This window comes from Athene noctua, chromosome 18, assembly GCF_965140245.1.
Source record: "Athene noctua chromosome 18, bAthNoc1.hap1.1, whole genome shotgun sequence".
Lineage (NCBI taxonomy): Eukaryota > Metazoa > Chordata > Aves > Strigiformes > Strigidae > Athene > Athene noctua.
Genome location: NC_134054.1, coordinates 6,369,559 through 6,475,328, shown reverse-complemented (window position 1 = coordinate 6,475,328; position 105,770 = coordinate 6,369,559). Strand labels below are relative to the sequence as shown.

Genomic DNA, 105,770 nt, shown 5'->3' with positions numbered 1-105,770 from the left:
TGACTATAAGTGAATAAATATATAAATAAATAAAAATTACATATATATATATATATATAAAATTCACAGTCCTTCCTTTAGAAGTAAAAAAATAGTGTTATATTTCTTCATGGGGGAAACTCATGCTGTAGACACTGCTGCTGTGACCATTAAAGTTATAGCAAGCAGTTCTTGCACGGTATTTTTTTCTCTCCCCCGTGTTTCCCCCCTGGTCAGTCATCTGAGGAGGATGCCAAACTGCTCCACTCGCTGCCATCCACTGGCAAAGAGGGAACACGGGGCTCAAACAACTGCTCGATGTTAACACAGTTGTAGAGGTCATCCTCTGTCTCTTCAGACCAGGGATGATGCAGGAGGGAAGTGGCCAACCAGGTTTCACCAAAATGCAGGTTGTTCTCACTGGATTCAGTGAGGACCTGCTCCTGGCTCTGGGCACAGTCCCCGTGCTGCCCGTCTGCCGTCAAGTCCAGGTTGACTCTTGTGGCCTTGTTTGGAGGCGTGAGCTCCAGATCTTCAAAAAGGGACAATTCCCCAGTCAGGCTGGTGTCAAAGATGGCTTCCAAGGCCAAGTCCCCTTCCAGCCATCCCAGCTCAGGCTGCTCCCCCTGGCTCGGCACGGCAGAGTTGGAAAGCCGAGGCACCTTAGCCGAGGCAGGAGCTGGAGCAGCTGGGCTGGCGACACACTGAGCTTCTGCACGGGCTCTTTTGGTGGAGGCCGGCTGGAGCTGCACGGGGGTCATTCGCCGCTTTCTGGAGCCGCCGTTCTTGAGCTGGTCGGAGTACTGGGGGTCCAGCTTCCAAAAGCCACCTTTCCCCGGATCGCTCTTCTCCCGAGGCACCCTGATGAAGCACTTCTGCAGGGACAGGTTGCGCCGGATGGAATTCTGGACCCAAAAGAGAAAAAAACCAAGGCTGAATGCTTGTCTGCTGCTGCAGCCACCACCTGTGTGCAGAGGCTGGTGGAAAAGGCCATTTTCAGCAAGGACCTTTGGGAAAAAGCAAGCAGAAACAGCAATGTCAAGCCAGCCTGGACTGCATGCCCAGCAGAAAGTCCCCTGCCCCGAGTCACTGACAGAGTTTTCTTGCCTCTCGTCTGCTCCAGCCAGAGGTGGCAGGAGCCAAGGGGGTCGAGCGAGGACTTGCCAACCAAGAGGAACTTTGGGGCAACTGTTCTTGGCTGTGACTTTTGACCGTGGGGCCTTGGATCATGGCGAGCACTGGCAGGACCCAGACAGACTTGCTCCAGGCGTGGAGCTAAGCTGGAGGAGGGCAGGTCCTCCTCCATGGCTAAGGAAGGGTCTTTACCCTGCTGTGGCCAGGACCCCATTACAAGTGGCAACACATGGCAGCACCACGGGAGGTGGCACCAGCAGCAGGAGCACAGATAACCCCGCAAACAGTCCAGGCTGTGGTAACTCCAGATTTATCGTTTCACAAAGTTTTACAAGGGTCACAGACTTGCAAGCTGAATTCTCTGCTCCCCATCTGCCCTCCCCATGCCAAACTCGATTCAGCCTGGGCTGCCCTCTATTATCACCCGGTCAGAGAACGTATTTGTCATTCCTGCCTGCAAGAATCCTGTGAATCCCCTTCAGCCCTGCAGAGAGGGATTGGAAACCTTCTTTCTTTCTGGAAGGCACCCCGTTAATTAAAACCGCGATGATCCTCCAGCCACGAGTTTGCAGGAGAAAGTCAACCCGCTGGCACACAGCTCGTCGTCCCTCCTGGCTCCCCTAGGTCCCCCCAGCACAGGGGAGGCCGGGGGACCCGGGTGGTCCTGGAAGGGAAGCGGGGAGTTCCCTTCCCCGTGATGGGCTCCAAGAGCCACCAGAGACCCGCCTGCCCGGGGAGAAGGTGGGCAGCGCCTGGGCAGGGGGTTTGCAGGGCTTTTGCCCAGCCCTGCCTGGGTGAGCCCTGGCTGCTGGGATCACTGGCACACTGCGGATTTGGGCTGGGAATAAGCGGAGCGGAGGGATGAGCCACCTGGGTCCCTCCTGCCCTGCCACACCGCAGAGAGCGTCGCATGCTGAAGATCCCCTTGTGTGATGGAGGAGGGCAGGGAGCCAAGGTGGCTGGGAAAAGCCCCCAAAAGCTGGTGAGCCAGGGGGCTGTCCCCTACCCCCTGGGGACACGTTGGTGCTCAATGGGGACAGCAGCCCTATAGGCCCTCTCTCGGGCTGCCCTCTGAGGCCTCCCCAGCTCGGCACACTGATGGAGCCTCCTTTGCCTGTCCAAGGGGACAGACCTGCCCTCTGGCCTGCCTGGAAAGCGGCAGCACTTCTGCTCGGAACCTGCCCAGCCAGGGCTTTGTCCAACAAGCAGCATCTCCGTGGGGATCCTCTGCTACGCCTGGTCCTCAGCACCCCGAGATGCTGGTGATTTCGTCTGTGCTCGGCGTCGAGGGACTCAGGACCCCATGAGAGTTCCAGGAAGGTGGAGCTGGGGACAGTTTCCCATTACAGCCCTTCCCCACCGGCTGCCAGTGCTGCTCTGCTCCCAGTGGGATGCAGTATCCCCACAGGAGTTCGCCTTGCCCGCCGGAGGCTGTGGAAAGCCCTCCCCAGCCCTGCGGGGAGAGAGAACAAGCAAGGGGGTCTCCACATCTCCTACCTGCCAGGTGGGATCGGCGTGTCGGAAATAGCAGAAGTTGTTGCTAATCCACTGGCAGATGGCGGAGAGGGTGATGGGCTTGTCGCTGGCTTCCATCGCCATGCAGATGAGGGTGGCGTAGGAGTAGGGGGGCTTGACGTGCGGGTTGGTCTTGTAGTCCACGTCATCCGTGAGCTGGGGGTGCGTGGCCATGGCGTGTTGTGCTGCCCTTGAGGTGGAGGAGGAGACGGGCTTGCAGAGAGCCTGGGACGTGGGCACGCACAGCGGCTCAGCGGCCAGGGGCGAGCATGGGGCGGCAAAGCTGGGGATGCTGGGACCGTCGATGGGACCGGCTATGCCGATGTCCTTGAGGGAGAAGTCCCGCAGCCACATGAGGCTGGTCACACTGTCTACCCGGCGGCCCGAGTGCCCCATGCGAGCCGCCGGCCTTCTGGTCTCTCCTGCCCGCTGGCAGCTCAGCCGCCCCTCAGCCATGGCTCAGCACCTCTTGCGTTGATGGGACTGCCGCACGTCAAGGGGAGGCAGGGAGGGATGGAGGGAAGGGGACAGGGAGGGAGGCAGGAAGGCAGGGAGGGGATGGGGGCAGATCCTGCAAGAAAAACAGGGAGAGGCTTGAGGCCCCCTGCGGTGCAGCCGCTCTCTGGCAGCCGGGCAGGGCTGGGCACGGCTGCTCCCGCTGCCGCTGCCTCAGCCCCGTCCCCGGGCGGCCGCGCTCGGGAGCTGCAACGCCGCCCCCGGGGGTGCTTTAGCGGCCCTGACCCTCGGGGAATGCCCTCAGCCCGCCGTGCCCCGGGCTCACCCACACCCCGCGCGGGTGCCGCTGCCCAGCAAAGCCTTCGGCCGAAGCAAAATGCAAAACCAAAGAGCAACACCCGCCGCCCCCCCAATCCCCCAAACAACCCCCCACAGTCCGAGCGCAGCCCTGCCGTCCCACAAAGGGAGGATCTTTCTCCTCCCCGCCGCTAGCAGGACAAAATCTCAGCACCCGGCCGGCCCCTCCGCTCCCGACCCCGCCGCTTTCCGGCTCTTTCTGCTCCTCCCTTCACCCGCTCCCCCCAAAGCAGCCCGGCCCGGGGGGGCGCGGGCCCTCCCCGAGCGCACCCTCACTCCGAGCGAGCCGGCAGACTGAGGCTTCGCTTAGTGCCGGGGCCCTGGGATGTGGCTCTGGCTGTTGTGCCGGGCTGGAAAGCCGCAATCCCGGCTCTCGGGGCGAGGACAGCGACCGCCCGGGGCCCAGGAGTCGCGCGCCGGCTGCGCCGCGGCCGTTGGGGCGGGGATTCCCCGCTTCGAAAAATGCCGGGATCAACCGCCGCGGGGGGGCGGGCGGGGAACTCCCGGCCCCGCTCCCAGCAACGGCCTTTGCCCCTTTGAATGAAGGCTCAGGGCAGCGGCAGTTTGGTCCCCAGTGTCACCCCCCCCTCCCCGGCAAACTCCTGTGCCCTCAGTAAGGGAGGCCCCAGCAACGCTCGCGGGAGAGGGCGGGGGGCGAGGAAAAAGAGTAAAAAGCGTAAAAAGCGTAAAAAGCACAGAACATGCGCCCCCCCGCGCAAGCCTCCGGCCCCTGACAGCCGGCATCGATGGCCCGAGCTGCCCGGCCGAGCCCCCGGCAGAGCTGTCCCGCTGTCCCACCGCCCTCCCCAGCCAGCCCACCGCTCCCCGCCGCTTTCGGCCACCGCTGCCGGCCCTTACCCCGTCCCGGCGATGGCCCCCAACTTCCAAACTTCAAGCCCGAGCACGGAGACGTAAAAAAAAAACACGAGGGGGGGGGGAAAAAAAAATAAAAAATGAAAAGAGGCCAAAAATGAAAAGCGGCCGCAAGTGCGGAGCGGGGGGTGGCGGGAGGTGGTCGGTGCTGCTCCCGGCGCCGGGCCCAGCCGCCGAGTCCCCGGGATGTCCCGGCCGCTCAGGGGCTGCCGTTAAGTAGCGGCTCCGAAAGGCTTCCCGCGTTGCCACGGCGACGCTCCGCCCCGTCGCCAGCTCCCGGCCCTGCCATTGGCCCCGGCGTTGCCATGGGGAGCTGGAGGGCACCTGCCAATCTGGCTGGGACGGGGCCATCTGGGGACCGATCCCGGGCTGGGGGAGCCCCTGGAGGGGTCGGACGGGCAGGGCTGGGGCAAAAGAATCATTATCCTCATTTTTCTGCCCTTCTCAGAAGTCATGTTCCTCTGGATCAGGACCTTCTCCTGCAATAACGTACCTGAAGGCAGTGAGAGCTCGAGGCCTTTCCTTGAGCAGCATGGGGTAAAGCACTTCAGGCCTCAACTCTCCCATTGCCATCCTCTCCCTTTTCAGGATTTATCCATCTGCAAGCCTTCCCCCTGCACCTGCAAGGTGCTTCCCACCTCCCCCCCCCCCCCCTTTGTATCAGCCCTCTCCATTAAATCTAAATTATAACTGCCCCTTACAGCCCTCCTCACCTTCAAGGCCTCAGCTCCCAGCATGAGTTTCTTCCCTAGCACTGGAGGGATTTATCTAGCACCAGCACAGAGCTCCTTAGTGTTCCTCATCCTCTCCAGGAAAAGTCCCCTCGGGGTGTCCTCATCTGTCCTAGCAGTGCCAGGGGCCACGGAGTCTGTGCCATCTGCTTGGCCACCTGCACCCCACACCAGGAAGATGCTGCTACCCCAGGCCAGACTCTTCCTGCTGAGGTTTTGTTTGTATTTGCACCTTCTCCATCCCAATAGGGGTTGGAGGAGGCAGGATTTGGGGTGGTTGGGTGATGTGGCTTGGAAGGACCCTGGGAAGTGTTTTAGGAGATTTGAAGTATCTGGGCTGTTTTTTGGGGAGGTCCCTCGGTGATGGGTGGGTGGATACTCCCAGCCAAAAAGGGTGTCCAGCCACTGACCCCTCAGACCCCGACTGTCTTTGCCTTGTAACCACGAAACAGCTCTGGACTCTTTGTCAACAGAAGATACCCTTTATTAAACATACTCTTAAAATCCAAAACATGCTCAAAACAAAGTCATAAGCAGCAATCTGTTTTCCTTCCTTAAAGCCCTGACACGTGGATTGCTGGAACAAGGGGCTGCCCCATGAGACAAGGGGCTGTTTGCCTTTCACCTCACGCTGCCAGCACTGGAGGCTTCTGCCTGCCCCTCATGCCTTCTGGGTGGGCAGGGACAGTTCTGGTGTCACCCAACCCAAATCCCATCTCTCCTGTGCCATGGCAGAGGATGCTTATTTGGATTCACCATGGCAGCAGCACACAGCTTGGCTGCAGTGTCCCCCCAGCTCCTCTCCGTTGTCATGCACTCACCGGCAGCCACGGTCCCTCTGAGCGAGCAGTAGATGCCTGCATGCAGCTGCCCCGGTCTGCAGCCCCCCCATGAGCTTGCTCGGCTGCTCCTGCAGCCTTGGGGACACTCAGCTTGGAGCAGCCAGGAAGCCCTCCTGCTCACCCTCCCGGGACCCTCCTGAGCAAGGACCTGCCTGTTCTGCCAGCAGCCACAAGTGCCGTTGCAGCCCTACACCATGGTGCCTGGCCAGGCCTGGAGAGCTCTTGTTGTCCCCTTTGAAACCACGACAAAAGCTGGGCTTTGGTAAACAAGCCACCCCTGGAGCATCAGCCTGATTTTCCCTCCCCTGCCCATGCTGGAGGGCTGGGGAACAGCTGGTCTCCTGCAGCCCCCCTGGTTTTCTCAGCTCAGCGTGACAGTGAACCCCAAAGCTCTCCCCGTGCTCGGCGTGGTGCTGCTGGTCCCTCGGGGCTGGGACACCCAAACCTGTGGGTCACCTCAGCACAGCAGAGGGCAGCACGTCCCCACGGGCGTGTCCCCAAATGGGGTGCAAGGCTTGTTCCCATCACTCCAGCCCTCTCTGCTGTCAGAAGCTCCCATCCCACAGGATGACAGTTTGGAGGTGTCACTCCTCATCAAGCACCCAGCCCTGGTGAGCTTACAGGAGACATGGCGGGGGTGTCAGCCCAGAGGAAGGACCAGAGGGGTGGCCGACACTGACCCCACCTCCAGCAGGACCCACACCAGGGCCACAGAGCAAGCAGCTACCGCAGCCCTGGCTGGAAACCAGACAGAGAAACCACCACCCCACAAAGTCCCAAAAAGGGCTTTCTATCCCTCTTTAGGAGCCACAGCCATCAGCAGAGCCTGTGCTCCTTCGTGGGGATGGGGAGCAGGGACCTGCTCTCCACACACACCCCGCGGCCACTGCGGGCTGTTGCTTTCACTGGATGAACACCTCTGTACTAAGGTAGCAGTTTCCTCCTGCAAAGTGGAGGTGACCTTTGCTATCGCATCTGTGTGATAAAACCAGGTGGGGAAAGGGGAGCTCAGCGTCTCACCCTGGGGTGGCCCAAACAGCTCCAAGAGCTCACTAGATTGGGATGCTGGGTCTGGTGCTCCTCAAAATGGCTTCTGACTGTCCCTGATGCTTTCTAGGGTGGATCTTGGCCTCTGACGACAAGCCCATCAGGTCCCCGAGGGCTGTGGCTGCGTTTCTACCCCATTGATGTCCCTGTGTGTGTGTCCCGTGGAGCTAAATCCGCTTACGCTGTCAGCCCAGTGCTGGCCAGAGGGATGGGGACCGAGGAGTGGGGACGGATGGGTGGGGGGCAGCTCTCGCGCCCTTACCCACCCCCTGCTACAAAGTGCAATGGAGAGGGCAGGACGGGTGGGACAAGGAGTGACACTTTTGGCACTTATTTCAGAGAGAGGGCACAGCCCCGAGCCCCGAGCTCACAGTGGGGCGGAAGACAATGAGGATAAATTAGCGATGCCACAGGGGCTGGTGACTGGGGAGGGGGTACCAGGTCCCCTGCCCACCCCTGCCACCCTGCTCTGTCCCCTGGGGAAAAGCAACCTCGTGGGCCTGGCCCAAAAGCCCACGAGCTGCCCAGGAGAAGAGTGGAGGGAGGGGGAGCAGGGGGGGGACCATCACCACCAGTGCATTAATGGGAACATCCTACAGCATGACAGGGGCACGGGCCATCAAACCTGGGGGGGCCAGCCCCCCCATGAAGGTCACAGGCTCATGCACTGAGGATGTCAATGCCAACACTCCTCCTCAACCCGCACCCCTGGGCACCCTCCTCCCGTTGTCCCCCTCAGCCACATCCCAGGACCCCCTTTGTGGGGTGACCCCATCCCACCTGCTCCACACGCTGGAGGAGAGGAGCCTGGGGTGTGAGAGGAGCCTGGGGGCAGGAGGGGACCCCAGCCTGTACCCATCGGGGCTGGAGGATGGGAAGGTGCTGCTGGGGGGGCCCCAACATGACGTGTCTCTTGGCCCCTCTCTGCACAGGGGGGCCAGGGAGGAAAAGTCAAGGTTACCGTCGTTTCTTTCAAAAACCAGTCCTGTTACAGCCGAGGGGTGGTGGTGATGCCCACAGCGCCTGGGCACCAGGGTCCCTCTGGTGGGCAGGGGGGCTAGTGCCCCGCCAAGGCTGAGCCTTCACACAGGCAGGGTGGCCGCTGCCTGCTCCAGGTCTCGGGTGCCAGGGGGGCGGCGGGGCCGGGGCGTCTGCTGCAGCCGCACGTTGCTGTTGGCTGCCTCTGGGCCTGGGGGGAGAAAATGAGGGGTTAGGGGCTCCTAAAGCCCACCACTGCGCTCAGCTCATCTTTCCACAGGGCATGCAATTTAGTCTCCCCAAATAACCCCCACATCCCCAGCCCCTCTTGGGGTTTTGGCTGCAGTGAGGGCTGGTGAGCACCTGCACTTACCTCTCCAGGCTGGGGGAGCCCCTTAAACCCCTAATTTCTCAGGAATGCCAAGGGGCAAATGGGAAGCACTGCACACCATGGCCAGGTTTTAATAACCCAAAGGGAAGGGGGCTGCCTCTGCCCACCGTGCCCAGCAAGAGGACACATGCAGATGCCCGGTGGGGGCTGTGGGTTAGGCACTAAGGGGTGTCACCCTGCCCAGGACAGTGAGGGGACTGCCAGCAATGCCAGGGTGAGGGGTTCCAACCCTCCCCGGGTGATGGAGCGTGAGGCGGGCGCAGGCTCTGGGAGTCTCATACCTATTCCTCCATGTTAATGGGGCAGGAGTCCGGCACGGCGGCTGCGTGGCAGGAGAGACCAGAAAGCACATGGTGAAGGGGGGAGCGGAGGCAGCGCAGGGGCATGCACATGAGCGAGCAAACGGGGCAACCACGGGGGGACGGGGGGATCTTGCCGCCTAGAATGAGTCTGGGATGAGGACGGGGAGCTGTGGTGTGAGGAGGCTGTCATGCATGCTGGCCCCCGGGTTTTGTGCCAAGGAGAACCGAGGGGTGGGCATGCTTGTGGCATGGGGGACACAGGTCCCTGCACATCTCCTCTCTGGCAGCAGGCTCCCGGTTCAGGCAGCACCCTCCAGCTGGAGCAGGGCGACAGGCAGAGCCTGGGACCTGCCTGCATACGGCTGGCATCCCGCCACCCAAACCATCAGAGACTACGTGGTGCCCTTAGGAAGTGGGTGCACCCCTAAAGCAGGACTTAACCACCAAAGAGATTAAGCCCTGTGCCCAGGTGTGGGGACAGCTCTGAGCCCAGGGGGTCACATGCAAGGGCACCCCAAGGCCAAGGGCAAGCAGTGAGGCTTCCTCAGAGAGGGAGCAACAAAAACCCTCTGCCTGCTGATTTATGGGAGGTGACAGCTGCTGTTTGGTCTGGCTTTTCATGGCAAGCTCAGGCTGGAGAGCAAGGCACGTTAAGTGTGTGGATCCCGGAGGGAACGGAGAATTAAACAGGAGCACCCATACACACACCCATACACACACACACACAGACACAGACACAGACACACACACACAGACACACAGACACACACAGACACACACACAGACACACACAGACACACACACACAGACACACACACACACACACCCCCCCCCCCCCCACACACACACACCCCCCAAAATCCCATTAAGAGCTTGATGTTGCATAAGTCCCTGCAGTGCTCTGCTGCAGAGACCCAGCTCAGCTCAGCACACCCTTTGTAGGCTGCCGAGGAGCGGGGCTGGGGGCAGCAGGACACAGTCTGGCTCTGCAGCAGAGACCCAGGCCTATGCCCACCTGCCTCTTCTCCCCTTGGGCTGCAGGAGGGGGCTCCCCCCCCCGTTAGCAGCCGTCAGACCTGCCCTGCACGGACCAGCTCCCAAAGAGCATCGCGGCGAAACCCAACCGGCTCGCCCGGCCCGCTGTTGGTATCGCTTACAGCTCGGATCATCTGCGGGTTGAAACCAGCAAAAACCCTCGGGGGATTTCAGGTCTTCTGCTGCCTCCCATGCAGCAGCTCCCCAACCCTCCCCACCTTGCTACCAGCCTTTTTGTCAGGCGCCTTCCCCCAGTTTCTCTTTCCAACGCCACCCTGTCCCTGGTAGAGGATCTGGCCGCGGCCAGAGGATGCTCTGAGCCCTGGGGACAGCCCCTGCCACCTGCTGCACGCCCCAGGGCTGGGCCAGACCCCCTTGAGGACACAGGTCTGCGGGTTTTATTTAAACCTCGTGTCCTAAAATGTCTGGGATGTGGCCTTTCAACTCCTCCCAAAGCCCTCTCCCCCCAGATTGAAATCTGCAGAGATTTCACAACAGTCCTGGGGATGAGCAAACCTTTCTGTTGAGAGGAATCACATCCCGTGCCTTTATCTGTTACAGAGACAGAAAAAAACAACCCACGGGACTGATCACATCAAAATCTCCCCAAAGTGAAATTGGGGGAGGAATAATAATAATATAATCACTGGTCAAGGTGATTTTCTTTTTAAGCTTTCAAGAAAACAAAATGGCCCCAAAGTAAAAGTCCACCCTGTTCTTGCTGGCCCCATGGATACAGTTACATCCAGACCTGCAAGAAACCTCTGCCAAAAAAGGACTTTTTCAGTGCATGCAAACCAGCCCTGCAATTGCAGTCCAGCACCACAGGTATTAAATTGTGCCTCAAATCATCTCCATTGCAAAGCAGCTGAGTCCTGACAGCGGGTGGCTGCTGATGGGGAGCAGACGGGGTTGGGAAGGAAGGAGCTGCCCTGAATCTAATGAATAAAACCAATGTTGCAAAACACCAATTGCAAACAGAAAATGACCAACCAGCCATTACAGCCCATGGGCAGCTGCTCTCCTTCACTGCCCTGGCCCCCTCGGGCTCTGCTGAGCACCCGGGGACACCCCAGGGCAATCCTCCTCCAACTCATCCTCCCGAAGCCCCCACTATGCACCTCCTCTGCCCCCAGTGCAAGCGGCAGCCCCCCCACTTTTCCCAGCGAATGCCGAGGCCGGATCCATCACCCCTCTCATGCGGGCGGCAGCGCAGCGCCTGCCGAGGGCTCCCTGCTGAGGGCTCCAAGCAGCACAGCCACCGGACACACGGACAGCCGTGGTGGCCAAAGGATGGCGAGTGCATCCTTGGCTGGTCTCGGCCCAGGGGCCAGATTCTGTACCCCAGCCCAGGTGGGGGATGAGGCCACTGCAGGCCTCATGGCAGAGCATGAATTTGCCCCCGTGCTGGGGCCTTTTGGGCTGCAAAGCTCTCCCTTCCTCATCCTCCCCCCGGCACAACCAAGGGGGACGTGGTCAGGGATGGCTTTGGCTGGTGCCACAGCCAGGGGATGCTTTGCCAGGACCCCCAGCAAAGGCAGGGGCATTGCTGGCCCCCCCCCCAGCCCCTGCCCCAGTCCCCCCAGGCCAGCAGGGCTCAGCCAGTTGCTGTCAGAGGGTGATGGAGGGGACATGGGGCATTTGTGGCAGGCACCTGTCTCTCCCCAAGAGCCTCAGTTCAATTTCTCCAGTGCAGAAACCACCAGGAACAGGCAAGGCAGCAGAAGAGGAAGCTTTCCCAGAGGAGAAGGGGGGAAGAAAGAATTTCCCCTCCCTCCAGTGGGTTTCACCCTCCCTCTTGGCTCTCCAGCAGCCACTGTGGGTCTGGGACCTGCCACAAATTTAACCAAGGTGCAAGGCAGGGGCAGAGTTGCTTTCAGCTTGTCCACAAATGTATTGATGGAGACTTAGACCCTCAGGGGGCTTCATCGTGGCTTTTTGCCCCATTTTCCCCCAACACAGGCTGACAAAGAGGACCCTGCAGCGCTGCGCAGGGTCTCCAGCCCACTCCCTCCTTGGTCTAATGGGGACCAGGGGCCACCAATACATTTGTCACCTTTGGGCAACTCTGGGCAGGGAGGGGACACAAGCATGGGTTGAGAAAACCGTGTTGGCACAGAGCGAACATGAACTTTCATGCGGACGGAGAAGCCTGGGAGGGAGGAAGAAGAGAAAAAAGGGATGGAGATATGGTGGGAGGAAACAGAATTGGAAGGAGGGTGGAAGAGAAAGCGTGAAGAAATGGGAAAGAGGGATGAACTCTGGGGCTCGGCATAACAACGTGACCTGATGTGCCCCATCTCCCTGGCCTTGGAGGAAGAGGAGGGGGAGGCAGGCAGCCCCTGCAGTGAGGCTGGACTGGCTGCAGATCACATCCCAACCCAAAATACTGCTGGGAGTCTGGACCAGGCTGGAGTGGTGCCACACAACTGTCTTCACAGGAAGGGCTGGTGCCCCCCAGGATCACCTCAGCGAAGCAAGACTGCAACCCCCCGAGGACAGGTCACCCTGACCTGCAGCTGCGGGGTGGTGACACGCCTGGTGCTCAGCCCACGGTGGGGTTGGGGGGGAGGTGGTGCATCGAGGACAAACTGGTGGGGATGCAGTGGTGGGGATGGTGGTGGGAGAGAAGGAATGGATGCAAAGGGCTGGGGTGATGCGGGGAAGAGTGGAAGTGTCCCCCCGACCCCAAGTTCATGTTCAGCAGACGGCCACTCACCAGGTAAGCAGGCCTCAGAGCACAGTTTATTGTCCAGCGCTTTCACGTGTGCGATGCCCAAGTCATTGTTATTGTCACACCTCAGACCGAGGAAAGCGCCTGTCCTCGGGCCTGGAAGGGAGTTAAGGCAGTTAATGCCGCGGCTCAGCGCTGGGGCTTGCCGTTGCCTTTTTAGCAGTGGGGTGTGGGATTTCTGGGTCTTTTCCCTTTCCCCTCCCCACCCTCTTTCAAAAAAAATAGATTAAAATGATGCATCTAGATGGGAGCGGGTGAAGAGTGGACAATAACACCTGGGCACAGTCCGAGCTGCTCCTTTCCTTGCACCGGCCGCATCGGAGGGCAGCGAAACAGCAACGATGCGGTGATGGGCACCGGCACGCGTGAATCTGCGCCCCCATCGCCTGCCTGGGGTTCAACCAAACCTTCCCCCCGGCACAGGGTGGCACCCGTCGCCTCCTGCCGGAGCCTCTCCGGCACCATCAGCATGTGTGTGAGAGCTGGGGGGATGCCGGGGGGAGGCAGCAACTGGATGCGTGGGGCAAAAGAAGCCATAGCCAAGCTTTGCAGAGGGGCTGGAGGCTTTCGAGGCTGAGGGAGGTAACTCTGCTTCTTAGCATCACCTGTACAAGAGATCAGCCCCCAGGTTCTTACCTGCATCCAACAGATGCAGGCAACTAAACCTCAGGAGGGATGTTCCCAAATAAGCCAGTAACCCCATTGAGAATGGGCACAGGACCATGTCCTAAGGAGAAAGGCTGTCCTGCTCCTGGAGCTTTTGGGGTGCCCATAGATATCCACCACAGCCCCCAGTTGCTCCCCAGTTGACATATCTGAGTTTCTTCAACAGCAAGAGCCTCCCCACAGGGCGGAGACCAAGTTTGAGGGATGGGTGTTCCTGTTTCCCAGCTCAGATGAGTGTCCGGGTCAGATAGGGGAAGAGTTTTGGTACGTTTTTTGCTAACCAGACTTGCAAACATGGGAGGGGGCACACTGAGGGCCTCCCTGTTGCCCAAAAGAAATTCAAGGTGGCTGGAGCCCAATGGCATGGGGGTGACTGTGCCTTTCCTTGGCTATTTGAGTGCAAGGGAGGAGGTGAGAGGAGCTCTCAACGTGCCTGTGTGGACTTGCGAAAGCACATTGAGGATAGGCCAAAAAAAATTAGGAGAGCATCCCACAGGGAAGATTTTTAGAGCCCCTTCCTATGGGAACCAGCCCAGACAGGGGTCCCTAAGCAGGACACTTTCAGAGATGTGAGGAAACACCTTCTTGGCAAGGGGAAAAGCACAGAGAAGCTTCTTTCCCACTTGGCCTGTTGGAAACACCATCGGATCCTGCATGCCAACCGTCACCCCGCACCACGCTCACCAAGGTCCCTGTGGCCATCTGGCTTCCCCCCACCCACTGGTGTTCAACCCCGCCGTGGGTGGCCCCGCTGTGACAGATGCTTGCCCAGCCCCAGTGCCCACAGAGTCAGGCAGGGCTCTCCCCGATGGCAGCCAGCAGGCAGGGGAGCTGGGGGCAGCACAGCATCTGCCATTGGCTCAGCTGCCCGGCGGTGACAGCGAACTGAAAGTGAGGGGACAACAACGACCTGGGACTTTTTACCGTCTTCCTGCGTGGGAGAGGCATCCTCATCCTCCAGCATGTCGTTGCCCTGCGGCACAGGCGAGAGGCAGCCAGCGTTAGCAGCCCCGCAGCGTCCCGGCACCGTGCCGGGTGCTGTCCCCAGGTCCCTTTGGGGGAATGTCCCTGGCCCCGGGGGTTTCCATGGAACAGAAGGATGGTCCTGGATAGGGGACAGCCCCACTGCCCCATCCGTCCCCAGGGCAGCCCCACAGGGACATGGATGTGTGGGCAGCCCCTTCCCTAGCCCAGTCCTGGTGGAATGTGGTGACAGCCACCCAGCTTCCCCCTCCGTTGGCACCCAGAGCTGGGCACAGCCGGGGTCCCCCTGCCATGCCAGGGTGCAGGGGGGTTAAGGTTACCTCGGCGTCGCACTCCTCAGCTGAGATGCTGACAAAGTTTATATCCAGGGACTCCACAGGTGTTGACTGTTGGGAGAAGGTGGAAAAGACGGGAAAAAAAAAATAGTCTGCTGCTGGGTGGTTTGGAGAAGTTACATCCCATGGGGAAGCTCTTGAACCCAGGGCCTATGGGCAACATCAACAACCCCCAGCCCCTACCTCTCCATCAGAGGCTGTGGCGCTGGCAGCTGCGGGTGAGGGGAGCATGTCCCCTTCCTCCTCCTCCTCCTCCTCCTCCTCCTCCTCCTCCTCCTCCGTGCCAGGAGCGACGTAGGAGCCAGACATGGAGGACACGGTGTCGGTGCTGAGCTGGGAGTGCTGGCTCTGGGAGGAGGCCATGGACATGACGGACTGAGCCAGGCTACTGCTGACGGGCTCTGGGGGAGAGCAGGGGCTGAGCGGGGCTGACAGACCCCCCCAGCCCACTGGTGCGAGTTGCAGCACAGCATCAGCTAATTAAACACAAGGCTAACGAGGATGAGCAGGACAAGGAGCAAGGACCTGCTGCACGCCACAGGGGTGTGATGAGGGGAAAGCTGCCAGCAGTGAGTCCCTGGAACTTGCAGCCCCCCATATCTGGGTCTGTGGGGTGATGAGGCAGGGGCAGTCAATGCCCCCATGCCCCCCATCTTCAGGTCTGTGGGTGACAAAGCAGAAGTGACACCCTGGGGCTTCACACAATGTCCATAGCAGGGTAGAGAGGGGCCGTGCAAACCCCCTCCGCATCCCCCCGCAGCGGGACGGACCTGAGACCACGATGCCACTCTCCTGCCTTGCCAGCACCCGCGAGCCCCGCCGTGCTGTACCTTCTGGGGACGAGATGGTGGAGGAGAGGGGGGTCCCAGTGCAGGAGGACTGGTCGATGGCTCCTGACGATGACAGGGTGAGGTTTTCACTCTCTGGTGTCGCACCGCATTCCTGGAAGAAGGGCCCGTGGGGAGGATGGGATGAGGGATACTTGGCACAGAATGGATCCATCTCCTCCAGGCATCCTTAAGGATGGAGGAAGAGCCAGGAGGGGCAAACCCCAGGCAGACCCTCTGGTCCTAGGCCTCCCCAAAACCTGCCACCCTCCACCCCGTCCCTCGGCTCATCACCAGCACATTTTGGAGAGTGCTCACCTCCTCATGCCGGGCAGGGGATCTTCTCCTGGAGACCCTCAGCTCCGATTCAGTGCATGACTTCTCGTCCTCCTCTTCGGGCAGGATGGAGGAGTTCTGCGAGATGGACCTGCCCAGGGCAGGGCAAGGGAAAAGCAGAGGGCTTCACCCCTGCCCACAGCCCCCAGATGCCCCTGAACCCCCCAGACCCCTGCGCTCATTCGGGTACTCACTTGGAGAGGCTCTTCTTCAGCTTGAGCCCCGGGGGGCCGCAGTCGGGGAGACGCTCAAGGGGCGAGAGGGCCCGCAGGGGGGGCAGGGGGCCGTCGCTGCCATAGGAGGGGAGAGTCCCCGCGCCCGGGGGGTCCCCCAGCGTGCGCAGCGGCCCGGCGGCCGGCGACGGCGTCAGCGGCCCGTTGAGGGCCTCCAGCAGCGACACCACCTCGTAGCCTGGGGGGATGTTCTCTGAGGACTGGGGAGAGAGGGGAAAGGGAATGAGGGTCCCCTCCAGGCCATTTTGCTGCCCCCACCTCTGTTCTCCACAGGATCGGAATGCCCCAGGGAGAAGCCAAAACCCAGAGAATGCATAAACTACCTGCACAAATGAAAGCCCAAATCCACCATCTTTATACCCAGTCAAAAGCCCTTTTTTTGCAATATCAAACTTGCGTTTTTTTTCAAGATCAATTTGCATTCAAGATCGATTTGCAAATAAACCCTGGCCCCTGGAAGCATGTGCATCCCCAAACCTCCCTGGCTTGGCCCCAGCTGGGCACTTACCGAGTGTTCCTCGGAGTCAGAGGTCTGCGAGGCGATGATGGGGTTGAAGCTGGTGGGCGAGAGGGGGCCCAGCTTTTTCCTCATGGCTCGGATTTGAAGCAAGGCTCGGAAAGCTGCGACAGCAGGGATGAAAGGTGAGGTGAAAACTGGGCGCTAAAAGGAGACATGCCCAGCAAAACGCCACTCCATTTCCCAGGAGGGGCATCCCCGTACTGTACAGCCTGGCTGCACGTGGGGCTGGAGGAACCCAAAAGCTCAAGGATGGGAGATGCCAGCTGCCCCCCAGAGATGCCGACCCCCACCCTGAGATGCCAATCCCCCCCCAGCCCTTACGCAGCCTGCAGATGGGGCAGTTGTTGGCCTGGTAGCGCAGGGTGTCGGCGCAGGTGTTGCAGAGGCAGAGGTGGCGGCAGGGCAGGATGAGGGTGTCGCGGACGTCCGAGAGGCAGACGACGCACTCGGCGCTGTTATCGCTCACCTCATCCTCGGCCACCTGCCCCGAGGGAGAAACAGGAACCGCTTGGCCTCAGTGTCTTCAGTCCATGTGGCATGAGGGCGGGTGCCCTAAAATACCGGCTAGGTGCCCTGAGAGCTCACTGCGGGGTCCCACTTGTGTCCTTGGGCTGCCTGCTCTTGAAACACAACCCTGGGATTTTATCCCTCCCCTCCTGGAGGCTGAGAGATGGGGCCAGAGGCATCAGGCACCCCACAGAGGGATGCATCCTTCACCCCAACTTTCACATATATAGAGCAGAGCATGAGGCACATCCCATGCTTTGAGCCCCACACTCCCCGCCTAAACCAGCAAGATCCGTCCTCCACCTTCCCAAAGGACCACAAAGGATGGGGGGAAAAAGCTCAGTCCTTCAGCTTTGACATCAATACAGTGTCTCCAAACACCTGCACATCCCTGGCAGCTCCATGCTGTGCTGCAAACTCTTGCCCCGAGCGTGTCTTAGTGGCCAGACCTGTGCTAGGGGAAGGGAAGAGGGGATGTGAGAAGACCCACAGGATGCAGGCACGTACCTTGGAGTCCTGTGTGTTGTACTTGTTCTCGATGCCATAGATCTCCTGCAGCAGGTAGCTCACACCATCCACCTGCAAGCCCATGGGGAAGGGGTGAGGAGCAGAGACATGCCCTCCCCAGCCACCACGGCTCCTGCTCCTCAGGCCAGCCCTCCTCACCCCAACATCTGTGGCTTCTCTTTGCATTGATGCACTCAAAATTGCACTCAAAAAGTGGGAGGCAGGAGCGGGGCAGGGGCAGGCTGCTACCCACACCGGGGTTTGCTACTCCCCAGAAGCCCCTCGTCACCTTCCCCACAGGGATGTATGAGGCAGGGGCAGTAGCTGCCACCACCTCAGGGACACCCAGACACTCACCACTTGCTTCTGCTTGAGGGGCTTCACACAGAAGGTGCCGTCGCTGTGCTGGAGGGAGGAGAGCACATGGGTGGGCACCAGGGCTGAGCACCCCAGGGACCGTTGTGCTCAAACACCCACCCGCTCCGTTGCTGTTGCAGCTCCCTCCTCACTCCCAACCAGCCCATTTGGCAACAATTCTGTTTTTTCCCTGACACCCTAGTACCAGGAAGGTGTGGGATGTCACACACATTGGAAGGTTGGAAACTTGTTGGAGCAAGGAAGATGGAGTTGAGACCAAATGCCTCAAAAGTGGGTGCTTAAAATCAAGGATTTGGGGGAAAAATCAAGGATTGAGGGATATTCACAGAATCCTAGAATAGTTTGGATTGGAAGGGACCTTAAAGATCTAGTTCCACCCCCCCTGCCACAGGCAGGGACATCTTCCACTAGCCCAGGTTGCCCCAAGCCCCGTCCAACCTGGCCTTGAACCCTTCCAGGGAGGGGGCAGCCACAGCTTCTCTGGGCAACCTGTGCCAGGGCCTCACCACCCTCATAGTGAATTTCTTCCTAATATCTAATCTAAATCTCCCCTCTTTCAGTTTAAAAACACCTCATCCTATCCCTACACACTCCCCATCTTTCCTGTAGCCCCTTTAACTACTGGGAAGCCACTCTAAGATCTCCCCAGAGCCTTCACTTCTCCAGCTAAACCCCCCCAACTCTCTCAGCCTGTCCTCACAGGGGGGTGCTCCAGCCCCCTGATCATCTTCATGGCCTCCTCTGGACCCACTCGAGAATTTCCAGAATTTCAGGAGTAGCCCCAGACTAGTCCCAACCCAGCAGCACTATTCTGAGCCCTGCAGGGTTTCTCCAGGCTCTCACACCTGGTGGGCAAGGGGGCAGGAGACGGAGGACAGCCCCAGGTTGGCACTTACCTTCTCAAAGGTGGCCAGCAGCACGTGGCAGTGCCCGGTGTGCTCTGCAAGACACAAAGGGACAGGCAGGGCTCAGGGGACATGCAGGGCTCAGGGGATGGGCAGAGCCACTCTGGCGATGAGGAGAATTAGAAGGCTCTGCCCAGTTGGTGCAAGGATTGACATCACAATGTCAGCAACTCAGAAAGCCCAAGCCAGCAAGGAACCCCCTCCTCACCCTCTCCTTCATCCACCACCGCATGCACCACCATGGGATACACCTCCCGATCCAGGTCGAAGCCCAGCTGGAGAGAGACAAGGGAAGAGGCTTGGTGAGATGGAGCAGTGATGGAGGCTTCATCCCACGTCCATAACTGTACCCGACCCCGTGGGTGATGCCACGGGCTGGTGGGACCCACCTCCTCCTCGCTCCACTCAGAGGGGTCGACGGTGTGGGAGGGCACGCAGAACTGCTGGCACACCCCCCGCTTGTAGTGCACTGTCTCTGACTGCAGGCTGTTGTCCCTGGGGATGTAGCTGTCCCATGGAGAGAGGACAGAGTCAGGGGCACCATGAGTGTCCCCATGCTCCTCCTGGTCCCCCAGCTCACAGGGATGCGGGGAGGATGGGACAGAGGGGTGTGACTCCTCCCCTTCCCTCCTGGATGCCTCTTGGGGACAAGGCAAGAAGTCCTAAAAAGAACTAAAATAATCCACAGGGCTAAAATAACCCCAACGCAGCCAACACAGGACAGGGATAAACCTGCAGCCAACCAGGTGGGGACCAGGAGAGGCAATGATTTATCCTGATCTCAGCTCTGGCCTGGAGGTAACAAGAGGAGCAGGATGGGACAGGGAAGGAGGCGGTGGGGGCTGGCAGGGACCTGGCAGTGGTGCTTGGAGGAGACAAGGACCCCCCTCCAGCTGCGGCACCATGGGGAGCTGCCTCATGCCCTGAGGAGGGGACATGCTCCAGGGAGGAGAGAGCATCTCCATCTCCATCAGCAGAGACCCACACCCTGGTCAGGAGGACACATGCCAGGCTGGGGCTCCTCACCTCGCCACCCCATTGTGAAACTCCTCGCTCGCCTGGTAGTAGATGGTTATGGCCACGCGGGCATCCGTGTCGAAGGTGAACTCCACGTTGTAGTGCACCTTGGCTTTGCTGACTTCTTCCCCCGGGGTCTTCACCTCTTCCGAGCACCTGGGGAACACAGAGGGTCCAGGAGACAGGCACCCCTCGGGGAGGGCTCGGGGTGCCCCAGGACTGATTCTCTGGCAGAGACGGCTCCCCCGGTGCAAGGTTCCCTTCAGCAACAATGGCCCTAAAAAGGGCTGCTCCCTCCATCGGGGGAAACTGAGGCACACCAGGAGGGACCAGCAGGCCCAAGGTCAAGCCTGCAGACTGGAAAGCACCGCAGGCAGATTCCAGCCATAATCCTGAATCTCCCAGGCTGGCTGCAATCCCCAGCCTCCCTCCAACAAAATCTTTGGAAGGTGGAGGAGAAAGAAAAAACAAAGCACTTCAAAGGCAGCACTAAACTCCTTTAATCCTGCAGTGGAGCCAGCGCAGCCAGTGCCTGCCAGGAACCTCACCCGTGCCAGAAGGGGAATGGGCACATGTGGACACCAAGGGCTCATCCCCTCTGTCCGCCCGTGCTGAGATGAGAGCATCCTCATAGTCAGCATCCCCGGGAGCATCCAGCTGGACCCTTCCCTCTCCATGGCTCACAGCCATGTGGGGCTCAGCCCTGTCCTCCCCCGCCACCAGGACTCACTTGACAAGGCGCAGGGTGTCCTTGCGGATGTTGATTAAGCTCCTGAGGGTCTTCACGGGTTCCTGAGGAGGTGGAGCAGCGTAAGGGAACTAGGATGAGAGAGACACCGGTGAAGGCAGACACACACAGAGGGTGTTATAGCAGCCGTGGACCATGTCCCAGGACCCCCCAGTGACCCAGCCCCAACCTGGCACCCCATGTAACACAGGGACTGGGGGGGTGTGTGTGCATCTGCTGGCACTTGGGTACCAGGCAGCATGATGACAGGGACACCCCTCCACAAAGAGCAAACCCGAAGGCTTTTGCAGGGGACAGTTTCACTGGGGGAGGGCACGCAGGAAGGGGCTGTTCCTTGTCCCTTTGGCTGGAGGGTGAGGGGGACATGGGGCACAGGGCAGGTGGTTGGCTGCTGATGTATTTTGAGGCTGCTGATGCAGCATGGAGCTGCTGGATAAGGCTGGGCAGAGGGAGGCTGAAGCTCCCTCCCTGCCTGGCAGCCAGGGAACCTGTCCTGTTTTCTCCCAAGGATGGATGGGATTCGGGTGGTGGGGCCTCCGCCAGCCCCATGCCCACAGCGGGGAGCTGATGGGGCAGCTGGGCAGGACCAGGTGGGCAGCAACGCTATGAGGAAGAGATGTCAAGCCATCCTCCAAGGTGACCTTGTCCTTCCTGGTCCTTCCTGTCCACCTGCAGACACCATGGGGGCTACAGAGCTTGCTGAGGAGAGGGGACACCCTCTCCTTGGCACTGCAGCCACCCAAGGGAGACCAAGAGCACAGGGGAAGGGATGTGGGACCCATCTCCCCTCTCTCCATCTTCCAGGCATGTTGAGCCCCAGGAAGGGATCAGCCCCCCCAGGGGACGACACAAACACATGCTGGAGAGACACAGGCTTAGGCTGGGATTAACACCTGGCTCGTTGGTGAGCTGTCACCATGTGCCAGGGGACAGCCAGAGCTAGGAGGGTGTCAGGTGCCATCGGGGATGGCAGATGCTCACAAGAACCAAAGAGCTGAAGCGCTGCCTTGGGAAAGGGAAAAGGGAACCAAGCCAGGCTGCCTTCATCTCCCCGTGCTGCCCCCAGCCTGGGTAGGGGAGACTTGGGGATGGTGAGGCACCTGCTGCACCCCGATAGCGAGGGGACAAGACTGAATTGCAGATGGCACCTGGGGATGCCCCGCGGGGAGCCAGGTGCCCATTTCCCATGTCCCTGGCGCCCTCGTGTGGGAAAGCCATGGTCATCTTCCCTGTTCCCAAAGCCAGCATCATCTTCCCTGTTCCCAAAGCCAGTGTCATCTTCCCCATCCCCAAAGCCAGTGTCACCTGTCACCTTCCCCATTCCCAAAGCCCCGCAGAGCAGGATGGATAGGGCTGGGGGACCCGTGCTGGGCTCAGCAGGATGGGACAGTCCAAGCAGCTCACGGGACCAGGCAGCACAAGCAGAGGCCTGCCCCATCCCTGTTCCACCATCCAGGCATCACCTCCCATGTCCCACCATCCCACGGCTCTGGTCCCACCAGCGACAGCAAAAGGCAGGTTAAAACCTGGGCTGGACCCAGCCTGGCCGATGGCACAGGGCACTATGAAGATGTGCTTGGAGTTGCTGCCCCCTCCCTCCCCTCCAGGAGGGGCAAAGAGCAGCTGAGTCATTAATCTGGTGTTAATAAGCTTTTTAACGAGTCACTAAAGGTGCACCTGCAGAATTACCAGGTTGCAGCTGGAAAGGAGCAAGTGTAAAAAGGCCTCCAGGCTGGAGCTGAGCCATGTTGTGACATGCCCTGCCATATCACAATACATCCTCTGCTATTCAAATTAATGAAGCAATTCAATCTTGCTCATTTGCACCTTGGCCAGTTGAGATGTACCCAAACCAGCCCGCAGTAAGTGGCAGAGCTTGCCCTGGCAGGGAGAGCACCCATGGGTGTGTAAGCCCCCTCCCACCGCAGCACCCAGGGGTGGGTGATGGAGCAGTAAAGGGGCAGCTGGGTCCCCTGGGTGCAGCCCTGCAGGGGCTGTTGGGCTGAGCAGGATGGGGAAGCACCACAGGCAAATTTCTTGCTGCAGAAACCACTTTGCTGTTGCGGTTGAGCTCTTCCACACCCACATCTGGGCTCTTTCTTGGGGGGTTGGGGCTTTTTTTTGAATGAAATTTTGCAGGCCAGAATTGCACATCAGAAAGGGGTAGTTTAAAGGACTTTTTGCATCTACTCAATTTAAATCAAACTGAAAAACAACAGAAAAATCCTCACGTCAAATGTTACCCATTTAAAACCACCATCCATGCATCTATAGTGACATTTGGTCCAAACTGGCTTCTGTTAAAGTGAAAAAAGAATCTATTCAAAAATATCTCTTGGATTTTTCCTACAAGCAGACCCAGGCTGGTTTGCATGGGCAGGGAAACCCAGAAGCATGTTTCAACAGTCCCTGGTTTCCCTGGAACACCCCATGATCTCCGAGTGCCACAAACAGCTTCTCTGCTCCTCAGCCCCTGCAGAAGTGTCCCAGCACGGTGGCAGCTACTAAACCTGCAACGCCCTTCCCAGCCCCTTAGGAACCAGTCCCGAGCTGGAAAATCCAGATTATCCCGTATCCGGGGTGGGGAGGGTCTGCACAGCCTCTGGGTGCTCGGCACATCCCTGCAGCAGCAGCACTGTTACTAGCTCAGCCAAGGTGCTCAGAGAGGACTTGGGACACAATTTTTCCAAGGCTTCCTAGCCCTCTACACCCAAAGAACCCAAAATAAATCCTCCACCAAAAAGCACTGGACATCTCCAATGTTTCCAGCTCAGCCAGGGCTCTCACAGCACGCCAGACAGTGAGAGCATCACAGCCAAGAAGCATTAGGACAAGTTTTGGAGGCGGCATAAGAGATGCCCAAACGGTGTCTGGACACAGGCTTGGACCAGAAACAACACGGGTCCTCCCCGACCTCTCCCTGAGCCCCCAAAACTGGCCTGGCCCAAAGCCCAGCCCAAAAACGCCCACTGCTCCCCAGGGAGATGGGACCTTGGTAACAGCTCAGGGCCATCAGTAATTAAGCTGGAGCAGTGCAATTTAGCTTGCGATGCTATATTAATTATTTCTGCTGTTTCCAAGCTGTTCCTTTACCTTTCCTACTTCTGCTGTGGGCGCCTGACTCGGAACTGCTCACTGGGCAGTTTAGAGGCTTTTACTGTCATCAAGGGGATTTCTCAGCGCTTGATGCTGGAGGGAGAACCCCAGTGCTGACTTTTCATTTTCCAGGGAAGCACAGAGGATGGAAAGGTGCTGGCTTTGCCCACACAATGCCCATGGGTTTTGAGGAATGCTCCTGCCCTTGGCTTTACTGGGATCCCTGCCCCGGCACAGCCCAGGGCCGGGTGCTCCCCGTGGAAGGGCCATACGATGCTGCCAAAATGCCGCTGAAGATGATTTCAAGGAGGAAACACAAACTGGGATGGCAGCAGCCTTGCCAGCCCAACACAGAGCAGGCAGCATTTGAGAGATGGGCCAATAGAGCAGGTAAATTTATCTCAACTCAACAGAAAAGCTTTAATGCCTTTTAAGTCGTCACTTTGATTTTTTTTTTTTAATACTTGAACCTCCTACTAATCCAGCTGATGCTGGAGAGCCACCCTGCTGAGATGCACCTAGAAGAGCAAGGGACATTTGGCCCTACAGCCAAAACCTGCTGTGGGGACAGCCCCACTCTCATTTCCTCCCCTTTCAAAGGCAGAAGATACATCCCCAGGACCGTGGGGTCCAGGGATGTCCCCTGCAGCCTGGTTTCCCTGTGCCCTGAGGCCAGCTGGAGCTGGCAGCACCCAGCACCGCAAAACCCATCAGTGCTGCCCACAGGCCCCACCAACCCTTTTTTTTTTTTTTTATTTTCCTATTTGCTAGAGCTTGGGGAATACTTTCATCTGCTCCTGTCCATGCTACTCTACCCCACAGCACACCAGCACCACTCTCAGTATGTTCCCCACCCTGTGCCGCCTGGGCTGGGAAAGGCAAGAGAGAGTGAGAAAGGAGGAGTCGGGCTAAATCAGCCCATTGCCCCTCACCACCTTCACCAGCTGATGTTTTTAAGCTGGTGGGTTTGTGTGTGTAAGCAGCCCTTTGCAGGTCCGAAAATACGTGCAGGTCTGATGAGCCACAACACGGGTACTGCAGAGAGTGGCATCCAAAGGCAGATGTCACACCATCGCCCCGTCCATCCCCAACCACCTGCAAACCTATTCAACCCTTGCAACTCAAGTTTGGCACCGAGGTGAGAGATATAGCAATAACATTATGTTGCTGTGGAGCGTGTAGATGCAGGCAGACAGGCTGAGAGGAGACCTGGGTTAGTCCCTGATGGAGGATAGGCTGCAGCAAGTAACCAACCCTTACATTAGACATCAGAGAATCCAGTCAGGCCACCCCAGGAGTTCTTGGCTGGCTCTGCCCTTGGGAGGTGACAGCCAGCAGCCTTATACCACACACCCCCATGACACACACAGACACTGTCATTTTGGAAACCCAGACCCCGTGCCCCCCCCAGCCCCGCATCCCCCCCGGTGCCCACCACCACCGGCCGGTTCCCCAGGAAGTTGAGGTCGCTGTTCTCGCCGAAGAGGTAACCCTCAGGGTGCGTGGAGTCAAACTTCTCACCGCCCATGATGAAGTGGTTGGCAAAGTAGCTCCCTGGAAAGAAAACACAGAGGCTGCCTGAGCAGAGGGGGAGGACGGGGCTTCAACCAGGCGATGGAGCGGCACGAAGCCACCGAATCGATGGCTCAGAGGTGGCTTTGTCCCCAGGGTCACCTTGCTGGGAGCCTTTCAGATTGAGCTCATGCGCTGTCAGTCTCCAAGCAGGCAGAGCTGAAGGGGGAGCTGGCCAAGAAGTGACCCTGCCTGGCTGCCTTCTGCCTGCCTGTCCTGCCCTCCCCTCTCCCTGCCTGCATCCCCCAGCCATCATCCCTCCCCGCCGTGATGGCCGAAGCGTGGGCAGAGAGACCTGGGATGGGGAGAGGCCAGTGCTGGGGTCCAGCCCCACAGCAGCGCCTGGCCTGGGGGCTGCTCCATCCATCGGGATTGAACAGGAGCAGAATCACACCCCAGGGCTTTGGCTGTGTCCCTCCCTGAGCACAGTGCCTGGTCCCCTTTCCCTGCTCGGGAAATCCCTGTGAGCCCCAGCCCAGCCTGAGCTGCCCAAGGTCACCCCGACCTTCAGCCATCCCCGCGCTGGCAGGGGCGGCCAAATCCTGGTCGGTGAACAGAAACAGGAGATGGGTCCCAGACGGCAGAGCAAGAGAGCAGCACTAATCCTCCACATAAACACCAGCTAATTTCCCGAGGAGGCAGGAGAGGCAGCAGTCACAGCCTGTCCTGCCAGAGCACCAGTCTCCAGAAGCCCTGGGAGCCCCGGGGCAGCCGGGTTGGCTCCTTCACCCCCACAGACGCTGCCAGGAAGGGGCAGCACGGACCAGGCACAGAGCCCTCAGAACGGGCAGGGATGGTCCTGCCCAAAGCCCGGCATCACAGGCCTCGTGTGCCATCCAAGGCAGCATGTCTGCAGCCAGACATCTGCCCGGGTTTGCCATGGCCCCCACCGGGAAGGTGGGCAAAGCACAACTGAACTGAGTTCTGTCAGTTCTCAGCTTGAAGCCTTCCCTAGGAAGGACCCGCCTGCAGGAGGGAGGATTCTGGGAGGATGCAGACTCTCCAGGAGGTCAGCAAGCCCCCTGCAAAGTGTCCCACATTGCCCTGATGAACACCAGGCAATGACCAGTGTCCCTTCTTCCCTTGCAGGGTAAAGCACGGAGCCAAAACACCAGCACTGTCCTGTCTCCCAAGCTCAGAGCAGCCCCCAGGCCAGGCACTTCTCAACTACAGGAGGTATTTTCCTCCCACCTCAACCAGGAGATGACTGGTGCCTGCTCCTTGTCCGTGAGATCCGGGAGCAGGAAGGTCGGGACTTCTCCTTGAGGTGGGAAAAGGAAGGGGAAAAGGGAGGTGAACACGGATGGCGAGGAGCGAGCAGAAGCACCAGGAGCCATGAGAGGCAACGGATGGAGGATGGACACGGCACCCTGCATCCTGCCAGCCATGGGGACAGGATCTAGTTTGCAAAAACTCCAAACCCAACAGCACAGAGCCATCCACAGCCCCACTGGGGACACCCCGAAACCAAACCTTAGATGTCCGCAGATAAAGGAGCTCAAGCCTGGGCTGCAGCTCTGCTTGTGGGGACTGAAGTCAGAGCTGGCAGTTACCTCCCAGAAGATGCAACGACTGCCCAGGGCTGGATCAGGCCTTAATACTGCATTTAAAAACCAAAACTGAGCCCAAAGCTCGCAGGGGAGGAGGACAGGGGATCTAACACCAGGGCAGGAGGGACGAGTGGGGCCGTGCAGCTTCATCCAAAGGCCCCGCCACACAGGGATGCCCGGATGCAGCGCACCCATTAGCAAACGTCGACCATCAATTATTGATGCCTGCTGCTTTCTGGGCCCATTTTCCATGTACATAATTTATAGGCAGCTCCCCAGGGAAGGACACAGCCATGTAAAAAAAAAAAAAAAAACAACAAAAACACAAGAGCAAAGTGCCTTCCGAGCTGCCTGCTGGGGGAGAACAGGGCAGTCAGGAGCTTTTCCTGGCACCAACTTGGGGTGAGAGCAGGAGATGGAAAAAAAGGATATTTAAACCTGCAGAAAACCTACCCCCGCACTAGGGAAAAGCTTGAAAGTGGAGCACAGGCTCTCTGCGATGGCCCCAGTCATTGTTTGGTGGGTGCTGGGAACTCCCATAAAATGGGCAAAGCAGATGAGGACCACACTGCTGTCACATAGTCTCTCTGCCAGGAGTTGGGAGCACCCCTGGGTGCTGCAGGCTCCTGGTGTACCCCATGCATGGCCCAGGGGCTTCAGCTTCCCCTTTGCAGCAGACAGCACTGGCCCTGTGCTCCCTCCCGGGAAGGTCCTCCAAAAACCTTGCCATTAAATAAGAACCCTGAGCTGTGCCAGGCTCTGCCAGGGAAGCACCAGCACGGAAAAGCCCGGGGCATCAGCAAAGCCAAGAGCATCCGTCAGCAGAGCCCAGGAGCCTGCCAGAGCCACCAGGTGCCAGTGACGCTGTAGGCACAGCCCGGTGGCAGAGGAGTGAAGCACCTTTCCAGCCACAGCCACCTTATTATCGGCTAATTATAAATCCTTAACCAAAGCCTACCCCTAGGGAAGGAAAGCCCGTCAAGGACGGTCACATTGCAAAGGGAAAGCTGGGCTTTAATGAGATCTTAAACTTCAGAGACTCAGTGAGCAAGCGTGTGGGAAGGGCTGAACAGAGTGGCTGCTGGAAAGGAGTAATAAACAAAAATTCCCCAAGGTTCTTGTCAAACAGAGTGTGTCCTGCACGCCTACCGGCACCAGCACATGGGACATATCTGGCACCAGCCGGTGCCAATGACACTGTCAGCCCCTTTTCTCCATGAGTGCCAGGGGTGCCACTTTGCCCAGATGCCCCGAGATGGGTGAGGACCCCGTGGGCGCAGACCCTGGTGCGTGCTGTGGCCATGCCCATGGCTCTGGCACATGGTGGCACACGTCCTGCACCATCCCCTCCATCCCCTGAGCCATCGCTGCCCTGCTGGGGTCTGTCTCAGCTCTGGTAATGCAGCCTCTGGCTCTCAAATGTCAGAGCCTGGATGTTTCAGCTAGGTCACAGCCTGGCTCTTCAAAACAGCTAAAATACAAAAGCTCATTTTCAGCCCATCCACATGCACCCAGAGAGGCAATCGCCGAGTTTCACACAGGCTGAGGTCAGCCCAGTGGCCGTGGCACGGTGCTGGCACAGGGCACAGGAACACCCTGCGGCAGCGAGCGCTGGCACAGGGTGCTGCCACAGGCACAGCACCGCCTGGGCGAAATCCCGGCTGGTTAAAAGGTGCAGGGTGCTTCTGCCCCAAGGCACCCCATCGCCACCCGGTGAGCTGGCACACTGCAGCTTATTTAATTCAGTGCTCTAAAGCAGGCAGCCAGAGCCAGCAGCAGCCCGAGGCAAAGCCAAACCCTGGCCACAGCACTGCTGTGTCAGCCCTCACCCACTGCGGCCCTGGGAGCCCCTCGGGCTGCTCCCTGTGCCTTGGCAGTGCCACCACCGTGGGGTTGTGCCCCCCAGATTGGGGTGTCTCTGCCTGGGCAACCCCTTCGCTCCTGTTTCCAGCCAGGACCCTGCTCCCGTGTGCCTCAGGGGAGCTCAGTGATGTCCTCAGCCAGGGACAGGGGCTGAAAGCAAGGGACTTGCCCCAACAGGCATCCCACTAGCCAGGCAGTGGGCTCCATAAACAGCCCCTGCTTGCTCTCCCTCCTATCGCCTCTGCTTCAAAATACTGGCTTAACTAATCCCATCTGTACCCTGCCTGGAGGGGATGGGACCCCCAGGATGGGAAAGGGAGATGCTTGACTGGGACAAGAGATGGCTGCCCTACTCCCAGGGGCTGCACTGGCCATTCCAAGCGAGCCTGCAGCAGACCAGCCAAAGTCATGTCTGAAGAGAGGGAGATGCCTCAGGGTCCCACAAGAGCCCCCCTGAGGGCCACGTTTCAAAAGCCAGTGGCTGTGTCCAAGCAGCATTGGAGGCGAGAGAAGTGCTGCTGCCACAGTCAGCTCCGCTGCCCGGCATGTCCTCCCCTGCCTCCCCCTCGGCTGCCGGCAGCACTGAAGGCAAATCCCCTCTCAGATTAAAAGCAAACCAGCCATAATCTCCCCCGGTCACCAGCCTGTCTTTGTCCCAGTGCAGACGGCCATGTCACCTGGGCACCTCCTGCCCCTCTCCCCAAGGACCCTGGGCAGCCCCAAGACCATTCCCCACCCCCGGGCTCTGCTCAGGCCCCATCGCTGGGACCAACCCAGCTGAGCACACGTGAAAGCCCCAGGTTCTCCCTGAAAAACAGAATTAAGCCTCAACCTGGTGTCTTCTGCTACCCGAGATGAGTTGGAAGTGCTCAGCTGGGTGCACTTGCTCCCCCAGAGCAGGGCACAGGACTGACACCCTCCACCCCAGATATTTCAAGAGCCCCTAAATAAGAAGCAGCCCCAAGATAAAAGCCTGTAACGCACAGCCGCTGCAGAGAGCAAACCCACAGATGGGGTGGTCCAGCTTCAGCTGGCATCAAGGTGACAAAAGCCTTGAAACGGCGTAAAAATGGGGAGCTGGGGGAGCCCCGCGGGAGGACAGGCTGCCCAGGATTGGCCACCTCCACCCCGCAGTGCCCCAGTTAACCCCCACCACTGCAGATGTGCCAGCCAGCTGTGCAACTGATTTTAGATTAAATTTTTTTTTAAAAAGCACCAAGCACAGCTTTTCAGGACAAGAGAAGGGTTTGTGTTGGCTGTAATTCTTCCTAAGGAGGTCTTTATTTGTAATTAGCAAGTAATTTGTCACGGCACTAATGATCCAAGCGTTTACCTTATCCTATTAACTACCAGAATAGTTACCTATTAATAATATTCAGTGCCGCAAGGATCCTGTGGCAATCCCCGTGCACGCACACCGTGCTCCCGGGCATCATCCACTGATATCGGCATTTTTGCGGCTCTGAAGCGCTGCCAACCCACGGAGCAGACTCCATCACCTCTCCCCACAGTGACCCCCTCATGGCTCCCCCGGACACCCGCTTAGCCTGGCCCTTTGCAGGGAAAACCAAGGCACAGAGGGGAGGGACGGATTTTCCAAGGTCACGCACAAGGTTTGAGACAGGGCCGGCTTCGGGAGCGGGAGGGACATCACGGCTGAGCCGCAAGGCAGGTGAAGTCTCCCCATGGCAGAGGTTGGGGTGCCTCTATGGGGCAGGGCCCTGGGAAGGAGGGATCCCCTCCAATCCCTCCCACCCCAGCTTCTCTCATCCTCCCGGGAATTTAAACCCAGGCTTTTCCCAAGCAGCCAGCACTGGAGCGACCGGCTATAAAAAGAGCTCCAGCCTTCCCAACCCTGTGCCGCAGACCACGGGTATTAAAAAAATCATCATCATTATGATTAAAGTCGCATCAACTCAGACAAGTTTGGGAGCCGGGTTGTGCTGGCAAAGATGCACCCGGAGAGGGGGCACCCCGCGAGCAGAGCCAGGGGTGCCCCCATCCCTGCCGCGCCGCACGGACCCAGGGCGCCCAGCAGCACATCTGTATTTTTTAGGGTGCCCCCCCCTCCCAGCTGTGTGCGCTCAGGCTTTGTTTTGGGGTGCGCAGGGGCATCCCCGGCCGGAGCAAGGTCGTGCCCGGTCCCCGCCCTGCTCGCTTGCTGCCCCCTCCGCCCCCCCTCCCCGCCCAGCGGCGGCACCGGGATGCGGGACCCCCCCGGCGGCTCACCGGATTTCGGGGGGTATCTGTAGACGGAATTAGCGGGGATATCCACTTCCTCCACCCCTGCGTTTTGCCGGCTGGTCAGAGCCCCCATGGCCGGGCCGGGGCTCAGCGGGCGGGATGTGGCGGGGTGCCCCCCCGCCCGGGACCGGCACCGGGGCTGGCGGCGGCGGCCCCCGCCCGCAGCATCCTCCGCTCTGCGCCGCGCCCGGCACCGCCTCCGCGCTAGCGCCGGGGCTGCGCCAATGCGGGGCCGGGCCGGGCCGGGCCTCCCCCGCCCCGCACCGCCCCGCACCGCCCCGCCACGGCTCGGGGATGCCGCGGGGCTGGGGGACAAGGCGCTGCCCCTGTGCCCAGGATCACCGTGTCCCCCACCCGCGCAGCAGGGGCCCCCCCTCAGGTGTCACTTACCTGGCACCCCCCTCCTCCCCCCGCGGCACACGCGTGACCCCAGTGCCACCCCCGCTGGCACCCAGTTGCCTCCAGTAGTGGTCACTGGTGCCCTTTGCCATCACCTGCCCCCCATACCATTCATCTACACCACCACCCCCAAGTCACACACCCCAGTGACCCCTGCGCACTCCAGTGTCACCCTCCTCCCACCCCCACCAGCTGGGTGACACTGAGCAGCATCCCCACCCCAGGGACCGCCAGGGACAGCCTGCCCCCCCCGGCTGGCTCAGAGCACGGCCCCTCTGTCCCTGTACCCCCCCCAGCTGCTGGGGTGAGCCCTGGGAGAAGGCCAAGCCCCCTCACTTTCCCCAACCAGTTGCCCGGCGCAGGGGAAGGAGAGGGACCTGCCGTTGGCACAGGGGTTGAGCCTCTACAGCAGCTGCCTAGCGCTGGGGGGGGGGGGGGGCCGCAGATTAAAAGACTCCCCAGCACACACCTCCATCTTCTCTGTCCTGCCCTCCTAGTTCTGCTCCACACCAGGAGCAGCTGCATTTGCCAGGCACAGCCTGTGGAGGCAAGGAGCTGGTTCTCTGCTCCGGTGCACCTCAACACACCCCCAGATTCTCCCAGTTCCCCCAGCATTAAACTACTGGGAAGCACTGGGCACCTTCACATCTTCCCCTTGGGGATGAAGGTGAAGGATGGACCCTTCGACCACTCGCTTAAAAACCCTGGTGATGGATTAGTCCTGCAGTGCAAGTTAGTGGAGCATCACATGATTTTGATTTGAGTTGATAACACGAGTGCTATAAATATCAAATGGGAGATGTGCAGAGAGGCGGATCAGCTGCCCTGATGTCCTCGGCTACTCGGCGGTGACGAGCAAAGGCCATCCCCGAGGCTCCCCCCTTCACACCCTCCCTGCAGAGGGGACGCACACATCTCCCTCCCTGATTGCTTTCTACCAGCACAGCCCCAAGGGTGGTTGAGGAAAGCCAAACCAAAGAGCAGCCACCACCATGGCAAGCCCAGGGGCAGCTTTGTACCCTGTTCTGTCAGCCTGATGCCACCACACCAGGACCCACGGCCCTGGCAGTGACACCACGTCCGCGCCGCTGGATGTCACACCTGGGCTGGGTCCCAATGGGAGCGTTGGCCCAAGAGGAGCCGAGGGCGACATCAAGGCTGGGAGCCTGCCCCGGCTCTGGGTGCTGGCACCCAGCCGGGAGCCCTGAGAGCCCAGGGGCTGATCCCCGCTCACCCCAACACACATTTTGGGGAGCCTGTTCTGCAGATTACAATTTACATTTACAAATCTAGCACAGCCCAGAACTGCTGAGCTGCCAGCACGGCCCCGCTCCTCTGCCTCACTTCAGCCAGCGACGACAACGAGAAACACGACCCTGGAAGAGGGAGCCAGCACATTTCATTACCGGCACACAACAGACTGCAGGGTTTTAGTGCAGATAATAATTCAAAGTTATCCCTGTGCAGATCCATAACCCAGCAGTCATTACACACAGAGCTGCTGTGTGCATGCATGGCTTGTGGGGTGTTTTTTTTTTTTTTTTCCAGCAGTGTATTACTGCAGCAAAGGATTTTGTAGGACAGTGCCGCAGTGGAGCGCGGGAGTGCAGGCAGGAGCTGGGTGACGATACAGCTTCGAGGGCAGGTTCCCTCCCAAGCCTGCTCGGCCACGTACGCACCTGACCCCAACACATGTAAAGCCAGAACGAACCCCACGGGGGCTGACCAAGCAGGGCTGTGGGGAGGGTGAATCCAGAGCACAAAGAAAAAGCAACATTTAACCCCAAAACACACCTGCTGCTGGGCAAGATGCAAGGCTGAAGCGCTTGTGCTGCCCAGCTGTGGGATTTAGTGTGTGTATTTGGCAGGGAAAGGGGATCCTGCTCTGGCCTCCCTGTGCTGAGAGGGAAACTGAGGCACAGGAGGGCCCAGCAGTTTGCTCGAAGGTTAAACAGGAGAGCAAGCAGCTCACCCATGGCAGTAAATGTTTGTCCGTATTCCCAGTCCACTCCCAGTCCCTCCAGCAACCCCCGGCACATGCTGCAGAGCCAACCACCCTCCCCTGGGCTGTCTCAGACCCAGCTCTGTGCAGCCCAGCACAGAGGCTGCCCCAGCCCTGTACCGTGGGAAAGGCTGGAGAGGGGATGGGCCCTTCGTTAGCAGGTGCTGAGCCCCTAATGAGGGCTGCCACATCATCAGCCCCCCAGGGTGGTTCCCAGACCAGCTCCTGGCCCAGAGGGCACAGCAGGGTGCTGGGAACCCACAGCCTGCCTGGAGGGGTGACCCCACACCCCCTGCAGGTCCCAGGGGGTGGCAGGGCAGCATGCCTGATGGGAGGATGGAAGAGCATCTCAGGCAGGATCACGCCAAGGGAGTGCTGATGGCGAATCCTGCCCTCACTGCAAATCCTGCCTCAAAAAGGGGGTTTTCCACCAGCTGGTTGGTGTGGCGGGAAAATCCGAGGTGTTTGCAGTGGTCTTGTGGCTCCACAGCCAGGCTAGGCACAGAGTTTCATTTAGAAGGACTGAAGGTCCTGCCTGCTTTTCCAAGTGTCACTAATGCTGCATTTTATCACAGCCTTGCACACCCGCTGCCTGCGTGAGCCCCGCTAGGTTGTGAGTGAGGGCTCACAACAGCATTTTCCTGGGTTTCAGAGCAGGCACTACCTGAGGCTGGTTGCTCACAGCTTTGCTAACTCAGCTAACGCCGTGCTGCGCACACAAGTGGGTGTTGCTGGCAAGCGGGAGAGGTCCTGAGCGCTCTCCAGGGCTGTGCGGGGAGGTGGCAGGCCGGTTTGGGATCCCAGCCTCTGGAATTGCTCCTCTCACACCTCCACCTGCCTCAGGGCTGGTTTTGCCCCAGGAGGATGAAGCTGCCAAAATCTCAGCAGGGTGAGCAGGACCCTCTGTACCCACTGCTGCATCCTGGTGAGTGGGATCCCCCCAAACACCCAAGGGTGATACCCAGCCTGGGGAAAACACGTGGTGGCATCGCTTCGCAGTTGTGCTGCTTCCTGCCAGAGCCCACCTCCACGGGCCCACTGGGACTTCACAGAAGTCCCACATGGGCCCTCACGCATGCGCTGATGGGGGCAACCAGCCGCAGATGGTGCTTCAAGTCTCCATCCCTCCACCTCTTCGTTTCCTCTCCCAGCTGGTCACCACTGCCACATCCAACGCCCCAATGGCTCTTTCGAGCTTAAGTCTATTTTTGCACCATCCACATGCAAAGTTCCCAGTTTACTCAACTGGTTTTCAAATATTAATTGTCCCTTTTTTATTAAAGGCTTTTGGGTGTGCATTGCACTAGTCCCACTCAGTCCCTGAACCCCACGGGGGGACACGCACTGGGGGGAAGCTCACTCACCCTTGCAGGCTGTGGCTGAAGCTTGGAGTCACCAGGATTTTAAACGTTATGTTACAAAAAAACCCCACAAACAACCAAAACCCTCGAATTTGGGAGCTCAGCCTGAGCTCCTGCCACCGAGACCTTCCACCGGGAGGGGAATGAGGGTGAATTCAGGCCGGGGGCAGGGTCTCCCCTCCCGCCCTCAGGCTGGGCCCCTGCCCCAAGGGCAACTGGGCCCCCCAAAAAAGGGAAAGGGGGGCTAAGGAGAGGAGAGCGGGGAGGGGGTAAGGGGGGAGCCCCCCCTGGAGCGCCCTCCAGCCCCGGGGGGCCGCAGGGTGGCAGAGCCCCCCCCGCGCCTCTCAATGAACCTCCTCAATGAACGTGACGTCACCAACGCCTCCGGGAAAAAAACCCCTCACGACTCACCCAATCAGCGATCTTCTACCGTCCGCCCCGCCCCGCCTCGGGTTCAACAGCCAATAGCGACGCCTCCTACAGCCAAAACACAAGCACCGGCCAATGGGGAGGCGGCAGGGCGTGGCGTGGCGCCGGGGCAGCTGGAAGATTCGAACCGAACGCCCGTCGGGGCGGGCGGCGCGGCGGCAGCCAATCAGGGCGCGGGGGCGGGGCCTGCCGGTGTGTGTGTGTCTGTGTGTGTCGGTGCGCGCCCCCCCCCGCCCCGGCCCCCCCTCCGCCGCCCCCCGGTGTCGGCGCGGCGCGGGGCGGCGGGCGCGCTCCGGGCAGCCCAGGGCTGCGCTCGGCGGGGCCGCCCCGGCCATGTCGGTGAACATGGAGGAGCTGCGGCACCAGGTGATGATCAACCAGTTCGTGCTGGCGGCCGGCTGCGCCGCCGACCAGGCCAAGCAGCTGCTGCAGGCGGCCCACTGGCAGTTCGAGGTACGGGACGGGCCCCCCGCCCAAACCGGGGCACAGCCCCACCCCCCTCCCCGTCTCTCCGTCAAACCGGGAGCCCCCGACACCCCCCTGCCCGCGGAGCCGCGGGGCGGAAGGGATGGGGGGGGAAGGCCGGCCCAGCTGCGGCCCACCGACACGCGTGGCTGGGCCGCTGCGCCCCCCACCCCGCCAGCACCCACGCGGAGTTGGGGGGGGGGGAGAACCGGCTCCCAGCTCCCCCCGGATCTATTTATACCCGGGCCGTAACCCGAGCTGCGGCCCAGCGCCCTCCGCCGCGGGGGCGCCCCCCCGCCTCCGCCGAGCTGGGAGCGGGGGGGCCGTGGTGGGCCCGCTGGGGAGGGGGGGCACGGTGTAAACAACGGGTGGGCTGTACACCCCCCCACACCCACCCCCCCGCGTGGGGAGCCCCTACACAGTGGGGGGACACGACTTCGAGTGGGTCGGGTGAAGGGCAGCACCAGGCTCCGCTGCCTTAGACCTGGCGGAGGGGGGGGTATGGGGGGCGCCCATGGATGCGCCCCGGGGTGGTCCCACGGGGCGAGGGCGAGCAGGGGCGCTGCGGGGTGGGCCGGGGCGGGGGCGTGTTTTCCTTCCCCCTTTGTCTCGGGTGGGCCGGGGCTGACAGCTTGTCCCCACAGACGGCCCTGAGCGCCTTCTTCCAGGAGACCAACATTCCCAGCAGCCACCACCCCCCCCAGATGGTAAGTGGGACCCGCACTCCCCCCCCGATCCTTCCCCAACCCTCCCCCCATCCCAAACCCACATTTAAACCCACCCCAGCAACTACCAACCCCCTCCCCACCCCCACCTACAAACACCACCCAGCTCAGGACCCCCCAGACCCCCCCCGGACCCCTCAGGCCCCCCGGGCCGCGGAGCTGTCAGCTCCCCTGCCAGCCATATTGCTCTGCGCCCGGAGGAACACGCAGCCGGCGAATGTAAACACGAGCTAAAATGTCTGCCAGGAAATAGTTTGTCTCCGCAAGCATCGCGCTGGAAGTTGGGCTCTCCGGGCTGGGGGGCCACTGCAAGCCCCCCCCTTTCCCCAAACGCCACTTGACCTTGGCCGAGGGCACGTCCCCTTGGCCAAGGGGAGGAAGTTATTCCCTCCCCGGGTGGTTTTTGTTGTGTTTTTTTTGTTTTGTTGGGGGTTTTTTTACTCTTTTTTTTTTTTTTTCCTGTTGAGGGAACTAAACGGTGCTGCACGCAGGGGAAGAAGTGGATCTGGGCTAAGCCGATTTTTTTTCTCCTGCCGTCAGGAAATCACCAGCCAGCCCGGCATCGCCGGCAGCTCTCAGAGCAAGTCATTTTGCCGGTTAGCTCCCACTTAAACCCCTTTTATTTTAATTCCTCCTCCCCCTGGACGTTTCCTCGCTGCCTCAGGCAGCTTGCCAAGGGTCATCTCTCGGAAAACCCTCTTTCCCGGTGGGAGAGGGGACGGCAGAGCTGGTGGGAGCTGCTGGCCGGATCTGGGCCTTGCCGTGTTTTCACACCAAAAGCCTTGTCAGGGCAATTCCTGCCGGGCGGCTGCCGGAAGCGGGATGCAAAGCAGCTCTGATGAAACCCGTCCCCGCACTCCCCATCCCCGCGCTCCCTGGAGCGGGACCCACCTCCCACCCCCCCATCACCCCCAGCCAGCCCACAGCTGGGCGGCTCTCCCCTTCCCCACGTTGTTTTCCCAACACTGTGTTCCACGTGGTGACAAAACACCTTTTACCCTCTCCCCAAATACTCCCACCTCGCATTTTTGGCATTTTTTTTGCTGCTATCACCCGCCCTGCCCAGCATCCTGATTTCTGCAGCTGAAAATGCCCTGCACGGCGCGGGGCAGGGGGTGAGGCCAGGGGCTTTATGCTTGCGGTTTCTATTTTTCAAGCAGCAGAGAACAAAGCTGTGAGTGCAGCAGTGTTACGGTGCGGGGTGCAACGTCACCTCCGTGCCCCCCCACGCCTGGCAAAGCCCCCCACGGGTCTGGGCTGTGGGGAAAAGACTGTGGAGTGTCGGCATGGCAGCTCATAGTGGGACTGACACTGACAGTGGAGCAGCTCCTTAACAGAGAGTGTTGGAGGGGGAAGGCAATAATTACATGGCAATTCTTTTTTTTTTTTTTTTTTTTTTAAATTGATGTTTTTAATCTGGCAAACACCACCCCAGAAGCTCAGAGCTGTGTCCCCCCTCCAGCATTGTGTCCAACCTCAGTCCAGGGCTGGTGGTTGGCACGTGTGTGGCTGTGGTGTTTGTTTTTTCAAAACACAGTCACTTCAAGGTTGTTTTTTCTCTTTTTTGGGGTGCTGGGGTTTTTTTTTTTCAACAATTATCTTTTCAGATACTGCCAAATTTATAGGTGATTTTTAAAAGGAAGGTGGCTTACTACTGTGTTGAGGTGAGCTCTGAAATGAGCTCTCCCAAACCCTGTGTGTGGTCAGGAAGAAACACCCCAGCTCGCCACGAGCCCGTTGGATGCCAGCCTGGCCGTGATTACATTTTTGGGGTGCACCAGCTCTGCACGCTGATGGGAGCTCATCCATCCCTCTGCCAGCACAGGTCTGCCGGCTGCTGCTTCCCCGAGGCAGGGGGAGCACCCCATCTTTGAGGGGGGAGCAGGGAGCACCTTGCAGCATTCCCGGCTGCTCCTCTGATCCTGGTGATCACCAAGGGTGGCCAGGATGGGGCTGAGGGGGAATCGGTAAGAGGGACTCGGTGCTTGTATGTGCTGGGGAGCAGCTGCGGCTGCCGAGTGCCAGCCAGGGCAAATCCCAGGAAGGGGGAGATGCAGCAGCTATTCCCCATCAGAAGCGTCTCCCCAATTTGCTGTTGCTAAAGGAACAAAAGCTGGAGGCAGCAGATGCTGCCCTGGCCCCTCGGCACCGCTCGGCATCCCCACAAGCAGCACAACAGCGAGACGGGCTGCTCGGCTGTGCCCGGGGCTCCATGAGCATGTGGGATGGATTTAACCCAGTGGGGTGAACCCCTCCCCATGCACACACCCCCTCCGTGTCCACGTGTCCCCTCCCAGTACACCCCCCTGCCCACATGTGTGCCCCATACACGTACCCCCACGCGTGTGCCCCGTGCAGCCTCAGGGGGATTATGCTCTGTGGGTCCAGCGGGGGGAAAGTGCTCTCCCAGACCGTTCCCCCCCCCAAGGGTCAGAGCAGCCTGTGACACAGCGACCCCCCTCTGGAGATAAAAAAGGGGGGGTCATTAGGGCAGGCACCTACCCAATTTTGCATTGCTGGGGTGAAGCTTCCCCCCCCGCATATCCCCTCTGGGGGGCTTTAGCACCCCCCCATACTCAAGAGTGTAGCAACTGCTTTGCTGAATTGAGGCCCTGGGCACTGCCGGCCCCTGGGCCCCAGCACGGGGCCGGGTCCCCCCCTCACCAGATTTTCTTCTGCCAGTGAGATCGGCTGCAAAAAGGGCTGGATCCGGCACTGGCTGGGGCGGGGGGGGAAGGTGCTAAATTTAGCTGGGTACGCAGAAGGCAGGGGCCGTACGGGGAACCACACGGGGCCCAGCCGCTGCCTCGCATCCCGGGGGGGGCCCTGCCTGCCTTCCGCTCTCTGCCTTGCCAGGGTGCGCAGGGGAGGGAGGGTGTCAGGGAACTGGGTGAAGGGGGGGTCCTGTGGGACCCCAACAGCCTCCCCACCCATCATGCTGGACCCCATTACATCAGCCCTGTCCCTGCTGCTCCCTTCCATGGGGCAGCTGGCATCAGAACAGTGTCACCCTCCCCAAACCTGCCTCTCCCTGGGGCTTTGAGCACCCAGACTGGGTGGAGACTCCCCAGGCAGCCCCCACACCTTTGGGGGAGCCACCCAGACCCTTGAGGGCTGCACAGCAGCGCTGGGGACCCCCAGTACCAGCCAGACCTGGGCTCCAAGAGTCCCCTGGAGCCGGGGGGGTCCTGGGTGATAAAAACAGGATCCCCAGTGATGTGTCTGGCTCCTGCGGGCAGGTTGGGACTCCAAAAGTATCTGTGCGCCATCTGATGCCCGCCCTCTCCTTTCCCCTGCAGATGTGCACCCCCAGCAACACGCCAGCCACGCCACCCAACTTCCCGGACGCTCTGGCCATGTTCTCCAAGCTGCGGACCTCTGAGAGCCTGCAGAGCAGCAACAGCCCCATCACCTCCATGGCCTGCTCCCCCCCCGGGAGCTTCAGCCCCTTCTGGGCCTCCTCACCCCCCAGCCACCAGCCTGCCTGGTTGCCCCCCTCCTCACCCACTGCCCACGGCCTCCACCACCACCTGCACCACCCGCAGCCTGCCTGGCCCCCTGCCCCCCCACCCACTGCCCCCCCACAGAAAGCCGTGGCCACCATAGATGGCCAGAGATAAGAGTGGGTTGGTGGAGGGGGGGGGGGGAGGGGGGGGAATCGCAGGGTGAGGGTGTGGGGGGGTTGTCTGGGCCAGGGCGTTGGGAGCAGGGGCTCCCCCAGAAACGCACTGGAATAATTTTCTAGGTTTTATTATTATTTTTAAGGGGGGGGGGGGGAATGACACACGCTGCCGGGGAGGGCACCAGCCCACGAGAGCCTCTGCAAGAGTCACTAGCTGGTCTTTCCTCCCCCCATTTTTTAAAAAAATATATAACTATAATATATAAATATATCTAATGTATATAAATCCAGAGAGAAGGAGCAGCAGCACGGAGGTGGCTGCTGGGTGGGGTGGGGGGGGGTTTCCCTGTGGCTCCCCGTCCCAGCATCCCTGCAGCAGGGCAGGAGAAGGAAGAGGGCGGGGCAGGGGGGGAGGAAATAAAAAAATAAACGGATGGAGGCAGCTGTAGGCACCCCAGATCATGGCCACGGGCACGGAGCCGCTGGTCCCCCCATCCCTGGCTCTGGATTTCCTGGACACTTGTTGCAGCGCCCAGAGCAAACATGCCTCTTCTCTGGCTTCTGAAATTCAGCCCAGCTTCTTTCACAGACCCCCCCGGACCGCCCCCCAACCCCATCCTCCCTCCCTTGGCACCCCCAGGGCATAGGGGGATTTATCAAGGTGATGCCCCCACCCTCTCCCTGCAACTGCCATTCATGGCCCTTCCCCAGAGAGGGGGGAAGCTGGGGGGAGGATTTTTTAGTTTTCAAATCAATCTTGCTAAAAAAAAAAAAAAAAAAAAAAAAAAAAAGAAAAACAACAAAAAACAGGTTGAAGGTTTTTTTATTAATTTAAAAATAATTAAAAACAAAAAAATCACTTTTTTAACACCAGCTGTCCCTGCCTTTTCTCTTTGCTGGGAGAACATCCCTGGGACTGAGAATGGGCTTGAGCACCCCCCCAGGAGGCTGCGCCAAGTCCCACGTGCTGCCCGCACCCTGCCCGCACCCTGCCCGCACCCTGCCCGCACCCTGCCCGCAACGCCACCGCTGCCATCCCCAAAGAGGGGGCGGAGGGAAGGGGAGACCCCGGAGCCATGGGGGGGCCATGTGAGCACAGCAAGGACCCCCATGTCCTGGGCTGCAGCGCAGCCCCCATCCTGCACCCTCACAAAACACTGCGGTTTGCAACCCACCCCCCTCCCCAGCCCCATCACCCAGCCATGTGATGAGCCCCCCAGGCCTCAGCCCTGCAGGGACCCCTGCCATAGGAGGGCTGCCAGGCCTTTAGGCAAACCCTGCTTGGGGGGAGGGAGGTGAGCATGATCTTTTTTCAGTGTCCCCCACGGCCCGAGGACATGGGTGGGGGCTCGCTGGCCACCAACTCCTTCCCCCCCTCCCCGGGCCCAGGCGCTGCTCAGCCCCAGGCCCCGACCTCCACCCCCCTTCTAACGGCTCCAAACAACACAGCAGCCCCGGGTTTGTGCTGAAGTATCCAAACGGGATTAAAATTGAGTCAGAACACGGCACCTCCCCCATCGCCACACCGCACACACACCAAGCGACTGGGGTAAAAAACCCCAAAAACCAGAAGGGGAATGCAGCAGCTCCGGAGATGGCAGCAAGGGCTGGGGGGGGGCTCAAGGCACAGCAGCAAATCATCCCCCAGGGAAAGGGGAGACCCCCAACACGGCCCAACCTCAGAAGAAAAAAGGAAAAAAAATGCCCCAGCTGGGGCTACTCTCCTGCTCCAGCAGCGCAGGCAGCACCCAAAAAGGGACATGGGGCTGGGTGCTCATGTGGGGGGGTGGGGGGTGTTTATAGGGCACAGCGGGGTCCCAGCAGCAGCGAATGGGACAGTGGGTGGGAGAGGGGCTGAGCTGGGGGACACACAGACACACACACGTGCACGCAGCAAAGGGCTCAGCCCCAGCTGGGCCAAATCCTGCAAATGCGTTTTTAAGCCCATCAGTGCCTGACCCCCCCTCCTGGGGTGCGGGATGGTCCTTTGCTGGCTCTACTCCAGTGCCCACCAGTTTGCTCTGAGTGCTCCCAGTTATCCCACTGGAGGTGGCACTGAGGGAATCCCAGATCCTGATGGAACCACCTGGGCACCCAAAGCAGGTATTCAGCACCTAGTTTTCCCCTGAAAAACCAAACCCACCAGGGGAAACATCCCCGGCCGGGGGGGGGGGCCTCAGGTGCCTGGAGACTGCAGTGGGGTGGGCAGGGATGGGGTCTGCCATTGTTGGGGGGAGGTTTGGGTGCTTCCTCGCCCCAATTTAGGGAGACGTAGGGGAGCAGTTTTTCCACAGGGCAGCCCCCAGCACACACCATGGCGGGGTGAGGGGATGCTCCCCGGGTGCCTGGGTCCCCCCAGGCTGCCTCTGGGGTTCCCCTCAGGGTTTCCCACCCTCTCACTCACTTGAGAGGTGCCACCCGCTTGGTGTCTGTCCCCCCCCCCTCCATGTCACTGCGTGTGTGCATGGGGGAGTTGGGGCTGTCCCCGGCACTTGACACTTTGTGCTGGGACAGCCCCGGCTCCCCCATACACGCAGCCACATGTCCCCAGCTGTGACACCCCCAGGTCCCCCCACCATGTTGCTTCCAGGGACTGCAGTTTCCCTGCCCGGTACCTCTCCATTTGTGACATGACTTATGCCAGGTCTCAGCATGCCATGGGCCTTTCTCCCATCTGATGGTGAGGGGTGGCAGAAAGGGGCTGGGGAAAAGTAGCCCCCAGCAATGGGGGTGGCATGAGAGAAAGGAGGGGATGTGTGTCCCCAGGGCTGGGGGCACAGAGGGGTTATGGTGCTTCACTCCGGAGGTGGGAATCATCAGCTGCCCCGAGCCCGGCAGCAGTGGGGTCAGTGCCTTCCTCCTTCCATCAATGGCAGCATTGGAAGAGGGACGAGGGGGTGACAATCCACGAGCAGATAAGGAAACCTGCTCAGTGATGCTCATCGCGCAGGATAAGAATAGCAAACCAGCGGGCTTGGGGTGGGATTGGCTTTTGGCGTGAAGCCCTGTCCTGCTGCCACCCTTCCCACCGCGGTCCCCATCTCCCACTGTGGTCACCGTATCCAACCACAGTCCCCATCTCCCACCACCTTCAGCAGCAACGGAGCGTAATCCTCCTCCTGCTTTAGTGTGGGCTCCCCCAGACCCTTTTGGGGGCCACGAGCTCCCTGCCAGGGGCTATCAGGGCCAGAAAGGGGTTCATGGAGGCCAGGGGGTGTCAGGGGGAGTGTGGCAGCACGGGGCTGGCACAGACGCCGGGATGGGGGTTGGACAGGGGCTGGTTTCGGCTCCTCTGGCCTCCTGTGGCTGCAGGACAAGGGATGCTGCGACCCCTCCTTATGCATGAAGGGAAGATCCCGGCCCAGGGCCACCCCACTCAGGCCACGCAGGTGCTTGGCTGCCCATCGCCCTTTATTGCTGCTGGCCAGAGATGCCTGCTCTCCTGCTTGGTGGCGGAGGTGGTGGGGGTTCGGTCGGGGACCCCCAGTCCTGCCTGGCTTCCGAGGTGCTGGATCTGTCCCACAAGGGCCGGAGGGGCGGGAGGAGCCCCCGTGCCTGGGAGAGGTGGCCGTGGGAGGAGGCTGTCCTGGTCTCTGGCGAGGCGGGGGTGCCTGGGGGCGAGGGGTAGGGGTTAGCCCCCCTGCAGCCCCTGGGGCAGGCACCACCCATGCGCACCTGCCCGGCCAGAGACACCCAGAAACAGGGTCCTGGTCCCCACCCTGAAGCAAACAGGCTGTTGTCCCAGAGCGGCCAGGACCACCCTGCCACATCCCCCCACCTTGCTCTGGCTCCAACATGGGGATCTGGTGACCCGTCTCCCAGTCCTCCCCCTCCAGCCTCCTTCCACCCCACCCCAAACCCCCATCCCACCCTGCTTTCCCCCACCCACTGGGACACAGCAGGGTGTCCTCTCCCCCCACCCCGGTGCCCTGGCAGGGCTGTACCTGGCTGGCTGAGCGAGGACACAGCACTCTGGGGCCGGGAGAGCAGGCGGCCGGTGTCCCTGGCGTCCCGCTGCCTCGGGGACAGGTTGGGCTTGGCCCTGGGGAAGTTCGGCAGGAGGGAGCAGAGGGAGCTGGGCTGGGGGGAGCCAGGGGGAACATGTGGGGGGGGAAAACTGGGCACCCTGCCCACTCCACTGCCCCCTTCACCCCCGCTGGATCCTCTCCCTGAGGGTGGCCCAGCCGTACCCTCCTTGCCCACGAGCACAGACAGCTGCCTGCCCCGCCGGCCCCTGTAGACGTGGCCATCCTGGCCCAACAGCTCCATCTCGTCGTGCTGGGAAGGAGAGAGGGGGCTGGCTGAAACACAGCGCCCAAATCAGCATCCCCAGGCAAACCCCCCCCCCAGCTCTCCCTGAGGAAAATGAATCACAGATCATTCCCCGGCCCACCCCACCCCCCCACCCCCCCCCCCCCCGGATGCTCAGCATCACCCTCCCAGCCGCGCTCGCCCCGCCGTATCCCTACCTTCGTCATCCCTACCTTGGTGGGGAGCAGGGTTTGGGGCTGGAGCGGCCGCAGGGCGCCGGGCGGGAGGGGCGGGGGGCACGGGCAGCGCTGCAGCGGGTGGGTGAGGGTGTGCCGGCCCCCGCAGCGCCGTGGCACGCTGGGGTACCCACACTCAGCCGCCAGCTCCCTGTGGGACAGAGCACAGGGATGCTGAGTGCCCAGCACTGTGGCACCCCGTGCGTCACCCTACTACGCCGGGGAGGGGGCCGCGGGTGCTCCCCAGTGGGGTATGTCCCTCCCGGGTCCCCTCCGACTGCTGAAGGAGGCCCACACCCATCCAGCCGTGCTGGATCTGCTCTTTCCCCATGGCCCTGGTAAGCTGGTCATGGCCATGGCAGGTCCCTGCACCCTACGCAAGGGACATCAGGAGGCAGGAGCTGGGCTGTCCCAGCTGCAGTGCTTAATTTCGGCGACTTGTTTCACAGGAGGCAGCTGACTCCGCCCGCAAGCCTGAAGTCAGGCTGAGACCAGACACAACTCATCACATGTGGCTTCAGCACCACTGAGACACAGACCTGGGCTAGACAGGGCAGCGCCGGAAGGGCTGTAAAACCCCACAGACCTGGGACAAGCACAGCTGACCCCCCTGCAGCACTCCCCTGCCCTGCCCAGGCCCCCCCTGCATCCCTTCACACCCACCCTGGGAAGAGCTCTCCCTCGCCAGGGCAGGGCCAACCTGCACCCCAGGGGCCGGGTGCCCACATCCCCTACCTGTGGCTGTGCTGTGGTGTTTGCTCCACCTCAGGGACAGCATGGGAGCGCCCGGCAAAGTTGGGGGGCAGCGGTGGCATGTATGGGTTGGCCACGATGTGCCTGGGGAGGGCAGGAGATGTGCGTGAGTGACAGGGGACACACAACCCAGCCCAGCTCGGGGCAGTGCCCCAAAACCCACAGGCTTGTACCCCATTCCCATCCCGCTGCCCTCAGGGAGGGGCTCAGGAGGGCTGCACCCCCCAGGCAGACACCCTAACCCCCGTGCCGGGCACAGCGGGGCACCACCAGCACCCATCTCTCCTCCAAATCGCCGGGCGCTACTCACGGGGCAGGCACCAGCACGCTGAGGGGCCGGTCGCAGGACAAGCAGTGGAAATGGGCCAGCACCTGCCTGGGGGGGGAAGAAAAGGGCTGGGTGAGTTCCTGGGGGGGGATTCAGCCCTGCCTGCACACAGGCAGGCAGCTGGCAGGCAGCAGCAAGGTGCTGGGCACTTTATGGTAATGAGTTATGGTATTTGAGGGTGGAACCGCAGGGGTTTGAGCCTGGTTTACTCACCCCCCCCCACCCCCAACAAGGTCACAACCCACCGGCTGGCTACAAAATCAAGGGGGTACAATGTGGGACAGCGGTTGGTTGTGGGCTCCTGCTTGGGAAAAATCTCCACCTCATCTTAGGCACTGGAGAATCCACTGAGGGGAGCACCCAAAAACCACCATTATGGGAACTACTCCCACGGGCACCCACATGGGAACTGGGGGTGCCGGCAAGGACAAAACGGCGGTGTTGCTGTACCTCTTGCTGGGGTGCAAATGCCGGGCCTGGGGGATGCAGGATTACCACGTTTTTCGGGATGAGTTTTGTCACAGCTGCCCCGAGGACAGGGACACGCTCGCCTTGGCCCTGCGGCCGCCTCCGAAACCTGGCAGCTGCCTGTGGCTGCCCAGGGCGAGCAGGGATGGGAGGTGAAGGGCACAGGCGCCCATAGCTGCCATCCCAACCAGCCCTCACACTGGTTTCATCACTTTGTCGGTGCTAATAACCCCCCTGCACCTTGCCAGGGGGGCAGGTCAAAACGCAGCTCTGTGATGCCGCGTGTCACACCCCTGCCCAGGGGGACGAGTCGCCGTCCCTCACCCTTGCTCCAGAAAACGTTTGCACCCACATCCCAGTTGTGGTTCGGGAGGGCTCCATCCTGCAGGTCCCCCTCCTCGTGCCTTCTTTAACTTCAGGAACCTACTACTGGTGGGAGGAGAAGCCACCGCCACCCCCATCACACTCACTTCTTCGTCCCAGCTGCATCGTCAGCCTCCGTCAGCGGCGCCTTCTCCTCGAGCTGCTCCAGGATGCTCCTGCAGTGCTCCTCCAGCTGCTGCCGGAAAGGGCCCAGCTCCAGGCGGTCCAGCTACGGACAGACACACACCCTCAGCCACTGCCCCGGGTGGGACATCGTGTTCCCCATGAAAAGCCAGGAGGGGGGATCCTCAGAGAGATGCTGCCTCAGGCTGCCAAGCCCCGAAGGCGCCAGTTTGGCGCAGCAGGGACGTGCCACCCCTCACCTTGGAGTCCATCTCTTCACTGAGCTGCTGCTGGACCTGGTGCCAGCCCTGCTCCTGCCCCGTCACCCGGCTCAGCATCTCCTGGATCATCTCACGCTGCCGCTCCATGCTTGCCTCAAACTGGGCGCGACTCACTTTGCCGGCCAGGGCGGTTTTGACTGCCTTCTAGCAGCAGGGAAAGGCAGGAGAAAGGTGAGGAAAGGATGGAGGTATGATGGGCAGGGCCAGCTCGTGGCGGGAGGAGAGGGAGAAGTGGCTACATGGCCCCACTCGCCCCATCACACCCGTGGGGTTGGTCACAGTAGCTGAAGGGACCCGGGAGGAGACAGAGGGACCTGGGGAAGGAGCCACAGCCAGTCTGGAAATCCTCCCTCCCTCCCCCAGGCCAGTTCTGCCACCGAGCCCCCAAGAGACAAGGGGTGTTTGCCACCCTGCCCAGCACCCCCTTGGCTGGTGCCAGGACCCCCCACGGCCATACCACGTCAGTTCCCAGCACAAGGTCTTCCTTGTCGGCTTTCTCCTTCTCCAGCCTCTCCAGGGACCGGAACAGAGCCTTCCAACACAGAGAAGCATCCCGTGACACCACGGCAGGGTTGGAGCTGCTTCCTGGCCAGCCGAGCAACCCCCACTCCCCCCACCTCACCCAAACTTCCAGGAAAGGTACACTGAACTTCCACAGGGCTGCAAGGTTTGGGGGGGTGCAGACAAATCCCTTGTGGTTCCCAGCCTGGGGTCTGCCTGGAGGATGCTCTGACCCCGGGGGGGTTTCTGTCACCTACCTCGATATCTTTCTGCTTCTGGTGCCGGTCATTCAGGAGGTTCTCGGTGACAGAGCTGAGCTTCTCGTAGTCCCCTTGCACCTGCGTGATGGTGGCCTGGATGCGCTTCAGCAGCTCCTCGTCCTGCTTCAGGGAGGAAGATGACAAGGTGGTGCCGTGCAAGGGGGGGCTGGCTGCCCCCGTGGGGACAGACCCAGGTTACTCGCCCGGTGACCATGGGCTCAGTGCCAGCAGGACATTTGCATCAAGGCTTTAATTTCCTTCCACGCTGCTCACTTGTATGAACCAATCTGGGGGGCAGCGAGGGGCTCCCCCACATTACAGTAAGTGAGGCACAACCAGCTGTGGGGGTGCTGGCAACCCCCTCCCAAGCCCCCCATGCCGGTATCTCCCTACCTGGCTCCTCCCTGGCAGCTGCCTCACCACCTTGCCCACCGCCTGCCGCGACATGAAGTCGTCCACCAGGTCCTGGAGCTTCTCGTAGCGCTGGAGGAGCTGCCCCACCTGCTTGCTGAGGTCTGTGCTGCAGACGGGGCACGCTGCCTGCACCTCTGCCTGCTCCTGCCCCGTGCTTGATACGGTCGCCCTCAGCTCACCCAGCTGCAGGAAGGGGAGAAGGAATCAGCTCTGAGATGAGGTGGATGCAGTCAACAAGTCTGGGTGCCGTGGAGGCTTGATGGCCCCAGCCAGCCAGGGGATGTGGCTGGGAACCCCTCCAGAACCACCCCACCGAGCTGCAGCGGTGGGAGCGCTGCCCCCAGACCTCACCTGCTCCTGCGGCTTGTCAGCTGTCTTGGCCACCAACTGCTCCAGCGTGGCCTTGGTCATCTGCTGCTGTTCTTCCAGCTCCTTCAGCTTATACTTTATCTCCTGCAGTGTGGACCTGGTCAGTGAGACAGAGGCACAGGCAGGCTTAGCCTCCACAGGGACACTCAGGGGGTGTCCCTTGTCCCCCCAAGCTCCTCCTGCAGGGTAGGAAACCCTGTCCCATCCTTTTACCCCAGTTGCAGGGTGATCTGGTTGCTGACGTCCCCTTTCCAGGTGGCTCCAGCTACCTCCAGCTTTCCAAGGGCATCTTCCAGCTGCCTGATCTGGGAAAGGCAGTGGTGGATGAGTCAGGGCACAGCTCCTTGTGTTGTCCCAGCCCAGGGGCCCTTCAGCTGCCTCCTCCCTGCCCAACTCCCCCGCTGGCAACCCCGCAGCCCCCCAGGGACTCACCTTCCCTTTCTCGCCCTGCAGGTCGCTGGTCAGGCCCTGAAGCGAGGACACCCGGCCCTGGAGGTCGGCCAGGATGCTGGCGATGCTCTCCTTGTCTAGATGTGGTCCAAGGGGACACGCTGTCAGTGAGGGGGTCTCACCTTTGAGGCCAGGCTCTGAGTACAACGAGCCTCCAGCCCAGGGTGTCCCCATGCCTACCCCCCGCCCCGGCCGTCCCCCCACGGGGTCCCACCTCCCCCTGAGAAGAGTAGGCGCAGCTTCTCAAGCTCAGCGTGGTCTGACTTGGTGGCTTCCAGCTGGGCCACCTGCTGCTTCAGGGTGGCACAGAGGTGGCTGAGCTGCCCGATCTGGCGGAGAGCCTCCACCGTCTCTGCGTAGCGGTCGGGGACACTGCTGGAGCCCGAGGACCCGCAGGGCACGGGAGGCTCTTGTGAAGGGGACGTGGCCCTGGGATCAGCGTCAAGGGGGATCTCTAGCCCCTGGGATGTGGGCAAGGTCCCCACCGCCGGGTGGCCTGTCCAGGCAAGCTGTGTGGTGGATAAAGCCTTGCCTTCCTCCCTGGGACTTGTATCATCCATCTGTGTCCCCAGAGCATCAAGGATCGCTTCACCAGGGATTTTCTCAGCACCAGAAAGGCTGGAGTCCATGCAGAAGGGGCTTGGCTGAACCCCTGCTCCTCCTCCTTGGGTCCCTGGAGGTGTTGGCTGCACCCCTGGGATGGTGGTTTGGGTGCTGGGGGCCCCTGGCTGCACCCCTGAGATGGTGGTTTGGGTGCTGGGGGCCCCTGGCTGCACCCCTGGGGTGGTGGTTTGGGTGCTGTGGGTCCCTGGCTGCACCCCTGGCGTGGTGGTTTGGGTGCTGGGGGCCCCTGGCTGCACCCCTGGAGTGGAGATCTGGGTGTCAGGGGCCCCTGACTCTGTCCCCAGTTTGGTGGTCTTGATGCCAGGGGATTCTATCTGTGTCCCCAGGGTGGTGGCACGGGTATCAGAAGTCTTTTTCTCGTCTGAGGAAGTGCCTGCCCCCTTCTCAGTGGCCACTGGTGCTCTCTGTGTCCCCAGGGAGCCAGGCTGTGTCTCTGGAGTCCCCTTGCTTGTCCCTTTGCTGGTCCTGGGTACAGGCTGTGTCCCTGGTCCCTTCAGTCCCAGCACTGAGCTTGCCCCATGCGGGGTGTCCATGTCTGCAGTGGGAGGCTCGGCGGGGACAGCCTGACCTGCACTGCCATCCTGGGAAGAGGAGGCAAAGGGCAGCAGGTTTATGGGCAGAAGTGCAGCAGCAAGGGCCACCCGCCCTGTCCCCAAACCCCCCAGCTCATGGAGCCAAACTCAAGTACCCCAAAGGCAGAGACTGCCCAGCCCACAGAGACCCCAGAGCACCCACAGCCACCCGGCCCCTCCCCAGCCTCCTTATAGTCCTTTGGCCACATCTGTGCCTGCAGAGTCATTTTAGCAGCCGATCCAGAGGATCCGCAAAGCCCCTGCTGATGCCACCTGACACAACAGCAAGGCATTTTCCTCTCCAGCCATGGGATTCTGTACTCCAGAGCTGCTAGACTAGACCCACTTCCCAGTCTAATGGGCTGCATCTTCCTTTCAGGAGCAGCAGCCCCAGGTAGGATTTGGAAACCATCTCATGGTGGGGTTCACCCCAGAATGTCCCTCCGCTGTCCCCAGCTCCCACCCACCAGCTCCAGAGAGACTATGAGGGCAGGGAGCCATGGTCCTGCCCAACGTTGAGCAAGGACAGGGGGCTGTGCGGCCACTCCAAGGGTTTCGGGTACTCGCTTGCCCCACAGAGGGGCTGTTGGGGGCTGTCAGTGGCATAGACGATGAGGAGGTCTCTGTTGGGGCAGCCGAAGAGCTGCCCTGGCTCTGCCAGTGCCAGGTCCTGCCTCCCGGCGGGATGCACAAGGAAGACAAGTGCTGAGTAAACCTCCGCTGAGGGCCCGGGGTGCGCAGCAGCTGGAGGCACTGGGGGCTGCGGTCCTGCTCAGTCCTGCTCCCACAGCTGGGATGCCCCAGCACTCACCACCGACAGACCTCGACCTTCTCCTTCTCCTTCTCCTCCTTCTTCTCCTCCTCCTGCTTTGCTGCCCACCAGGCAATCCTCCAGCACCTCCCAGCGCACCATGTTGCTCACCTCCTCCAGGGCCGGGTAGAGGCTCAGCCTTTCCTTCAGATTTTGCTGGGGAAAAAAGGGATCAGAGGGTCAACCCTGGCCACGTAGCCAGGTGGGGTGGGACCCACAGGAGCACTGACCCCCCCCGGGCCCATGACCTGACACGGAGGGACTGCGTGCACTGGTGCCTCGGGGATGCAGCTGCCTCCATCCTGGAGCAGGATCCGGGTGTGCGTGGGGCCGTACCACGTCACTGTCCAACGCTGTCTGGTCACGGAGGGCCGGCAGCTGGCCGGCAGCATCCTGGAGATTCCCCTGGAGTGGGACAAGGAGAGGGATGGCAGCCCGGACACAGGAGCGGGATTTAAAAGGAGCATCCAGGAATCAACTTGGGCACAGGACAGAGGGATGCCAGGCAGGGCTGTGGCTGTGTTGCATCAGTAGATCTTTATCTCCACTCCTTCTCAGCACCCATGTTTCTTTTTTTACAGCTGTTCAAAAATGTCTTAGCTTCTCTTTGGTTGGTGCATGCAGTCACCTCTTCAGTCTTGGGACACCCTTCTTGCTCTTCCCTCCTGGCACCCTTGACACCCAGGGCCGCGGGGCAGGGGCAGCAGGGTGACACAGGGGCAGGGAGGGGGGTGAGGGCCCAGCTGCCTCCCGGGGACAGTGGCAGCAGCTCACCATGCCAAGCGTCTCCTGGATCGTCCGGATGTCCTCTTCCATGCGGGACTGCGCCGCCTTCATCCTGCCGATCTCCTCGAGGAGATCCTGGGAAAGAGCTACGGCCTGAGAGAGGAGGGTGGCAGGGGTGAGTCCTGGGGGCACTGCGGGCAGCACTTACCATTCATCACGCCTTCAGCAGCTCCCCAGAGACCCCCCCACCCCTGCCCCAGGGGCGCCCACTGTACAGCCCGAGTCAGCAGGGACGGATCCATCCCCGCCTGTCCACGTCGGCCGATTCAAAGGGCAAAGAGCTGCTGCCACCCTGTCAACCGCAGCCTGGCCTGGGAGGGCACCGGCAATCGCCGCTAACAAAGCGAGGAGTGATCAAGCAGGGGCCTGCCCCGGGGAGGGTGAGCTCACCCGGCCGGGAAACTCTCCCTGCTGCCTTCTTCCTACGTGTCCCAGCCTCAGCAGGATCCAGCCCTGCAGTGCTGAAGGTGGCCATTTCCTTGAACCTGAGCTTATTTCTTCCCACTGGGGATGTGCGGCTGCAAGTGGCTCAGCACTGTGCAGGATGAGGCCCCTCTCCATCCCCACCAGTGCTGGGTTTAGTGCTTGGGCGAGCCAAGGGGATTTAGGGTGGGAGATGAGGCCCAGGAGATGCTGATGGAGCCTCTCAGCTGCCTGAGGAGCAGAGGCGGTACCCAGCTGTGGGTCAGGAGTAGGGAAGGAAGGGATGGATAGTGGTGGGGCAGGACCTCCACAGGTGCTGAGCTTCTGACTGGTGGAGCTGAGGGCACCGGGTGCTGTATTGGACCAACAACTTGATGGAAACTTGGGGAGAACCCAGAGCAACTGGAGCAGCATTTCAGCCCCAGCTCTTTCTCCCCAAAACTCCATCCCTTTCCCACAGTGAAGCTCCACACACCACCTCGAGCTTAGGCTTAAACCAGACCTAAGGGCAGACAATGGTGGTGCAGACCCCAGAGGAGGGGGTGTCTCGGGGGGGCACCCAGGGAACTGGGAGTAGCCTCTACCTTGGAGATGCTGCTCTTGTTCTCTTCAATCTTTGTTTTCATCTGTCCCATGTCGGCAGCCGTGGAGGCATCACATGGGGTGCTCACGGTCCCCTGCAGCGGGTCCCTCGAGGGGGTCAGCAGCTCTGTGCCTGGGCCTCTGCCCTGTGCCCCTTCTGCTCTGAGGGGTGCCTCGCGGGGCTGATCGCACCCCAGGGCAGGCAGGTCCTCCAGGCCCAGGTGCCCCAGCACAGCCTGCAGCAGGCTGTACAGCGCCGTGAAGTCGACGGCCCCGACCTCGGGCGTCCCGATGGCGACGTCCAGCAGCTGGGACAGGCTGAGCGGGGCCATGGCTGCTGCCCTGCCCAAAAACACGAAGCCTCACCTAGGGGGGACACACAGCACTCCTTTTGCCTGGAGGGGACCTGGGCAGGTGGGAGGGATGGGCAGCCGGCAGCCGCCCGCCTCCTCCTCACCACAGAAAGTGGCCGAAGCAGCGGGTGACCCGGTGACCCCCCGAGGGCAGGGCTGTCTGGGGGAGAGGGGGGGTGTCTCCTTCCTCGGCCACCCCCAGCCCCATACCCGGCTCTGCCTCACCCCCAGCGCCCCGAACCGCCCGGGCCCCCCGCCCCGCCAACCTCTGCCCCCCGCCAACCTCTGCGCTCTGCCGCCAAGCTGCGCTCCCCTAGCCCCTACCCTCACCCTGAGCCCGCCCCTCCCCTCTTCTTATTGGCCAGCAGCCGCCGCTGCCCACCGCCCATTGGCCGAGCCCGCTGCCCACGTGCCCGTGTTTCCATGGCAGGACACAGCAGCGCCTCCCGTTGCTAGGCGACGCGGCGGCCCCGGCGGCGGGCAGGGCCCAGGCTCCCCGCTGCCTTCTCCGCGGCAATAACCCAAAATGCAAACGATGACGGCTGATTTTGACGCAGCTCCCTGCAGCCCGTGGCTGCGCCATGCACAGAGACCGTCCTGCCCGTCCGGCACCCTGCTCCCCCCGGAAAATCTCCCAGACAAGCCCAGTCCCGGCAAGGAAGCACCTCCGTTTATTTATTGGTTATCAAAAGCATGACAGATTTCACCCTCTCCCTCAGACGCGGGAATGGTGGAAGGCTGCTGCTGATTGCATCGACACCGCCCCTTGCAGCAAAGTAAAGGGCCGTGTAAGCGGGAAAAAAGAAACGCAGCTAAACACAGGCACCCAGACAGCCCCAGCAAGTGTTCAAACACTGGGAAAAATCTTCGAGCCTGAGGGATCCATCGAAGGACTTACAAAAATAATCAACAAGAATTTCTTTTCCCTTAGAAACCTCCGGCTCAGACCATCACAGGGTCAGAGCACCCCCTTGGCTGAGGCACTCAAAGACCATTTCCAAGAAAGGATGAGGGTGGGCAGGCAGGAAGCGGAACAGACACCTCGTGTTTTTAAATGACACCCGATACCTGTTTTCAGACATTAAAATCAAAGCATCTAGATCTGCTCTGTATTCTTCTTTTTTCAGACTGGGAGGACTAAATTCCAAGAGGGAGTAGAAAGATTAACAGATGGGAACAAGATGCACAGAGGCAAGAAGCAAACCCTCCTCTGAGTGCCCCTCTTACCTCCAAGTCAGCGTCAGACCTGCAGGCTCAGGAGTGCGAAAGCTACACCCAGGGGCTGCTCAAGCTGTCTAGACAGCACTCGGGACTGGCAGGAAAAGATGTAAGACCCCCTAAAAGAGCACAGGCTCCATCAGCACAGCGGCGCAGCAACAGCAAGGGGAGGATCTTGGGGCTGGAGAGAAAATGCTGGTTTGATGCTGATGGGACAGCAGCCTAGGTCTGGGCTGGTCAGGTCGGGCAGATGCTGTGTCCCCAACCCATATCCCGCTGCCACCCTTATGGGCCCAGGGAATACAGGGTACCAGTTTTCCTAAAGCAGTTAAGGATTTTGAGATGTGAACATCTCCTGGCTTCAGTTTAGCCAACTGCTTTTTTGGCTTCTAGTCAGGGTTATAAGGTTTGAAGCAAAGCCTGAGAATAATTCAAGTTGTGGTCCCAAGCATAACTCTCTGCACGCCTGTGCTGTGGTTTCAGTTTCCACACAAATACAGCCCAGTACAAGCAAGCCTGACTGGGGCAAGAGCACTCAGCAAGCCCTGACCGTGCTTCTGGCCGGTCTGACAAGCAGTTTGAGGGGAGAAAAGAGCAACACTGCTCACAGTGTAAGCCAACGTTAAAAGTGTGAAGAGTATGATCCAGTACTGGCTCAGAACAAGGGGACATGCAGACACCTGCAAGGGCTTCACACACTTCAGCACAGAACTGTGTTCCTCCACCCAGCTGAGGACCCACGCTGTGGTCACAAAGTACAGCTGTGATTTGTTCACAGTGCTTTGAAAACGCAGGAAAACAATCAACAGCATCAAGAGCTCATTCAGCCCCAAGCATCCCTCATGGGATCAGGCTCGGAGGTTTAACCCATGCTGGATACTGGAGATGATCCAAGAGCTCTGGGCTTTTGTGTACCCTCACCAGCTACGAGACAAGGCGCTATGCTGCAGAACCAGCTCCCCCAGGCCGAGGCACGCTTGTGTGCCCAGTGTTCAAGGCTTGTCCTTCTCCCAGAGTCGCTGCCTGCTCCTTGGCACTGCGCACACTTTAGATGCTGGAGTGGAAGAGAAGGATGTAGGCAGAAGTTGAAGGATAAGCAAAAAGAAAACAACTGCCTGCTAGAGACAGCCCGTTAGCAGCAGTGCTCTTTTAAAGCTACTGCCTCCAAGCAGGATTTGTTCCACACATCAGCAGGCTACAAAGTGGCATACATTTTACTGAAGTGTGTTTGTCAGCCTCATCAAGGGGGAAGATCACAGTTTGGGAATTTATCCTTGTTTCATCCTGGAGATGAAAGCTTTCACAAGCACCTTGTGCAACTTTCTCAAGTGCCCCTCCAGCCAAGGATTAGTGTCACTCAAGAAAGGAGCAAGCAGCGAGTCCTGCTTCCCCATGGAAGCTCCAAGTGAGCCTGGTGACAGCAACAGCCCCACGGTACAGACAGAGCAGCTGTTCAGGGGGTACAAGGTTCAGGGCAACCACCAAAACCGAAAAATTCTATGCTTTTTATTGCAGGTTCAGTGTTAGTGTTTTGTAGAGCACAGCTGCATTAGAGGCAGATATTGTTCCAACTCCCCTTCCCCGTGAGCGTGCCACAATTCATCAGCTCCATGCTACTCCAGAAACTGCGCCTTGTTTTGCAGTGCAGACAAGTTTCAAGTGAGGACTTAAGACTCTCATGTGACTTGCCACTGAAGAACAATAATGATCCAAGGCTCGTAAAATGAAAAGGCCAGCACATTAACTAGCACCCCTTGCCCTGCTGGGAGACACATGTGAGCTTGTTCCCAGAGCCCCGACACAAGGATGTGAGCAGCCCTGCGAATGGGTTGCCCTAAGCTGCCCTGTCTGGATATTCCGCTAACTTAGTTCTGATGAAAGTCCTTGCTATGCTGTGCAGGAGATGAGAGGCCACTCGGTTGGCAAGGAGCTGCTCTGCTGATCAGCCCTGCCAGCAGCGAGCAGTCCTGCCCAGCTGTCTGAATAAAGCACTCCCTTCTGCGCTCTCTCAGGCGAGTCACAGTCAGAAACAGAAACCCAAAGGCTGTCTCCTCTTGCTGCCCACACACAGCAATGAGCAGTCTCTATTCCCTTCTCATAAGCTGACAGCTACTTCTTTTTGCTTTGCTTTCCACCCCTATAGGGCAAGAGATAACAACTAAAAAAGAAAAAAAAAGAGGAACTTAAAAATTCAACACCACCTCATTTCTCCATCTCTCTCACGATATAATCCTCCCCACTGCCAGTGGCCTCTTCTATTCACCTGTAAAGTGCTGGCCAGGTTGATGTTTTCTATTAGATCTCATGGCTCAAGACTCTGAAAACCTTCACGCTCCTACAAGAATAAACAGTTGTGTTATGCCTATAATTTATGGTATTGCCGTTTCATGCATATTTCCTTCTCTTGTGGAAGCCGGGACGGGGGCAGCGCCAGGTCTAGTCATCGACAGTGATGTTGCGAAAGAGATAGGCCATGGACTCGCCATTGTGGATTCGTCGGATGGCTTCAGAGAGAATCAAACTGATATCCACCGTCTTTATCTTGGGGCACTGCAGCTTCTGTACCTCGTGAGGAACTGTGTTGGTCACTACCACCTATGGAGTGACAAAAAGAAAAGATGGTTAGCTGTGCTGCTGATACGCTTGCTCTCACTGAACAGCCACCCTAGATTAACTCCACGAGAGGTGTGTACCTGCTGTTTCCCAGTTCAGGGGGAGAAATCCTTGTACGTTAGGAACAAAAGATGAAAATAAATGGTCTCCCCCACATGACAGTCAATCTGTTGAGGGGCCCGGCGTAACCAGCACTCTACAACAGCCACCTCCACACAGGCTGACGGGTGCGTTTAGAGCGCAGGATCTGACATGTTCATTCCTAAGGGCGAGGTTTGAAATCTTATCCTCTTAAGGCATCCAACAGCTCGTCATCAGCTGGGGGAGAGGGGCAGGTAGAAGGTCTGTGCAGTGAGAAAGCGATCACATGCACTCAGCTGTGGGAAGGGAAGTGTCCAGGCAGGGATGACTAATATCTGTGCATTAAGGAGAAAATATACACAGAGAAGCATGATCTGAACACGTATTAATCACACACGCTTTTTTTTTTTTTTTTCTCAGTGAAGAACCAGCTAACTGAAAGCATCTGATGAAACCAGTCGTTTCAGAGATGAGCTACGTGGCAGGGGAAGAACATCAGTTTGTGGGTTTTGGTGCCTTAAATCAACCCAGTTACCAGAGCCAGCCCTTCCCCAGCAGCCCAGAAAGCAGATGCACCTCATCGATGGAGGATTCCTCTATGAGACGGGGGGCATCTGCTGACAGGAGCCCGTGAGTAGCCATCACAAAAATCTTGTAGGCTCCACGCTCTTTCAGGATCTCTGCAGCAGCTACAAAGCTTTCCACATCATCGATGATGTCATCCTGAGAAGAGACAGAAATAACATCAAAACCAGAAGTTTATTGTGCCTGCAGGGCAGGAGTGGATCCGCAAGGTACTGCAGCTTTGGCCACAAACACAGCCAAAAAGAATATAATCTCTGGCTACTTCAGCTGCTGTTGAGATTCAAGCACAGCCACGTGCACAACTTAAATCTGTGGACACCATTTCCCTAATTTACACACCATTTGCTAGTGTGCAGAACAAATATTGTGTCTTGGAAACAAATTAGTCCCTGCACATGCTCACAGGCAAACAGAGCTTATCTTCAGCAAGCGTTTTTGGTTTTTTTTTCCACAGTGATAGTAGCTGCATGTTGATTACTTATACTGCAGCATGGCACAGCATGTAAGAAAAGCTCAGCGAGTACTTTGGTTGGTTGGCGGTTTTTTTAAATACTTCAGGAGATTTCTCTGCATGCCCTGGATTTGTTGAGTATTTGCACACATCTGGTATTTGTAGATTCAAGGGAGCAAGGAGATTTCAGGGCTTAAAGCACTGAAATACAAAGGATTTTCAGTGAAAGCTGAAGTAACCAAAGCCACCAGCAAAACTGGAAAAAACAGTGGTGACAATCCTGTTACCACCCCTACATGAGCAGTCCCTCCTACCCTCTGGGATAAAGCAGCTCAAGGAAAGATGCTGGGAGGAAGCCACCCCCCCTCCTCTCCATCACACTCATACCACAATGATGGCAATTCTTCCTCCAACGTCTCCAACCACAGTTATTGGCGGTTTCTCCTTGGCCATCATCACTAAAGAAGAAAAAAAAAAAAGCCCAGGTCAGTTAGCCTTGAGTCAAACCACAACAGCTTCACCACACAAGAGGCCCTTAACTGTGTCTTACTGGTGCACAGATACAGGCACGTGCTTTCCATTATCCTGACACCCACCTAAGTGGGGAACCACTCGTTTAACCATTGTTTTCCTCCTTAAATGAATAGCACTGCTGCATGAAAGATGAAACTCAGTTTCTGTGGGGACCTTGTACTGACCTCAGAGACAGTAAGCAAATCCAAATAGTTCACAGATACCTGTGCAAGGAGAGCTACAAAGCAGCACCTAGTTTATGGGAAACATCAGTGACTTTTTATGCTCCAGAACAGGACTTGGAATTTAAAAAAAGAGGGTATTTCATGGCTGGGAACAACAAAGGGACTTCTCTGAGCAGCACCTCTCAAAGGGCATATGCTTTACCAGGTGCAGTTTTTCACCTGCTGGACTCACTAATTCATCTGAAGGATCTGAGACTCACACTGCAGCTTGCTTGCTTTCTCTCACATCACCAAACACACAAGGCTCTTTCGGAGGGCATAAGCACCTTCATAATATCTGCTCAGGCAAAGAAAGCTTAAGGAAGCTTACAGGAGCAAATTTGCTAATTTTTTAATTTTATTTTTTTTTTTTTTTTTTAAAGTGGATTAATGGAAAGAGCAGGACAAAATCCAGTTCAAACTCAGTTCTACAAGCTCAGGGCAATCAGCAATTTGAAGCAAAAGGATACCTGGATGAGCTGTGCTATCTGACACACAGTGATGTACTGCGAAATAAGGTTCCACTCCCTCCTGACTCTACTTTTGCACTGACACGGTTCATAGAAAAACTACATGTGTAGCAGCCTTTGTCCTTTATCCTGAAAAACTTCCAGCAGCACTATAAAAAGTAACAGAGAGATGAACTAGGATGCACTGAGAGTGTCCAGACATAACAGAGTCTTCAGGCTTGAACCAAACAGCAACCAGCCTCTGATATGGGCCAGGGACTTGCTGTCCATAAGCCAAACCTCTCGCCTGCCAGAGGTGCTGGTTTATACAGGGAATGCAGTACAAAAACTCCAGCATGGAAATGACACAGTGAAGGGCATGCCCGCATCATGAGGTGATAATCTGCGCTGATCTAACCACTGAAGCAAAGAGGAACATCCAGCATTTTGGAACACTTACCTGGCCTACCTGCACCCCCCCCCCCCCCCCGCCCTGATTTTATATTCTCTACAGGGAGTGCAGCAGTGTCCTACCAATGCACTTTGTGCCTCTCCATAAACTCAGGTCTTGCCACGATTCTATCCACAGAGGCTTCTCAAACGCCAAGTTTTGGGCACCCTGGCTAGCAAGACTTTTCTCCTTTAAGATAACCTACTTCAATATAATACTTGAGCAGCACAAGAACACAAGCCATCGCCCATCAAAAAGCCTGTCTGAATATTGATTTCTGCCCTCCTGGGTCAGAGAAGTCCTACACGCAACTCCCCATCCTGCACAGCAGGCTGATCCAGTAGCATTCCCACAGCTCAGTGCCCGGGAATGCCTGGAGTGCAAGCACAGCTGGGTGAGCAAGTCAGGCTGAGGGACGTGATGAAAGCAATTATAAGGACCACAGCTCCAAAGATTTGTGTGTAGAGCTGTTCTTCATATACACAGCCTACTCCGCAGACTGGTTTTCCGTAAGCCTACCAAAACTGTATAAAAGGTGTCCAACAGTTCTGTTTTGACCAAAGTAACATTACTCATTGCTAGGTTTTGCAGTTGAAGTCACAGCTACCTTGGACTTAAGAGTTAATTGCTCTTTGGAGCACAGATTCCCCAGCCTCCCTTGCATTGTTATTCCTGAGTCTCCTGTGAAATGCAAAGTCACGTCTAAATCCTGAAGGGAAACTATTCTTATGAGAAGGAAGAATATTTGTAATAAACCAAGATTAATTATCACAAGAGATAAGCAGACCATAAATTTCAATTACAGGCACTACCTACCTGATTCGATTAGTTATTAGTTTATTATCTGGTTTGGACAGTAACAAAACTCCTGGCAGGAGCTGTGAAAATACCTGTGAAATGGGCTGCCATCCCACCCTTCTGTGCCTCAGAGTGCCATTTCTGTTTGCAACAGCCAGGCTAGGGAAAATTCTTTGCTAAGCAAATGGTGAACAGGCCTAGGGAGCTGAAATTCAGTACTATTTTACTTACAAACACATGAAGTTTCAGCAAATCAGTATCCTTCTATTCCATAAAGGAAGCAGACACATTCCTTGCTATGCTTAAAAGCTAACACAGCAGCTAGCAACATCAGCAGTGCTTCACATCTCTTTTTTAAATGCTGTACTTAAATTGTGCTTTATTTTTAAAGTATGGTAGGCAACACGTCGACCTACCCGGATCCTAAAGAGATGTTCTCCCTTTTTCTTGTTCAATTTTCTCTGCAAAGAAAAGAAAAAAATTGCAAGCCAAAGATCTACCCACAACCACATGAAATCTCAAGAGAATTGCTCCAATGTGATAAGACCTTATGCAAGGGTTACTGCAGCCAGGTTCTTTTTCTTCAAAATATTTGGCCACATCAAGATGTGCAAGTCAGAACTGCTACAAGAAGGTAGCTTGAAAAAAATTACTCAAATAACGAAGAATATTTTCCTCCCAGACACAAATCTTCTATTTGTATGTAGACAAAAGAGGGCAACAGAAGTAAACCACAGCTGCACTTCTGCCTGGTGTAACCCCTTCGATTACGTAAGAGTTTAGGTTAAAAGAATTGCTGGGGTTTTTTTCTGAAGAGAAAGAAGAGTTTGTAGTATCTGTAGCTTCAGGGGGGAAGAGGAGAATAAAGTAAAAAGAGAAAAAACCAGAGCAACCACAATTTTTATAAAACAAGCCTATCAAAGAACACTGAGGAGTGGCGGGGAAATAAGTTAATCAGCCAAACAGTCTATCTTGCCCTTTTATTTCGATGCGAGTACCACATGTTAAAGGTGAGATTATCACTGGCAGGAAGAAACAGCATTCCCAGGTGCATAAACCTGTTGCTTTAATTAAGCGGTCAAAACTCGGTTAAGAAATGCTAAAACAAACTCTGTCTGGAGCTGACAGCTGCATTAAAGTGATAATCACCAAGAAAAATAGTGTTACATTTACAACAGTCTATTGAGCTCAAGAACGAACTGTTTTGTGAAGAGATAGTACTGGAATGACAGATAATATCTCTGTGCCCAGCCCAAACACAGGAAAGAGATGGGGACAGGGAAGGAGGAACAGACCTAGTCGCTCCTGGTTTTCACCCAAACTCTCTTCCTTCATGGCAGTTTGCTGGGCTCTGGGTTTGAAGCAGACCATTAGCTATCTGTATAAAGTACTGAATTTCAAAGCACTGAAATGATTTAACAGATGGTGCTCCACCCCTTTTCTCAAGGACAGAGTCCACACGCATTTGTTAAAGCACAGCCCCAGGCCAGCTGCAAGCTTTGAGACACAAAGAGCACACAATCAAACAGAATAACCCCGGAGTAACGGCCTGGCTCAGAAACTCAGATTTCTGGGTTTTGAGTGAGCTGAGCTGTTGCTGCGGCTCTAGCACCACACTTGGTGCAATTGGAAGCACCTTCAGCATTTTTCTGTTACAGCTCCATATGACGCTAAATCAGAGTATCACATCAAGCTACACTCTCAGGACAAAAAATAAGCCATTACACTGCATAAGACTCGTTAATTAAAGGCACATGACCTCTACTAGAATAAGGAGAAAAGGCATATGCCAGGACACAGGAGCCCAGCCAATTCACTAGGAAGCCCATGAAGAATGGCATAAAGCACAAGCCATTGCTGTAGGGCTCTGAGGCTGCTCCCAAACAGGGGTTTTGCCTCTCTTCTGGCTGCAGCACAACCGTCAGGGACCCTGAACTGCGGAGTGCAGAGAGGGAGGAGAGGATGCTCCACACCGACTGGGTTGTAGCCCAGAGCAGGATCCTCCACAGTCAGTCTCAGCCACCCTCCAGGAGTGCCCCCACCTTCCAACTGCCCAGACCCAGGCAGACTGGGAGACCGGTTCCGTTTCAACAACCGGAGATTTTTCTGGCCAGTGTTGGTGTAAGGAAGCACCAGCTCTGGGTGAGCAGCACACATCCCACCTTTCACAAACAACAATACAGGGACGTAGCTGAACCCTGCTTCGCTGCCATCAGACCCGACACCACCAGGATTGCTGGTGATGGTACACAGAGCAGGAAGAGTTGATCAAGGGTTTTGTTTGATGTGCCAGTTGAGGTGGGAACACCAAATCAGACAAAAAAAGGAGGCGCAGCAGAGAGGGTAAGTACAGACAGTCACAGTGTTGCCATCCCTGACCCTAGCTGCATTTTCACCTCCCTCTGGCAGAGTGCAGCTCCCCAGCAGAGGCTGTGACACAGCCAGGATGCACTAGAAGCTTACAGACTGCTTTTACACAGCTCTCACCTCACTACTGTGCACCACCAGCACCAGAGCCCAGCTCACTCCAAACCAGGTTTCTATTAGATTAGAAAACTGGAGAGAAAAGCAGCTTCCTACTGAGAGTTTTAGACAAGACTGCCCCATAATCCACCCCACGTTTCCCTGACAAGACAGCTACCAAGCCACAGCTTGATTATTTTACATTTGTGCCTTAGGCACCAAGGAATGTAAGGTCGTTAGTCAAGTGCTGAGTTTCTGCAGAAGATAAAATAAGAAAGTGGTGATACACAGCAAATTAGTTTGTGTTTGGATAGCTGAGGACCGAAAACAATTTTCCAGTGGAATCATAACTAAACTAGACAAGGGCACATTTCTGTACAAGCTACCATCTACAAGGCTCTCCAGCAGCACAAGCCCCCACAGCTGAGCTTCCTTAAACTGACATGGTTGGAAATGAAAATACAGTTGCATCAATGCCCCAGTAGCAAACAAATGTCAGCTACTGATATTTCGGAGGACAGCATCCTCTTCAGAGCAGGAGTGGAAGAAAAAGGCCAAGAGGAACCACACAAATTCCTGTTTTGTTAGAAGGGCATGGAAAAAAAACCCCTTGCCTGAAGGGGAATGATTGAGATGAAGTCCCAAACTTCAATGCCAAACCCCACGTGTCCTCCAAGGCCCAAGAGTAGTTTCACCAGCAACAGAAGCACTGTTTAACTGATTGTATTATAGTGAGCAATGACTGGGGTGATGTAAAATGCCTGCAGTCTTACTTGCCTTCCCTCCATGACTTGCTCACAAACTGGTTGGATGTTCTCCCTAAACTTCAAGAAGATGAGAGGAGACACTTATCAGTAGCTCTCACCACTGCTGGTATAATTAAGTTTGGCTGCACGAGGGATAGCTCCTTACCACACAGCACAGCATGCATCCTTTCCCACAGTCACTTCTCAGCCGCATTCCCTGCACTCAATTTCTGCTCTACCACCATCTACCCAGAAAGCAAAAATCCTTCCAAAACAGAGCTGGATTTTGATTGTACTGTTGTTACATGGCTGCTGCCGTTGGAGGAATACAAGCAATCCTAAGAGGACAGCACTTCCCAGAACACAGGTTTCCTCCTTTTTCCTTTGCTCTGTGCTCCAAAATCAGTGCTTATCCATCAATGCCAAGAGCACAGGAAGAAGCTCAGCAACGCTCTCGGAGGACCTATTCATCCTAGCCACATAAACCTCAGAACCTTATCAAAACAGACACTGGAACATGATCACCTCACTGCCAAAACGAAGAAAATTTCCAGCGGTAACAATGGCTGCAGCAGGAGGGGAAGACAAAGGCCAGCCGTCCCCGGCACGCTGGGGACAGCAGCCTGTCTCAGTGGCTGTTCCCATGGTAGTTACACTTTTGAATTTCTTTTCTGTTCCATTAGCTCAGTGAGTTTTGTTGCTGAGCACTGTAAAAGCACCGCCTTTATCAGAGGTTTGTCAGTCTGACACTGTTGAGTGGGCACAGCCAAGGAGAACAATACTGATGCTCTGCATGGCCAGAAAGAGTTAAATAAAAACCTTCCCCTGTACCACCTTCTACAACTTGATGATATCAACCTTTCCATGAGAAAAATTCCACCCGTCCAACTGCCATTAGACTGGATATACCTATACAGCTAAACCAACAGTTATTTCCCACCAAACTTTTCTTTTTTTGTTTTCCCTCCCCAAAGGTAAGCAGAGAAGCTTAATCTTACATGGTAGCTCCAGGCCAGGATGCACAGTTGCATTTTTGACCATTGGAGGGGAGTGACGTCCATCATCCATGTCCTGCTCAGTACACTGAGCCTCTCCGTGGATCACTGCTAGTCCCAGCCGTAGCCTCTCAGCGTAAGACTGAGCCCTGCAGGAGACAACCACAGCATGTCAGGAACATGTTGGGCTGATGCAGCTCCACAGCCCAGTGCAGCAGGCCTCTCCCAAGCCCAGCAGGGCAAGCAAAGGCTGCATCTCTGTGGCTGTTTCCCAGCAAGAAGCTTCACTAGAAATGACTTTTCATTCCTCCTTAATATCCCAAAGCCCACTCTACCCCTTGGCTCCACCGCGGGGGTCTCCTGGCATTCCTCCATATGCTAAATACTTTCTGAGATGGTCAGGCACTACTGAAACTCAGCTAGTCTGATCCTGGCCCCAGGTGAACCACCCAGCTCTGCAGCAGCAGAGATCTCAAGCATTTACTCCCACAGGGTTGGGACTGCAAAATCCAGCTGCCCATCTGCACCACAAGAGACTTCCATCCCAAAGGACTTATGGACCAGACTGCTGATCTATTTGCAACCCTCCCATACTTTTCCTGGTGTATTTCCCATCAGCCCAGATCTTTTCCAAGTTTCTTAACCCACTAGTAAAGCATCCATTTACCTTTTAGCTGCATCAGGAGATTTGGCTACAATAACTGCATTTCTGTAGTCTGGAATCTGGATGTGATAAAAAATTATTTAAGTAAAGACCTTTTAGCCGGTAACTGATTTGATACATAGCTGAATAATCATGCCCACTCTCCTTCCCCAGACCCAACTCTTCATTCTGTGGCAAGAAACTAGAGAGGCAATTGCACTCATTTTCAACACCAGTATTTGTGTATTCTGCCCTAAATGCAACACAAATAAGTTTAGTACAGCAAGACTGCAGGTCCTACTCTGGATGTAACTGCAGCTCCATGCCTCCTTCCCTGCTGGTGCCCGCAAGTTACAGCCTGGTCTGCAGTGCTGAGCACAGCTGCCCGAGGAACAGGGAAGGAAGGGGAAGGGGTTGTGACGGGCCCTGGGGGCCAGAGGCAGCGCACCTCTGCAGAGATCAGCATGTGGAGACCCAGAGCCTGCGAAGAACAGGCGCCGGCCTTGTGTTCAGAATGGGCAAAGGTGGGAACGTTCACCATGTTCAACCTACGCTATGGGGACTGACAGCAGCTAATTCTGTCTGCAGGAGGAGGTCTGCCCGTATGGGGAAGCCTTGTCCTTGCTGTGTAGGCATAAACCATCGTCTTCTGCACACAGAAAATAAAACCTCCGTGCCCTGCCCCCAGCCCTGCTGTGCTCAGCATTCCTACACTCAGCCCAAGACAAAGTCTATCAATAATTCAGAGCAGTCAGACATCCACTGCAGAACAAAGGGTGAGGGGAGACAGTTTAACAGGATTTAAAAGGTGATTAAAGGCAGGAGCATAAATGGCATCTATCAAATGGCACTAACCCTACAGAAAACAAGCTCATCTTCTGCTTATTGTCAAGAGCTCAATTTCTATCCAGGTACAATCACACAACGTAACATTTCCCCACTTCCCTAAGAAACATGCAACAGGTGCCCCCTAAGAAAGAATTCATTAACAGAACGATTGACCTAGCCCGATAACACCACCTCTGCATGAGCTGAGGCCCAACACTGCTGTCACATTAAGATGAGTTAAGACAAGATCATATATATAGAATCACAGAATCATTCAGGTTGGAAAAGACGCTTGGGGTCATTGAGTCCAACCATCAGCCCGACTCTGCATAGTTCTCCCCTACACCATACCCCCCCAGCATCTCATCTAAACAACCCTTAAATATAGAACTAGAGTAACCTCACTTCTTCCTGTATATACTGAAGCAAGAAAGGGGATGCTCTCAGGTTGTCTACTGGGAAGCTGAAGAAGCCTTGAATTTCTTTTTGATGAAGGTCCATAGTGATAATGTGTGTTAAACCTAAGGGGGAAAAAAAAAAAAAGGTAACAATTCATTGAGAAGACTCTCACATGGCTAGAGTTCCTCGAATATCTCCATTTTCCAGACTATTTTAGCTATTACTCAGACTGTTAAGCCATGTGATAAAATAAGCATGAACAGGTTAATGTAAAAGGTTCCAAAGACATAATGAGAAACAGGCATGCGGTAAGTCACAGCACTAGGCTGACACTGTATTTCAGTATGACACTTCTAGGCCACTTCCCCAGGTGCAAGTTACAAAGAAATAAAATTAAGCTGAAGCAAAGGAATTCCCCCAGAGTGGCACAAGGGCTCAGCAGCACATCCCCACACTGAGTGGGAGAAGAATGGAAGGACAGACGCCCTCTGGGATGCCCGGCAGCCACATGCAATGCAGCGTCCAAGCCTGCAACACTCACCTGCCTTGGCGAGCATCGAAGCCAGCAGCTTGCAGACTATAGAGCCCCTTTTCCTCATCTTGCTCTGTTTGCTGTAGGGAAAGTAAGGGATGACCCCAATGATGTTCCTGGCACAGGATGTCTTCAGTGCATACGCCATTATCAGCAGCTCCATGACAGCAGTATTCACATCCCTAGGAGATTTGAAAACCATTCCAAGTATCAGTAGGTGGTTTTCCAATGCAACTCCTTTTCCTTTTATACCCATACCTCTCCTCACCGAACTTCCAAGCAAATAATGCTACATCTTATGCTAATGTATGCAAGACCCAGATTGTAATTGTATAGCTCCTTCCATCGTGCCACAGCACATTACAATCAACCGTTGTATGTACAGGACATGACTCCAGCACTCAAGAGCTGTGGACTAGAATTCGATTTTGTATTCTAACATGAGGTGTATAATGATTCCCCTCCTATCATCACAACAAAAAAGGGCATTTTTTTCATTTATGTTGTAACAAATGTCACCTCATACAGTGTATTTTGAAATAAAATAGTCTTTTAAAGAAGCAGAACACATGTAGCCAACACAACTTCATCCACATTGGATTTATTAGGGTATTTTCATTTTTAACAGTATAAGGCAGGGTATTTTTCCTGTCATAAGAAATACTGCACTTTGGAGCAGTACAAAGTTCAGGCACAACACTTTGGTGGAGATCGGCATCTCCATGCTATCTTGCTTATCAGAGATGGGAGGAACAACAGCACAGTAAATGCTAAACAACTCCTTCTTGAAAGAAAAAACAAAAATGCAACACAGGCAGAACTTATCTGTAGACCACAGCAAGGTATACTCGTAAAACCCCATTTTCAGCTCGCTTCAACGTGATGACTGACATGGCCCAGCAAGGGATGTATTAGTCTGTACTTTAAATCATTTTGGGAAGGGGAAAAAAAAGCCAAGCCCTTTTACTTCCTTAAAACCTCCAAGACACACCGTCTGCATCGTCCCAAACTGACTTGAGGTCACTTGGGAACTGAAGAACATGCATTTCAGAGAAGACAGGGACTGGCAATCCTCTGACAGCACAGACACCCGCAATTGCCTGGGGGGGGGGGGGGGGGGTTCAGCACAGATGGCCTCAACTGACACACCACTTGCACAGACTGGTCCCCGGGAGGACAACACCGGCAGTGGAGCCCATGGTGACAGAGCAGGGGCTGAGCAGACCATCCTTCCACACAGCAGCAGAGGAACAAACAGCACAGAGCAGCTTAAAGCTCTGCAGAGCTTTCTGGATGTTACCCAGACATTGCTCGAGGACCCATTTTCCTCCTGACCACCAGGGAGGGCTTCCCCAAGAGCTCAGAGAGATGGTTTATCCCAGCCTCTGCCCATGTGACCCGTGACAAACCCCTAACCATTTCCATTCCTCCATCACTCCCCCTTCCTTCAGAAATTAACCTCTGTTTGTGCCTCTTCATTTGGGAGCGCTCTGGGTCTCTGTTCTCCTGCTGGCCCCGCCAGCCCTCGCACACAATGCCGTTTATACACAAGAAAGCTTTGTTAGCTCTGAAGAACCCAGCCAAGAATTACATAAAACATAGCCCCCTGCCACATAGGACAACGAGCAAACAAAGAACTGTTTCTTCCCTCTGGTGTTTTAGCTGTGCCAGTGGGGCCATGAGAGGAGAAAAAGATGCTACTATCAGTGTTGTATGAAAACAAAGTGGCCAAGTTCAAGCCTATCTAAAGTTCATCCCAGAAATACAATATTTTCCATCATTATTTTTCAAATTACTCTTTAAAAATACATATATTCATGTGAAAAGCAGATAGAGAACAAAACTTCTGGCAGAAATGGTTGCCACTGATTTCAAATGGCACCAGCAGTCCTGGTGCTGCTGTGGGACACTGGCAGCCATGTCCATGGAGAAATTACTCGAGGAGGAGCCCTTCTCTCCATACTCAAGCAGGACCCCACGCTGGGCTCTGGGAAGCTCCTGCAGACCAGCCAGCACAGCACCAGGCAGAGGCGGATGCGTCTGTTCCTCCAGCAGGACCCGGGGGGCCGCTGGGGGGTTCGTAGAGGCGAGGAGCACCCTCCTGGAGGCTTCACGCTGAGCCAGCCATCACACTGACCCACTCCTCTGCAAGGGGCACGGACCCCAGCCAAGGGCCTGGCTTGGGGTGGGGACTAATTGGGGGAAATAACATCTGCAGTGGAACCCCGGCCACAGCACTTCCAAAATGGGTACCCAGGAGAGCACCCCAGCACCCTTGCTGCACTCCCCACCTCCTGCCTTGAAGCTGTGCTCGTGGTTACTGCTGGAAAACCTGAGCCAAGACCTCACACAGGGACTGTCAGCTCATTACCAGGACATTCAGAGCCAGCTCAGCTATCCCTCACACCCCACTTACCACCCCTCTCCAGCCAGCCTCCCACACTGCTCCCAGCCCTGTTCTTGGGGCTAAGCAAATGGCTTATGTGAAGCTGCCAATCAACTTTGCAACAACCAGCACCAACACTCAGCACTAAAAGACTCCTTTTGCTCTTAGTGTATCACTAAAGCACCAATTCTTCCATTTTTCTACAGTCTAAACATGAGCTATTTGGTTTTCCCTCATACAAATGCTAGTCCACACACCAACAGTCTTGGATGATACTGGTCTCGCTAACATTTTTAGTTCTGCTGTATGCTTTTTGGACAGGGAGCTGGTATCAAATATTCAGGTATTTTCATTCTCTCTGTGCATTTAAGATGCAGACTGCAAATTCACATTGCAGCATAACAAGGTTGTTTCCCTCTCTACTCCCTTCCTACTGAGTCCTAACATTTTCTTTGATTTTCAAACCGCTACTGAACATGGAAGAGCTATTCTTAGAATATTCAACACAGTTGTTGTTTTTACTCTCCTGAAAAGCTCCCTGAAACTCACTGCAAAATTGAGATGCCCTTGAACCTGTCCTCTCAAGCAATGCAGCAAAGCACAGCTGCATTTTAAGAATAAAAGATGACTTGGCTGCACAACGGCAGCTCCTCACCTGGAGAGCCTTGAACATTTTGGCTAAAAAGGACCCTTTTCTTGGCCCACAACACTGAATTCAGTTTATGGAAAAACAAGGAGATCAGCAAGTTAAAAGCAGAGGAGGTTTTCCCCTCCCCAAACTATTCCTGCCCCTAACGCTCTGAGTTATCTCTTTCTCAACACCTTGTCTGTTCCATGTTTACACAGCTCTCAGTTACAAGTTATTTCAGAGAACTCTCTCACGAGGCACAGGAGAATGGCACTATTCACTCGAAACATAATCCTGCATCACTGGACTTTCTTCTCGCAGAGATTTAGTTGCTCCCTGAGGAAAAAAATACTTTGAGCATCTGTCCAGAGAGAGATGAGCTCTAGGAAAATGTCTCAGCCTGCAAGAGGAACTCCAGAAGGGAGCAAGCTGATCTTGTAGTCCTACTGATTTCTTTAACAACAGGCCAAGCACTAGAAGAGAAAATGAATCTGAATTGTCACGGGGCTCTATTTCTTTGGCAAGCAAGAAAAAGTTCTGTTTCAATGGTATTCTGCTACCTGCTTGAGCTCTGGTACTTATCTGTTCTTGTGATTTCCCAAATCTGAGCAGAATTTGCTAACTTGGAAAAAGCTATCAGAGCAGGAATATCCTTGTTTTGCTAACTGTGCAAAAGGCATCCTACCAAAATCTCATCTCTGAAAACAGCACCTCCCCTACTCACAGTTGGTCATTTTGCAGTTACTGTTTGTTTGTAGGCTCCCTTCCCACTATACTAGTGCTATCTTGCTACACTCTTCCTCAGTCAGAAAAGCAGCAAGATTCCTGAGGTTAGCAGCTGGTTTTCTAGTCTCCTAGTTACTTGCAGCACTTCTTGTTCCTCTTATTCCAAGGCTAGAACAGATCAAAATAAAAACCAGAAAGGCTCACTTAAGAAAAGGCCCAACATCATCAAGAATACAGGAGGGAAGGTACAGACTTCCACCTCACCACAGCAAAAGGGGAAGAATAATCCAGCCTGCAATGAAATCAATAGCTGCTGTTTGTTGCTGGCTCTGCTGCTTGGTAATTGGGAGGCAGAGGAAATTACACATTTCAAAATGGAAATGGCAGTCAGAAATCATCAAACAACTGAGCCGGCAAGGACACCAACCCACAGACCAGGGATATTCCACTTGAAGCCATCAGTCACACCTGTTCTTGCCTCAAGTGACACACTTAAGTTATTTGATGGGACGCTTCTCAGTTTGCTGTGGCACAAGCGATCCTCTGGGAATTTTAACAGCTTAACACTACGTGGTGTCTTAAATGTAAGTCAAAGCAATGACAACACTGGGAGGATACTGGTTATCATGCTGGCTATCGAACAATCTTCTGAACCAGAAATTCAAAGCATATCACAGCTCTAAAACTGAGCCACAGGTCCCTTACCTGGGGATTGTCTGTATAATGAAGATATCCTGTCCCCGGACAGATTCTTTTATTTCAACTCTTGTTTCTGAAGAGGATTGAAAACACAGTCAGTTTTGTCTCCAAACATCAGATTAACAGTGATAACAAACTATGTTTTAGCAGCAACTTTGCCCACTGCTCAGGGCAGATGAGGACCTGCTCCTTTGCCCCTCATGCACATACACCCACTATACAAATGGCAGATGAGTCAAGGGGATTTTCCAAAGGCTGGTCCTGGAAAGTAAAGAGCTGGCACGACATATCAGTGAGTTAGTTGGATTTACAGCACAAAATCAGGCTGGATAGCTGTTCTCTTACACGTATAAGACAATTAACTAACTCTCAATGAGAGATCCATTTCACTTCTCCATGCTGAGTGCTGAAAGCTGTCAATACCACCTGCATTAGCGACCAACCAACCACCCAAAGCAGTGTAACCTTCAGTACTTACCAAGAAAGTAACTTGGCTCTTTTGCAGCTTACCATGGGGTCAGCTCCATACAGACTGGAGAGCCCAAGGCAACACCAGCAGCACAGAGTTCAGAAGGAGATCTCCCCAAACTCACTACCAAGGTCAAGACATTTCAAGACTGACACTAGCTGGAAACCCAGGTCCTTGCTGAACACAATTTCTACGGTCCCAGACTCAAATGCAAAGGCCAAGGCCCAAAGCAGAGCAGCAGGCTCTGCAGAGACAAAGCAGTGACACGAGGTTTCCCGAGGTGCCTGTCTTAGCCACTCATTTCCCACACAGTTGTGAATTAAGAGGGCAGGGATAATAAGTGAAAGGAGAGAAACATCTACCCAGCTACAGAATTCAAAGTCTAATTGCCTGGGCACTGGCAGTAACCTTAAGGGACTCTGCTGAAAGCAGACGGACTTGCTGTGCAGTGATGAAGAACGACTTCAGACCTTGTAGCAAGTAACCTGATTTAACGCTAACCCCACAGGGCAGAGAGCTCTCACTAGCACAAACACAACAGCCAACCCAACCATAACCACGGCAGCTTACACACTGCGTGGCCCATTCTGGCTGTAAGAGCAGCAGCACTATCCTAAATCCTCCCGCCGAGCCAGCCAGCACCGCTTCCTCTTGCCTGTATCAGCTCTTTGGTTCCAGTCTCTCTTGCAATAAGGTCTTCAAACAGTAAGTGACTCTCAGCCACTGAACTCTGTTAGCCAATATCCTTGTTTTAGCCCAGCGTTGGAAAACAGACACTTGCCACATTAGAGAGAGGAAAGCAAGCTCCAAGAGGCACGCTCCCTGGCACAGCCCTGAATTTGCACTCTCTAAAGCAAGAGGACAGGTCCTTGCTAGGGCAGCTGTAAACTGTGGCGGGGAGGGCTGGAAGAAAGCGATAATTTACAAGTTTGCAAGGCAGACACTTAGAAAGCAGGCCATTACTTTTAAACCTGGGAGATGTTTTGCTAAGCACAAGAGCATGGTAAGATTTTGTAGCAGCTAACACCCAAGGTAGGACTCTCCCTTAGACAAGCATTAGCTGATGGGCAGACGAACGAGATAACAGGGGAAAACAAGGAACACATTTAATTGCTTTGTCCAAGGTCAGCCACGGGGGTTTAGCACTGCCAGGAGCAGCAGCAACTTCACAGCTGAATCACTGCACTTACTAGACAGGTTTCACTGATAGAGTTACCCAGCATTTCTGAGATTACCTCAAAATAGTTGCAAATAGTGAAGATTTCTCTCACCTCCATTGGTTTCCTGGTACACCACAGATTTCCCCAGCTCAGCACCGAGACGCCTGGAGAGAAAAAGGAGATTAAAAATGGAAGAACCCAGCAGTTCGTGATCCAAAGCAGAGACTGGACCAAACATTACACACCAAAACACAGCATTGTCTAACTGGGAGCCAAATGCACCAGCCAGGCTGCAGAACTACACATCCTCCCCTTCCTCGGGAGGCTCCTTCCCCCCGACATCCCTGGGGCATGCTGCCCTGCAGCAGGTCAGCGCCGCACTCGAAGAGCCAGTCCTTGCACTGACCACAGGCTGTGCCTCCTGATGGCACAGGATATTTTGCCAGCCTATGCAATGCCACCTTAGGCAGATCTGTTGTGATTTACTCAGATTTGATTAATGGCAACTAACTCGGTTTATTTGGTTTTGGGTTTTTTTTTTTTGACTCCCACGTCTTTTTCTTTTTTCTTCCCCCCATACTTTCCTTCTGAAATAACTCAGCTGACTGAAGAGATTTTAACTTCAGAAAATACTTTTCTGATTTTTTCAAATTACTCCTTCCTCTTCTCAAATGTCAAACCTACAACATTCATCACAACAAAGATTAACAATTGCACCTCCCTTTTTTTTATTTCTTATATAAGAACAACTAATTTTGAAAAGCATTTTAAAAGGCTCCGAAAGGCAGATTATTCCCTCAGATGACACTTCTGTATTTAGCTGTATGACAAGTAACCCATCAGTGAGTATTTAGAGGCACATGTGCTTTAACCATGAGCCTCAACTGAGAGACCCCACACCAGCGAGACACTTGGGATAGACATGTTGCTGCAACTGAGCTGGCTGGAGCAGACGGCAAGTCCCTCCTCTCTTCTAGGGTCTGCTTGGTGGCCGTGCCCACACGCTGGATTAGCAAACAGTTTATGCCTAAAAAATACCTTGTTCAATGCGTGGATTATGGCAGTGGTTTCCTGTCTGCACAAATAGTGTATTTACCTGGACACATGCCAAAATTATGTGAATTGAAACTATCCCCAAATAAAAGGCCCACACCCGTTGCTAGTTTTCCTCCAGTCTACCTCCTTCAGCAACTGATCTCTCTCCATTTCCTTAGCCACAGACTCAGCCTTGTATTTCAATTGTCCCAAAGATTTGTTTTTTCGGAAGTCAATGAGCAAGACAGCCTGACACAGGCACACTGCTGGCCCACCAGCAACTGCTGGACTCAGCTACGAGCCCACAAGCTGGAGGTCTCAGCTAGAAGCTGACCTGGAAAGCGTGCCCGTGACAGCTGCGATAACAGATACTCGAATGCAACGGGATATAGTTGCTTAGCTGGCTACGAAGCACGTATTTGGCACGCACACGTTTGCGATCATGTGTCTGGCAGCACGTTTTGCCATGGCTAGGGCTGATGAGTAAACTCCTGCAACAAGAATAAGTGTGTGGTTGTCACCAGCTGACTGCAGCATCACCCGGGCACTGTGCCATCCAGAGCAGGCAAGTCACCCAAATCTCCAATTCAGCTTCTCTCATCAGCCCTGTTGACTTAAAACGTGCAGCTGCGATACAAAGGCATCCTCAGTACCTTCAGTATCTTCAAAAAACAACTGGCAGCTGGACAAGCAAAGGCATGCCCAGGGATGGAAGGACAGTAAAGGCGAGTTTTGCAGATAGGCTCCAGCAAGCTCTTTCAGCCCGCTGGGATCCTGCTGTCTTTCCCATGACAGTCAGGCATTTGCAACCACTAAGCTTTGGCCTAATCGCTGCCAAGGCATCCAAGTTGAAACTAACTCAAGAATCACATGCAAAACAAACCAGTGTGGGGGGGTAAACATTTAATGACTCACACTTATTCCTCCACCACTGCATGGTAAGTCTTGCAGCTCCCTTTGGAGGCACGTGCACCCTGACTTTACTGCAGACAGCACGCTCCTACCTCCCTACTGGAAAAAAACCTCCATCAACAACATTGTGCAAGTGCCCTTAGTCACCCCTGCATCTCGTGGAAGGTGGGGAAGCTTCAAAAACAGTCCAGCTGGACACATCTCAGAAAACACCTCTTAGAGGGTGGCACTTTGAATGTTAAGAGGTGGCAAACGCACACAGTGGAGGTTGTAAGGCAGTTGTAAAGTTATCTCCAGTACAAACATTCAATTTGAAGAGAAACCTGCATACAGACAAAGCCCTTGACTATGACACGATTTTATTTTGCCATTAGCTTCATTACAAACACTTTCACTGGTCTCAGCTCTGGAAATATCCGACTCTCCCCACACCTAGAGACTCCACAAACCGCTGCAGACTCCAGAAGGAGCTGGAGCTGACAGCAGAGGGATCTGCTCCATGCTTGACCACAGCCAAAGCAAGCCACAGCCTGAGTTTGAATTGCTTTTCAAACTCAAGCAAACTTTTATTTAAAGATCAGCTAGCACAGTAGCAGCTCCACAGTGTATTTCCTAATCTCCCACTACAAGAACCTGCCAAGAATGGGAAAGGAAACAGCAGCTTCCTGGATACAAGACGATCTGTTCAAATATCCTGTAACTATCTGAGCTGGCCTTTACCTCCCTCCATCCACCCGGCACAAATGGATACTTGAAGAAGAGTCCCTGCTGCTCATCTGCCACTTACTGCTTACTCATCTGCCTCTGTACCCAGAGCTATCTAGCACTTGCATCACTCGTTCCAGCCATGCCAAAGCTGTGCAGCTGAACTACCAGCAAATACTGCACAGATTTTCCTCTACTCCTACCAGTCCACTCCTCAGGAAGGAACTTCCCCTAAACCTGGCACTGGCCGGCACAGAAAGCTACCACGCAAAGCCAATCTGCTCAGCCACATTACATGCTTCATCTAAGCTGCACAGAAAATCTTAAAGCCCAACTGCTCCATACTCACCCTACTCCAGCACTGTCCCCCACCTGTAACCCTTTTCACCTCTACTGTTTTTTAAATTATTTTCCTTTTTCAAAATCCTCTGATGCAGTTTCACCCTGTAGTATCTGTTAGGCCCCTGCCACAGTGCTGCATCTTCCGAGCTGGAAAAGGGTTGGTGCTACCTCCTCTCCTCCCACAGCACCACTCAAGAGCTCTTTCAAGAAGGCAAGAACAGGGTTTGAAGAGGGAGAGCAGCATCCCAAGGTCACCGTGATCTGACTCCCCTCTGCCATCCTCTCACAGGCCGGCAAGATGACCTAATGAGGAAGGCTGACATTACTCTTCTTCCCATCCCATCAGAAATTCTCCTTCAGCTGAGAGAGGTTGCTGCGAGTCCTCCTAACATACTGTCTCTTCCAAAAGCGGGGCTCACCTCCCACTCATTCACAGAAAACACCACCCTGGTTTTAGTGTTGTGTACCCGGCTCCCTGCAACCAGAGATCAGAACACGAGGAGCACTGGGGAGGCATTAGCAAGCTTCAATCAGCAATCCCCTCCAACCCAAACACACAAGGAAGGAGTGGAATGTAACATTTGTACCCTCTGTGCCAAACACTGCAGTCAGAGGGAGATCTAAATACATCTGTTGGATTCCAGAGATTAAAAAGACTTGCTAGACTTCCCTCCCCCTTGCAGCACACAAGGCCCATTAGGGATCAGCACTGGTCACAGAAATTATCTTTCTCCCCTGCAATTGCAGCTTGTAATCAGGTGCCCAGTGTCTCCTAATTAGAGCAGGAATTTTCTTTCCATCTGGGAAAGAATTTTTAAAAAAACCCACATCCCTCTCAATTTATAAGATACAAATAAACATATTATTTTACTCATATTTCAGTGGTCCTGAGTCTAAGGAGCATCTTAAAGTTTCACAAGGTATTTGGTCCACATAAGCCAGCATCATCTCCTCTCCCTGGCAGACACTAACATAAACAAAAACTCTGAAAACTCAAAGTTAGACTAACCATCTAGTCACTCATCCTATAGACAGACAAGAATGCATAATGGGAAATTGTAAAGATGGGAAGGGTGCCAGAATGCCATGCTCAGAGCCTGAATCGAAAGGAACTCTGGAAGTTTTGCATTAAATGAAGTCAGGAGACTGAAGAGCTTTCAGATGTCTGGTTTATGTCACACTGCTCCTCCCCAGACTTGAGATTTTACAAAAGGATAAGCCAGGACTCCTCAAATATTGATTTTAACATCATACCTACAGGCAAAGAGCAATGGAGCCTGGATAGACAAGTGTCTCAAGGGGCCCTACTCCTAATATTGCGTGTTGTTTTAAAGTTCTTTTACTACTTATACTAAAGGTCATAAAAAAACTTTAAAGAACGCACAATATTAGAGGACAGACTCACCCTTATAAGACTGCTCCAACTCTATTAAAAGGTGCAACTGACCTCCCCAGCAAAGTACTGGCTGGGATGTGACACAGTGGGAAAGCCAGCAGTCACGAATCTTTTGCAACCTGAAAAAACAAGGGATGTATTACAAACGTGTTGAAACAGCCCCTGAGCTCCTAAGGGAAGTCAGTGCAAAGCCACCACACAAGATACTGAAAATACCTCTTGGGATTTTTTGGAGACATTTTACTGTGAACAAATCTGTTCTATTAACGGTTCCAGATTTTGCACCCCTTCCAACAAAACAGCACTCATGTATAATGCTTTACACCTTTCAGAGTGGTCACTACTCCCATCCTACAGAAACTAAAGCTACGCGTCCTCAAGTCTCAGTTGAAGCAGTAGCTGTGTATCTCACTGTTGTGCTCATAGCGCCACAGAGCATCCAACTTCCTCGCTGACATTAGAGCCAAGGCAAAAAGCCCACACTGCCTCTATTAAAGGTTTACTTTGTGAAGAACAGCCAGGAGGTCTCTCTGGATCCTGCTGTCATTCACCCTCAGAGCATCACTGGGAACCCTGCAGAGGGTTACAGCAGCACGGTGCCACGACCCAGGGAAGCCTGCTCCATGTCTCTTCTCATTACATCTTTAAAAAAGTGAGTTATTTTTAAGACAAAGAACAGAGAATAAAGACTGCCCGTTTTCTCTTTTAGTCCTGAGAACTTGGAGCTCGTCCCCAGGGGACTTCTGTTATGGTCTCTGTTGACGCAACAGGACAAGCCTTGTAAAACCATGTCCCATCTGTTGCAGTAAAACTTACTTTTTTATATAGAGAAACACTATTTTCAGAGTTGTACCTGTGAAGGGGAAGTGATACGGAACTGACCAAATATAGCAAAAATACATGAACCAAAAAAAAAAAAGCTTTCCACTGCCAAACACTGGGATTTCCCTTTCCAACTCACATCCAAAGAAGTCCATCACTATTACCCAACACCAGTGCTCCCAGCCCAACAGCCAAGTCAGCTTCAAAGAGATAATCTGTGCTAAGGATTGAACACACTGTTTATTAAGCTAGCTGGACAAACAGCAAAATATGCTTGCAGTTTAAGGTAGCAGCACACCTCTATTTGGTAATGTGTCCAATTTAAGCATGCCCTTGGAGACAGGAACAGACCAGCAGCTGCTTAAGGGGTAGCAAGGACACTATCTGCTGCAGGAGACAAACAAGCACTGAGCCCCCTCGATTCTGCGAGCAGCTTCCATGAACTGTAGCCAAGAAGAAAGGAAATCCAAATCCTGCTTTAGGATGACAGCTCCCCAATGCACAGATGCCTGTCTCAGAAAAGCCCCTTCGGCTGGGAGCGCCCTGATGTGAACCAAACTAATTCTAAACAAAAGATCAAGTGTCAGGGTAAACTCAGTGCCCCTCTGTGCTGCAAAAGCCCCATTCTGGAGTCAGCTGCTACACACCTCCTTCAGCAGGACCCCACACATCCATCCCTGCCAAGCCAAGGTCAAACTCTGCCCAAATCAGTGGGCTGAAAAGAAAAAAAAAAAAAAAAAAAAGGAAAAAGGGGGGGGGGGGGGCACAATTCTATCTCTAAACTCTCTTTTGTTAGCATGTGCTGCCCACCTCTCCTACCCCACCGAAACTCAGATTCACTAATCCACTTTGGTTAGTGCAAATGCTGGTGTTACACCGAGGTCTGCGCAGGTAATGCTCCCCTTGCCCCAAGCAGTAAAGCTGTTGAGCACACAAGGTTGCTAAGCTGTCCCCATGAAAAGCAGGAGAGAAAGTTTTGAGCATCTCCCAAAACAGTTAAAAGACTTTCTGAGGTTTGCTCAGCCAAGTTTTACCTTCTCCCTCCCCAAAAGGAACAGCTTTTACTGCAACCCGGGCTCTCCAGCATTGAAATGGATGTCAGAGATGCAGGAGACAGAAAACAGCCGGTCCATCTTCGTCGCTGGGTCAAACCGAGTCATCGGGAGGGATAAGCCGGCACCGAGGAGGAAAAGCGCAGAGCTGCTGAACGCTCTCAGTGCAAAACCTCCACAGCAAAGGATCTCACAGCAAACACCTTTGGCTTGGGAAGGCAGGAGGACGCCAAAAGCCTCTCCAGCCGCTTTGAAGAAAGGCTGCCTGCACAGAGGAGCTCGGGGGAGGAGGGGAGGAAGAAACTTGAAAGAGAAGGAACTTACTCCGTGATCCTCTTCGCCAGCTCGGTGCAGGCTGCCGTGGAGTTGGCCGAGAAGACCCGGTAGCCACTTCTGGCTGCGTTCATCGCCAAAGAGTCATGCAACCCCCGTGGAGCTCGAAAGTGAGAAAAAACAGATTTGTAAGGCAACAACAGCTTCCGTGGCATCCTTTTCTTCCTCTCCGCCACGATCACCGCCCCTTAAGGGGTGGAGAGGAGGAGGAGGAAGGGAACCCTTCCGCTACCTACGGTCTTACTGGTCCACTCCTGTAACAAAGTATAAAAGGGGGTGGGGGTGTGTAGAAAATAGGAAAATATGGCTATTAAAATAAAATGCACCTGCCGGGCGGGGGGGCTGCGTGCTGCTTGCAGAGCAACCTCCAGCCCTCAGGAGCCAGGCCTTGGGTAACCCCAACCCAAACCCGCCTCACGCTCGCCCAGAGGCACCTCATGCACCGGGGGGGGGGTAAGACCCCCCCCAAACGGGGAAGAGCAGATGGGAGAGGGGATCCCTCGGCTGGGGAGGGTGGGGGTGAGCTGAGGGGAGCGTGGGGGGCTAGGGGGGTTCTCTGTGAGGCAGCAAGGCTAGACGGGGGTCCCTGTGGTGATGGTGGGGGTGCCTACGAAGCCGGGTGGGGGGGGACGCCCTCCCGCTCCCCTCACCCAACCAAGCGATTTCCGCCACCCGGCTAGAGCGCCGCTTCCCCCGGCGGCCATCTTAGGTGAGGGCACAGCGGCCGCGCTCTCCCCTCACTGGGGCAGAGAGGTATCAGCTACTGCCCGAAGAGCGCCGGTACCTGAGGAGGAAGCGTGAGAATGGCGTAAACTCTCCCTCCTCGGGCGGGACACTCCTCCCGCTTCCCGGGTGCTGTTGACAGCGGAGCCCACTCTCCCTTCCGCCCGGCTGTGCCGGGCACGGCCTCAATGCGGCGGCTTCACTGCCCGCGCCTAAGATGGCGGCGGCGCCGGCGGAAGCGCTGCGGCGGCGCTCTAGCCTCGCTCCATGGCGGGCGGGGCGGGAGGCCTCGGGCCTGAACCCGGTGGGGCGGGCGGGAACCACAGCCCTCCCCGCCCCGCCGCCCTCAGGCCCGAGGCCTCCCGCCCCATAGGACTTAAAGCGGAGCCCTCCCGGAGCCGCGCAGTGTGCGGGAGGGGCTCTGCCAGCCGGTCGCTGGTCCCACGCTCTGGGCCTGGGGCTCACCTTAGCACCCCAGGGCTGTGACAGCAGTGTGATGGCGGCCCTGAGGAGGTGCTGCTGGAGCTAAACCTGGTCTCTGCACCATTTCTCCAAGGTGCTCTGTGCTCCTTGGATGTGAGGACAAAGTCCCTCTCGGGTACAGGCACTAAACGACTTACCTAAGCAGAAAACTTCTGCCCCAACCCATCTGGCAGAGCTCTGTGCTGACCTTTCCAGGCCCAAAGAGCATACTTTATATGGCAGGGAGGGCAAACAGCATTAATTTCATCACTAGGATCGCCCTGCAGCTCACTCTGGAGGGAGAGGTTTTTCCTGACAGTTTTCTAAGCTGCTGCACAAGGTTGTTATGCCTTCTCCCAGCTGAGAGTGGGGAAGGAGGAGGAAGTCATGCCGGCCTGCGTTCAGGACGTGGAGGACGTACGCATCTGTTATTCAGGAGTGACTCTCCCCACTGCTGGGCTGCTCTGTGCATGGGATCAGGTGTGTGATGGGATCAGGTGTGTGATGGCAGTGGTGCCTCTGGCAACAATTCCTGTCATAAAGCATTTCATGCTTAGCTGGGAACTTCAGCATCGCTATCAGTCCTCTTCCACTGAACACTTCATTAAAAGCTGTCTTTCTCCAGCCTACATTAAGATTCAGCATCCTCAATGTAAACAAGACAGAAATGCATCAGTGTCACCTCTGCCACTGCTGCGCCTCCTGAGCACCAGGATGGTAAGTTTTGTCCCCCTTCGCCATGCCTGGTGACGTGGATCTGTCCCTGCAGTGTGGTTCCATCCCATCTCCCTCTGTGATGGTTCAAGACCACCCCACAGTTATTTACCTGGTGTAAGAGCCAGGACAGTCCCCCTTTTGCCTCACCAGCCACCTGGGTTTGCTCCTGCAGCAGGATCAGGCCGCCGGGCTCAGCACAGATCCCCCATCACAGCCGCAGCCCTGCTGGGACCAGCCATGAGCACAGCAACAGGGGCTTCAGGCTCGTGTCCTGCAGTCAGACGAGGTCAAGATTTACATCCCTGTCCCCGCAGTGCCTGTGCTGGCAGGGCGAGGGGAGCCACGGCACAGCCCTCACCCCCTTCGCTTGGCACCAGACGCATCTGCCCTAGTTTTCTGCCACCAAAGCTGCGTGTGGTCCAAGCTGGGTCGCTGGTGCCTCTCCAGGTCCCCTCTGTCCCCTGCAGGTCCTTCATCCGTGCCTTGTCCTGGCAGGGGCTATTCCAGCTCCACTCCCATGTCCCCACTTGTTCCCTGAGGTGAGGCGAGAGCTAACAGCATCAGCTGCCTGCATTCATTCCGTGCCTCTGAGGAGAAACCCAGCCATCAGGCTGGTGGTAACCCTGCAGCTTGGGATAAAACAGGAGCATCCATCTGAGCACCCCCAGCCCCAGTCTGCTTCAGCCACGCATGCCACTGCGCGTTTAGTGATGGCGGCTGCTGCCCTGCAAGGCATGTTTGTCTGACAGTGGTCACAGCATCCATGCTACAGCCCTGCACTTGTCACAAGTTGCTGGCTTTGTATTTCAAAAGCAAGAAGCTCGACAAAAAGTTGGGGGGGCAGACTATTTTTGGGATGTAGGAAGTTGGCTGCTTCCTGAGATCATTTCTGCACCCACCAGAGAAATGGCAGTTCCTGGAGGAGCAGGGACACCCTAAGGAACAGGGACAGGCTCCTGTGGGACACCCCAGTGAGGGCAGCAGAGTTACAGGGAGAAACCCCAGAGCAGCACCCAGGCAGGGGGAGTGAGGGAGACCCAGCGCTGAGGGGCCATGGCACAGCACCTCTGCAGGGTGCTCAGCCTCCCACCAACTCCTTCCTGGGCCCCTGGGGAAGGGATTTGCTGCTCCCCTCCTCTTTTAAAGCCCTTCCCTCCTGGCTTGCCATGCAATTCAGGTGTGCGAGAGAAAGAAGGGCTGTTTAACCCCTTCCTAGTGCTCCTTGCTTGGCAGCCTGGACAACACCGGCCCAGGGCTGATGCTGTGGCCTCTTTGAGTGTGCTCAGCCTCTGCTTTGCCCTCTGAGTCCTCCAGCATCATCCTTCTGTCCTCATTCCTCCTGCCTCGTGGGGTGCTCAGAGCCATTCCAGCCATAGGGAATGGATCCTGCCTGTGTTGTCACCACGCCTCACGTTCTCAGCCACTGAAGCTGAGATGCAACAAGTTTGTGCATTCTGCTGCAGGGCAGCCACCGGCACGGCAGACCCCAGGTGGCACCTCTGCGGTCACCTCGGAGGGGCTTGACAACACGTCCTGCCCCAAAACCACCCTGCTCTTGTTTTTCGGAGATCTCCCTCAGTGCCACCAGCTTCATCCCTGTGGGGAGAGGACCAACTGCCTTGCAGGGACGGCCCTGTGCATCCCACCAGGATGGCTGGTGGAGCTTGTGGGGTTGGGATCTGCACCCGAGAAGCCTGGGCAGGGCAGCGGGCAGAGATCACGGCTCTTATCGCTGCAACAACCAACCTTTCTCCTGGGAAAGGGAGCGACTTTGCTCTGCGGGCTGATGGTCACACCTGGTTTTACAGCCAGGCAAAGGAGAAGGAAGAAGCAATTCTGTTTACTTAGGGAGTAATTAATATCGCAGCTCCTGGCATGTACAGAGGCAGCAGTAACCTCCCCCACAGAGCAGTGGAGAGCAAGGCTTTGCAGCCCTTTATTATTTCATTATCAACCGTGCAGGATTAGGAGGGCGGTCAGGAACAGCACGGGCTTTAAGCAGGTTTAGCTCCTTTGAAAAGGCTTATCCTGGCTCAGTCTCACTCGCTGGCTGTCATGCAGTTATTTGCTGAGCAGAGGGGTTTGAGTAATGTTGGGGGGACGGGCAGAGGGTCATGCATTTTTAATAGCAAAAAATAGTAAAGCCCAGCAGGGAAATCTTGGGAGGTTCCTTTAGCAGGAACTGGCTTTATTTGCTGAATTTCAACAAGGAGGGAGGGCAGTTTCTCAGCTCTGCCAAGATCTACACCTCTCCCCAGAGAAAGCAAGGGCCTCGGTGCTGCTTTGGGGTGGTTTCTTGCACAGGGCTGACATGGCACCGGGTGGAACAACCATTGCAGGCAGCTTCCTGCAGAGCTGGACCAGGTTTTGCCATTTCTCCTTTACCAAGTTTCTCCCTGGAGCCCGGGTGGGGTGGCTGCAGCGTGCCGATCCCAGCTCGGCGAGGAAAGATGAGCTGTGGGAACCGCAGCAGTAAATTCCTCTTCTTCTTACCCAGGCCAGAACCGGGGGGCTGTGGTGGGATGCTGTGTCCCCCATAAGTAATTCTGCCCCGGGAATGCTGCCCGGAGGCGCCGAGCATGGCGGCGGGGATCACCCCAGGATCCAGCCTCCCAGCGGGGCCTGGCCAGGTGGTTTTCATTGCAGCCTCTGACTCACCTCCCAAAAATGTCTGTGTGCACATCACAGCAGGAAACCGCTACCGGGAAGTGGTGAAAACCTTGCAACAGCCTGAAATGTGGCTTTCCCCAGCAAAGGGGGAGATCAAAGAGCAGCACTTTGGCCTCAATCCCACCGACGCCAGGGCTAGTCATAGGGGTGACTTTTTGGCTGAGTGAGCGGTGCGTGTGGTTACTCCAGACTCAGCAGCTTCTTGCGGGGCGTTTGGGAGTGTTTCTCCCAAGGAGGCCTGACCTCAGAAATACTTCGGAGTAAATCATCAGCTGGGAGGAATGAGCTCAGCTTGCAGGCATTACTGAGGGCATCCTGGTGAGCCCTGTGGTCCTGGGCTGTGCTGGCGGCTGCCGAGAGCTCGGCGGAGGGAGGGTCAGGGCTGGTAGCAGCCCCAAGCAGGTTGCAGAGCCTGGCTGTGATTTAGGAGCTGTCATAACACTCAGCTCTTTGGAGGCTGAGAAACCTCCTGGGTCAAGTCCTGGCCCTCGTGTGAAGCTGGGATTGTGGGTGATACCTGCTGCCTGCCCACAGGTCACGGAGGCAGAGACCAGGGGTGCAGTTACTTGCCAGAGTTCCACAGCAAGTCAGTGGCAGACCCAAAACCTGCATCCCAGCTCGTGCATCTCAGGTGGGATGTGATCCCAATTGCTCTCCTCCAGGAGATACCTCTGTTATTTCTGTCCCCTCCCACTCCATGCTGGTCCTCTGCGTCAGCACCAGCATCTCCCCGGGGACCCCTGTGGCTAGGGGCTGAGAGGGGCTGAGCTGCAGTCCCCAGGCTGGGTCTGCCCCGAAACATCTCCGACTCTGCACCGGCCGCTCCCGCAGGCGCTGGCTGGAAAGTTCCCACTGCTGCAGTCGGTGCCTGTCCCCCTGCCAAACCCTGCAGCCCTGCCAGCCCCGACGCAGCGCGGAGCCGCGCTATTTCTGGCTCCACCTTGAGAGATGTACCTTCAGCATGGGAACAACGATGCAAGAGTCGGATCCGGGATAAGTGCATCCCCCTCCCGTTCCCATTCCCCGAGCGGCTGGACGCGGCAGAGCGAGCAGGGATCTGGAGGAGCTGCCTGCCTCGAAGTGAAACGCTGCAGTTCATCTTGCAGCAGAGCCATGTCCTCTGCACGCCTCCTCCGGGGCTGCCTGCTGTGGAGGCAGCAGGAGCCCGAAATCCGGGCCTGCCCTGGTGCAGAGAGCCTCGAGTCCACGCTGCAGCCGGGATGCATCAGCCGGGGGGACACAGGGTTATGGCAGGACTGGGAAGCCCCCAGTCTCTCTGCTTTCTTCCCCCAGGACAAGCTCCCTGTGGGGACCAGCTCCTCTAGTACTGGGGGCAGGAGCAGGAAGAGTAGGGGCAGGAGGGAGCTGAGGGGGTCTTAAATTGCCATATTTAACCCTTGGCTTCTTACACAACTCAAGGCAAACCTTGTCTGCTGCTTCTACCTCAGTTTCCCCAAACACATCTTCTCCAGCGAGCCCAGGGCACGACGCTCCAGACATACAAGCCTTTTTCCCCAAAAATTATGTCAGTGGGGTCTGGGATACCCCACAGGCCCTCCCAGGACAGGATTTTGAGGGGTGTTTGCTCTTGGAGGGAGACTGGTGGCCCCCGTGGTCACAGCTGGACTGGACACTCTGCAGCTTTGCGATGAGAAAGGAGGTGGGGGGGGGATTCACCACCAGCTGTCCCCACCGGCACGCCGGGTCCCTGCCATGTCCCTGCGCCACGTCCCTGCGCTGCCCTCCCACACACACGGCCTCTGCGGCACCGCCGGGCGGGAATGGAGCCAACCAGGACAAACCCGACGGGCAGACACCTGCCCACGGCACGAGAGCCCCGGCTGCAGAGCACCCTTTGGGCCGCCAGTCGGGTCAAGGGAGCTCGTTAAGGCTCTCGTAATTAAGATAGCGCTGAACGACTGTTTATCAGCACTAAGCGGTGACGGAAGCGATCCCACTTCCGCATTAGACCTCGCGTCTGGAGGCAAACTAGTGGTGGCTGTGCGGGGCTGGGTTGAATCAGCTGGTGGCTGTGGCGAGCAAAGGAACCCACATGGGCTGGTGGTGGGCACTGGGCTGGCCGTGGCATGAAGCGGGCATCTGCCAAGGGTGGCACGGCATCGGGACAGGCCCACGTGAAGTCCTCATAGACCAGTACTAAGATGGAACAGCTCTGTCCCTTGCTGTCACAGAGGCTGAGACTGTGCCATTCCCCATCTGAGCAAAACCTGGCTGCAGCCCCCTCATCTCCCTGCCCTGGGCACCCCCCCCACCAGTATCCCTGCACTAACCCTTCCCGTGTCCGAGCGTGGTGGCATTGCCGCCTTCAATGGCTCGTGAGGGAGCTGCTCTCAGCCCTTCTCCCCAGCCCACAGCATGGCTGTGGCAAGCAGAGCCCAGCTGGGCATCTGACTCCTATTTAAAGCACAGGCAGCCAGGGCAAGAGGATCCCTGCGGCATGGGGCCACCGACGGATGTAGCACGGGAGGACAGAGCCCAGAGCAGCCCCGTCAGCCCAAGGCACCTGCCAGGAGTGGCTTGACAGCTGCTCTCGCATCCTCCCACCACATCTCGTGCCTTCCTGAGCGGAAATCGGGAGTGGATTAGTCACCGAGAAGGGTGAGGGGTAGGTCAGGGTGCTGCACTCCTCAGCAGCCAGCTATTTCCTCCGGTGACACCTTGCTGAGGACCGCAGGGATGTTTACAAATGCTGGACCCGTGGCAGGGCAGCAGCCGGGGAAGTGCCCGTGCCCAAATCTCACCCAGAAACAGATGTGGGGGCTCCGGTTCTCCAGTCGAAAGCATCAGCCAGCAAATGGGTGGAAGTGGGTTTTGGGTTTTGCCCCCCCTGCCCAAGCATCAGTTTGAACCCATAGCCCCCAGGGGAGTCTTTCTGGAAAGCGCAATGCTCCAAATCATGGCACCTCGGCTCTTGTTTTAGGTCACTCTGGGAAAGCAAGGCTTAACCACATTATGTGCCCATCCTGTGCCCTCCCTGCAATTTTTGGCCAGTTTCAGTGGGTTTAACTGGGGACAGAGGGCCAAGGGCTCACCGCTAATTAAACTGCTGTGAGTGTGAAGAGCGATGCCTCCCCGAGGTGCGAGCTCAAGGTTACGGGGTGTCAGGCTGCTGCCAGCCCAGCAGCACCCGGCGTGCGCAACCTGCATGAACACTGCCACGAAGGGTGGTCTGAGGGATGAGGAAGGGGCAAGGCCCAGGAGAGCGGAGGGAGGGACTGGGGCATCTCTCCATCTGCCTTACCATTCCCCCAGCTCTTGTCCGAGTGCTTATCACCCGCTTGCCGGCGCAGCTCTGCTTTAGATGGGGCCTCAGGAGAGCAAAGGGCCAGCTGGAGAGTGTGGAGCAGAGCTACATCCATGGGGCTGGCAAAAAAAAAAATCATTGTTGGGCTGAGCCATACCCCCTGGAGCCCAGCAGCCCCTCGGGAGGGAAGGTCAGTCCCGTCACAAGCTGTACGTGGGCCAGCCGCAATAGCAGTAGTACACCTAAAAGGACACCAGAGGGGGCCAAGTCCTCTCATAAGAGGAAATAACCTTGCTGATCAAGAGGCAAAAAGAGCCGCTTTGTTAACATTACATTTAGACGACCCCATAGAAGCTAGAAAGCAGTGCATTAATTGTGGAGATGATTACCTCCCCTGCTACGATTGCTGGAAAGATTTCGGAGCAGATGGCATAGAATGCGTATGCGAAAGGCCAGGCATTGGGTGGTGTTTCTTACATGGGGAAACCTTTCAGGTCCTAAGCTTTACTATACAAGAAGAAGGAAAATTGAAACAAATGGGAATTGAACAAAAACCTAATGGGAAGTGGGAACTCCTGGATGGCCGAGAGGTCCGTCCAAAACCTGTAGCTACTGAAATAATACAACAATTTCACCAAAAGACTCACTGGGGAACCCAAGCGTTAGTAGATCAATTTGCAAGTAAATATATGTGTATCGGGATATATGATATAGCCAAACGAGTGGTGGGAGAATGTCGCATTTGTCAAAAAGTAAATAAACACCAGATAAGAAAACAAGTGCATGGAGGAAGAAATTTGGCTCAAAGGCCTTTTGCGAGAATACAAATAGATTTTACTGAATTACCAAAAGTAGGAAAATATAAATATCTATTAGTAATAATAGATCACCTGACCCATTTTGTAGAGGCCTTTCCCACGGCACGAACCACAGCTCATACGGTAACAAAAATATTACTTGAAGAAATTCTACCTCGGTATGGAAGAACAGAAGTAATAGATTCAGATAGAGGCCCACACTTTGTATCCAAGGTGGCCAAAGAAACTTTGGCTGCCCTGGGTACACGGTGGCAGTATCACACCCCGTGGCACCCTCAAAGTTCAGGAAGGGTTGAACGCATGAATGGAGAAATAAAGAAACAACTTACCAAATTAATATTAGAAACAAAAATGTCCTGGGTAAAATGTCTCCCATTAGCTCTATTAAATATTAGAACCCAGCCCGAACTGATGTAGGGATCTCTCCCTTTGAAATGTTATATGGAATGCCTTATGATTTGGAAATGCCCCCTGATCACCCTCAAATTAAAGATGCAAGAATAATATCCTACCTAATACAACTAATGGCAAGGAGAAAACAGCTGCAAGCCCAAGGGATGGTGGTACAAAGGCCTCCTTTGGACATAACAATGCATCGAATTCAACCAGGAGATAAAGTATTGATTAAATCGTGGAAAGAATCTTCCTTAACCCCCCATTGGGAAGGACCCTATGTTGTTCTTATCACTACAGAAACTGCTATTCGAACTGCTGAGAAGGGGTGGACACATGCCAGTCGTGTGAAAGGACCTATACGAGATTCATCCTGGCAGGTGACCAGCTCTCCCGGAGATCTACGAGTCACCCTGCGAAAGACCTAAACGAACACTGTGAAAATCAAGGTACAAGACACCACAAAAGGACTCAATAAGTGAGATGTTAATATTTTGTTAATCGAAACCCATAGTTGTTTCCCTTTCGTGTATATAGAATACAATATATGTAAAGAAGGCTGGTGGATTCATAATACATTCGAGGCGAACCTCCGATCTGGTCGTAATCAAGGTTACTGACTAGAACGGTGACTAACTAACTGGGTCTTAAAATTAGAATAACAACGGAGAAGGCAATTGAAAAACTCTAAAACTTGGTGGGAAATAGGTATTACAAAAAAACAAAAACAAAAACATACACACACTCACCCTAACTGGCCTACAAAGTACCAACGTCAAAATCCTTGTCAAGGGCCTGAGATTGAAGCTAAAACTGGGAGGCCTATGCAGACCAGAGTAGAGGTAAAACATACCCCTGAAGAATACGACTGCTGCCGAGAAGATGAAACACACTGCTGCTCTACGCAACAGAGGAGGCAGAGGAGGCAGAGACGTACACCAGTGGGGAAAAACTTCAAGCCCTACTCTGAGAGAAAAAAGCCCCCCAAAAAGCGAAGGCCAGGAAGGGGTGCAAATCACCTTGACTCTACAGGAGCAATGCCCTCCTTCTATAGAAGTTGTAAAAACTTTCAGAATCCTACCAACCTTCTATTGGATCTATTGGACTATCTGGATAACAAAGAAATGGAATTTCCACCCTTCTCAATACATTCTGAGCATACTACTCATAACACACATGCCACAAGCACGGGCTGGACTGAACCACCAGCCCCATCAACCTTTTGAATGGACCCTAACTGCTGAAAGGGGTAACCAAAAGCAAATACAGACTGTAATAACATCAGGGGCACCATCATTTGTAAGTTCCCTGTGTACACTTGTGCCCGTAATGCCTTGCACACAGGACTCAGGATTTTATATTTGCCCCAGTTCCAACCCAGGAAAAAGCTACTGCAATTACCCTGACCAATTCTATTGTAAGTATTGGGGATGTGAAACTATAGCCTCAGATTGGGTACCAGAAGCAGGGCCGGATAGATATTTAAAAGTACAATGGGGACCTGACAAATGCATCATTCCTCCCAAGGATTCCCTGAGACCAGGTTTCACAGCAACTCGTGAGGGTCCTGTGCAGGTTTAACCCCTGCCGGGATCGGAGAGCACGTTGCTGTTGCCCCTCCCCCACCCGCGGCCGGTCGGGCTGGAAGTTAGGCACAGACCCAGGCTAAAATAACAAGAAATTTAATACAACAGAGTGGTAGAACAATCTGAACAACAACAGTAGCAATGATAATAACAATAAACAGCAATAACAGTGAGTAAGGCAAAAAATATACAGAGAAATACCGCTAAATGGTCAAGGAGCAAGCCCGCCGCGTGTATGGCAAAACCCAAAACCAGAAGCGAAAGTAAAAAGGCTCCGCCCCTGGACCTGACGTCAGCATGGTATGAATAACCCGGCTGAAGATCCCTTCCCCCTCTCTCTCTGCTGGGGAAAAACTTGACTCTATCCTAGCTGAACCAGGACAGTCCAAAAAACTGGTGTCAGTATCTCATGTTAAATGTAACTGAACCCCAAGATTCTAGTTGGCTCGTAGGAAAAAGTTGGGGAATCCGGCTTTATGAGTCAGGAAAGGATAGGGACAATTGTATTCAAATAAGAAAGAAACCAGTCCCAAATGATCCAATACTAGTAGGGCCCAATCTGATACTGACTGATGAACTGGTTGAAGAAACCAAGGAAAGCATAACAACAATTCCAAGGATCAATAGCAATCAAACCACCCAAATATCTGATGAAACCACTGGGGATAACCCCCTTTGGAAAATGATACAAATCAGTTACCAATTACTAAACAAAACAAATCCAAACCTTACTGAACATTGTTGGCTGTGTTATGGAATCAAACCACCTTTCTATGAAGCCGTAGGAGTAAATAAGAGACCCAAACGGGTAAATGGCACTAACCCTGCACAGTGTATATGGAGCACAGAGAAACAAGGAATTACATTGACCCAAGTAACAGGAAGAGGTTTGTGTATAGGCAAAGTCCCAGTGCACAAGAAACAACTGTGTGCCAAGAATAATAGAAAGGAGCTGCAGAAACCAGAGAGACCTGCAAAGTGGTTAATACCTGCTAAGAACACTAAGTGGGTTTGTTCCACTATAGGAGTGACACCCTGCCTGTCATTGCAACACTTCAATGAATCCTCAGACTATTGTATTCAGGTAGCAATTGTTCCTAAAATCTTTTACCACTCTGAAGAATTTGTTTTTAATTCACAAATTACCCAAAACCACCACCTGTCTAAACGAGAACCTTTCACAGCATTAACAATAGCCACCCTAATGATTTTAGGAGGAACGGGTGAAGGCACGGGAGTGGCTTCACTGGTACAACAAAGCAAAGAGTTTAAAACGTTGAGAATGGCTGTAGATGAGAACCTGGTAAGAACTGAACAATCAATTACTGCTTTAGAAAAGTCTGTCAGGTCCTTATCAGAAGTAGTACTACAAAACCGAAGGGGGTTAGACTTAATGTTTTTACAACAAGGAGGATTATGCATAGCACTTCGAGAAGAATGTTGTGTATATGCAGATCACACCGGAATAGTAAGAGATACCATGACTAAACTACGGGAAGGACTGGAAAAGAGAAAAAAGGAACGGGAAGAGCAACCGAGTTGGTATCAATATTGGTTTAGTCACTCCTCATGGCTATGTATCCTACTGTCAACCTTAGCAGGGCCACTTATACTCTTAATTTTAACCTTAACTTTTGGCCCTTGTATATTTGACAGGGTAGTAACGATCATTAAGAATAGATTGGAAACAGCTCATTCAATGATCATGGGAACTAAGCGTGAACCTTTGGGGGGAACACCGAAATTGGAAGAAACTTTCATCCCGAGCCAACAGGCACTCGAAAGATTTGATGAACAACATGGTGAAAAGAAAAAGGGGGGATTGTAATAGGTAGTAAATCGTCTGTTCATCAAATCCAGTAAGAAGACAATAGAAAAGCAAACTGTCATATGAACTATTGTATGTTGTGTAATACTAACAGCAAATGTTTAATTGAATTAACATGATAGTGTGAATTGTGACAGGAAGAAAGTGTGAATTGTGACAGGAAGAAAGTGTGAATTGTGACAGGAAGAAAGGGGGAGGAACAACAAGAGAAGCAGCATCTGCACTTCAAAAGGTGTGAAGAGTTGCAGATGCCCAATTAAGCAAACAAGAGAGTGTTCATGACCATAAATCTCCTTATTCAAAGAGACTGCTGGGCCTAGGCTGATAAGGAGCTGCAGACTTAGTGGATCATCACATTCCAGGCGAAAGGTGAAAAGTACACTGTGAGGAGGACCTACGGCCTTCATCCCAGACACCACCACCCATAATTTGGAGACCCTTACCCATATTTTTAACAGCTTCTGTGCAAGCGTAAAAGACTGATAAGCTAATTACCATACGAAGAAGGAGTAGGTGGGTTCAAGTAATGTATATGCATAAGGGTAAAATGACTATGTAACACTTTGTAGTATAAGATTGAAATAAAATGCCCTGGGGTTGGGGGCCGTTGTTGGAGCAGGAGACTCCCCAGCCGCCCAGCGCTGTTTTGCTTGTTGCCGCTTGCTAAATAAAATTCTGACTAAGCCAAATTTAAGAAGTCAGTCTGTAACAGTTTTCCCCGGAAAAACCAAACCTACCAGGGAAAACATCCCCGGCCGGGGGTGGGGGGCTCAGGTGCCTGGAGACTGCAGTGGGGTGGGCAGGGATGGGGTCTGCCATTGTTGGGGGGAGGTTTGGGTGCTTCCTCGCCCCAATCTAGGGAGACATAGGGGAGCAGTTTTTCCACAGGGCAGCCCCCAGCACACACCATGGCGGGGTGAGGGGATGCGCCCCGGGTGCCTGGGTGCCCCCAGGCTGCCTCTGGGGTTCCCCTCAGGGTTTCCCACCCTCCCACTTGTAATAAACCTATATGATATTTGTTATTCAAATCTCAAGTTATGGTTAAATCTATTATTCAGTAAATTAAATATAAATTGAAATTGTGTTAATATCAGACTGTATTGTAACCGAACTTTGTTATGGTCAGACAGTGTTATGGTTCTAAATGTTTGTTTGAAAGAAATAAGAAATAAGGCATTATGTATACAGTGTTTATGGTTAAAATCAGTTCTTAAAAGGAAGCTGAAATGGCCGCCGTCTTCAGGCCAAATGGTGTTATGTCCAGACATGTCTGGACTATGGATACATGCACACCTGTGCTGAGCCATCCCCACCTCCCCCACGGTGGAAAGCCGGCGAACATACCCTGGCAACAAAAAGCCCGCGAAAGAAAAGCCCGCGAAAAGTTGTTGACGACTTGCAAACCCCTCAGGGAGCACCCCCACCCTCATGAATATCCATGAAGGCTGCACTTTAAAAGGACTCCTTTTCGGGATGTAGTGTGTGTGTCTTGGTGGAGCAGAGGCTCCCTGGCACACCCGGCGCTGTTTTGCTTACTTTCGCTTGCTAATAAATTTTGTTGGCCACTAAAACAAATTCGAATGTGGTGATTTCATTTTAATTTATGATTAATCCATAACACCACTCACCTGAGAGGTGCCACCCGCTTGGTGTCTGTCCCCCCCCTCCATGTCACTGCGTGTGTGCATGGGGGAGTTGGGGCTGTCCCCGGCACTTGACACTTTGTGCTGGGACAGCCCCGGCTCCCCCATACACGCAGCCACATGTCCCCAGCTGTGACACCCCCAGGTCCCCCCACCATGTTGCTTCCAGGGACTGCAGTTTCCCTGCCCGGTACCTCTCCATTTGTGACATGACTTATGCCAGGTCTCAGCATGCCATGGGCCTTTCTCCCATCTGATGGTGAGGGGTGGCAGAAAGGGGCTGGGGAAAAGTAGCCCCCAGCAATGGGGGTGGCATGAGAGAAAGGAGGGGATGTGTGTCCCCAGGGCTGGGGGCACAGAGGGGTTATGGTGCTTCACTCCGGAGGTGGGAATCATCAGCTGCCCCGAGCCCGGCAGCAGTGGGGTCAGTGCCTTCCTCCTTCCATCAATGGCAGCATTGGAAGAGGGACGAGGGGGTGACAATCCACGAGCAGATAAGGAAACCTGCTCAGTGATGCTCATCGCGCAGGATAAGAATAGCAAACCAGCGGGCTTGGGGTGGGATTGGCTTTTGGCGTGAAGCCCTGTCCTGCTGCCACCCTTCCCACCGCGGTCCCCATCTCCCACTGTGGTCACCGTATCCAACCACAGTCCCCATCTCCCACCACCTTCAGCAGCAACGGAGCGTAACCCTCCTCCTGCTTTAGTGTGGGCTCCCCCAGACCCTTTTGGGGGCCACGAGCTCCCTGCCAGGGGCTATCAGGGCCAGAAAGGGGTTCATGGAGGCCAGGGGGTGTCAGGGGGAGTGTGGCAGCACGGGGCTGGCACAGACGCCGGGATGGGGGTTGGACAGGGGCTGGTTTCGGCTCCTCTGGCCTCCTGTGGCTGCAGGACAAGGGATGCTGCGACCCCTCCTTATGCATGAAGGGAAGATCCCGGCCCAGGGCCACCCCACTCAGGCCACACAGGTGCTTGGCTGCCCATCGCCCTTTATTGCTGCTGGCCAGAGATGCCTGCTCTCCTGCTTGGTGGCGGAGGTGGTGGGGGTTCGGTCGGGGACCCCCAGTCCTGCCTGGCTTCCGAGGTGCTGGATCTGTCCCACAAGGGCCGGAGGGGCGGGAGGAGCCCCCGTGCCTGGGAGAGGTGGCCGTGGGAGGAGGCTGTCCTGGTCTCTGGCGAGGCGGGGGTGCCTGGGGGCGAGGGGTAGGGGTTAGCCCCCCTGCAGCCCCTGGGGCAGGCACCACCCATGCGCACCTGCCCGGCCAGAGACACCCAGAAACAGGGTCCTGGTCCCCACCCTGAAGCAAACAGGCTGTTGTCCCAGAGCGGCCAGGACCACCCTGCCACATCCCCCCACCTTGCACTGGCTCCAACATGGGGATCTGGTGACCCGTCTCCCAGTCCTCCCCCTCCAGCCTCCTTCCACCCCACCCCAAACCCCCATCCCACCCTGCTTTCCCCCACCCACTGGGACACAGCAGGGTGTCCTCTCCCCCCACCCCGGTGCCCTGGCAGGGCTGTACCTGGCTGGCTGAGCGAGGACACAGCACTCTGGGGCCGGGAGAGCAGGCGGCCGGTGTCCCTGGCGTCCCGCTGCCTCGGGGACAGGTTGGGCTTGGCCCTGGGGAAGTTCGGCAGGAGGGAGCAGAGGGAGCTGGGCTGGGGGGAGCCAGGGGGAACATGTGTGGGGGGAAAAATGGGCACCCTGCCCACTCCACTGCCCCCTTCACCCCCGCTGGATCCTCTCCTTGAGGGTGGCCCAGCCGTACCCTCCTTGCCCGCGAGCACAGACAGCTGCCTGCCCCGCCGGCCCCTGTAGACGTGGCCATCCTGGCCCAACAGCTCCATCTCGTCGTGCTGGGAAGGAGAGAGGGGGCTGGCTGAAACACAGCGCCCAAATCAGCATCCCCAGGCAAACCCCCCCCCAGCTCTCCCTGAGGAAAATGAATCACAGATCATTCCCTGCCCCACCCCACCCCCCCCACCCGGATGCTCAGCATCACCCTCCCAGCCGCGCTCGCCCCGCCGTATCCCTACCTTCGTCATCCCTACCTTGGTGGGGAGCAGGGTTTGGGGCTGGAGCGGCCGCAGGGCGCCGGGCGGGAGGGGCTGGGGGCACGGGCAGCGCTGCAGCGGGTGGGTGAGGGTGTGCCGGCCCCCGCAGCGCCGTGGCACGCTGGGGTACCCACACTCAGCCGCCCGCTCCCTGTGGGACAGAGCACAGGGATGCTGAGTGCCCAGCACTGTGGCACCCCGTGCGTCACCCTACTACGCCGGGGAGGGGGCCGCGGGTGCTCCCCAGTGGCGTATGTCCCTCCCGGGTCCCCTCCGACTGCTGAAGGAGGCCCACACCCATCCAGCCGTGCTGGATCTGCTCTTTCCCCATGGCCCTGGTAAGCTGGTCATGGCCATGGCAGGTCCCTGCACCCTACGCAAGGGACATCAGGAGGCAGGAGCTGGGCTGTCCCAGCTGCAGTGCTTAATTTCGGCGACTTGTTTCACAGGAGGCAGCTGACTCCCCCCCCAAGCCTGAAGTCAGGCTGAGACCAGACACAACTCATCACATGTGGCTTCAGCACCACTGAGACACAGACCTGGGCTAGACAGGGCAGCGCCGGAAGGGCTGCAAAACCCCACAGACCTGGGACAAGCACAGCTGACCCCCCTGCAGCACTCCCCTGCCCTGCCCAGGCCCCCCCTGCATCCCTTCACACCCACCCTGGGAAGAGCTCTCCCTCGCCAGGGCAGGGCCAACCTGCACCCCAGGGGCCGGGTGCCCACGTCCCCTACCTGTGGCTGTGCTGTGGTGTTTGCTCCACCTCAGGGACAGCATGGGAGCGCCCGGCAAAGTTGGGGGGCAGCGGTGGCATGTATGGGTTGGCCACGATGTGCCTGGGGAGGGCAGGAGATGTGCGTGAGTGACAGGGGACACACAACCCAGCCCAGCTCGGGGCAGTGCCCCAAAACCCACAGGCTTGTACCCCATTCCCATCCCGCTGCCCTCAGGGAGGGGCTCAGGAGGGCTGCACCCCCCAGGCAGACACCCTAACCCCCGTGCCGGGCACAGCGGGGCACCACCAGCACCCATCTCTCCTCCAAATCGCCGGGCGCTACTCACGGGGCAGGCACCAGCACGCTGAGGGGCCGGTCGCAGGACACGCAGTGGAAATGGGCCAGCACCTGCCTGGGGGGGGAAGAAAAGGGCTGGGTGAGTTCCTGGGGGGGGATTCAGCCCTGCCTGCACACAGGCAGGCAGCTGGCAGGCAGCAGCAAGGTGCTGGGCACTTTATGGTAATGAGTTATGGTATTTGAGGGTGGAACCGCAGGGGTTTGAGCCTGGTTTACTCACCCCCCCCCCACCCCCAACAAGGTCACAACCCACCGGCTGGCTACAAAATCAAGGGGGTACAATGTGGGACAGCGGTTGGTTGTGGGCTCCTGCTTGGGAAAAATCTCCACCTCATCTTAGGCACTGGAGAATCCACTGAGGGGAGCACCCAAAAACCACCATTATGGGAACTACTCCCACGGGCACCCACATGGGAACTGGGGGTGCCGGCAAGGACAAAACGGCGGTGTTGCTGTACCTCTTGCTGGGGTGCAAATGCCGGGCCTGGGGGATGCAGGATTACCACGTTTTTCGGGATGAGTTTTGTCACAGCTGCCCCGAGGACAGGGACACGCTCGCCTTGGCCCTGCGGCCGCCTCCGAAACCTGGCAGCTGCCTGTGGCTGCCCAGGGCGAGCAGGGATGGGAGGTGAAGGGCACAGGCGCCCATAGCTGCCATCCCAACCAGCCCTCACACTGGTTTCATCACTTTGTCGGTGCTAATAACCCCCCTGCACCTTGCCAGGGGGGCAGGTCAAAACGCAGCTCTGTGATGCCGCGTGTCACACCCCTGCCCAGGGGGACGAGTCGCCGTCCCTCACCCTTGCTCCAGAAAACCTTTGCACCCACATCCCAGTTGTGGTTCGGGAGGGCTCCATCCTGCAGGTCCCCCTCCTCGTGCCTTCTTTAACTTCAGGAACCTACTACTGGTGGGAGGAGAAGCCACCGCCACCCCCATCACACTCACTTCTTCGTCCCAGCTGCATCGTCAGCCTCCGTCAGCGGCGCCTTCTCCTCGAGCTGCTCCAGGATGCTCCTGCAGTGCTCCTCCAGCTGCTGCCGGAAAGGGCCCAGCTCCAGGCGGTCCAGCTACGGACAGACACACACCCTCAGCCACTGCCCCGGGTGGGACATCGTGTTCCCCATGAAAAGCCAGGAGGGGGGATCCTCAGAGAGATGCTGCCTCAGGCTGCCAAGCCCCGAAGGCGCCAGTTTGGCGCAGCAGGGACGTGCCACCCCTCACCTTGGAGTCCATCTCTTCACTGAGCTGCTGCTGGACCTGGTGCCAGCCCTGCTCCTGCCCCGTCACCCGGCTCAGCATCTCCTGGATCATCTCACGCTGCCGCTCCATGCTTGCCTCAAACTGGGCGCGACTCACTTTGCCGGCCAGGGCGGTTTTGACTGCCTTCTAGCAGCAGGGAAAGGCAGGAGAAAGGTGAGGAAAGGATGGAGGTATGATGGGCAGGGCCAGCTCGTGGCGGGAGGAGAGGGAGAAGTGGCTACATGGCCCCACTCGCCCCATCACACCCGTGGGGTTGGTCACAGTAGCTGAAGGGACCCGGGAGGAGACAGAGGGACCTGGGGAAGGAGCCACAGCCAGTCTGGAAATCCTCCCTCCCTCCCCCAGGCCAGTTCTGCCACCGAGCCCCCAAGAGACAAGGGGTGTTTGCCACCCTGCCCAGCACCCCCTTGGCTGGTGCCAGGACCCCCCACGGCCATACCACGTCAATTCCCAGCACAAGGTCTTCCTTGTCGGCTTTCTCCTTCTCCAGCCTCTCCAGGGACCGGAACAGAGCCTTCCAACACAGAAAAGCATCCCGTGACACCACGGCAGGGTTGGAGCTGCTTCCTGGCCAGCCGAGCAACCCCCACTCCCCCCACCTCACCCAAACTTCCAGGAAAGGTACACTGAACTTCCACAGGGCTGCAAGGTTTGGGGGGGTGCAGACAAATCCCTTGTGGTTCCCAGCCTGGGGTCTGCCTGGAGGATGCTCTGACCCCGGGGGGGTTTCTGTCACCTACCTCGATATCTTTCTGCTTCTGGTGCCGGTCATTCAGGAGGTTCTTGGTGACAGAGCTGAGCTTCTCGTAGTCCCCTTGCACCTGCGTGATGGTGGCCTGGATGCGCTTCAGCAGCTCCTCGTCCTGCTTCAGGGAGGAAGATGACAAGGTGGTGCCGTGCAAGGGGGGGCTGGCTGCCCCCGTGGGGACAGACCCAGGTTACTCGCCCGGTGACCATGGGCTCAGTGCCAGCAGAACATTTGCATCAAGGCTTTAATTTCCTTCCACGCTGCTCACTTGTATGAACCAATCTGGGGGGCAGCGAGGGGCTCCCCCACATTACAGTAAGTGAGGCACAACCAGCTGTGGGGGTGCTGGCAACCCCCTCCCAAGCCCCCCATGCCGGTATCTCCCTACCTGGCTCCTCCCTGGCAGCTGCCTCACCACCTTGCCCACCGCCTGCCGCGACATGAAGTCGTCCACCAGGTCCTGGAGCTTCTCGTAGCGCTGGAGGAGCTGCCCCACCTGCTTGCTGAGGTCTGTGCTGCAGACGGGGCACGCTGCCTGCACCTCTGCCTGCTCCTGCCCCGTGCTTGACACGGTCGCCCTCAGCTCACCCAGCTGCAGGAAGGGGAGAAGGAATCAGCTCTGAGATGAGGTGGATGCAGTCAACAAGTCTGGGTGCCGTGGAGGCTTGATGGCCCCAGCCAGCCAGGGGATGTGGCTGGGAACCCCTCCAGAACCACCCCACCGAGCTGCAGCGGTGGGAGCGCTGCCCCCAGACCTCACCTGCTCCTGCGGCTTGTCAGCTGTCTTGGCCACCAACTGCTCCAGCGTGGCCTTGGTCATCTGCTGCTGTTCTTCCAGCTCCTTCAGCTTATACTTTATCTCCTGCAGTGTGGACCTGGTCAGTGAGACAGAGGCACAGGCAGGCTTAGCCTCCACAGGGACACTCAGGGGGTGTCCCTTGTCCCCCCAAGCTCCTCCTGCAGGGTAGGAAACCCTGTCCCATCCTTTTACCCCAGTTGCAGGGTGATCTGGTTGCTGACGTCCCCTTTCCAGGTGGCTCCAGCTACCTCCAGCTTTCCAAGGGCATCTTCCAGCTGCCTGATCTGGGAAAGGCAGTGGTGGATGAGTCAGGGCACAGCTCCTTGTGTTGTCCCAGCCCAGGGGCCCTTCAGCTGCCTCCTCCCTGCCCAACTCCCCCGCTGGCAACCCCGCAGCCCCCCAGGGACTCACCTTCCCTTTCTCGCCCTGCAGGTCGCTGGTCAGGCCCTGAAGCGAGGACACCCGGCCCTGGAGGTCGGCCAGGATGCTGGCGATGCTCTCCTTGTCTAGATGTGGTCCAAGGGGACACGCTGTCAGTGAGGGGGTCTCACCTTTGAGGCCAGGCTCTGAGTACAACGAGCCTCCAGCCCAGGGTGTCCCCATGCCTACCCCCCGCCCCGGCCGTCCCCCCACGGGGTCCCACCTCCCCCTGAGAAGAGTAGGCGCAGCTTCTCAAGCTCAGCGTGGTCTGACTTGGTGGCTTCCAGCTGGGCCACCTGCTGCTTCAGGGTGGCACAGAGGTGGCTGAGCTGCCCGATCTGGCGGAGAGCCTCCACCGTCTCTGCGTAGCGGTCGGGGACACTGCTGGAGCCCGAGGACCCGCAGGGCACGGGAGGCTCTTGTGAAGGGGACGTGGCCCTGGGATCAGCGTCAAGGGGGATCTCTAGCCCCTGGGATGTGGGCAAGGTCCCCACCGCTGGGTGGCCTGTCCAGGCAAGCTGTGTGGTGGATAAAGCCTTGCCTTCCTCCCTGGGACTTGTATCATCCATCTGTGTCCCCAGAGCATCAAGGATCGCTTCACCAGGGATTTTCTCAGCACCAGAAAGGCTGGAGTCCATGCAGAAGGAGCTTGGCTGAACCACTGCTCCTCCTCCTTGGGTCCCTGGAGGTGTTGGCTGCACCCCTGGGATGGTGGTTTGGGTGCTGGGGGCCCCTCTCTGCACCCCTGCGGTGGTGGTTTGGGTACTGGGGATCCCTGGCTGCACCCCTGGGGTGGTGGTTTGGGTACTGGGGGCCCCTGACTGCACCCCTGGGGTGGTCCTTTGGGTGCTGGGGGCCGCTGACTGCACCCCTGGGGTGGTCGTTTGGGTGCTGGGGGCCCCTGGCTGCACCCCTGGCGTGGTGGTTTGGGTGCTGGGGGCCCCTGGCTGCACCCCTGGCGTGGTGGTTTGGGTGCTGGGGGCCCCTGGCTGCACCCCTGGCGCGGTGGTTTGGGTGCTGGGGGCCCCTGGCTGCACCCCTGGCGTGGTGGTTTGGGTGCTGGGGGCCCCTGGCTGCACCCCTGGCGTGGTGGTTTGGGTGCTGGGGGCCCCTGGCTGCACCCCTGGAGTGGAGATCTGGGTGTCAGGGGCCCCTGACTCTGTCCCCAGTTTGGTCGTCTTGATGCCAGGGGATTCTGTCTGTGTCCCCAGGGTGGTGGCACGGGCATCAGAAGTCTTTTTCTTGTCTGAGGAAGTGCCTGCCCCCTTCTCAGTGGCCACTGGTGCTCTCTGTGTCCCCAGGGAGCCAGGCTGTGTCTCTGGAGTCCCCTTGCTTGTCCCTTTGCTGGTCCTGGGTACAGGCTGTGTCCCTGGTCCCTTCAGTCCCAGCACTGAGCTTGCCCCATGCGGGGTGTCCATGTCTGCAGTGGGAGGCTCGGCGGGGACAGCCTGACCTGCACTGCCATCCTGGGAAGAGGAGGCAAAGGGGAGCAGGTTTATGGGCAGAAGTGCAGCAGCAAGGGCCACCCGCCCTGTCCCCAAACCCCCCAGCTCATGGAGCCAAACTCAAGTACCCCAAAGGCAGAGACTGCCCAGCCCACAGAGATCCCAGAGCACCCACAGCCACCCGGCCCCTCCCCAGCCTCCTTATAGTCCTTTGGCCACATCTGTGCCTGCAGAGTCATTTTAGCAGCCGATCCAGAGGATCAGCAAAGCCCCTGCTGATGCCACCTGACACAACAGCAAGGCATTTTCCTCTCCAGCCATGGGATTCTGTACTCCAGAGCTGCTAGACTAGACCCACTTCCCAGTCTAATGGGCTGCATCTTCCTTTCAGGAGCAGCAGCCCCAGGCAGGATTTGGAAACCATCTCATGGTGGGGTTCACCCCAGAATGTCCCTCCGCTGTCCCCAGCTCCCACCCACCAGCTCCAGAGAGACTATGAGGGCAGGGAGCCATGGTCCTGCCCAACGTTGAGCAAGGACAGGGGGCTGTGCGGCCACTCCAGGGTTTCGGGTACTCGCTTGCCCCACAGAGGGGCTGTTGGGGGCTGTCAGTGGCATAGACGATGAGGAGGTCTCTGTTGGGGCAGCCGAAGAGCTGCCCTGGCTCTGCCAGTGCCAGGTCCTGCCTCCCGGCGGGATGCACAAGGAAGACAAGTGCTGAGTAAACCTCCGCTGAGGGCCCGGGGTGCGCAGCAGCTGGAGGCCCTGGGGGCTGCGGTCCTGCTCAGTCCTGCTCCCACAGCTGGGATGCCCCAGCACTCACCACCGACAGACCTCGACCTTCTCCTTCTCCTCCTCCTTCTCCTACTCCTCCTGCTTTGCTGCCCACCAGGCAATCCTCCAGCACCTCCCAGCGCACCATGTTGCTCACCTCCTCCGGGGCCGGGTAGAGGCTCAGCCTTTCCTTCAGATTTCGCTGGGGAAAAAAGGGATCAGAGGGTCAACCCTGGCCACGTAGCCAGGTGGGGTGGGACCCACAGGAGCACTGACCCCCCCCGGGCCCATGACCTGACACGGAGGGACTGCGTGCACTGGTGCCTCGGGGATGCAGCTGCCTCCATCCTGGAGCAGGATCCGGGTGTGCGTGGGGCCGTACCACGTCACTGTCCAACGCTGTCTGGTCACGGAGGGCCGGCAGCTGGCCGGCAGCATCCTGGAGATTCCCCTGGAGTGGGACAAGGAGAGGGATGGCAGCCCGGACACAGGAGCGGGATTTAAAAGGAGCATCCAGGAATCAACTTGGGCACAGGACAGAGGGATGCCAGGCAGGGCTGTGGCTGTGTTGCATCAGTAGATCTTTATCTCCACTCCTTCTCAGCACCCATGTTTCTTTTTTTACAGCTGTTCAAAAAATATCTTAGCTTCTCTTTGGTTGGTGCATGCAGTCACCTCTTCAGCCTTGGGACACCCTTCTTGCTCTTCCCTCCTGGCACCCTTGACACCCAGGGCCGCGGGGCAGGGGCAGCAGGGTGACACAGGGGCAGGGAGGGGGGTGAGGGCCCAGCTGCCTCCCGGGGACAGTGGCAGCAGCTCACCATGCCAAGCGCCTCCTGGATCGTCCGGATGTCCTCTTCCATGCGGGACTGCGCCGCCTTCATCCTGCCGATCTCCTCGAGGAGATCCTGGGAAAGAGCTACGGCCTGAGAGAGGAGGGTGGCAGGGGTGAGTCCTGGGGGCACTGCGGGCAGCACTTACCATTCATCATGCCTTCAGCAGCTCCCCAGAGACCCCCCCACCCCTGCCCCAGGGGCGCCCACTGTACAGCCCGAGTTAGCAGGGACGGATCCATCCCCGCCTGTCCACGTCGGCCGATTCAAAGGGCAAAGAGCTGCTGCCACCCTGTCAACCGCAGCCTGGCCTGGGAGGGCACCGGCAATCGCCGCTAACAAAGCGAGGAGTGATCAAGCAGGGGCCTGCCCCGGGGAGGGTGAGCTCACCCGGCCGGGAATCTCTCCCTGCTGCCTTCTTCCTACGTGTCCCAGCCTCAGCAGGATCCAGCCCTGCAGTGCTGAAGGTGGCCATTTCCTTGAACCTGAGCTTATTTCTTCCCACTGGGGATGTGCGCGGCTGCAAGTGGCTCAGCACTGTGCAGGATGAGGCCCCTCTCCATCCCCACCAGTGCTGGGTTTAGTGCTTGGGCGAGCCAAGGGGATTTAGGGTGGGAGATGAGGCCCAGGAGATGCTGATGGAGCCTCTCAGCTGCCTGAGGAGCAGAGGCGGTACCCAGCTGTGGGTTAGGAGTAGGGAAGGAAGGGATGGATAGTGGTGGGGCAGGACCTCCACAGGTGCTGAGCTTCTGACTGGTGGAGCTGAGGGCACCGGGTGCTGTATTGGACCAACAACTTGATGGAAACTTGGGGAGAACCCAGAGCAACTGGAGCAGCATTTCAGCCCCAGCTCTTTCTCCCCAAAACTCCATCCCTTTCCCACAGTGAAGCTCCAAACACCACCTCGAGCTTAGGCTTAAACGAGACCTAAGATCAGACAATGCACCAGTGGTGCAGACCCCAGAGGAGGGGGTGTCTCAGGGGGGCACCCAGGGAACTGGGAGTAGCCTCTACCTCAGAGATGCTGCTCTTGTTCTCTTCAATCTTTGTTTTCATCTGTCCCATGTCGGCAGCCGTGGAGGCATCACATGCGGTGCTCACGGTCCCCTGCAGCGGGTCCTTCGAGGGGGTCAGCAGCTCTGTGCCTGGGCCTCTGCCCTGTGCCCCTTCTGCTCTGAGGGGTGCCTCGGGGGGCTGATCGCACCCCAGGGCAGGCAGGTCCTCCAGGCCCAGGTGCCCCAGCACAGCCTGCAGCAGGCTGTACAGCGCCGTGAAGTCGACGGCCCCGACCTCGGGCGTCCCGATGGCAACGTCCAGCAGCTGGGACAGGCTGAGCGGGGCCATGGCTGCTGCCCTGCCCAAAACCACGAAGACTCACCTAGGGGGGACACACAGCACTCCTTTTGCCTGGAGGGGACCTGGGCAGGTGGGAGGGATGGGCAGCCGGCAGCCGCCCGCCTCCTCCTCACCACAGAAAGTGGCCGAAGCAGCGGGTGACCCGGTGACCCCCCGAGGGCAGGGCTGTCTGGGGGAGAGGGGGGGTGTCTCCTTCCTCGGCCACCCCCAGCCCCATACCCGGCTCTGCCTCACCCCCAGCGCCCCGAACCGCCCGGGCCCCCCGCCCCGCCAACCTCTGCCCCCCGCCAACCTCTGCCCCCCGCCAACCTCTGCCCCCCGCCAACCTCTGCGCTCTGCCGCCAAGCTGCGCTCCCCTAGCCCCTACCCTCACCCTGAGCCCGCCCCTCCCCTCTTCTTATTGGCCAGCAGCCGCCGCTGCCCACCGCCCATTGGCCGAGCCCGCTGCCCACGTGCCCGTGTTTCCATGGCAGGACACAGCAGCGCCTCCCGTTGCTAGGCGACGCGGCGGCCCCGGCGGCGGGCAGGGCCCAGGCTCCCCGCTGCCTTCTCCGCGGCAATAACCCAAAATGCAAACGATGACGGCTAATTTTGACGCAGCTCCCTGCAGCCCGTGGCTGCGCCATGCACAGAGACCGTCCTGCCCGTCCAGCACCCTGCTCCCCCCGGAAAATCTCCCAGACAAGCCCAGTCCCGGCAAGGAAGCACCTCCGTTTATTTATTGGTTATCAAAAGCATGACAGATTTCACCCTCTCCCTCAGACGCGGGAATGGTGGAAGGCTGCTGCTGATTGCATCGACACCGCCCCTTGCAGCAAAGTAAAGGGCCGTGTAAGCGGGAAAAAAGAAACGCAGCTAAACACAGGCACCCAGACAGCCCCAGCAAGTGTTCAAACACTGGGAAAAATCTTCGAGCCTGAGGGATCCATCGAAGGACTTACAAAAATAATCAACAAGAATTTCTTTTCCCTTAGAAACCTCCGGCTCAGACCATCACAGGGTCAGAGCACCCCCTTGGCTGAGGCACTCAAAGACCATTTCCAAGAAAGGATGAGGGTGGGCAGGCAGGAAGCGGAACAGACACCTCGTGTTTTTAAATGACACCCGATACCTGTTTTCAGACATTAAAATCAAAGCATCTAGATCTGCTCTGTATTCTTCTTTTTTCAGACTGGGAGGACTAAATTCCAAGAGGGAGTAGAAAGATTAACAGATGGGAACAAGATGCACAGAGGCAAGAAGCAAACCCTCCTCTGAGTGCCCCTCTTACCTCCAAGTCAGCGTCAGACCTGCAGGCTCAGGAGTGCGAAAGCTACACCCAGGGGCTGCTCAAGCTGTCTAGACAGCACTCGGGACTGGCAGGAAAAGATGTAAGACCCCCTAAAAGAGCACAGGCTCCATCAGCACAGCGGCGCAGCAACAGCAAGGGGAGGATCTTGGGGCTGGAGAGAAAATGCTGGTTTGATGCTGATGGGACAGCAGCCTAGGTCTGGGCTGGTCAGGTCGGGCAGATGCTGTGTCCCCAACGCATATCCCGCTGCCACCCTTATGGGCCCAGGGAATACAGGGTACCAGTTTTCCTAAAGCAGTTAAGGATTTTGAGATGCGAACATCTCCTGGCTTCAGTTTAGCCA

At 56.6% G+C, this 105,770-nt stretch overlaps 9 protein-coding genes across 29 annotated transcripts; 1 reads left to right on the top strand and 8 right to left on the bottom strand.

Annotated features, from left to right (window-relative positions):
- Positions 1-212: 212 nt before the first annotated feature.
- LOC141968060 (forkhead box protein J1-like) lies at positions 213-3,084 on the bottom strand. Its single transcript, XM_074922394.1, has 2 exons — positions 2,611-3,084; positions 213-884 (listed from the first exon to the last, which is right to left on the bottom strand). Exons 1-2 carry the CDS (start codon positions 3,082-3,084, stop codon positions 213-215), a joined length of 1,146 nt encoding a protein of 381 aa, XP_074778495.1.
- A 4,927-nt stretch (positions 3,085-8,011) lies between these two features.
- On the bottom strand, positions 8,012-30,850 carry RNF157 (ring finger protein 157). Of its 8 annotated transcripts, XM_074921762.1 has the most exons (20): positions 30,648-30,850; positions 24,869-24,987; positions 20,320-20,408; positions 19,599-19,745; positions 18,962-19,079; positions 18,781-18,847; positions 18,564-18,607; positions 17,647-17,694; positions 17,290-17,361; positions 16,597-16,756; positions 16,264-16,376; positions 15,717-15,955; positions 15,505-15,613; positions 15,190-15,301; positions 14,543-14,760; positions 14,345-14,410; positions 13,965-14,013; positions 12,360-12,470; positions 8,585-8,625; positions 8,015-8,123 (listed from the first exon to the last, which is right to left on the bottom strand). In XM_074921762.1, exons 1-19 carry the CDS (start codon positions 30,733-30,735, stop codon positions 8,585-8,587), a joined length of 2,010 nt encoding a protein of 669 aa, XP_074777863.1. In that variant the 5' UTR covers positions 30,736-30,850; the 3' UTR covers positions 8,015-8,123. The 8 variants fall into 8 exon arrangements, 6 of the variants coding, with proteins under 6 accessions (XP_074777863.1, XP_074777864.1, XP_074777861.1 ...); XM_074921763.1 differs by lacking the exon at positions 12,360-12,470; XR_012634738.1 differs by lacking the exons at positions 8,585-8,625; positions 13,965-14,013 and having other exon boundaries at positions 8,012-8,123.
- A 4,179-nt stretch (positions 30,851-35,029) lies between these two features.
- On the top strand, positions 35,030-40,533 carry UBALD2 (UBA like domain containing 2). The gene is made up of 3 exons (XM_074922218.1): positions 35,030-35,306; positions 35,963-36,025; positions 39,343-40,533. The coding sequence occupies exons 1-3, from the start codon at positions 35,187-35,189 to the stop codon at positions 39,661-39,663; spliced, it is 504 nt and encodes a 167-aa protein (XP_074778319.1). The 5' UTR covers positions 35,030-35,186; the 3' UTR covers positions 39,664-40,533.
- A 1,688-nt stretch (positions 40,534-42,221) lies between these two features.
- LOC141967872 (glutamine-rich protein 2-like) lies at positions 42,222-46,607 on the bottom strand. The gene is made up of 7 exons (XM_074922073.1): positions 46,448-46,607; positions 46,172-46,293; positions 45,216-45,281; positions 44,888-44,989; positions 44,150-44,303; positions 43,610-43,943; positions 42,222-43,276 (listed from the first exon to the last, which is right to left on the bottom strand). Exons 1-7 carry the CDS (start codon positions 46,553-46,555, stop codon positions 43,077-43,079), a joined length of 1,086 nt encoding a protein of 361 aa, XP_074778174.1. The 5' UTR covers positions 46,556-46,607; the 3' UTR covers positions 42,222-43,076.
- A 1,240-nt stretch (positions 46,608-47,847) lies between these two features.
- On the bottom strand, positions 47,848-49,938 carry LOC141968058 (uncharacterized). Its single transcript, XM_074922393.1, has 4 exons — positions 48,677-49,938; positions 48,445-48,539; positions 48,226-48,317; positions 47,848-48,109 (listed from the first exon to the last, which is right to left on the bottom strand). Exons 1-4 carry the CDS (start codon positions 49,617-49,619, stop codon positions 47,848-47,850), a joined length of 1,392 nt encoding a protein of 463 aa, XP_074778494.1. The 5' UTR covers positions 49,620-49,938.
- A 695-nt stretch (positions 49,939-50,633) lies between these two features.
- Positions 50,634-52,806, bottom strand: LOC141967982 (uncharacterized). Its single transcript, XM_074922278.1, has 3 exons — positions 52,263-52,806; positions 51,244-51,348; positions 50,634-50,874 (listed from the first exon to the last, which is right to left on the bottom strand). Exons 1-3 carry the CDS (start codon positions 52,590-52,592, stop codon positions 50,650-50,652), a joined length of 660 nt encoding a protein of 219 aa, XP_074778379.1. The 5' UTR covers positions 52,593-52,806; the 3' UTR covers positions 50,634-50,649.
- A 455-nt stretch (positions 52,807-53,261) lies between these two features.
- LOC141968090 (phosphoribosyl pyrophosphate synthase-associated protein 1) lies at positions 53,262-80,168 on the bottom strand. 14 transcript variants are annotated; one of them, XM_074922433.1, is made up of 11 exons: positions 80,052-80,168; positions 79,259-79,370; positions 77,070-77,179; positions 72,782-72,834; positions 66,612-66,784; positions 66,072-66,192; positions 64,868-64,923; positions 64,204-64,349; positions 57,949-58,019; positions 57,102-57,248; positions 53,262-56,426 (listed from the first exon to the last, which is right to left on the bottom strand). In XM_074922433.1, exons 2-11 carry the CDS (start codon positions 79,339-79,341, stop codon positions 56,268-56,270), a joined length of 1,119 nt encoding a protein of 372 aa, XP_074778534.1. In that variant the 5' UTR covers positions 79,342-79,370; positions 80,052-80,168; the 3' UTR covers positions 53,262-56,267. The 14 variants fall into 14 exon arrangements, 13 of the variants coding, with proteins under 13 accessions (XP_074778534.1, XP_074778536.1, XP_074778535.1 ...); XM_074922435.1 differs by lacking the exon at positions 80,052-80,168 and adding an exon at positions 79,918-79,971; XM_074922434.1 differs by lacking the exon at positions 80,052-80,168 and adding an exon at positions 79,594-79,821.
- A 13,974-nt stretch (positions 80,169-94,142) lies between these two features.
- LOC141968057 (uncharacterized) lies at positions 94,143-101,318 on the bottom strand. Its single transcript, XM_074922392.1, has 14 exons — positions 99,953-101,318; positions 99,721-99,815; positions 99,502-99,593; positions 99,271-99,385; positions 98,899-99,102; positions 98,503-98,628; positions 98,202-98,276; positions 97,724-97,888; positions 97,448-97,569; positions 96,491-96,556; positions 96,163-96,264; positions 95,425-95,578; positions 94,896-95,229; positions 94,143-94,562 (listed from the first exon to the last, which is right to left on the bottom strand). The coding sequence occupies exons 1-14, from the start codon at positions 101,145-101,147 to the stop codon at positions 94,363-94,365; spliced, it is 3,045 nt and encodes a 1,014-aa protein (XP_074778493.1). The 5' UTR covers positions 101,148-101,318; the 3' UTR covers positions 94,143-94,362.
- A 694-nt stretch (positions 101,319-102,012) lies between these two features.
- LOC141967989 (uncharacterized) lies at positions 102,013-104,148 on the bottom strand. Its single transcript, XM_074922288.1, has 3 exons — positions 103,795-104,148; positions 102,769-102,873; positions 102,013-102,398 (listed from the first exon to the last, which is right to left on the bottom strand). The coding sequence occupies exons 1-3, from the start codon at positions 104,122-104,124 to the stop codon at positions 102,174-102,176; spliced, it is 660 nt and encodes a 219-aa protein (XP_074778389.1). The 5' UTR covers positions 104,125-104,148; the 3' UTR covers positions 102,013-102,173.
- Between the last annotated feature and the right edge of the window lie 1,622 nt (positions 104,149-105,770).

Excerpts from the sequence above, each read along its gene's own strand:
- LOC141968090 (XM_074922429.1), bottom strand. The coding sequence starts at position 79,422 with ATGCCACGGAAGCTGTTGTTGCCTTACAAATCTGTTTTTTCTCACTTT. Across the intron at positions 77,180-79,258 it reads CTGGCGAAGAGGATCACGGA|GTTGCAAAAGATTCGTGACT; the intron begins GTAAGTTCCTTC and ends TTGTTTTTTCAG. Across the intron at positions 72,835-77,069 it reads GTTGGAGCAGTCTTATAAGG|GCGTCTCGGTGCTGAGCTGG; the intron begins GTGAGTCTGTCC and ends TTTTCTCTCCAG.
- LOC141967982 (XM_074922278.1), bottom strand. The coding sequence starts at position 52,592 with ATGGCCCCGCTCAGCCTGTCCCAGCTGCTGGACGTCGCCATCGGGACG. Across the intron at positions 51,349-52,262 it reads ACAAGAGCAGCATCTCCAAG|GCCGTAGCTCTTTCCCAGGA; the intron begins GTAGAGGCTACT and ends CTCCTCTCTCAG. Across the intron at positions 50,875-51,243 it reads TCCAGGAGACGCTTGGCATG|GGGAATCTCCAGGATGCTGC; the intron begins GTGAGCTGCTGC and ends GTCCCACTCCAG.
- UBALD2 (XM_074922218.1), top strand. The coding sequence starts at position 35,187 with ATGTCGGTGAACATGGAGGAGCTGCGGCACCAGGTGATGATCAACCAG. Across the intron at positions 35,307-35,962 it reads CGGCCCACTGGCAGTTCGAG|ACGGCCCTGAGCGCCTTCTT; the intron begins GTACGGGACGGG and ends TTGTCCCCACAG. Across the intron at positions 36,026-39,342 it reads GCCACCACCCCCCCCAGATG|ATGTGCACCCCCAGCAACAC; the intron begins GTAAGTGGGACC and ends TTTCCCCTGCAG.
- LOC141967872 (XM_074922073.1), bottom strand. The coding sequence starts at position 46,555 with ATGGAGCGGCAGCGTGAGATGATCCAGGAGATGCTGAGCCGGGTGACG. Across the intron at positions 44,990-45,215 it reads AGCGTGCTGGTGCCTGCCCC|GCACATCGTGGCCAACCCAT; the intron begins GTGAGTAGCGCC and ends TGCCCTCCCCAG. Across the intron at positions 44,304-44,887 it reads ACACCACAGCACAGCCACAG|GGAGCTGGCGGCTGAGTGTG; the intron begins GTAGGGGATGTG and ends TCTGTCCCACAG.
- LOC141968058 (XM_074922393.1), bottom strand. The coding sequence starts at position 49,619 with ATGGACACCCCGCATGGGGCAAGCTCAGTGCTGGGACTGAAGGGACCA. Across the intron at positions 48,318-48,444 it reads TGCAGGGCGAGAAAGGGAAG|ATCAGGCAGCTGGAAGATGC; the intron begins GTGAGTCCCTGG and ends TGCCTTTCCCAG. Across the intron at positions 48,110-48,225 it reads CAGATCACCCTGCAACTGGG|GTCCACACTGCAGGAGATAA; the intron begins GTAAAAGGATGG and ends CTCACTGACCAG.
- LOC141968060 (XM_074922394.1), bottom strand. The coding sequence starts at position 3,084 with ATGGCTGAGGGGCGGCTGAGCTGCCAGCGGGCAGGAGAGACCAGAAGG. Across the intron at positions 885-2,610 it reads ACGCCGATCCCACCTGGCAG|AATTCCATCCGGCGCAACCT; the intron begins GTAGGAGATGTG and ends TTTTGGGTCCAG.
- LOC141967989 (XM_074922288.1), bottom strand. The coding sequence starts at position 104,124 with ATGGCCCCGCTCAGCCTGTCCCAGCTGCTGGACGTTGCCATCGGGACG. Across the intron at positions 102,874-103,794 it reads ACAAGAGCAGCATCTCTGAG|GCCGTAGCTCTTTCCCAGGA; the intron begins GTAGAGGCTACT and ends CTCCTCTCTCAG. Across the intron at positions 102,399-102,768 it reads TCCAGGAGGCGCTTGGCATG|GGGAATCTCCAGGATGCTGC; the intron begins GTGAGCTGCTGC and ends GTCCCACTCCAG.
- LOC141968057 (XM_074922392.1), bottom strand. The coding sequence starts at position 101,147 with ATGGACACCCCGCATGGGGCAAGCTCAGTGCTGGGACTGAAGGGACCA. Across the intron at positions 97,570-97,723 it reads GTGAAGAGATGGACTCCAAG|CTGGACCGCCTGGAGCTGGG; the intron begins GTGAGGGGTGGC and ends GTCTGTCCGTAG. Across the intron at positions 96,557-97,447 it reads GATGCAGCTGGGACGAAGAA|GCAGGTGCTGGCCCATTTCC; the intron begins GTGAGTGTGATG and ends TTCCCCCCCCAG.
- RNF157 (XM_074921759.1), bottom strand. The coding sequence starts at position 30,735 with ATGGGGGCTCTGACCAGCCGGCAAAACGCAGGGGTGGAGGAAGTGGAT. Across the intron at positions 19,080-19,598 it reads TTTCACAATGGGGTGGCGAG|CTACATCCCCAGGGACAACA; the intron begins GTGAGGAGCCCC and ends TCCATGGGACAG. Across the intron at positions 15,614-15,716 it reads CTGAAGAAGAGCCTCTCCAA|GTCCATCTCGCAGAACTCCT; the intron begins GTGAGTACCCGA and ends TGCCCTGGGCAG.